At 38.6% G+C, this 144,179-nt stretch overlaps 1 protein-coding gene across 1 annotated transcript; it reads left to right on the top strand.

Annotated features, from left to right (window-relative positions):
* Positions 1-2,130: 2,130 nt before the first annotated feature.
* On the top strand, positions 2,131-118,255 carry SV2C (synaptic vesicle glycoprotein 2C). Its single transcript, XM_010392761.4, has 13 exons — positions 2,131-2,392; positions 32,419-33,122; positions 54,318-54,498; positions 68,460-68,611; positions 87,394-87,527; positions 87,683-87,772; positions 92,007-92,117; positions 93,879-93,967; positions 94,320-94,484; positions 97,347-97,480; positions 98,757-98,960; positions 99,847-100,006; positions 108,579-118,255. The coding sequence occupies exons 2-13, from the start codon at positions 32,543-32,545 to the stop codon at positions 108,760-108,762; spliced, it is 2,184 nt and encodes a 727-aa protein (XP_010391063.1). The 5' UTR covers positions 2,131-2,392; positions 32,419-32,542; the 3' UTR covers positions 108,763-118,255.
* The last annotated feature ends 25,924 nt before the right edge of the window (positions 118,256-144,179 follow it).

The following is a 144,179-nucleotide window of genomic DNA, read 5'->3' on the forward strand; positions in this document are numbered from 1 at the left end:
CACTGTCATAACTCAGCCTCAGACAAGCAAGTCAGTCACTGGTCTAGGTGAAAACCCACCACACTTTGCCATACCTTCCTTTGGTTTCTAAAGTTATTCTGAAGGCAGATCCACTCACCAGCCCATTTAACCCTGAAGCCACACAAACAATAAAGCAGATGCTAAGAAAGTGACAGAATGAAGTGCAAATGGAAGAACCAATGTCTGTAGTAGAAGCACAGCATTACATCAGTTTAACCTGACTATGAAACTGCATACTTTTTACTTCTAAGGATAAAATGCTTGTTTTAGTCTTTTAATCTTTCTTATTGCTACAAAATGCCTACAAACCTATCTCATTAATGTTCCTCTCTCTGATGCAGTAGGTGAGGAGGAAGGTGCTGCTTTCTCAGCAGAATCTGAAGCTAAGGTTAAAAAAAAATTGAGTCTTTAATGTTAAAAAAACATTGTGCTTTTACAACAGTGATTTCTTTTTCTTAGCATTTTAGTCCTATATGTTCAATACCTAAATGTGGGGGTGTTTCCTTCTTTCATAGTTGTTATATGTGCTCAAGATCTCACAAGGAGTATGTCTTTATCCTAATCAGTTTATTTCAGTAAAATACAGTAGCATTGGCTTAAGATGCATTTTATACACAGAAATGTTTCTGTTAAATAGTCAACAGTAAATGGATGGAAATGACACTTTGTCACCATTCTTATTTGTGTGGCACAAATAGCCTTTTCTTTTGTTGCCATATGAAAATTTTGGATTTTTTTCTTTTTGTATATTGCATGTGACAAGTTTAGTATATTTACAAGGGAGTGCTGTTTTGTAACACCACGTACAATTTTCTAATGCTAGGATTACTGAAAGGGGCAGAATAGTAATAGGCATTTCTTTTCTGTTTCTCTACTTCTGTTTCACACTTGACAGCACTCCATGCATAGTTCATTCAGCTTTTCCCCTGGGTAGCAAATCAATAAGCCACTTTCCTTTGCTGTTTGAGTCTTTTGCTCAACAACAGGGGAAAAGAAAAATATTTCAAAGTGTATAAGCTCACAAATATTGACAGGAAGATTCAAAGGCAGAGGAACTATCAAAAATTACAACTCCGTAGAACATACACACTAGGTATGTGCAGAGTATCGTACAGGGACAATGATGGTACTTGCCTAATACTTACTTTTCTACTATAGGTATATTTTGTGGTTTAATATATTTTGGGAAGATGAATCCAAATCCCATGTTTGTTGATAAAACTGGTTGAATATTTGCTGGTTTTTAATATGAAGTCCTACCTGTTCTCTGCACTTTCTCTCACATCTTCATTTTGGCAATACCATGTCTGTCACATTAGACACTTTGCCAGTGCAGTTGCAGGTAAATGTATATAATCATAAGGAGTAACTACCTTCATGATCTTTGTTCTACAGTGGCTATTAAGATCTAGTGTGACAAAGTTATGATATAGTTTTCAGTCTGAGGCCACTGCACTAAAAATAAGCTGATTATGGTAATAAATATAATAACTTCCTACTGTCCAAAACCAAGACTTCACAAACTAATCCATTTTACCTGCTTGTCCTAAAACGATCAATCATCTATAAACATGTTTTTCTGATGTTTTCCTAAAAGCCATATATGATATGGGTCCACTATCACTTCACTATCACTTCTAATGCTTCACTCTTCTTGTAGTCAGGAATGTTTCCACTCAGGAAAGTGAATATTGCTTGTGGGACTTCCTGCACCGACACTGATCTTCACTCTCAGTCTTTGTGTGTGGAGTACAGGCAGCTTTGCACTGTTGCTGCAAAGTGTTCACGGCTCGCGCTCTGGGAGGAGAGTAAAGAGGAGGGATGCAGTGATCTCTGGATGATCATCGGGCCTGTTGCAACCTGTTCTGAAACAAGCAATTTCATATGCTCTCCCCTGCCCTCAGTTCTCATAAGACACTGTCTTCTGTAATAAAGTGAATGCGTGAGCGTCACTATTTTTATTTTTCCCTTCTAGCGGGGGAAAGGGCCCTGTTTCCACGGAGGCTTCCCAGCCATGCCGGCGACGGGGGCAGGGGGGCGGTTCTGTGCCTCCCCTCCGCCGGCTCGGGCCGCTGCCTGCGGGGGGATCGCCCTCCCCGCACCCCACGCCTCCGGTTATTGATGGTGGCGGCCGCCGCCCGCCCCGCGCCTCCCGCCGCGCCCGCCCGCTCCCCCTCTCTCCCCGGCACTGCCGCAGAGGCTCCACCGCAACGCGAAGCCCACACAGCCGCTCCGGTCCGCCCCTCCTCTGGTCTGTCACGCTCGGCGGCTCCTCCGGGAGGCTCCTCGCTCCCTCCCGCAGCCTCACGCCGCGAGCAGGAGGCAGCGGGAGCGGAGGGAGCTGCCGCGGCTCTCCGCCGCCTGCCCCCCGGTAAGTGATGCTCCGGGCACTCGGGCTGCCGCGACTGCTCTAGAGCAACTTTTCCTCTTTTTTTTTTGCATGCTTGACTTCAACTTCTTCGCGGGACTTACAGGGGTCTTGCTCGCCGGAGAAGGGGCAGAGCTCTGTGGAGCAGGTCGGGCGCTGAGACGGGAGAGCGGGGTTCCCTCTCATCTCCGCGGTGAGCGTGAGCAGTCTGTGCTCGGCTGCTGCTCACTCCAGCTCTATCCAGATCTCGGTCTTTGCACAGAGAGAGCAGGTTACACAGATCCGCGGAGGTGCCATAATCTAATCTTTGCTTTAGAATCTGATATTAAGGCTGGAACTTTTTGCACGCTAGGGGAGCAAAAACCAGGGGTGTCGAGGATCGCAGACTCCAGATATTTGAGGAGAACAAGTTTGCAGATGTCCTAGCAGTAAGGATGGCGAGGAAAACCAAAGGTGCAGAACGGTTGTCAATTCCAGTTCCTCAGGGAACCGAGACTTTCTAAGATCTGTTAAGGAGGGAACAGGCGGCGTTTCAGACCTTGCAACAGAAGGGGGGGGGGGGAATAGAAGAAAGAAAATAACCAGTTTAAGTGGTTTTGAAAACACTGTTGCTTTTCTCACTATCGATTTTCTTCAAGGATTTTCACTCACATTGACGATATTGAGAGAATAGTTTAGCATTCGTGACCCGTAAGGGGCAGGGAGGGATTTCCTTCTCTGCAGCTTCAGGAAAGGAGTTCTCCAAAACACACTAAGTCCTGCTTTGCAAGGGGCTTTGGGAATTTAGGTCCCGAGATGGTTCCGACGTATGTGGGGAGGGGAGAATGGAGAAGTCACAGTGAGGAAAAGTATAGTCCAAGTGCTAGGGTTAGGAAGAGCCATGGGATGGTGAGGCTTTTTGAGGCAACACCCACCTAATTTAAAGAGGACTGCAGGGCAGAAGAACCTGAGGAATTCAAAGAGGCATAGGAGCTGGTCTGGCAGTCCTGAGTGGAAGCAGGACACTCCAGGGACTGGAAGGCTGGGTGACATGTGGGTAGTTGAACGTGTAGGTCACTAATTAGACTTAGGAGCCTAATCCTGCAAAACACTGGGGGTGCAGTGTGAGTAGGGGGCGAGGGTGGGAGCTGAGTCATCCTGGCTGGGGCGGCCGCGGCACATCTGTACAGAAAGGAGGGGCTGAGGAGAGAAGGGAAAGATGAGGAAGAAGCATGTAAGGAAAGATAGGTGGGGAGAAGGGAGATTGTCTCATCGAAAGACGCTGATATCACCTAGGCTGCTCTGTGATTGATAGTATCCTGGTCTCCTTTCCATGAAGGGTTAGGATGCTGCTGAGTATATCTCTGATGGAGGGGGGGATGGATTGCAGAGGTTAGTACAACACAAGCGAAACCTACTCAGACAAACACACTTGGTACTGCTGGTACTTGGGCTGCATTGCACTGCAGTGCAGGGAGCTAACAGCAACTTCTGCCTTAAGAGAGAGAGGGAGCTGCTGAACTCATCTGTAAAGGTGGCACAAACTATGCCAAAAATGACTGCTTCTCAAGGAATTGCAGATAGAACTAGAAGTAGAGCTGTAAGGAGATACTGGGAGGATTCTCCTGATGAATTCACAACAAGCCACAAAGGGTTTCAGGAAAAAAAACCCCAACATACAAACCAAATGAAGGTCTCTGATTGGATTAATTGTAAATAGTATATTTCTGTTGGAAGTTGTTTTCCTCCAAGTTCTCTAAGTGAAAGTATTGTGTTTTCGCTGCTCCACATATCCTCTCAAATTGAAGTTTTAAACTTTTCTTCATGGATTGACGTCTCTGTGAGATGAAAACTACAGTTTTACTGTCTTGTGAAATGTTCATAGTTTTCCCTGTAACTAAGCACTTATTCAGTATTTTCCTGGAGAACAAAGCAGCATGGTAAACCAGACCCCATTCCTTCCCTTTCACCTAGGCATTCTCTGCAATTTCCCTGAATGATAGATTACAGTTTTGGTGGTGTTTTTTTTTTTTTAATCTGTTTCCTTAATGTGGAAGCAAGAAGTATTGCTTTTCTGAATTCCAAAGAAATGCAGAATTTGATAAATAGTCACAGTAAGTTCCAAGTGGACTTTTACTTCTATTAGGAGGAAAGCTTTGCATAGGCCAAACACAGAAAACCACAGTCTGTCAATTAAAATTATTGATTCACGCCAAGCCTCCAAACATCTTGAAACAATACTTAGGGAAAAAGAAAAAACAATCATCTGTTTAATGTCTGTATTTCTAAAGCTGTATTCCTATGGCGTTTCAATAAAGATGACCCTGACTATCAGTGATACTGACTAGACAGAGAGTTTCTCTGATGGCAATTTGATGTTAAATTATGTGTCATTGCTTTTGGGAAAAATAGATTTGAATTTCACCAAATGAAATCAAACAAAATGTTTTCTGATTATATATTTGAGAAATCTAATTTATTTTCAATAATAATAAAGCAAAGGTGTTAGGTTTTTTTCTTGGTTCTGAGAAATATGCAAGAAAGATGTTTGCAACAAAGGAAAATAATGTGAAGAAATGTTATGTTTACAAAACATGGTGTTACCTCAGGTGACGATGTGAAATCTGTAATTGAATTTATATGTGCTTGAGAATGTAAGATTGTGTAAGTTACTTGCACTAATGGCAGATTTCAAATTAGCTTTTTGAAGTGTGTGTTCCAAAGCACAGATGATGAAAGTTTATCCACAGTGGTCCTGATTATTCTGTTAAATCAGTGTGAATTGATTTTCAGTGGGAATTAGAATGAATCCAGCTATATAATTATCTAAGTTTTTTGGTTAGTTGTCTTTTTCTTTTTCTTTTTCTTTTTCTTTTTCTTTTTCTTTTTCGGTTTGTTTGTTTGCTTGTTTGTTTTTGGGTTATTTTTCTTGCATGAAAGTAGTATTAATAAAGACATTTCACATTCTTAGTATTATAAAAGTTGTTTCAGCATCACAGGCAGATCACTCAGGCTGTATATTGCTGTGAATCTTTGCAACCCATATGCACCACAGGATGCATATCAATGTGTGTTTAAACAAAAGCTCATCAATTAGATTAAATGTGTTTGCAAACCTGTGATAGGGAACCCACAGCTGCTGTCACTGCTTTCTTATGATGTAGTGCATAACATTTTCCTATTAAAACAGAATGGAGTCCTTTTTAAAATTACTCAGAGGACTAGATTTACAGCTTGTCTTCTTTTAAGTGTTTGTAAACAATATAATGGAAAAAAATGTTAAAAGTGTGCTCAAAGTATTGACATTGTGAAGAAAAAGGTAGTTAAATTTTTCTTTTAACTTGGCAAAGTGTTTCAGATTCAAATTAAATTTAATATATTCTCTGATATCTATGTTGCAAAACATGGTGGGCCTTTTTTCTCCATAAAACAGTGGTTGATAACCTAACACCTTTAATTAATCTTCGAGTTTGTGTATTGCTACACAGTTCTTCTAGAGACATTCTAAGCATACACAATATATATTCTTGTGTAAATACATACATTGCATGCCAGTGATCTATTAGTCAGGTTTGTTTACAAACTACCATGTTTATGGGAGCAAGAGATAAATAAGTGTGCACGAAATATAATCAAATGTAAATTTCTTTAGCATGATGATTATTGAAGCGTCTGTCCTCTTGCTAAAAAAAAAACCAAAACAAACGGAGTAAAGCAACATCGAGCACATCCCTTCCTTCTCTGTGGTTCCAACTCTCAGTCATTTTCCTACCCAGAGAGGCTAATCAAAGTTTAAATGTTGCATACACAACAAACAAAATTGCCTAAAGGTGTAATACAGTGTAATTCATGTAATACTATTAAGATACCGTTAACATCCTGTCATTTTTAAGACTGAATTCTTACCTCTGTTCATCTGTATTTCTGCTGACCGACTGCTGACAGTAAAGGCTTGCTGTGCATCAACAAAACATCAGAGACTTTCATGATTCGGTGGGGATTCCATCCAAATATTTCTAATTGAACTAAAGATGCACCATATTAAAAATACAAATGACACCTAGCACATAATTTAGCTGCTTCAGCACTCAAGGCATATAGCTTTGTATTGATCTGGGACTCATAAAAACATGGTGTTGCTGCAGCTTCATGTTTCCTTGCCAGCCGCAAGATTTTTTTTTTTCTTAAGACAAAGCAGCATTCCTGTAGCTGGCTCTCTCTTTCACTGCAGATTATTTCTGTGGTCATGGCTGTGTGGGCCTAGCTATGTGCTTTTTTCTAGAGCGGAAACATGTGTCTCACAAACACAACTTGATTGTTGATGGAAAAACCATGTTAAAATGAATATGGTTGGTAGCAGCATTAAAGCATTCTGCAGGATTTTTTCCACTTTAATGATCATATGAGGGTCTGTATAGGAAAAAGGTTTGTGAAATGCATTATGGAAAATAATTAAATAATTAAATTAATTTAATTAACTACTTAAATCACTATTTTATGATTTAACCAAGGTAACTGTGGAATGGAGAGATGACTTTACTCATAGCACGTCATAGGGCCTCCATGTTTTTAAGTGACACCATCTTCATTCCATATAGAGCTGGAGGATAAACTTTGCTTTCTGTAAGCGTAGCAGTGCTTATCCCACAAAGGCGCCTTTGCAAAATGTATTCTACCACCCCCACCTCCTTTAACCATAGAGGGTTTTGCTTTTATTTGGGAATCATAGCCATTGCTTCAGCCTTACAAAAAGTGGTTCCCTGTACTGTTCCTAAGGCTGAGAAATTAATGACTTCTTGGACCAGAACTGTCCATGAGCCAGCAGAGTGTCCTGGTTCCCAAGGAGGCCAATGGTATCCTGGGGGGCATTAGGAAGGGCATTGCCAGCAGGTCATGGAAGGTGAACCTGCTCCTTTACTCAGCCCTAGTGAGGTCTCCCCAGGAGTGCTGTGTCCAGTTCTGGACTCCTCAGGACAAGAGAGACATGGAGCTCCTGGAGTGAGTTCAGTGGAGGGTGACAAAGGTGATGAGGGACCTGGAGCATCTCTCTTATGAAGAAAGGCTGAGTGAGTTAGGCCTGTCCAGTCTTGAGAAGACACAAGTGAGAGGGAACTGATTGATGTATGCAAATATTTGAAGGGAGGGTACCAAGAGGAGGGACCAGGCTCTTTTCAGTGGTGCCAAGCAATAGGACAGGAGGTAATGGGCAGAAACTGATGCATAGGAAGTTCCACCTGCACATGAGGAAGAAATTCTTTACTGAGCATGTGACCGTGCACTGGAACAGATTGCCCAGAGAGGTTGTGGAGTCTCCCTCACTGGAGATATTCCAGAACCATCTGGATGCAGTCCTGTGCCATGTGTTCTGGGATGGCCTGGTGTAAGTAGGGAGGTTGGACAAGGTGACCCACTGTGGTCCCTCCCAATCTGACCCATTCCTGTGATTCTGTGATTTCATTCTATGTAAACATATGTATGCCTAATATATTAACTGCATATGTCTATTAATAGAGTTATACATAGCCTTACCTGTATGATTTTTTTTTTAAGTTAGACTCATAGGTGTATTTCATGTTTTCCACTCAGGCTCATTTTGTTTTAATATTCACCTGGAATGCAGTAGGTGAAGGTACCAAATGTTACCATTTGACATGTCTCGTTCTCCTATTTTTTGTTTAAGTCTTTAGCTGTGCAGTTTCTGTTGGCTTTTTCTTTTGGGTAATATTCTCAGTGTCTAGACATCACTTCTTGTGAGCAGAACTCAGGGACTCTCTTCATGACTAGCTGGTGGACAGTCTGCCACTGACACTGCATTCACTTATCCTTTTAACTCTTTCTCAGCGTGTGAGCAGTGCCTTACTTTCAAATAACTCAGTTGTTATTTCCTTCATTAAATACATCAAATTCTGGAAATAGATAGCGTATCAGATGAAAACGCCCCTAGTGATACAAGACATATAACTGAAAAATTTCTTACTGTGCCTGGAAATTTTGTAAGGATGATCTGTTAAGAGGAGAAAAAAAAGAAAGGAGTACCAAGGCTCATGGGAGTCTCTGCTATGCAGATGTCATCTGCTCTTTCCCTTGGTATGCCATCTCATCACTGGCTGCAGTATACTGCAGACATAAGGAAGATGTTTAAAATAGCTAGTTTCTGTGGTAGTTTAGTACACCAGTACGATGCTCTGCATGAACTACAAGCATACTTGAGATTATCCTACAGTGTGGATCATTATGCCGATAGATTGTCTTCATTCAAAGCTAATTAATTTAAAACTTACAGGAAGGTTTCTGCACAACACTGTTGCAGTGCAAAAGAGTCATTGAATAATGTACATTTGAAGGTACTCTCAAGATTGTTTCATCCAGTCCACTTCTAAAACCAGGTACAAATTTTATAGTGAGATTGGGTTGCTCAGGGCCTTTCCCAGCCAATGTTTGAATATCTCTGGGGATGGGGACCTCAAGGCTTCTCTGTGCAACCATTCCCATGCTTCACTGGGCTCATTATGAAGACTTTCTTCCTTATAATTGGGTATTGGTAAGAGGGGCAAAATTGGACATACTTACCTAACCGTATCTTGACAAACAGAGGGGAATGTTGCCTCAAGTAAAACTCTTGCTAATGCATTCCAGGATGTGGTTATCCTTCATTACCACAGCGTACACTGTGCTGTATAGCTGCCTAAATTAAAATGGGGTCAGTTGCCCGAAGACTGATTTTGGTACAGAGGACCTGATTTTTCTTGGAGAAAACATCTTCCATTATCTCTTAGAAAGATGTTACTCTGCGTGATTTTTCAAGTGTGGTATTCCATGAAAAATATTTTGAGACATGGCTGCCTATAAACAGCATGGAGAGAAGTGTCCCATTGAGCTATCAAGTATTATGTAATGGTTCAAGTGTCAGTTGACAAAGAGATGCTCCACGAGTGGCTTCTCCTCAGCTGTGAGAGCAGGGACACCTACTGCATGTCCACATACAAGGACTAGTTTAGATACTAGTAAATCTCACTGTAATTCACATGAGGTTAATGCAATTGCATTCAATGGGAATTTGGCTTAGAATCTGTCAATAGGGAGGTTTGTTGGAGAGAAAGGGCTAAAAAAGTAATTGATTTTTTTTTCTCTCTGATTATTTTCTCTCTGATTTTAAATAGTCCTAGCTACATTGATAAATAAACAAGCATTTGACTAGAAAATCTGTGACCTTCTAAGATTCCAAGTATTCAGTGACACCTAAAACTTGTATTAAGATAGAACCTATATGGTCAGCCTTGGAAGATATAATCATGTTTATTAGCATAGAAAATTTCAGGTGGATGTGTTTGTCAGTACCATAAATTTAAAAAATCACATCCATTTTGTGGGTGTATACCTACCTTATAAAACTTTATAAAGGTTATGAAGATTATACTTTTAACTTCATCTTTAAAGAGAAAAAATGTATTTTCTGTATGTACCTTTTAATCCTTTTGTAGACACTAGATTTGCCTGCTGAGGAGATGATCCCTATGGGCAACAGCAAGTATACACTTACAAGTTCGTTCTTTGCTGTTCTAAATTAACAAATGGGTTCCTAAGTTTAACACATTTGATAGGGTTTCCCAAGTTGGGTGGGCCAAGACTGTTGCAGCAAAAATTCAGCCCACTTGTTGAGAAAAGTTAAGAGCCTTTTATGTTAGTCTTTGATAATTTTTTTTGTCCATTCAGCTAGAATACTAATTCCTTTCCTTGAAATGAACTGAAAAGGAAAAAAAGAAAAAACCAACGTGGACATGAAGAAGTGTGGATGCCTTTCCTAAAAAACATGAAAAGGTGATATAAGTGTTAGACCCTATTTGGAAACAACTAGCAGTGGTTTGCTTAAAAGGATTAAAATTTATTCAACTTTTGTTTCCTCAAATTAAATTCCATATTCGCTTCACATCTGAACTTGAGGGAGAATCTAAGTCATTATTTATTGCAATAGTAAAGGTCTAAAAGTTTTACTTAGTACATGATCTTAAGGATCTGAGCCATCCTCTGTTCCATAAATGCACTCCTTAAACTTTGAATATCTAAACAGATATATTTAGTCCCATATTTATAAGAATTCTTACTAGAAGACATATTCCAGTTGAATGTAATAGGTACCTGTATTAAAGAAATAAAAAAGGGATAAGTCCTTGTACGCCTTGAACAACCAATCACAAACTCCCAAAGGTTAAAAGATAATGCCATCAGGGTGTTTCGGTGTCTTTGCTCAGAAAAACTAGAAGGCAGGGAAGGAATAAAAACCTCTAGCCAATTGGCCAAACACATTTTAAGACAAGGATGTTTAGAAAACAGGTGTTAATTGGATAAAAGTAGCTGTTATTGAAGACAATTATTTATTAGGTCCTATACTGGACAGAGCAAAGCTTGCTCCTTAAGGATTTTAGCAGCTAAAATCCAAATTAACCAAACATTAATATCCCATATGGTATTTGCTGGAGCTGTGGCTTGGCTACCCACTGTCTGTCCATGACCATGTCTGTTCATGAAGCTAATAGCTGTCCAACATGTGGCACTACTCATTGGTAGTCTGGAAGCAACCATAATGCTTTAGTCCTGGACACCTTACCTCCTGAAGGCAGTTTTGTGAGGAGTGCTGCTTGTTTTGTACTAACTTCCTTTGTAGAAACAAGGAAACTCCTGGAAATCCTCTTTCAGTTCACATTTGTTGAATTTTTTTATTTAATTGTTTAATTAATTAATTAAATTTAATTTAATTGTTAATTAATAAAAATAAATGGTTAAATTGTTAAATGGCTAAAAAAAGGTGCTTTTTTTCTGATATAAAATAGCATTACAGTGCTGATTATGAATCTGGAACAACCAATTGCAAGAACTAAAAATTGCTCTGAGACATCTTTTGACTGAAATGACTCAGTAACAATTCAAGGGTAACCCATTCAGGATGATTTTCTTTGCTATATAAAATTCATTGTTCGGCCTATCAGTTGCTTTAGAAAATATTAGTGGAGTTCTATTTGTGAAAATTCAGAAAATGTCTTTCAGAACCCCAGCTGGGATTGAAATTCATTACCTGTGAGTAATGGTTATTTCTCATACCTGGCTCACCCTTTTGCTTAGGAAGATGACTGAATTGTCTACTGTATGTTGTTTTTGCTCCACATAGCATGAAAAACTTTAAATGTTACTTACCGTTTTCCTCCTCATTTTAAATGTTTCAGTTCAATTTCGGCTACAGTTTCATTGGAGAAAACTACCAGAAGTCACAAAATTTATTTCAGTTCTTTTATTTTCTGTCTTTAGCAAATGTTTATCAGTCATGTGGTCATGCAGAACAGCATAGAAGATTCCTAGCTGTAACCAGCTGTGCAAAATGATTAAGTAGAAAGACACACTACTGCCATTCTACCTACTCTCAGTAGATGGGGAAACTGTTTCTTTCTAGGAAATAAGTAATTTCTCAGAAGAACAAATTTTCACTGGAGAAATTACCTGTGAATTTCTGTATTATAGTAACAAATGAGTATGATGACTGTCTGCTCTGTAGTCCAAAGGAAGAAAACATGTTTTCCAGTATTTGGGACACTATTGCAAACCAACTTCTTTCAATATATGGACTACCTCTAAAGTAGGTTTTGCTCATATAAATCAGTAAAGAGTCATTTTATTGTGTATACTTGCTGAAATATGAGGAACTCAAGGGTATGACCTGAAATGTGGAAACATCCCACTTGGCTTTTTAGGGGATGTTATGGTAGGGATAGGAATAAAATGTTTCCTGAATCTTACAGACTTCCAATATGCTTGCTTCAGGTACAGTGTTTCAGAATAGAATGACTATAGATGCCACCCCGTGAAGAAAGACCCTGACAGACCCCCTATCTGGCAGGTGACTGGGGCACATGAAGCATAAGGACAGGCTGTGAACTTGCTCAGCTGGTAAGAGAAGGCCAAAGGAAGAGAGGGAAACCTAATTGCTGTCTTTCATCATCTAATGAGTGATTACTAAGAAGATGGAGTCAGGAAACAGAACGGAAATTTCAATAAGATAGAAGGAAGAAATTCTTCCTTCACTCTGTGGGTGGTAAAGTAGTGAGTGGGTGCACAGGAATGCTGTGACACCTCTGTCCTTGAGATGCTCAAAATTTGCCTGGACATGGCTCTGGGCAACCTGATTAATTTTGAGGCTAGTCTTTCTTTCAGCAGGAGGCTGGAGTAGGTCTCCAGAAGTCCATTCACACCTTCATTATTCTATTATTCTACATATATACGAGACTACTGATATAAAAACCATGTACAACTTAAAATTAATAAATCTCCCTCCTCTGTGAGACCTTCTCCTCTCATCAGAATAGTATCTGGCCAAGATGAGCATTTATTTTTACAATCGTATACAAATTCAGAATATGTACACCTAGAAGGGAAGAATTTATGATTTGAGAAGGAATTTGATTACTAAAAGCAAAATACTCTGCCCTGTTAATCTGTATTCTGTAAAATTTCTCTTATTTGGCTGGAAATACTGGCATGGACTGAGATGCAAAATCCAGGTAACAACCTTTATCAAAAAATGGATATAGCTGAAAAATTATGTTACTTGTTCTATTGTTTAAAGGCCAAATTTTAAAACTGCAGAATAATTTAGTTCTCTATTTATGGAGATGTTGTAGTATCAGCTCATAGCTGGCCATTATTTAGCTTGTTAGCTAGTTTTCTCTTCCTAGGGAACTGTACTTAGGAGTACACAGAAAGAATTTGAGTAGAAGTTACTGGACTTCATAGTAAAATAAGTTACTCTAAGGTGGAAATTATATGTTGAATAAATCTCCCCACATGGGCTCAGAAAACATGAAGCCTTTAGTGTTTTGGGGATTTTTACCAGCCAAAGTTTCTTTGTGCTAGTGGTGAGATAGAAAGTTTACCTGCATTATCCAAGTTCTGACAGCCATAGTTAATTTTTTCCTTCTCTTAGAAGTACATGAGGATTTTTGCATCCTGTGCTGAAAAGTTTTTCCTGATTGTAGTGGCATAAGAGCTTTGGCATATTTTCTTCAGTATTTTCTAATATGATTAATCTTAAAAGTAATGCAGTCATGTGCACTATTTAATTAAAAAAAATAATAATTTTACTAGTTCTGTGGCCAATGTTGTACAGAAGCAGACTGTGGGAATTCAAAACACAGAAATGTCATTTCTAAAAAACATCCAGTGAAGGTTGTTGCCCATATATGTACACATGTATATTTATATGCACATATATATGTAATTTATATAATCTAATTTATTACTATGGGGTTGTTTATATGAATTATTTACTCAAGGGCATAGGTTCTTGTAGAATAAGACCACTTGGTTTATAAAGTAGAAATGTTGTGGCAAGAAAGTTTTGACAGAGAAAGTCTCTGCCAGGACATGGGTAGGAAATGGAGCTGAATTATCAATGAAAACTTTTTCAGTCAAATCTTAATGATTCTTGATTAAATATAATGTATTTTAGGTCCATTTTATTTGTGGTTACTGGGTAAAAAATATTTTTTCCTGGGTGGGAAAAATTGTTTTATATTGTCCTTTTTATACATGAAAAAAATGGAATCCATTATGTATATCTGTATTTTAATATCTAGGAATAGGATTGAGCTGCAGGTTCCAATACACTGCCTTCCTTCACTTTTATGACTGGGAAAATAAACTACTGTGGGCTTAAGTATCCTTTCATTGGTTGAACTTCATGCTAGTAATTTTTAAAAAATTATTGCTTTTGTTAGAATACTAAAATCAATTTTATTTAATATTTTAAAATAGTAGAAGTAGTAATTCTGTGATGTCTTCTGTCTTTGATATTTTAATAATGAGGATTTTTAATTAGGAAGTTATTTTTAATCAATAAAATTTCCTAAGAAAGTGTATGGCATAGCTGGAATAGAGTTGATAAAAAAGGAACAGTTACTGTACTTCTAAGGGCTCTGTGAACATGTAGAGGTCTTTTAAAAAATACAGGTAAGTGTTAAAAATATCATTAAGAAAACCTGCTACCTGCTGGTCTAGCAGTGCTACAAGAGCATAGAATGCAAGGGTTATGTGTCGCTGCGTGTGTGAACCACTGAAAGTTGTAGAGAGGCCAGGAGATCACATGCAGTGGACAGCAAAGATATCCCTGTGCAATTTTGGGTTAAATTAAAAACTGCCTTTTGTTCATGGGGAGGTCCCTTGCTCTAGGGGTGCAAGCACTGAACATTGTATCAACTATACAATCTACAAAACTGTTTTCAGTGAAAGCTGATGCAAACTTATTAAAAAAATTAAGAACTTAATATGATGTATATCCTGAGGCCACCACAACGTGATACTTTCTAAAAGGTGATTGTAAACTATAATCAATAACTAATTGGTTGACAAAGCAAGAATTTATCTTCTAAAATTGCTTCGCTTATTAAATTAAAAAATTTACGACATCTGAGACTTTTCCTTTTTTTTTCCCTAGAAAAAGAAAATTATTTTTAGACCATGGCTGCTATGGTATATTGGGCCTTAATTTGGACTTAATTCGCTGTTTATTTTGCCTGTTTTGGACATATACCTCTACACACGAGTGGGTTGTTTCTTCTTGCGCTCTCTTCAGATTTGCCGGCCACAGACTACGCAAGATACCTGCTTGGAGTGTAACACCAATTTCTTTCATTAGTCAGCTGGCACGGATGGCATGCAGATAATTTTCTGTCTTTGAACCAAAAATATTGTCTGATTTGAGTCATCCAGGCCCCCCACTGTGGGTGGATAAAGAGGGTCTTACTGTTTCTTTTGAATTTAAAAAAAAAGTGATCATTGTAGGCCAAGTCTGAAAAGGAGAAAGAAGGAAATTCTTACAAATGCCTATTAGTAAAGTAGAACATTGCCTCTTGGGGAATGTATGGTTTTTAGGAATTGAACCAGTGAAGGTAGGCTTTTAAAACATGGAAATGATATGAAAAATTAAATACACTCTTTCTTAATGTTTTGATTTATCAAGTTATACTGAACCTTGGGGGTTAGGAGAAACCATTAATATGACTGTGTATCTCCTCCATGTAGTTTACATTGCTGTAATAAACTCCTTCTAGCAGGAAGACATACAATAAGAGGGAGGTATTTTTTCATTATTAAGCAACTATTACTGATTTTGACTTTTTTTTCCCCCCATGTTTTTATTCCAGTTCCTTGTAATGAAAACCCTTTTAATGTGAATCAAGAAATTCACACATCTGGTCTCAACAGCTGGCAGAGATAGTATGTTTTGTCCTCTTCAGAACTCTGAGATTAACAGTTTTTTTGGTGTGCTCCATACCAAAGACTCAACCAATTTAAGACTTTTGACACCACCTGCTCCAGAAATTGTGTAATGACTCCTATTCTGCACTTTATATATGAGAGAAGGTGTTGCTCTGATAACATATCTAATATGCTACTTGAATGGCAGCACAGGAAATCAAACCCACAGCCCCTGAGTGCAACAATGCCACAGAAATTCTGTTGCTTTAGCCTTTGTCCTTTCAAGGGTTTCTTTCAATGACATTTTTCTTCTCGAGTATTCAGTCATGATATAAAAAATTCTGAAGTGCTATAAATTCATAATCTCAGTCAATGCTAAAAGTTATGCAGAATTTTGAATTTTTGCTCATGTGTTTTTAGCATGCACTCCCAGCAAACTACTGAAGATAATTATTCTACTAAAGGTGATACCTGTTCATTGCAAGTCCCTCTGGCTTCAGTGTGAGCATTCTAATTAATTCTAATCCAGTCTGAACTGTTCATCTGTAATGTTCCTTGCAAACACCCTTTTCAGACTTGAAGGGTGTGCTGCTGCTCGATGTAGGAGAACAAAAAAAATGAGACCACAGAGAGGTAACAGAGGCTTGATGCTAAGAAGTGCAGCTCAGTAGCTGAAATGCAGTGTGTTCCCCTTGCCTGGCCAGAAAGGAGAACTGAGAATGTCTCTTTGTAGACTACACTTGCTACATATGTCAAAAAATGGGGTTTCTAACTAGCCATTCTGATAACAGCTGTAGTCAGAGATTGCTAATGAAAAATACTGCCATGTTTTCCCATGGGTGTCTTTGGCTATTCCTGCTTGTCTTCCAAGTTTTAGTTTTGGTCCCAAGAGGCTTTATAATTTTGAGTATGTTCTGTATGCATAAAGCTGTTTTCAAATTTCAGGCGTCTAGAGACACCTTCAAAATTTCTAGTAGAGGGACAGACCTTTAGGTAGAGAATTTTAGCCGGCTGACAGTAGCTTCACCATCTGCTTCTAGTGAAGTTTCATGGTCCTAAGGATAGTCTGCAAATCAGGAATATGACCTTATCGTCTGTGAGGATGCTGAGTGTCCCAACAGACTTTGTTTGCCCTGTGAGTCTCATCAGGACTGCTCACAAGCTCACAAGCACTTCCTGCCTCCTGGTTCAGGACCTCTAGTTAAAATCAGGCTTCAGCCTTCATAAGAGTTGCCAGGGAATAGGAACCATGATACTCCTCCAGGAGAGAAGAGAGGACAGGAGATGAGGGGGACCACAGTGTGGGCAGGGCTGTGCTTTCACTGATGGGACATTGTCCTGACGCAGAGTATGGTGACAGAAATAGTTTTTATCAACAGTCTGGTGCTCATCAGACAAGGTAGGGCAGTGTTACATCCATAATCAGTCAGGGAAATCCAGTCTGAGATTCAGGAACAGCAGGGGATAGGAGACAGGTACCCTATAGCGAAGCTCAGGCAGACTTGGGGTGGCCAGGTCTGAGCTTAAGAGGGAACTTAAGCCCATGGCAGAGGATCTGGGTGTCTGGAAGGGGTATTGTGTGAGGCTGGGCAGGTGATTTAGGCCTATTGAGGCGCTTGGAGTCCTGACAGCCAATTAAAACTCTACAAGAGAAGAAGGCCAGTCAGTTTCAAAGCAGAGAACCCCAGGAAGATGGTAAACTTCATGGTTGGGTGTCAAATATTTTAAGAACCAGACTAAGAATTAGGCTAAGAATAAGGTGGATTCTCAGTGAATAACAGAATTGTTCATGTCTATAAGGCATAAATGTTGCCAGGTGCCATTCTGCTTTAAAATAAAATAAAAATTTTTGATATGACACGATTTATTTCTGACAGGTCTCAGTTCACCACACCTTTTTGTTGTGCAAATTCAAACACAGGGAACTGAACATATTTTCAAACTGGCAAGTAGGTTGTTTTCAAAATAAGATGCAGAAAGCTTACTGAAATTGAAAAAAAAATTCACCAGCTCTTCTATATTCATTTTGCTGCCTTTATTCTCTGCTTTTAATGGCAGAGCACTGTGTTTATTCATTTGTGCCATCCATCTCTACATACTCTACCCAAGGGAAGAAAGCCACACTGAGGTAGTGCTCAGACTGCATAATGTACTCTGAGATACAGATAAATCCCATTTTGTTAGAAGTGTAAGTTACTGGATCTGAAAAGCTTGGAACTGCTGCATTTTCGATAAAGACTTTTCATCTGTCCACTATTTTAGTCTCTTTTCATGGTTCCTTCTCACCTGTGTTATCAAGTCCACAAAATAAAAGCTTATGGAGTTAAGTGAACCAAGTAGTGGTGTAAAACATAAGCTGCTAAAATATTATATTTGTGATTTAATGGGAGCCATACACCTGCAGGCACTTTGATTCATTTACTTCAAGTTTTCTTACACCTGCTGGAAAACTGCGTGCGCTAAGGCACATATGCCCTGTGCAACCTGCAATAATAGTGTGATTCAGGTTAAAAAACTGAAGATGGGTAGACAGCATATGATGCAGTTTGAACCTGGCTAAAATATGAGTTTATGGTAAGCATTACAAAGTCTGTTTTTCCCAGTGTGGAATAAAATGAGCTAAACAATTTGTACAATTGCAAGTCAGTGCATCTTTAAATAAAATGTGGCTGGGTTTTTAGAAGCAGCTTTTGTATTTAGGGAGGATAGAGCAGTCATGATTTCCTTTCTTACCTAGTTAAGGCCTGGTAGACAATGAGTCAGTCTTCATTGTGAAAAAGTAATTTCCACCTGAAACTGTTGCATTTCCCCACAGGGAGAGGTAAAATTTTATGAGTGTGCAGAATCCTTTTTTTAGTGCAGCAGAACTAGCACTTTACTTGAGTATCAGGTTCCATAATCTTTAATAGCTTGGGTGTATCTAAAGACAAGCAATACATTACTGTGATCACAGCCCTCCAGTAAAAACACTGCATGTGGCATGGTGCAGAAAACAGTACTAGGAGAACTCTAAAGAAACAGGATGAATTGGAAAAGATTGGTGTACATGATTTGTAATACACACAGTACAGTTTTTTTAAGTCAAATAATTTAGAATGTATCCTGTTCTTTAAGAGTAACAGAGAAAATCTAAGGTGGATGTAAAACCAAATCACTTTACAAGAAGAAATCTAGGAATCTTGGTTGTTCTTGTACAGAAATGAAAACCATGTAGGATTGCAGGCTACTTTCAAAGCACAGTAATCTGTTCATTAACCTCCTTCTTTTATGTGACATCCAAGATGTTTGAAGAGAGATCATAAACTTTTAATTACTTCAGAACGAAAAATTATAAAACTATGCAAAGCTTTTTATTTCACTTTCTACTTAAACTCGTAGGACTTTTTTGCTATTTATATATCTTATAAATATTTAAATGTATTTTGAAAACACTGAAAATACCTTTTGCCTACGTACCTCTTACCTGCATATTATCAGGCTGTTTTTCCTACAGCCCTCTATGGATGTTTTTTCTGTCATTCTTGATTATAGCTGACTTCCCATATTGATGAATTTCCACGTCACAGAATCTGGAAGTCATTGTTACTTCTTATGTGCAAGTATAATCCTTATCAACTTTGCTATGGCCTCATTCTGTGTCATGATCTGCTCCTGACACATACAGCTTTTACTTTTCCAGTTACACAGCTTTCTATTTTGAGTCTGGATTTTTCCAAGTTGTTTTCTCTCAGAAGTAGTAAGTTTATGGAAAAACACTGTTCAAAGAGCAATGTGTTGAAATTACCAAATACTAATTTAAAACCATATTTTTATACCTGCCCATGTCAAGTTCAGCAAGTGATCTAATTTTTCTGTGTTTAAATTGCCTCTATTTCAAAGCAGGAAAGAGAAAATTATTAAATAGTCTGCCTGTGTAGTTTATCTAAGGAGCTCATCTTAAAGGAAATTCTTGCACCTTTGAACATTAATAGTCTAAAGCAGTTGTTACATATTTCCTATATACCCTAATTAATTTGCAACAAGAAACATAAATGCTATCTGTGATCTAATTTTACTTTTCAAAACAGAGCAAAAATAGCAGGAATAGTGGCAAATTTTTTTGCATTTCAAACTAACTAGAGATCAAACATTTTGAACTAGAGCAAAATCATAAAAATGTTGGCATTTTTATAGCAGGTGACAAGGATGTGACAAAAATCTGATACATGTTTCAGATCTGTGCAGCTCTGACATCTTTGCCCAGTGCTTCTCCAAAATGAAATTTGTATGAAAACAGAAGACTGTTTTCTTTTCTCATATGGGCGATTGTTGCTTAACCATTTCTAGCTAACTAAGTAGGGACCTAAATAGTCACCTATCTCCCACAGTCTGCTGAGGTGTCCTTTACTCTTTCTCTAGTTTACCAGACTGGATTCTAAACCTTTTTAGTTATTCTGTGAAAGATATATTTGCACACTGACACATTCAGCACTTGATGCTTAATTTTCATTTATAAAAATAGACCTCTTCATTTAATGTGGGAAAATTGACCTTTTTTTTTTAATGTGTCAGAACGATAGAGTAATTTGGGTGGATAAGTAATTTGGAGGTTATCAAGTCTCAGATCTGGATTTAAATAGTTCAGAGTCTTGTACAGTTAGGTTTTGAACACCCCTGTTGGGGTTTCAGTTTAGTCTTAGTTTTTTTCCTGTTAAAGGAATTTTCTCCCATATGCATGTTGCTAGGGGACAAATAGCTGTACTTAAGAAAGACAAAAAGGGGAGTGGGGCGGGCCTGGCTACTCCTTTGTCTACACCTGGGTGTGGGGTCAGTTCGCTCTGAGCGTCCGGAGAGAGAAGCTGCAGAGAAAGGAGCTGCTGCTTCTTTCTTTTTGGCCGTTCTTTCTTTCTGCTGGAAGCAACGCCGGGACCCCCAAAAGCTGCTTTCCCTGCCCTGCTGGAGGCTGAGCTGTGGCTGCCCTGCTCCGCTGCTGCTTCGAGCTTTCGCTACGCTGTAGCCCTGCTCGCCCTGCCTGCCTGGGCCTCCGTGGGGTTTTCCCATCTGGATACATCTCGCCTGCCACCCGGGATTTGCATTCGTCCCTGCCACTCCAGCCTGCTGTTCCTGAGAGCCCGGGATCAACTGCCCAGGGGTTTGTGAAGCCTTTGTCCCATCCCTTCCCGGGATCCCAGGCCGCCATTGCCGCGTGCTCCCCGAGCTCGCTCCGGAGCGCCCCCTGCAGCCGCGGGGGAACCATCGCACCTGCCCTGCTCACCGGGAGCCGCCAGCGCCCCTGCCGGCTGCGAGCGGAACTGCACCCGAGGGGAAAGGGCCCGACAGCCGAGAAGGCTGGGACTGGGTTTGTGATTGCTGTTACTGCCATAGTTGTTGTTTTGTTTGACTGGTTATACACATATATATAGAGTAAAGAACTGTTATTCCTATTTCCCACATCTTTGCCTAAAGGCCCTTGATTTCAAAATATAATAACTTGGAGGGAAAAGGGGTTATATCTGCCACTTCAAGGGGGGCCTCTGCCTTCCTTAGCAGACACCTGTCTTTCAAAACCGAGACAACCCCGAATGCTGAGAATCCTGGTGTTCCTCTGTGTAGCTGTGTAGTCTGGAGATTTACCATGAAGAATTTCTTCCTTAGACCTGTCTGGAATTTCCCTTGCTGCAAGTTGCAGCTTTTTCTCTTTTCTTTTGTCCTTTACCTCTGAAAAGAATGTCTCCTCGTTGTCTTTTTAATCCCTCATTAGATAGTGGGAGATGGTGAATAGATTTCTCCTTAAGATTTCTCCTCTGAAGACTGGGCAAAAAAAGGCTTACTCTCCTTGTGCATCATGCATCCCAGACCTCTAACCACTCCAGTTATCCTCTCCAGATTGTGATGGTGGTGAGGTGCACGAACTTGGATGTGGTAGTCAGTGTGGCCACACAGAGGGGAAATATTCCCCTCAACCAGTGGGCAGCATTCCTCCTAAAGTGACCCAGCTGTCATGGTGGAATGTGTTTGGCCTGTTATTCACCTGAATCCTTATGTCCATATGCGCAGAGTTAAGGAAGTGACCTAAACCTAAACTACGTAAATATTAATTTAATTCAGAGAATACATTCCCCATCTTAAATTTCCATTTTGGTGTATTTATTTTGATGGATTTATGAGATATGGCAATAATATACCTCTTTATTAAAACAGTTACCAGAGAATGCTTTGTTTCTTCATTTCCTTCATTGCTTCCTAGCACTAGGGGAATAACAAGGTCCAAATAAAACACCACATGCCACTGTGGTGGTATGGCCCTCTATGAATGCCAGGTGCTCACCAAGCTGCTGTATCACTTTCCTCCTCAGGTGGATGGGGGAGAGAATATGTAATGAAAATCTCACGTGTTGAGATAAGGACAGGGAGACATGACTCCAGGCAGCTACTGGAGTTCTATCACAGACAAAATAGACTTGACTTGAGGATATTACTTTATTGCAAATAAAATCAGATTACAAAAAAGAGAAATTAAAATAAATAGTAAACCACTCCCTTTCACCCCACCCTTCTTCACAGACTCAACTTCACTCCCAGTTTTATCTGCCTCTTTCCTCATTGCAGGGGAATAGGAACTGGGACTTTCAGTCAGTGCTGTCTCTGCCATTCCTTCCTTCTCAGGGGGAGGGCTCCTCACACTCTTCCCCTGATGCAGTGTGGGGTTCCTCCCTCGGGAGACAGTTCTCCATGAATGTCCTTAACATGAGTCCTTCCCACAGGCTGCAATCCTTCACAAACCGCTCCAGCACAATTTCCCTGTGGGGTCACAAATCCTGCTGTAAATCTGCTACAGCATGGGCTCCTTTTTCCATGGGGCCACAGGTCCTGCCAGAAGACTACTCCAGCTTAGGTTCTCTCCATGCAATTACAATCCTTCAGTGGCATCCACCTGCTCCAGTGTGGGCTTCTAAATGGGCTGCAGATGGATCTCTGCTTCTTCATGGGCTGCAGGGGCACAGCTGCTTCATCATGGTCTTCACCACGGGCCCCAGGCGGATATCAGCTCCAATGCCTGGACCACCTCCTGCCCCTCCTTCTCCTCTGACCTTGGTGTCTGCAGAGCTGTTCCCTCACAGGTTCTCGCTCTGCTGTTCTCCAGCTGCAGTTACACAGTTTTCTTTTTTCACCCTTCTTAAATCCATTATCCCAGAGGTGCTAGCACTATTACTGATGGTCTCGGTTTGGCCAGCAGCAGATCCATCTTCCAGCCAGCTGGCACTGTTGGACATGGGAGAAGCTGCTGGAAGCTTCTCACAGAAGTCAACCTTGTAGCCATCCTGCTATGAAAAACTTGCCACACAAAACCAATACACCCCCCCCACACACAAGTATTTATTTTTTGAAGGAACTTGTGATTTTCTTCTACCCAGAGTTAGTTTTTTCTTATGATTTGTTACTAAGTTGGGAGGAGATACAGCTGGGACAGCTGACCCCAGAAGACCACATAGCATCTTGCTCAGTATAAAAACGGGGGGGAAGAAGAAGGAGTGGAGAGAACATTTGGAGTTGATGGCATTTGTCTTCCTCAGTAATTGTTACTGGTAATGGGACCCGGCTCTCTTTGAGATGTCTGAACACCTGCCTGCCCATGGAAGAAGTGAATTAATTCCTTGTTTTGTTTTGCTTGTGTTGTGACCTTTTCGTTCCTCATTAAATTGTCTTTATCTCAGCAGACAAGTTCTCCAGCTTTTACTCTTCTGATTCTCTTCCCAACCCTGCCAGCGGGGGAGTGAGTGAGCAGCTGTGTGGGGCTTGGCTGCTGGCTGGGGCTAAACTACAATGGTGTAGTATGGGGAACAAGCAGGAGGAATTAGAGGTCTGTGCAGTCTCAGGGCTTTGATCTTACTGTGTGAAAGGAAGCATGGTGGGACAGCTCACATGACTGGAATGTTGTCACAAAGGGCTACATGCTGCTTAGGAAGGACAGACTAGAGAGACAATGGTGGAGTTGTCCTTGAAACGTGTGGAATGTATCAAGCTCTGGGAGGAATGGCCAACACCCCGGTGTGCTCTGCAGCCCTTCAGAAGGACCTTGACAGGATGGAGAGATGGTCAGAGAAGAACCATCTGAAATTCAGCAAAGGCAAATGCCAGGTCCTGCACCTGGGGAGGAACAAGCCCAGGCGCCAGCACAGGCTGGGGCTGACCTGCTGGGGGGCAGCTCTGCAGAGAAGGACCTGCAGGTCCTGGTGGACACCAAGCTGTCCATGAGCCAGCAGAGTGTCCTGGTGCCCAAGGAGGCCAATGGTATCCTGGGGGGCATTAGGAAGGGCATTGCCAGCAGGTCATGGAAGGTGAACCTGCTCCTTTACTCAGCCCTAGTGAGGTCTCCCCAGGAGTGCTGTGTCCAGTTCTGGACTCCTCAGGACAAGAGAGACATGGAGCTCCTGGAGTGAGTTCAGTGGAGGGTGACAAAGGTGATGAGGGGACTGGATCTTATGAGATGCTCCAAGTGAGGTTCCACTTACTAATGGAACAGGGCCTCTTCAGCGTGGAGAGGACTGAGAGGGGATCTTACCAGTGTGTATCAGTTTATGAATGGGCAGTACCAAGAGGATGGACCAGGCTCTTCTCAGCAGTGCCACACAGTAGGACAAGAGGCAATGGGCAGACACTAATGCACAGGAAATTCCACCTGAATATAAGAAAACACTTTACTGTGTGGGTGACGGAGCACTGGAACAGATTGCCCAGGGAGGCTGCGGAATCTCCCTCACTGGAGATACCCCAGAACCATCTGGATGCAATTCTGATGCATCCCATGTACTCTGGGGTTGCCCAGCTTAAGCAGGGAGGTTGGACAAGGTGACCCACTGTGGTCCCTCCCAATCTGACCCATTCCTATGGTTCTGTGATTTCATTTCATGTAAACATAGGTATGCCTAATATATTAACTACGTACGTCTATTAATAGAGTTATACATAGCCTTACCTGTATAACTTTTATTTTTTTTAAGCTAGACTCATAGGTGTACTTCACGTTTTCCATTCAGGCTCATTTTGTTTTAATTTTCACCTGAAATTACTCTGTTTTCCCCCTCACTTTTTAGGTCAAACTGATGTATGCTCAGTTTCTTCTCAGATTCCATAGTTGAAGCAGTCCCTCACCAGCAAAACTTATGATGTTATTCTTGATTTTAGTATTTATCTATTTTCACAACATATTTGGATAAGGATTTTTTCTCAGGGTCAATGAGGAAATAGGCTTTCAGTCATAAAAAGTATTATATATAGTTTGTCTGTTTGCTCAAGAAAGACAACCTTACCCTGAAAGAGGAGTGGGTCAACATGACTGCTTGGGATTCTCAGATCTAGCATCAGTCTGGTGTCAAGCCTGTGAAACAGGAAAATAAAATTGAAGTACCAAATTCAGCAACCAGCATCCTGAAAATGTAGCAAAGGAAATGAGAACTGAGGAATTCTTAAAAAGGATTTTTTCCCCCCAACTTTTCATATCCTGTTACAAACAATAAAATGCAACAGATGTTAAAGATAAAGAAAAAATAATATGTGCTTTGAGTGAATAGCGAAGTGACTGGAAGGGAGCATGGATGAAAAAACAGGATGTTGACGTACCTTTTAACATTACGCTAAGCAACCACTACTGTCTTACCTGGGTTTATTGACCACAGCAGCTGATTCCCCATGAGGAGGCCAACACAGACCAGCATCAGATAAAGACAAAATTGGCAGAACTGAGAAGAGTCTTGAGACTTTCATTCTGCAGGCGCAGGGATGGTGTGCCCCAGCAGAAAGTCAGCAGAATGAAAAGCTGAATGTTTTCAGAAAATTTTTCCCAGTGGGATCTGAAACTGTGACCCTGTATTTACTCCTAAAATATAAAGAATGCTTGCATCTTTTATTTCGAGAAGAAAAGAAAGACACGTAATTCCAGCCTGTAATACAGTTTACCCTACAAGATGCCCTTCAACCTTCCCGAATTTTCCCTAAGCTCCAGTGTTATTCTGTGGCATCTGTCAGTCTAGTATTTGTACAGTTGCTGTTTCAAAGTACCCGCACATCACAGATTTGTGCAAAGCAATTTCAGAAATGGCTGCTTTAGTGGTTGAAGCTTGTCCTGTTGCATTTGCAGATTTTATTCCCTGGAGACATTCCACAGTGCATTATTTTCTTATTTTACTTCCAGGGTAGGACTCCTTGGCTATTGTTCTTAGAACTTCAGTCTTGATGCATTTAAATTATGGTTTTTTATATACCTATCCCCTGGTTTCTCTCTTCTTCTTTTGAGTGGAAATTTTTTCTGCCTTCTTTTGATCTCAAATGATTCATAATTGCTGGTGGGCCTTTACTTTCAGAGAAGACGTCTGCTTTCTGAACAGCAACAAACACGACAATGGCAGATATTAGACAGAAATTGCTAGTTGGTGTGCTTTTGGTAGAGGGTTTTTTTGATTGCTAACATTGAGCAATGAAAACTTGCTTGCCGAACAGCTTTGTTCTGTTCCTTCATTATTGAAATGCAGGATGATGCTTTCCACTGTGATTCTGACATCTGAAAAGTACAAAGTACATAGGAAGCACATATCCTGATGATGAAAGTGAATTTTCAGGAGAAGTAGGTATGAGAAGAGAGATAGCCCTTGGCTTTATGTTTTGGTTTTTTTTTCCCTACTTTTAAGGCAGCCTTAAAAGTGCATATATATGTTTAAATATGTTTGTTTAAAAATAAATTTTTAAAAATAATGAAATTTCAACTTTCCTAAGATTTGGGTAGTCATTCAGGTAATGTGGGTACAGTGTGAAATCTCATTAACTTTTACTGATGAGACTTAGTTTACGTCATCCAGACTGGATTGTGGTCTGATTTTTGTCAAGTCTTGTTGAACAAATTTATGTGTTCAACTTGTGTTAGCCACCACTCAACACAGATCCTGGAAATGCTCTTTTAAGAAGTCCACAGGAAACATAGTCAAGTATTCAAAGAACAAATTAAAACCACACTGTTGGAAGGACAGTTAGATGATCCTAGTTTGTCTTTAATGAGATTTTTTTTGTGTGTGTGTTTGCCAGGTAAAAACATGTAGAAACTTGAAGTAGCCAAATAGTGATCAGATTGATTGCAAAACTGATAAAAGCAATCAAAACTCTGGTATTTAATGTGCAGTAAGGCAAAACAACTAACAAGTGTCAGATTTTAAAAAAACAAAAACAAAACTAAAACCAACAGATTAATAAAGTTTTTTTTGTATGTGCTATTCTCTGTGAACAGTTTACTGTGCGAAAGACAGCAAGACATCTCAAAGCATGTCCTGTGCTTTGTTCAATCACCTTTTCCTAGAAAAGTAAGCTTTTGATTTAAAAAAAATGAAGGAAGGGACCACTCCATAGCAGAGTCTTTACAGTTTTGTTGCTACAATTTAATTAGTAGATATGGCTATCAGTTTCATAACACTGTCTAGCCTGTTAGGGGTGCATTGAACTAAGTCTAATTCTAAGGAATTAGATATTGTTATTACAACAAGAGAGTGGATAACATCTTCCCTTGCTGTCAGTATTAAAGCTTTTTTGTAGGTCAAAAGAAAGCTTAATAAGAGAGGGTGGAGCATAGATGAATCTTCAGTCCAGTCTGTGACCTTAGGTGGAACTGTGGATCAAAGGGGTTTGGAAGACTGAGTATATCTAGTAAGAATGAGATGAATTAGGCATGACCATGTCAATGTTAAAGGAATGGTGCTCATAAAGGGCATCACCCTTCTTCAGGATATTCTTTTAAAGGTATTTAGAGCATAGAAGTAATGCATGGAGGACTAATAAAGTGGAAGTACAAAGTGAAGGATGTTCCACCTCCTAACTTTGCACCTACAATTTCCCACTCAGCCTCCCTTGGAGAATTTATTTTTATAATATTATTGAATTTTTATCACAGATTATTCAGTTAATATTTCCCAATTTTCAACGGACAGAGTTTATAGCTTTTGTCTTAGATGTGTATTTAGTCTGATTTCATTGTTAGATTTTTGGTTTGTACTGCTTTAAGCAGAGCTTTTGCAGATCCTGGTTTCATGCTTATGTATCCAGCTGTAAGTGAGGAAGAATTAGCCCTGAGATCAAAAGCACTGTATGGAAATAATTATTAGAATTATTTGGTTTTGGTTCTACTTTGAGGCTCTAAGGGGTAGTTAAAGATAACATTTTTTATTATAGGCCGATGTCCACATACATTTTGGTTTCAGGCAAATATGTTCCCTTTTTCTGATAAAGTTTATCAAATTTCAAGTAAAAACAGGCTAAAAGCAATTCCACCTGTTTTTTTCTAATTAAGTAAATCAGTTAAATAGTTTAAGAGGAACAGGGCAGGTAGAGAATGTGGTGCAGAAACAGTAATCTCTGCTGGTTTAATGAGGAAGGAAAGTAGTAAAATGGGAAGAAAAAGATGGCAGTGTACCATGAAGACTCTGTCTATGCTGAGCTCAGGGTCGTTGATGTGTACTAGATAAATGAATTTCCATGCTCATCTTGTGTACGTGTGTTGTGTCTGCAGAAAGGATGCAGTGACAAATGCTCGTACAGGACAAGTGGTGAGACTAACATCCAAATCGGAGAGGGTTGGAGACTGCCACGGGTGGTGGCACTGCAGCCTTGTAGTATTATACACATTTCTGTCTACTGCAGCTTGAGCTAGAAGAATATGGGTATGTGACTCTCAACAGAAGAGAAAGAAAATTTACTAAAAATACAGAAACTTATCTTTTAATCTGTTAACATTACCCAAAATGAATCTGCTTCACACCATCTTTGACGCCAGTTCTTATTTATTTTAAATAAATTAATAACTCTATAAATAAATACCCTTAACTGAGGAATCTATCCTTTATTAGGTCATACTGAAGTAAGTACTACCCTGGAAAAAATAAGCAAAGGCTTTGCACATGAAGAGATGAGGAAGAAGTTTGCAGGTATCCCAGTGAATTCAAGGGTGTGTTGTTTTATTTCTTGAATTACTGAGAACACTTGCAAGACAGTAGCATCATCTGCTTGTGAATTAACATAGTTCAAGTGCCTATATTTAACCCAGGATAGAAAATCATTTGGCACATCAAGGTAGTAAAATTGGAAGTAGTTATGATCTAACCAAAGATTATGCCTTCACATGATGACCAATTTCTAGCAACAGAAACTTGGAAAACACAAACCACCTGTTTGTGCAGAAACCAGCACAAACAGCAGAAAACCAAAAATAAAAGAATTAAAATGTCAAGAAAAATATGCATTTAAAAAGACATCAACTTTGATTAGGAATGAGTTTTACTGGTTTTTTTTCCTTTGGAAAGGAATTACAGATTCAAGAGAAAAGCAGAAAAGATGCTATACAAAATTCCCAGGAGTATGTGAAATGCACATTTGAGTGTGAGTTCCAGATCTATTTGAAGACTTTATTATCTCAAGATATGCATATAGTTAACATCACTGTTTGGAATACCCAGTGAGTCTTCTCATAGCTTGAGCAAAGATCTCAGTCTTTGTGGGAATGAGTTTTCTAACTCATCATAGATTTATATCTTTATGGGATTCCACTGGTTTAGTTTGTGATGTTCAACCTTTATTTCAGATGTAGCACAATTTAGACAAAATGCTAAATATACTGAAATTTATGAATGTAATAGAATGAAAAGAATAAATATTAGAATAAATATTAGAGTAAAAGAACAACTTGATTTTTATTTTGTGTGTGCATCTTTGAGTGTTTTGGAAAAATATTTTTGTAGGTCTTTCCTGAAGTAGTATTTCCATTTCTGGTAGAAACACTACTTTCCTGGGATTTGTTTTGGTTTGGTTTTTTGTTTTGTTTTTGTTTTAGTTGAAGGAATTGAATAGGAATGTGGTGTCTGGTTTAGTGAAAGCCAGCAAACATGATGGATGAATCATTTGGTACAAAGAAGAGTATATGGCTAGACGATCATATCTGCTTTTGCTGCTTTATGCTACTCAGGTACTCATTAATCCTTACTCTTTCAGACTTTCCAGTTACTTACTTGTAGTAATCAGTCCAACATAATTGAAAGGGTTGGAAGCTATCATGCATGGGCTGTAAATTATTCCTCTTCCTACTTATCACCTTAAGGCACAGATTTCAGTTCATTGAGAAAACAAAGCTGTTTAAAAAAGCAGTGTTCAAATTAAGCATTTGGCTTGGAAACTAAGGCAAGATAGACAGAAATTTCTGATTTCTGCCCAGACAGAAATTTTGCTCTGTCTATGTGCAGGTTTTTTGCCCGAAGAGTTATGCTCTTAATGAGTTTGAACAGGTGAAATTCCTTGTTGATGTACCTGGTTTATCACAAAATGTGGCGTAAGTTTTGTTACTTTTTCAAATTTGTCTTTTTTGAGTCTGTTGAACTCATGAGATAGGTGTTCTACAGAAGAGCAAAGCATGGTTTTATCAGTGCTGGCCCTTGGACTTTTTGTTCATTTGGTATTCCTAAACTCCTGCTTTCTTTGCTCTGTATAGATACACCCTGCAGTAAGAGGGAATTTGACAACTAAAAATCCTTAAAAGAAGACTGTACTCACTGGAAAAACAAAAATAAACAAATATGAGTCTAAGAATTAGAGGAATTCAGTGTTTAGGTTAAATGGATTGCATGGACTCTGTAAAATTACCTAAAATCTAGTAACACATTGTACTCATAAACACTCAGAAAAGTACCTGTTAGGAGTTCATGAAGATTTTGAAAGTATTTGTAGAAGGCTTCAGCAGATCCAGTGAATGTTTTGATGCACTGCATGTTCACCAACAGCTAGTAGATACTGTAGCCACACACAGGTAAGGATCAGATACCTAATTCAGCACATAAGGGATAACTTCTAAGGAGCACCTTGAAAACTGAAAAGTGAATTAGAGAAACTGCCTTGGCATAAAACATTCACCAGGATGACCTACTTAAAAGGATCACCACGTACCTAAACTCAGGCTACAGTTTGCAGTCATAAATATTACATCATGGCTTTTTTAAGGCTGCATTTCTCTTCCAGTAAATGCTTCAGTTCCCATTAATAGTTGAATAGTGCCATCACATCTGATTTCTCTGAGAAACATTCAAAGTGTATGAAATTAATCTCAAGGAAGATACTAAAAATAAAGACGTTTTCTACTATAGGTAAATTTCTATTTTTAAAAAGCTAGGGAAATATATTTTAGCTTCTAAAGTCATGTCTATATGATTGGAGGCTTCATTTTCTTGTGTCAAAATCACATCCTTTGTTTATCTAATGCAGTCTGTAATTTTTCCTATCTCTCAAAACACTATCAGTCCTAAAACTCATGTCTGGAGTATACTTCTGGAGACAGTATATGCAATAGAATAAATAAAGGACAACTTCTCAAAGCAATTCGCTGGTCTTCTCCCATGAAGCTCTGAGGGCAGTTCACACTGCTTTAGAAAGGGTAATAGGATTAACTTCAGAAATTTCCACCCATTTTTACTCCTGCATCATATCTCACAGCCTCCTTATTTGTGTTACTGCATTTTTCTGAGGTAATGATGGAAAATAGATCATTAAAATGATCATGGTTAAAAATAACCTTTTCCCCAAGCAGGAAGCAGGCAGTGTTTTCTTAGAAGCACTGATACAGAAATTTTAGCCTGCTTTCTCCCAGAGGGGAGGCTTCTACAGTCTGTTGCAGTGTCCAGATTCACACACACACACACACACACTCACTTAACTTTAGACACATGAGTAATGGTGCAGTTTTGTAATTGATTTTAGCTGTTCTAACTATGGACTGTTGCCAAAGAATGATCCTGCATTTCTTCCTTCTGTGTGCTTGCACGCTGCTGCCATTTCTTTCTCCTGCTCCTAGTGAGAGTGCAAATGTATGGTGATAAAATTGCTTTGCAAATATGCCTGAAAATTGCGCAGAGAAGAAGGGAATGGTTAGTCTTCAGTCTAATAAGCAAACTGCTCTTGACTCATTGTGTCTGCATTTGTTACCTTGAGGTGCACAAGACAGAGAGATACAGCAGGGGAGCAGCGAGGAGGACTGGGGTGAAATGTCTTGGTGCCTACATGCAGCTTGATTAGTGGGAACTCATGCTAGGGAGCTATTATTAGGGAACTAACACACCCTGAGATGCATTAGCTGATAATACACAGGTGCTCCATTCTGCTACTGTCAGTATAGATAGCAAAGAAAGAAATGTGTCTGTCCATGACTTTGGTATTGGGAATCTCCAGAGTGTGGAAGTCCCACCACTTCCACGCACACAGCTCCCTGCACTGAATTTTTTAGGGTGGGATTTCATATTGCTAAGACTCAGTGTGAATGTACTGTGAACGCATTGGCCAAATTCAGTCAGCTTCGAGACACTCATACAGATTGGAGGAATATTAACTTCCTGCAGGATTTGTGTTAAGTAGCAGGCTGGAGAGATATTTCATGGTAACTCATTGAGAGAAAATTAGTATGTGTAGCCCTTTCTTACAAAACAGGGAGTTCAAATGGGAACGGACACTGCGGACACAGTCAATATGATGTATGATACATGGAGTTACTTGGTTTCTTTCAGAATAAAACCTGGTATCTGAGACTAGAGAGTAAAAAATTGAATTCTGAAAACTGAAAGAGATAATAAATTTATCTTCAGCATATTTTCCTTGTAACCTGTGATATTTGTATCTTTGAAGAAAATACAGGTTTTTATATTCAAAATCCTGTGTTCTGATGTCCAGTGCTTAATTAAAGATTGGGATGATTCTGTATCAGTGTGAAGAGACATCTAAAAATAGTGAAGTATAAACTTCTTTTCTCTTATATTTTGCAGGTTGAATATTACAATTTCACTTGTACCTGGGCTTTTTCCACTGATGTCCAACACGCAATAGACATTCCAAACAATATTTGGCAGGTGCATTTGCAGGTTAACAGCAGTCCTTCTTGGATACAGGATGGAGGACACATACAAAGATAGGACTTCGCTAGTGAAAGGGGCCAAAGATATTGCTAAAGAGGTGAAGAGGCAAGCAGTGAAGAAAGTGAATAAAGCAGTTGACAAAGCCCAGGATGGCTACACGCAGAGGTCCTACAATCGATTCCAGGATGAGGAAGATGACGATGATTACTATGGCCAAGGAGGAAATTATGGTGTAGAAGCTAATGATGATGAAGGATCAAGTGAAGCAACTGAAGGACATGATGAAGATGATGAAATTTATGAAGGGGAGTATCAGGGAATCCCCAGCATGGGGCAGGGTAAAGATGACATGGTGGCCTTAGGTCAGTCTATGCGTGATGAATACAAGGATCGTCATGAACTGGAAACCGAGAGGAAAGCTGATGAAGAAGAGCTAGCACAGCAATATGAATTGATAATACAAGAATGTGGCCATGGTCGTTTCCAGTGGGCCCTCTTCTTTGTGTTGGGAATGGCCCTAATGGCTGATGGGGTTGAAGTGTTTGTGGTTGGATTTGTGTTGCCCAGTGCTGAAACAGATATGTGTATACCCAATTCTGGATCAGGATGGCTTGGTAAGTAAAGTCTTCATTCTGTCTTTTTGCTATTAAGATATTTGCTTACAGTAAGCCTAAATGTGTATTTGTCAACATAGAAGCTTATATAAAAATATGTCCGTCTTGAATATAAACAAGAAATCCACAAATTGTTTTAATATTAATGGTAATTAACATTGATTAACATTAGTAAAGAATTTAATGGATACTGTAATTTTATTTTTTAGGTGACTGTTTTCTTAGTCGGTAAATAAATCACTAAAGAGAAAGACTCCACAGTAAAACTTAAGAGGAGAGGGACAAATTTTGTTCTCATATACAAGAGTAGATGTCCAGACGAACTAATCTAAAAACAAAGCAAAACCACAAAACCAGCCCACAAATGGAGAACTGGAGTCCTGCTGAAATTATATAGGTGTAATAAAGAGCAGATGATACAACTGTCCAGCAACACTTTCACATTGCATGTGAGCCTTTCCAATGGTGATATGAAATTCAATCTGGAAAATGCAAAAATTTCCAGTGAAAATGCTGTATAATATAACCTTTCACTCTTTTTGTCTTTAGTCTTTTTATACCAATGACTGCTCTCTAGCATCCAAAGAAAATAATGTTTACTTAGCTTCAGGGAGACAAAAGAATGAACAAGAGCCTGGGGTGTGCTTTGTGTGTCCATTCTGTTGATGGGGATGGGCCATGTCTCACCCCCTTGCCTGTTCCCTCCTATGGTATGGGAAACAGGCAGTCTGAGCCAGCCTTGTGTGGCTTAGTGAGAGCAGCAGCAGTTCTGCAATCAGGTCCATGCTTGTCTTCCCTGGACATGCCTGGGCACAGCAGGAAAAACAAGGTTCTCATGGGGCAGGGCTGTGAAGAAAAGGTATAGAAATGGTTCCCCAAGGAAGAGGAGAGGTAGAAGCCTGGGCAATTGTAACAGAGCAGGAAATGGAATGTATGTTTGCAGATAATGACTTGGGCCTGGAGACTATTACAGAAAAGGAGGACTCCTTATAAGATATTTAGAAGCCTGTGTTTTCTAGCAGATGTTCTGCTTGTACCCTGCGTCTTTGCAGCACATGGTTCTGTTGCAACAGATCTCATTTTAGCTTAGCTCAATTTCCTGACATATTGATACCAGCAGTTTGGCTCTCTGGGTTTCAGTACAGTGGACTGCAGTCTCCCCCAGTTATATCTCTAAGCCTCCCTCCGGGTGACAGGATCATGAGTGGAAACAGGTGAGGAATTCCCGGATGACTGTGTCCTTTGAGTCATTCCTTGCCATTTGATCATTTCTTGTAAGAAGTACTCTGCCTATATATGTACAGTGCAGTGATTAAACTTAAAATGGAGGGAAATACATTATTAAAGTTTTTATGGTTAAAGATGCTGAATGCAAAGAATCTGTTTTGTACTGCTTGTTTACACAAAACGCCAACATTGTATGTGTCATGCTTGGACCTGTGAGCTTTCAGGTCTACTTCTTAAAGAAAGATGAGAAACAAAACCAATGCAAACCTGTATCACTAGATAAATGTCAATGAGTCAGTGCAGATAATAACATACAATGCATCTTTGAAAAGTAGTGAATTCCCAACTTGGTTTTTTTAACATGATTTTGAGGACATCCTTAAAATCTACGCCTCAATTTTTATTTTTTTTTCTAATTTTTCTAATTTTTACATTGCTGGAACAAAAATTACTTATCTCAACCCTAGTTTTTAATTTTTGATAAACCTGTTTGTTTTACCACATGCACATTTCTTGACAAATGGAGCACTCAAAGTTGTCTGTGTCCTCCAGGACAATAAAACATAAGGGTAACCACCAAATCCCTCTGCAATTAATTCATATTGCATTGTATTTTCTACAAATAGTATTCTACTTAAACAACTGCATTAAGGATCATGGAGGTGTCTGGAACTGGGAGCGGGGAATATTGTCCCCATAGCAGTAGGGGCCATGAGTATTCATAATCGGCTTCTGGCCTCTGACCCATGTCAATAAGGTTGAGGATTTCTCTGTCACTGGAGTTCTTATGATATTGCCTTGAGATGTATTGGAATAACTCCGTAAATATTTAGCTAAAATTCAGTACAGAAGCTGTTAAATACCTCATAGTTACAAGTATGAATGTGTGTGTTGTGTATAAATGATGCTTGTTGAAAAAATTAAGGTAACAGATCTGGAAAATTCAGCTGTGCTACTAATGTATTCTCATGCCTAAAATATAGAAATTGTATCTTCCTTTTGCAATAATATAAAACTAGCCTCTGTGTTGTGGTATTAACAAACAAATAATTATGTACTAAAAGATTAACAGACAAAAGCACGAAAGAACAGAGATAAGCAATTTCTTTCCCAGTGTGTATTGAAGGCATTGCAACACGTGACTGTTTTACCAATAATTTCACCAAAAAAAAATATTTCTTACTCATTGCTACTAGAAATATATCATAAGCTGCAAGTCATCAGTATACCAATGTACATATTGCTTACAAACAAAGTAGGTATACTGCTTGCAGAGAGCATAACCTTAATTCCAGTACTAAAAAATATTAATTGTAGCAGTGAACGCTTACTGAAAGCATTTTTATGTTGTCATAACAGGGCCCTCACAGCTGTGCATTTCAATTATTTTGTGCTTGTGATTTCACTTTATAAGTACATCCTAACTGGGGTCTTCCAGACTGGCATAATTCTTTTTTTCATTATTAGAATCCCATAATCCAGAAGGTTCTAATGTTGTTAGAATATTAAAGTCATAGGACTAATGCTAAGAGTTATAAGGTAAAATTAGTACACATACACAGTATTTATTATTCAGGCAATTTTCTAGACTGTTAAGATACATACTACGAACATCTTATTTTGTCTTTGAAAAAGTATTCATTGATCTGGTTGTAAAACTGATTTCTCATACATCGTGCCATGATCATTTACTAGGGAACATGAGCTAATTAAAAACATGTGACGATATTCATTGAGTCTCCCTGTTGCATTTTTTTTTTTTAAATTCACTTTCACAAAGACAATTTCCCAAAATCCTTCCCTATTGACCCTTGAATGAGCTTGAGATCACTTTATTGATCACCAGCAACATTTCAGAGCCCATAAAGTCATATAACGAGTGTGATGATGTCATGAACTAGTTTCAAGTTGTCTTTTGAATTAAATAATAAAACATTTTTTCATCTCAAGTAAGTGATTTTCTTAAGAAAAGGGAAGTTGAATAGCTTAAATTCTCCCAGATTATAGTGACATGTCACTAAGCATGAGAAAAAGGTGTCCCTGCTGTATACATGACTTGGGTGTACTTGCCAGCTCCTGCATGTAAGTGGATTCATAGTGACTTCTTGGGTTCTGACACTGATGAGGCAAGGCTGTATTCTCATGAGACAGGTTGTAGGCTCAGGTCTAGAGATGCTGTTTTAACTCTTTTCCTGCATGCATCTTCTCTCTTTGGTTTTACCCATCAGAAACAGACTGATTTTAAGTTAATTTTCTGGGCTGTGATTTGGGTATACTTTTCTTCCTAATTTTTCTCTGTCTTTGCATTCAGATTGGTCTTTGCATTCAGATTGTTCTTAATTGTTTTGGGTTTTTTTTCCTGTAAAGTTTATAGTACGGCCTTTTCTTTCCTCAGCATCTCTGTATCTGAAATACTGAAACATTGTTTTTCCTAAGCTAGGAAAAGCTAGTCTTTCCCAGCTCTATCTGTTCCGAATTCCACGCCACTCCTGACTGTCCTGTCACTGGTTCTCCCATGGGACCTGTAAGTGCTCACCCTTGTGCAGGACCCTTGTCAGCTGCACTGCTGTCACCACTGTTAGCAGTACATACAGGCTGACTCCTGCTCAGCTGGTCCATGAGGCCATTCTTCACAGCATCAGCTGGCACATTTTTCAGACACCTCCATCCTTTTTTTGTACTTTATCACAGAATCATAGAATAGTTTGAGTTGGAAGGGACCTTTTAAACATCATGCAATCCAACCCCCCTACAATGAACAGTGATGTCTTCAACTAGATCAGGTTGCTCAGAGGCCCATCCGCCTCAATACTAGAAAAAATTGTCTAAACATCTCAGGATTAGTGATTAACTTTAAACATTTTATTTTTATCTTTTGCATGTGTACCAACAAAACCTGAAAACTGATTAAGCACTCTTATTCACTGATTGCCATCCTTTACGGGGGCCAATTGTTCCTTAGTGATTTCTAATAGTCACCCTGGTCTGTTTGGAATCCCTATACGATCCTCTGTACGAAGTTAAGACCAAATGATTTCTTGAGGGTGAATAGTCTTCTACTCTGTTCTGTCTTACCATTGCACTAACCTATGTGTTAATCAAGGCTTTGATACAGGTTCATAGACAATACACTAGAAATAATTTTTATATGTAAAAGACATTCTTAGCTGATGAGTCAGTCATACAAACAGTTTCTTCCATCTAAAAACTGCAAGTATTGTGGCAAATCACTGGACTGATAATGCAAGTTTTGTGAATATGAATAACAACAAACAGCTTACCTTGAAAACTAAATTATTTTCTGAAACCCCACATTTAGTGTCAAATAATACCTTGATATACAGGTTCTTTCTGTTATTTCTGGATTTAATAATAAAATTTTGTGTAGTATTTGTAGAAAGAAAAGTATCATAGGCATAACTAAGTCTTTTGGGCAGAAGAAGTTCTCAGTCTGCGACAACAGCCTACCAATTCTGCATTGATTACTAACTTGCACATTAGCTGTTCTGATAACAGTGCTTCCCATGCCTAATCTGTTTTAAATTGTACCAAACATAACCAGCGTAATTCTAATCCAGACAGTTCTTTCTCTTTACACAAGAAGAAGTGCTCTCCTGAGGTTTGGTAGCTGGTGCAACGTGCTTATAAGCTCTGCTAAGAATACCAAATGACCACTGAATATTTCCACTTCTTAGTTTACAGAAGCACTGGCTTGCCAGATCCTTGCTACTTAATTTGATTCTGGTTTTACAATGATCATTTTCAACAACTTTATATTCACCAAACACCTTCCTTGCATTGATGACAAATACAAGTCCTTTACTTGGGACAGAACAACTCAAATCACTGGTACAGGCTAGTCACTGAAATGCTGGGTAGCAAACAGCTCTGCAGAAGGATGTGTGGCTTTTAGTAGGAAGCAAGTCGACATGGGGAAGCACTGCCTTGCAGCTGCATTGGCAAATGTGACCAGTAAGCAGAGAGGAGTGATTATTTTCCATTCTCAACACAGTGAGCCCACATATTGTCTTGTTGTGGAGCCACCTGAAAAGAGATTAACAAATTCAGGCAAATTTAGTAGAGGACTAGTAATGTGACAAGAGGAGTGGAATACACAGAATACAAGAAGAAGCAAAAGGATCTGATCTTGTTTAGTGTGGAGGAAAGGGGTCTAAGTGGTGAATCTCTCTTTACTATTTGGCAACAAAATTGAGAGAAGCTACAGTGAAGGTGGATTAAATTTTTTCTCAGAGGAACACAAGAGGTTAGAAGTTGCAATCAAGGATCATCTGGTAAATGAGGAAAGTTGAGAGTGAGGTGGTCAACCACTGGGAGATGTTGCATAGTGAAACTGTGGTATATTTGGGAGATTTTCAAAAGTTGACTGAAGGCCTGAAGCAAAGTAATCTTGCTTTGAAGGTAACCCTGCTTTTAGCAGAGGTCAGACAAAAGCTCTTCAAAAGCCCCTCCCGACCGAAAATTTTCTGATTTCATAAATGAAAAAATAGTTGATTGCAAATGTATGACACTTCCACCTACCTATGACTAAAACACATTCTCCAGCTGTTACACTTCAGTAAGCTTTTAAAGGAAAGGCGGGTTAGAACTCATGGATTGTACATAGGCTTGCTCTTTCAAACACAGACTAGTTATCTAAATTAATTTCGGCAAAATCATTTAGCTTGAGTTATTTGTTCTCCTCCTGAGATCTGGCAGAAACCTGGAAGCATGTGATAAAATGTTGGTGAATAAAGGGCTGCAGGACCTGAGTTTGACAGGAGAGTTTTTTAAATATTGATGCATCTACATGCCTGGTGGGATTATTTACTAGTTAAGAGGTTTGCATTTTAATAGATTGTCACAAAACTGTCCTTACACCGCAGTGAGTAAAATGCCTTCTGCTGCCGTAAGTAGTTATCTGTGTATAGCATTGTTGTCTTTTTTTGTTGAATATTAGTAGAGGTAATTAGAGATGGATGAGATTTATTGCATGTTCCTGCATAAAATACAGTGGGAGAAGATGATTGTCTTCTGGTTATGTTCCAGTTATTAGTATGGTACTGCATTTGTTATGACACAATACATCACAAGTGACGTAAAATAAAGGAAACCCGGGCTCTGTTACTCTATCTTTTACTGTTGTGTTGAGCTAGTAGATGTACTGTTAAACACTTGAAAATTCTGGGGGAAAGTATTTTTTTTTATTATGGAGAGCATGTTGAAGTTTTTGCTTAAATTATTTTATACTTCAGGGATAGGGAAAGAGATTTATATCTAATTTTTTACTGTGGACACTCGGCCAAGGTATACATTTTATTCAAGAGAGCACAGATATCAAAAAAGTTAGGTACTTATATATGATCTGGTATATATTCACAAGAAAAGCATCCAGGTAAAGAGTACTTATGGGAGGCATATCAGACCCTTGCTTGTGAGGAATCCCACTGAAATAACAGAAAGAGTCTGTTGCACTTACAGTTAATAGTAGTAATAAATCTTTAGCAGCAATAGAAATATTTAGAAATAGAGTTGCAGTCACTGAAATGCCTTCTAAATACTCCAGAGCAAGGTGAAAATTGGTCTGTAGGATTAATGTACTACTTCTTCAGAAGGAGATGCCAGAAATACAAATGCCATCATGCATACCGTTCACCTTTGGTACAGTTCAGTTCCCTTGCAATGACATTATTAAAGTCCTCCTACTGCTTGCCTTCCAAACACAGTTATTTGAAGGAGAAACATTAAGAGACAGACCCTTAAAATTTCTAAGTTGTTACAATATACAGACCAGTGAAAATGGTAGTCATGTCTGGTTTTCTTTTCTGAGGGGGAAAAAAGGGACAGTGGAGGGAACATGCAACATGATTCTGTCTGTTATGAACTGGACTAAACCTGTATCACGTGGAACATCGTGGACCTGTCACGAGACAGGAACTGGGAGCACAGATTTGAACTATTAATAAATTACAGTGTACTCAGTCCTCTGTGCTGGTGCATGCTCCCATTGTAAGCCACTGTCTAAGGTGGGTCATAGCTGCCCTCCTTTTCTGAGTACAATGTTGTTTCCAAGCCACCTTATTGAAGCCAGTATTAAGATGGTGAACAGACCCATTTCAAATGTTTTTCCTTTTCAGGTTGTTTCTGCATGCGGCTTTACTGCAAGGACCTATAAGAATCATTGAGTCCAACCTATCGTCCTGCTCAGGACAGCCCCAAGAATCACACCATGTACCTGAGAGCATTGTCCAAACACTTCTTGAGCTATGTCAGGCTGGTGCTGTGACCACTTCCCTGGGGAGCCTGTTCCAGTGCCCAGCCAGCCCATGAGGAAGGAACATTTTCCTGATATCCAGCCTAAACCTCCCTGGCACAGCTTCATGCCACTTCCTCAGGTCCTGTCCCTTGTCAGCAGAGAGGAGATCAGTGCCTGCCCCTCCGCTTCCCCTTACAAGGAAGCTGTAACTGAAATGAAGTCTTCTCTCAGACTCCTTCAGGCTGAACAGACCAAATTACCCCAGCTGCTGCTCATACAGCTTCCTGTTAAGGCCCTTTATCATATTCATTGCCCTCTTTTGAGCACTCTCCAATAGTTTAATGTCTTTTCTTTGTTGTGCCACCCAGAACTGCCCCCAGCACTGGAGGTGAGGCCGCCCCAGTGCAGAGCAGAGCGGGGACAATCCCCTCCCTTGCCCGGCTGGTGATGCTGTGCCTGATGCCCCCAGGACACAGGTGGTCCTCCTGGCTTCCAGGGCACTGGTGACTCATGTTCAACTCCCATATCCCTCTCCAAGGGCTACTCTCCAGCCTCTTGTACCATTTATTTGCACAGAGGATTAAAGCTAAATCATTACTGCTTGTAGTAATCTTCAAATCTCTGTCTCAGAGATTGATTTTGTCTAAAATAATCTAGTATCTCTGGGCTGCTTTTTTGCTCATGACAGGTTATTTTCTGGGTCTGCCTATCCCATCACAGATCAGTAATTTTACCATTTATGTCAAATTAATTTATAGTCTTACAAAAGTGGCCAAAAAAAGGAATTGCTTCCCAAAGGAAAAGCCTGAGGGCCATGTTGATTTCACACATTTAATTTGGCTGCCGCTTCCACTTTTTCCTCTCTCTCTCAACTGCCATGGGGTCCCTGGTTGACAATACATCGCTTCTTAAATCAATTTGTCAAACAGAGATTTTTAGCCAAACTGAACATTTAAAATATGACGGTGCAATCTCTTCCAAGTCTCTGGTTAATTCTGTGGCAGAGTTTAGTTATAATCTGCAAGCTTTCACAATTTTTTGTGTATCTTTGAATATTGCATCTTGCATCAAATGCTGAGCTATGAAATTAAAGAGCGAATGCATGAGTTCCTTGTCAAGAAGAAGAAATATTTTCATGGAGAAAGTGTTAATGAACTTCATTAAGACATGGAACAAACATAATTAAATGGCTTGTTGTCACAGCTGAGTAAATATCTTCCTATACATGTAATCCTTGAATTTAGTCCATCAAGACTTTAGAGGCTGTCAAAGTTCGACTTGTCTTTTTATCTTACACTATCAGTATTTTGAAGAATTGAAAGAAAATTGTGTGTTATTGTAGAAACAGTTTGAAATAACTTCTTATTCCAGACCTTTGACTTGTTTAAGGGAGTGTCAGTGCTGAAAAGAAAGGAACACAAATAATTTTTTAATCTGATCTGGCTGCATTTTACTGCAGATATAATTCTTTCCTAGTGATGGGCACATCAATTCTCACTGTACACACTTGTTTCACTTGTTTGAAGTATCAGTTTATGATTGTTTCAAAGGTATGGAATATCACTACTTTCATAGCTGATGCAGCACCAAAGTGGGGGTTATACAATATTATACTACAAATACTTACACAAGGGAATAATACAGAGTCACTGCAGAACAGATACATGAATATGGCATGTGTATGTTTTTAAAAATCTTCTCTTCATGCAATTACTTGTTATTTGCATGAATATAATGGTAAGCTATAATGGCAGTTAAAAATCTGTCCAGGATACCACGATTTACTGACATTAATAATAAAGTTTCTTGATTGCATTTATTCTTATTCATTTTTCAATGCTTTGTCAGCCCTATACAGAATCAGAAGTCTTGATATAAGGGAACAATATAAATGTAAGATTTCGTAGTTTCACATGCTATTAACGGGCCACAGGAGTTGGGGAGGAGTTACTCACAGATTTATTATGTGAGCAGAACTATGGGTAACTTAGGGAAGTTCTGTGCATTTTTTTTTTTTACTAGGGAATCTTAGATTTTACACTCAGAGCAACTCTGCTTACTACTCACACTGCTAGATGGGCACTTCCATACTGCCAAAGGGAAAATATTGTTCCCTGGCTCTGCTAAACCTATGACATATTTAAACAGCATCAGCCAGTCTGCTCCAGGTGAAGGAAAAAAATACCAAGAGGTTTTGGTGACACATTACATATGTCAAGTTATCCTAACTTTTCTTAACAAGTAAACTTTACTCAGGATCAACATGTAGTGGACAAAATGTTTTCAAAGACTCACAGAAACCTGTTTAAAAGGCAGAAAAGTGTTTCTATGTAACTTTTTGAGGGGATTGTAGAAAATTGGGAGAGTACTGTAAAGTAGAAAAATTAAGAAAATGGTGTAAAGTGAAACTGGCTTTACATCCACAGTGTTAAAAAAGGTCTGCATTTTCAATGATAGGCAAAGGTGGCCATTTGCAAATTTCTTCATATCAGTCTATCTGGACAGAAATTATGTGCTTTATACTGGTGAGAAGTGGAGAGTCTTACATGAATTTGAGGAGTATGGATGAATATAACCCATGTGGTGTGTGACTCTCTTGTGCTGCATATTGTTTTTGTCTGGCATTTGTCAGTCCTGCTCATTTTCACAGAGAACAAGTATTTTCCTAATCCGTTAGAATTCAGGGCAATTTTCAAGGTTGGTTCTGAAGCTGCCACTAGCAAGTCTTGTTAAATGGAGATCATAAACTGATAGATGCAGTCATCTAAAAAAATTTCCATTTAGACATTATAACAGTGCCTCCTGGTACTATTGTAAATACATAATTTAAAAGCCTGTTTAGCTTCACCAGCACCTGCAGGTGTATTGGCAGCACATGGAAGATTATTCTGATCCGTTATTCATAATTCTGCCATTGGATGATTTAATCTGTTTCATTGACTCTAAACTGGAAAGCAGAAAGAAGATGTGGGATGGAAGTTTCCTTTCTCACTCTCATGCAGCTCTGTGCTAGGTGAGGTAGACCAGGTATCTTGTCAGACACTGGGAAATGTGAGAGTTTCAGAGCCTTATTAATTTTGGTAAGCTGTTTCTAAACAGCTGTTTCAGCCTAACTCAATGTCTGTTTCTCAAAGCAAAAGGTTTGGTTTTAGGGTTTTTTTCTTTAATTTTGTTTCAGGTTTCTTTTCTGTTTTGTTTTCCTAGTGTAATTTTTCTTCCTCCACCCTTCCAGTTCATTGGAACAATGATGGTAACAGCCACTGTATGGATGAAATAAAATAAAAAGAAGCTATTTTCTCCCATTTACAAGGAAAGAAGTTTACTTCTGCACTGGGATATACTTATAGAAAAGACACTTAATGGCTGATTAAACACTGGAAAGACAACCAATGGTTAGCTTAAATATTGAACAGAAACCACCGAGATTGTAGTTTTGTTAATTAGTTCTTAGTATCATGAGTTTTGATTTGCCGAGTTGGATGCATCTGTTATTAATTTAGATTTTTATACATTGGGATTTTTGTTTTATTCAACACTAATTAACAGTTAGTGATATTCATGGGATGTGCTCTGTTTAGAGTCAGAAGCAGGACTAGTTGAATAAGAAATTAATATTCAGGCAATAAAAAATGTGGCCAAAATGAACAGTTTTGATATGAAATGAGATGATTAATGTAGATGACTGCGTGGGCAATTTAAAGCTTTAGTGAAATATATTTTTTGGCTTTGAAATTTAATTAATCCTAGCTCATTGCACAGTACTATGCACTGTTCAAACATATGCAGCATTTATAATCATTCTGATTCCCAGGACTGCCATGGAAGTGCATTTCAAATTGCAAAGTCACAGCAATTTCTACCATGACAGGGTCAATTCAGAGATGGACAAAGTGTGCATTGAATTTAGCATCTAAATCAGAGAGCAGAAAAAATCCAGAGGAACCTCCACAGTTGCAGTGGGATAAAACAGGAATTAGGGGGGCTAGGACAGCTTAACTAGGTGTGTTTTATCCAAAGCATGTCTGTTAGGATTTTCTTGCTAGTGCCAGAGGGAATTGTTGGATCAAAGGAAAAGATAATGTGAAAATAGTATGTTCAATGATAGCACCTAGGGAATCTGTCAACAGCTTCACGTCATCACCTGGGATTACCCGATCTTATGTTAATGTCTGTGCTCTGTATATTGCATATTGATAGCTACTAGCTTGTAAAATATTGTTTATATGGGAAGCAAAATACCATGTATTGGTTGGTTTTTACATTTCCATGTTGTTAAATTTGAATGCTGATTGACCATTTGCGTTGAAAGTAGCAAGAAAATAGTGCTTTAGTCTTTTTTTCTATAATGAATCATTGGTTTATCTAACCAAGTAATAGCTGTATGAAATAGCAGTGTGCTGCTGTTTCCTGAAATAATGACAGTCAGTATCTAATTTATAAATTAATCCAATGAAGAAATGGAATAACTCTGATCAATTTTTTATTCTGATAAATCTGTCATGGAATAAATAAAAATTATGCTAGCATCTGGTAGAAGATAACAGTTTTTTTAAAGACTTAAGTTATTGACATGATAACATTTTAAAAGCAGAAGTGATGATGACAATGTACTGCTGCCTTATCAGCAAATGCAGCTGTGAAGAAAATTCCTCATCCTAGCAAGTAATCCATTACATGTCACAATCTCTGCAGCTACTGACCTTCTTCTATTAATTTATTAATTTATCTAATTTGGATATGAGGACAAGCAGAAGCAGTTATTCCTTTTGTTATTACAGTATTTAATTTAAAATAATACCTGAGTACACAAGAATGTATGTTACTAATGAAGTAATACTCTGAAACTGAGTATTATTTCATCAGTAAAGAAAAGTATCAGCACGCCTGGTGGTGTAAATTTTAGATATATTGTAAGGTGAATGTCACTAGAACTGTAAGGAAAGTTAACAGCATACAGAAAAGTAGAGCAAGAAAATACGATGTTTTTCAAAATGAACCGATAATGTAAAGGTCTAGAGCTACATTACCTTGGTCTGCACTAAATATGTAAACCAGAATTAGTCTCATTAGCCCAAGGAGAGGAAACATGGCAGAAAAATGACAATTTTTTCATGATGGAATTAAACTGAAGCACTGCAGGTTGTAAATCTCACAATTGAGGTACAGTGAACACACCAAAATTAGGCACATAAATATAATATGAGGATGCTAGAGGAAACAAACAAAAAATCCCCCCATTAATAACTGAATGAAATTTGTGTGAATGGTTGTTGTGGACCCATTGATGGACAGTATTCCTATTATAGGACTAGCAAAGTTTTGATCAAACCTTTCCAGCAATGAGTTTTCGTCTTTGTGATTTCCCTCAGGGTTGATCCACACTGGAGTAGATTCCTGACTTGGAAAGCAAGTTGCTTTCCTGGGGGAAAAAAAGAAGTGGTTCGGGGATTTTTTTGTTGGGTTGTTGTTTTTGTTTTGTTTTCTTTATTTAATGGAGAGGACAGAACAGTTCTCACTTCTCCTTTCCTTCCAAGAAAAAAAAATATTCTTGGCTCATCTTTGACTTTTGGAAGAGCAAGCTGATCAGTTTGGGTAGCCGTGCCATCCGATGGTTTTTACTTAAGTCTCAATGTTAAGTTGAGACAAATAAATTGTAAGTATTCTTCAGTCTAAAATTTTGGTGGCATAAAATTATGTATTGTCAAATTTTATCTTGCATTAGGTTCTTTCTGCCTTTTAAATATGCCAGAAGTCCCGTCCACTTTGTTTCAGTTGTTTTCCAGCTATGTTGGAGGCTCCATATTGACTTCTATATCTTTTTCCCTTTTCAAGTTACGTTGTCTTTTGAAAAGGAAAAATACAGAAGAAACCCACAGTTTCATGTTCTTTTTAATTTCCTTTCTTTTTTCAAATACCTTCTTAGGCTCTATATTTTGTTTTGTGTTTGTGACACTTCTCTTTAGAACTCAGTACTAGGCTCCCTCACAACAATTTTTCTTTTACTGAATCAATCATCAAATTATGCCTGTCATAATATTACAAACCTGTATTTTTTGAATTGTTTGTGCAGATGATAATGTTTTTTCTCATTATCTTAAAAATCATAAAGAGGCTTGCATGAAGAACTGTTGAATTACTTGTTCTTTCCTTTTCCTGTGTATGATGGTCAGCTGAGTATGATATTACTTTTGCTTGTCTTTTCTTTAAGTTCCATATTCTTGATTTTCATGGTTGAGGTCCTGTATTGCAGTTTATCAGTACTGTTTGAGAACGGGATCATTTTGTGTGAACACCAGACACAGTTAATTTGGTTTTTATTTATACGGAATTTCTGGGTTGGTATTTGACTGAACGTCATCAGATGTTTTGTAGGCATATTTGAAAGTGGTGCTTGGGTTTGGTGGGGTTTTTTTTGTTTCTTTTTTTGGGTTGTTTGGGGTTTTTTCCTACTGATGGAGCAGAGGAGCTATTTCTTGTATTGTTTTAAATTGATTGCAGTGAGCTATCGGTGGTATGATATGTATTTTTTGTAGCTTGTACATCAGAGTATTTGCCTGAGTTCTTTTCTTACGTAAGTACAAAAGAACCAGAATTTTAGAAATAACTAAATAATTTAAAAAATTTGTTTTGGGTTGAAACAATATTTTTTAGGTTTTTTGCCTTCATGAAAACACTAATGTTTCTGTAGCGCTCAACATGTTTGAGAAGAAGAGATGAGGTTGTCTTTTCTTTTTCCAGTGGTCTCACTGGAATTTAGTATTTTCCTTTTTGTGAATTTATATAATTCTTTAGTTATTGTGGAGATAAAGTTGTCCTTTTTTAGTGACTGTGAAGCATATCCAGAATGTCTTGTGAACTAAGCAGCTAAAAAAACTTGTTAAAGCAAAATGGTCTGTCACGCAAAGGCTTGTCACTTTGGAATTATTACTATTAGAGAACTAAGCACAGAGGTTACTCAGCTGCAATTCACACTTGAAGGCTCAAGAATCACTGCAGCATGATAAGTGCTGTAAAAAACTTCTATATTGAGAATGAGGAGCTTCAGCATTCATTTAAAAATAGCTTTATACCTTTCATGTATTTAAACGGATAAACCCTATTATCCCGGTTTATAAAAATAATTCTAATAATGCAAGTGAAATTTGACTGTTTGTAAATGTATAGTAAGCCAAAGAGCAAAAAGCTTCAAAACAAGTTTGTAATTAAGCATCTGCACTAGAAATGCAGATATGAAATTTCATATTGAAGCCTGTCTGCAGTTGTCTTGAAAGGGAAGGCAGGAGGAGTGGATTAGTCTGAAAAATAGTAATAGAAAAAAAGCCTGATATGCTGTGGCATTTGGGGGATTTGCATACATTGCATATTATTAGGTCAGAGAAGTCATTTAACATCTAAAGTTAAGACACAAAATGATTACTGTGAGAAACAGCTAGCATTTAGATGAAGGAAATCCAAGGCTTGAGAAGTCTTGAACTTGCAAAGACTCATGTAAAAGTTTAGTTTTAGTTCATATGGTGTCTGTCTCACATGTTTGTTGGAAAACAGTACCTATCTGCTTTTTCAGATGGGTGAACAAGTTGTGTTTTACTTTAACCACTTACGTCCACTTACTAAAAATTAACCATTCTGTGTATATAGAGCTTGTTGTTTCACCACAGCAAGAACCATTTAGAGAAAAAAAGAAATAGTTATTACAGAGTAATACTAGTCTGTGGCAGTTCTTTATGTATGTATATTGCAGCCATGGTACATCTGAGGAGATGAATGGCATAATATTAAAAAATAGAAGTGAAGATCCAATATACTGGATACATAGAAGATTCCAAAGACAGGGTCTGTAGAAAATTTCAGTTCTTTTGTCAATTCTAGAGTTACTACAACTTTCTTGTATTTGTTGTCTTAATGGATAAGTATTTGCCTTAATTACCTCCCATTGCAAACAGTTAATTAGAGGTTATGTTCGACAGCTGCTACATGGGTTGCTACTATTTTCCAAGTCTTTTCTGATCAAAGAAACTATTAACAGATTGTAATTAAACACAGGTCTGAAAGACTATCATATTTAAACTCCAAATATACTGCATTACCAGGGTTAAAACAACGATAAAGCTGGAAATTCTCATTCTTGTATTCATTATGCTACTTATAGGCATTGCAGTCCTTCACTACAAATTCTTATATTCTAAACAATGGCATATGGGAAGATCCTAGTACAAGTAAATAAAACTCTCATTACATTATAATTCTTATGAAAAGTGTTTTTCTTCTTATGGAACTGCCTTAGCACCACATTTATAATTGCTCTTTCCAAAATATAAATAGTATTTTAATCTTATTTTTAAAGTGTTTTTTATAATGTGAGTACTTTTTCTGGCTGTATGAAATGCATTTCTCATTCAGACAAATGACTTATACAACACAATAGGAAAAAACCAACTTCATGCTGTTTTTATAACTGATTTATAATAGGTGTGTTAACACAAAAACCTAATCAGGGAGTCTCATAGCCTCTGAGTCTCTCTATTGCAAGGAAATCTGACTTTACTTTCGTTGCTATATTTTTTCCTGATTAAATATACTTACAAAATGATTTCTCAGAAGGTTTTGTCTATCATTTAGATACCAGGCTATAGATTACAACAGGTATCAACAAGTAATGAAGTTATGGCAGCATAAAGGGAAAAATACTGCTTAACTGAACCTAAGTGACTGATTATGCATTTAGTGTTATGTCATTGTTCAAATTGTCCATAACCAGCATTTGGATAAAGAGGGAGTTCTTGTCAGCTGCTTTGTAAGGCTAAACTGTTTCTAGCAGTCTGAAAGATGCTGTGTGCACATCACATTTAAAAAATTTAAATTTAAATTTAAAAAATATCTAGCCACCTGGTAGCCAAAGAGTGTGCATAGTGTAAAACAATTCCAGACTCAGGTTCCCTTGTCTGAAGAGGATGTAAGGGTGTATTGTGTACATTTATACAATGGGGGAAAATCATTGTTGTGTGTAAGATTTCTGCTGCGGAAAGAAAATATAGGTTTATTGAAACTTGGCAAGAGAATAATAAAAGAGATTATTTTTTTAGCATGTTTTTTTCAGCTGCCATTTGCCTCTTCTCAGTGCTTTTCCACAGATTGATGGAGTTTTACATGGCATGTTACCTTGTGGGGAAAATCCAAGACATATGATACAGATATCATTAGAAGTCTTTATATTTTAAAATATTTTTTAAAATGTTTTAAGATCAGACTGGATGTCAAACCAGTGTGTTCCTTCCACTGTATTAGCTGATTTCTTTAGAGGCATGAATGTGCTGTACTAAAAAGAAAAAGAAAAGCAGCCAGTCTTGTGATCAGTAGTAGCTGCTCAAAAAGGGAGTACCACCCTCAGCATCACATGCCAGATTGACATCTACATACATATATGCACAACCATAAAATTACTGTTTTGGTGATCATTCTTTAAAGGCAATGAGCAAAGGGAACAAGGTCTGACCAACAACATGGTATTTAATTTTTAATTTAATTTAATTCAATTGTTTAATTTCATAAAAATATGAATTTATGCAAAATGTAATGTGTGAATTATGGAAGACGTACAAAAAATTTAGTGTTATCCACAAGAAATTTATGTTCTGACCAGCAGCATAACATAATAAACAAAAGCTACGAAGGTTGGAAAGGAAGTGCTCATGATAATCTGATAATAATAAAGTGATCATCTCATCTCATTGGTTACTTGCATTTGTTGGGTGGTTGTTCAGCTGTTTTAGCTGTTCGTAGTTAGAGATCTCCTTTGCCATTTGTCACTCTTATGATTTACTGTGGATCTTGCAGCAGGGTAAAATGATCTTAATGAAAAATTTGGAAGTTGAGAGGAAGGGGACTTCCTCAACATGGTGCAGGCAGAGTTTAAATTAAAGTTTACAGGGAAGGGAACCTCAATCTATCCCGCTCCTAACATTTTGATGCCAGTGCCAACAAGAGATGCCCAGAATCTGGAGAATGCTCAGAATTCAGCAGGTTTAGATAAGGACAAAGTTCTTCATTATGCAGGTAGTCAGGCACTCGAACAGACTGTACAGAGAAGCTGAGCATGTACCATCCCTGGGAGTTTTCAAGGTCAGGTTTGATCAGGGTCTGAGAAATCTGGTCTAGTGAGGAGTGTCCCTGCCCATGGCAGGGGGGTTGGAAATAGATGGTCTTTAAGGTCCCTTCCAGCCCAAACCATTCTAGGATTCTCTTATTATAAAGAGAGACAGAAAATACAAGAAATAAGTAAGATGACAAAATGCACCGAAACATGTATTGCTGGTAGCTACAGTAGGTTAAGGATGGAAGGGTTGCAGATCTTTGCTCAATGAGAGGGTTTGTGCAAAGACTGCAAGGCAATTAGGAAAAAATTTAAAGTTAATGTAACGGGAAAGAATAAGACAATTCAGCAGCTCAGAGAGCAGATTATTTATAGCAGTTTATTGACAGGATAAGAATATTATTTTTAGCAGCATATTTTGAATGCTCTTTAGGAGAATTACATCAGTATGAGAGTCCAAAACACAGTACAATGACCAAAGGATTTGTCATCTAAAAGAAAGGTTAATGCTTTTAAACTCAAGACTTAGAAACATTTTCATCATTCAAAGTGTTTTGATATTTTTGTGCATCACAGGGAATGTAAATTGGTAAAATTATGATTATTTGCACAGAAATATTTCAAAGTTATCTATATAAAGAAATAAAAGGCTATTTAATTTACTTTCTCTATTTCTTATATTAGACTGTTGACTGGGAAAGCCCAATAATACTTATACAGGAAAGAATGTAATGAATTTCACTGTAAGAATAAAAATTAACCATGTTTTTTCCTTTTTGATATCTGTCTGCTGGTAACACAGTTGGCAACACAGCTATTTAACTATCTTTATTACATTTTTTCCACTACTATTGACAAGCAAGCACTAGATCTGCTGGATGGAGTTTCCAAACTGCTTCTGAGCAGTGATCCATCTGCAGTATGGTACAATAACCTTGACCACAAGAGAGATCTTAAAGCAGCTGAACGAATATGCTGAGTCACCCACCAATCTTTTTCTCTTTAGGACCAGAAAATACATTAGCCATGTGCATTTACAGGAAAATCTCAACTAGTGGAATTACATTTCTGATCAGAATGAAAAAGCTATCCAATAAATGTCTGCTCCTAAACCCCTCTAAACTGAAAAAGAATATTGTAATGTCTGTCTCCTTCCCAGGGTAAAAAAAGTAAATTAAGATATCTTAGTAATTCTGTAAATTCCGCATTTACCCACGTTATCATCAGTATTCTTTGATGAAAGTCTAAGAACTCATCAACATCTAGAAAATACCCATTGACAGAAGTTATTTTTAGAAGACACTTAACTGTTGTTTGTGGTGGCCAGTGGGCCTGTGGTACAAGGGACAAAGAGAGTCCACTGGTGGGACAGTCCCTAGTACCAAAGATCCTCCCCAGGTTAGGGTGAACAGAAAAGGCTTCCCCCAGAATGCTCTGCTTTGGTATGTTAAAGCACCCCAGTTCTGCTTTCTCGGTTGGCCCGTTGGCCTCCCCGCCCCTCGTTACCTTTTATGTCCCTGCCCAAGAAGCTTCTCCACTCCTTGTTCCCCCATTGGCCCTTGCCCCATCGCCACTCCCTCAGAGTTTCCCTATTGGCTCCCTTACCCTAGCCCTGCCTATGTACCGCCCCTGTGCCCTCAGATCATTGGTCCCTGATGCTTGATCCGCTCCTGTATATAAACCTGGACCCTCCATCGTTCTTTCTCTTCGTCCCTGGACCCCTTCACGAGCGTGGCTGCAATAAACCCCTCCCATGGAACTCTATACGAAGATCCTTCCTGCCTCTTTGCTGTCAACCCATTCTAGGGAGCTGTCTGTGTGTCTGCGTGTACACATGTGTGTGAGGGTGTGGTGGACCTGCTGGAGCGGCGTCACCTTGGAGACGCTTTTAAGAAGGTCACAGCGCCTCACCATCCAGCACTGCCAAGCTGGAGACCGCGACAGTTGTTCTTACGGAGTTTGTTGCTTTTGCATTTCTCCTGTGATGAGCAGAAATGGATCTGTTATCTTGTCCTGAGGTTGGATGGGGCTCTGAGAAGTCTGGTTTAGTGGAAGATGCCCCTACCCATGGCAGGGGTTTTGAATTAGGTGGTCTTTAAAGTCCCTTCCAACCCAAACCACTTTATGATTCTTATTCTATAATGTTGTTAGTAGACATTTAAAACAATGTGTATCCCATTTCAAAAATACCCTATTTTAAGTTATAAGGAAATAGCAGTGGAAACTACTTCTGTGAAACATGAGAGGGAACAGGGACAATTTAGGGTGCATGAAACCCTGCAGATGTCAGCACTTCAGATGTTACCATCTGTAATTCCAAGCACAGAAATACTGATGGGTAAACTCTACCCTGATACACATTTAACCAAGGCCAGGCATTTAAATGGGTATTTTTCAGCTTCCTTTCCCATTCAACTACCTTCTTCAGGGCAGAGGCGATTCTTCTGGAATCCAGAACCTCACAGCAACTAGAGTCCAGCAGAGATGCTGGAGAATTTGTCCATTCTTGAGACTAATCAAAAAGAGACGCATAACAAGGATTTCTAGTATTTTAACTGCTTCCAGCCCATTTGTAATTAATTCCTGCTTTGAAGAAGATGTAGAAGGTGGTAGCAATATGCAGGATAGATAAAACCTAACCTGGTCAGTTCAACAAGAAATTACATGGAAAAAGAATTCCATTTGTCAAACAAAATACAAACTTAATGGTTCTGTTCATACCTTGGGAATTACTTTTTCCTTAGACAGTCTCTTCAATGTACATCTTTGTCAAATATTCCACAGGGAATTTGGAAAGGAAATTGTGTACAATATGCTAAGATGTGAACAGTCAAAATGTTAAATATTTCAACTTATCTTTCTGTGAGAAAGTACATGTGGAAAACACGATTTATATTAAAAAAAATCACCCCAATATTATTTTTTACTGTGTCATTTTAATAAATGTAGCTTAACTGTAATGTATCTGTTCAAAATTATTGGGGGGGACACAACAAAATACCCCAAAACAAGTCAAGAACATGACAGTGCTTTTGCTTTGAAAGGACCTTACCTTTTTAAATAAATACTTTGAAGTTGGAAGGAGAAAAAACCAATGAAGGTGGATGCCTTTGATTCTATAGATCTCGGGTGGAAACTGTTTGTTCTATAATCAGCTTTCTTTAGATTTAGCACATACTGGTCCTACTGATCCCAGGGTTTAATCCCCTGCAGGACTGCTCATATTCTGGAGATGTGCAGACAAATTTTATCTGTAGGGGAAGTTATAATTTTTTGCAATATTTAACATGAATGCATTTTATTATTGAGGAAATAGTGGCATTTTCTCCTTCTATTCAGACTTGCCTGCATGTTTATGAGAAATCTTGTTTAATATTTATATTAAGCTTCAGTTTAATATTTATATTAAGTGTATCTGGTAACAGATGACAAAGACACAGTAGGAAATCTGTTGTCTCTAGATACATTTGCAAAACTGTGCATATAATTTCTATTCAGTGAGAAACGATTAAATCATCTGTGTGCTATTTTTTTGTAAATATAGAAGGTTAACTGGTTTTGGTGCAGTCAATTGTGATCAATTATGTAGCTCACAAAACATCTTTTGTATTTTTGTGTATTACAGGTAGCATAGTGTACCTTGGGATGATGGTGGGGGCATTCTTCTGGGGAGGCTTGGCAGACAAGGTGGGAAGGAGACAATCACTCCTGATATGCATGTCTGTCAATGGATTCTTTGCCTTCCTGTCATCATTTGTCCAGGGCTATGGCTTCTTCCTCTTCTGTCGCTTGTTTTCTGGATTTGGGTAAGCTCCTCTGGTTCTGTTCATTTTCACAGTTCTGTGTGTTAATAAAACTTTTCTGTTTGCAAAAGAACAGTATTTAATGTAGAAATACAGTCTGTGTCAGGGGATGAGAGAATTAAGCAAGGTAGCTACTGCAGTCCTAAAGAACACTTGAAGGGGAAGAGTAATGATTTTAGGGGAAAGACACAGACTGAAAACTGTGAGATTGAGTTTGTTCTTATATTGGAAAGAATTTGTTTTGTGAACTTGATGAACTTGCTTAACTCTTTTATACCTGAGCTTCTTTATGTACAGTACCTTGTTCAGTCAGCAAAATAACATTCTCCTCACAGGTGTACTCTAAGATTTTGGCAGTATTTGTAAAGTTTCTAATGTCTTTGTGTGCACAGTATTGTTTATAATAGCATTGCATCAAGGTAGTCAGATTTAAAACAGGGTCCTAAACTGTCCCAAATGTTTTTGTTCTTTCTGAAAGTATTGTGTTTGTAGACCTGTGTTTTCTTTATTTTTCATTTAAATAACTTCTCAGTTGTTGGAAAAGTTTAAGATAATTCTAATGGTTGATTAAGTCTATAATTTTAAACTTTTATGAGCAGAGATTGAGATACATAAGTAATTTACTATGAGAAAGCTTCTACTTTTACTGTACACTTGGATAAACTAGAGTTCTGTTCTGCAGAGTGCGTAGTTTAGCACTTCTGGCCATTGCTTGGTTCAGATTAAGACTCCTAATTACAGTTTCAATTCTGACCACTATCAGTCTTTAGTATGCTGAATAGTCAGGATCTGGCAAGAGCACAGCAGCTGGATTGTAAAGTCATGCACATGAACTGCACTGCTTGTAGGGTTTGTTGGCTTTATGGTTCAGTAATGCAGTTATGTGAGGTTTGTGTTTTTTGAAATCCTTTGAACTGATGTCCTGGGTTGCAGTGCATTCTATTACCATCCCCATGAGCTGTTGAAATCAGGAGGGGCAGTGTTTCCTTGCCTCCTCCCCCCAGACTATCTTTCTGTTAAGGGCCCATCAATGCCCTGCTGCATGACTCAGAGATAACTCCCTCCGGACCATCTTCTGTTAATGAGCCTAATCAACACTTGGCCTCATGACTCATTACCCCATTGTGAGATGCTCCACCCAGAGGGAGGAACCAAGCATCCCATCCTGGATATAATCTGAGATTCTGAACACCAGAGAGAACCTTCCCACTGGATTTCCAGAGGACAGGAGCTACACAGCCACCACTGGACCTGAGGAAGAGCAGACCCTTTTTCTACAGGATCACCACTTCAGAGGACTGCAGCCACCATTCTATTGGACTGCTACCACCACCCTGATTAACAGGGTGTCAGGTTGTATCTTGACTCTGTCAGTTTGAGCCAGTGTTTTCTGCCTTTATTTTTGTTTTCCCATTAAATTGTTATTCTGACTTGGTGTCTCTCACTAGTTTGTTTTCAAACTAGTACAACTGGTCTGAAGTAGGCTAGCACAAGACGTGAATACCCAAAAGAAATTACCACAGCACTCAGTAAACTGATTTAGGAAGAGGAATGCAAGGGCAAGAGGAGAGAGAAAAATGTGAGGAGTCCTCTAGCTAGAAGAATCTTAGTCTGTCACCAGATTGTCAGATATGACTCTATAAGACAACAAGAGGAAATGGCAATATTCCAATTACTAAAAAAACCTCCAAATCCCATAGAAAAACAAAATTTCAAAAATCCTGTATTGTAAATCACCATCAGTTCCAGGAGCTACTTTTTTTCACTCCATGGAGAAACACTACAGATCATGTTTCATGGCACTCACTCTTCTGTGATCCTGGCAAAGTTGAGAAGCTTGTTGTGTTACTGCTTAGCCTGGCCAATTCCTTGGGGCAGCTTTGGACCCTTATACTACAAAGGTTTGTTTTTTGGCAGACAGTTTTGCTTTCGCCAGAATTGTCCCTTTTGGGATATACTGCTAAATATGTATTTATTATGCCTCATGAGAAACTTGCCTGCACTATCTCCTCCTCACCTGTCCAGGAGCTTTTACAGTAACAGTCAGTGCCTGTAGCTTTCCTTGTGATACATGTCTGTCCTTGATTGGGAACCATGTTCTATTGTGTCCCCAGCTTATGATTAATGGTCCTTGAAGGAGCAGGCCCTTCATACCTGTATCCTATACTTCTGTGTGGGCCCCCACTCTGTTCGACGTCCTCCTACCTCATCTTTGAGAGCTACATGAATAGATCATAGACAATTTGTCACCATGTACTGTATTTTTAATGGGCTCTCCAAAACAAAACAAACCCCAAACCAATCAAACAACAACAAAAAAGACAGCATGAACTGCAGAGTCATTCCTCATAGCAACTACTGCAGAGGGAGGTCCATGGAAGGGTCAGATTTGCTGTGTTCTTCAAAGATTGGCTTTTTCCCCTGAATAATCCCCTTCAAGTGGTATCAGAGTAGCAGTGTGAAAGCCATGCGGTTTCTAGAAAAGAATCTGTTTCTCATACCTTCAAGGTGAGGAAAAGCTCATCTTGATGGTATGTTTCCCCTTTTCCAGTCAACGGGCACCTCACTAAATTGCTGCAGTTTCTCAAATATGGAGGATAGTGGCTTAGAAACTTCATCTTGCAAGACCCACTGATGTATCTCATCAGGTCCCATCAGCCTGTGCACCCTCAGGCTACTTAGATGTTCTTGAACATGATCTTCTCCTGCAGTGGAATGTTGTCATTCTTCCAGCTCCCCTGCCTTGCTCGCTGCAGCTGGTGTGGGTGGGGCTTTTTTCAATGAAGACTGAGGGGAAAAAAATGCTGTTGAGTGCCTCAGCCTTCTTGATATCCAGGCAACCAGGTCTCTGGCTTCCTTCAGGAAAGGGCACACGTTTTCCCTAATCTTCCTTTTCTTGATGACATACCACTGTACCTCTGTTTTCAAGGGAGGATGCTTTGTTCCAGTAATTTTGTGTGATTCAAAGAGCCCAACTATGGAATTAGAATGATTTTAAGGAAAGAACAATGATATGTTTTAAAGGCAAAATAGTATTGTTACTCAGATTGGAGAGAAGTTTTCTGAAGGGGCAGAGAGTTATCTGGACAATTTCTTTTAATTAAAGAGCACTGAAATATTAAGAAGTATTCAAATGATATAAAATAATTTAGGTATATAGAGTTTAAACTGCTTTGTTATCTTCTAGATAATAAAGAAATGGTTAAGAAGCATGAAAAATAAAACTAGTATCTGATAGAAGATTTTATTTATTAAAAAAACCTATAAAATATGTTGTTCTTATAATGTCTCGCAGTGAAAATGTGTTTATAGAAGTAAAATGTTCAGTGAAAAAATATCCCTTCAAATACTTCCCCCCCCGCCCCCCATTTTTAATCTGAAAAAATCTTAGACTAGTAAAACTTTTGCAGGCAAAAAAAAAAGAGATTTTGAATGCAAACCAGTATAAATAATATAAAGATATTGCTGCACAAAGAGTATTGGTACATACAAAATTCTGAAATGTAAACTTAAGCTAGAGAAAAGAATGAAGAAATGTTGGAAAGTCTGCAAAATAATCTCCTTTTCCAGAAAATAATATCAGAACTGTGATTTTTCCATTTATGAATTGAAAATCAAAACTCAGAAGAAAATTGAATCCAAAAGCCTGATAAAGGTCTAGGAGGGCTTTAGACATGGTTTCCTACAAAGTGAAAAGATCTAGACAAGAAACTGTGAGTTGTATTCATCATTAGCCATTGGGGGAAGGTGCAAATGTTTATCATCAAAAAGCACCTTGTTGTATCTGTCTGAAATTGTGAAAGGAAGGTTTCTCTGATACAGAACATGACTCACAAGATAGTTAACTTGAATGAAGCTGGAGCTGTTGTCTGTTCAACACCACCTCTGTGAAATACTATTCTCAGCTACAGAATTTTATCCGATTTCTAAAAATTGTTAAGCTATTAGTTTAATATTTTTGATACTTAAAATTTTAGATGCACTTTTTTAAAGTACAACAACTAAATTTATAATAAAGTGATTAAAAGTGTACTATAGATTTGTTTTATCCCAGTAAATTTCATTTTGGTTGCTTTGAGATAAGCAGATGTTACACAAATTGGGGGAAAAAAATCATGCTTATCCAGCCCAAATACTACTTCTAAAACAAATCAAAGTTTTCATGCAGTGAAAACTAGCTAAAATAAATTCCCTGAGATGAACTACAGTTTATAAATTTTTCAGGCAACTTCATATGTTCGCTCCTGGTAGAAAGTTATTCTTTCTTCTGAGCAAAACAAAAAATGCTAAATAAATGTGTCCTATTTTAAAAGCACACATTATTTTCAGGCTGAAAAGATTTCTTTCAATTTGCCAGAACTGCCAACTTGGCCAAATTTCTTCTCCAGGCCCACGGAAATATTAGGAAATACAGGTTAGATGTTGTTGGCTGATGTAACTAAAAGCTATTAAGAAGCTTTTTCCCTACCTGTTATCTCTTGTGAATGAAAGTCTTTCTCAAGATGCATTAATATAACATTTCTTTTCCAGACTACTTTAGACTATACTTCATTAAATCTGACTCTTACCTTCAGACGGCTTTCTTCATCCTTCCTTAGACAATCCCTTAACCTTCCTGCAGTACTCCTTCTACATTATTGGTATTCACCACAGAGTGCTGGTGTCACTATAGTAGAACAAAACTCATGACTCAGATACATTCTCAAATTCTTCATAAAGAATCAAAAGTTAGCAAAAATCTCAAACGGTGAATTTGGTTTCTTGTAACTTGCGGTTTTGAGGTGGTTGTCTCTGTAAGTCCACACATGCTGACTTTTACCAGCAGTTTTGTATATTATGTCTAGTGGGGAGAAACACTTAGAGTTTTATATTCACCCCTTAGAGACTATGACGTGAAGGAAATGCAAGCAGTCTGTATACATCACAAACTCCTGTTCCAAGGAGATACAGACCATGTGGAAATGTTGGCCTACAACAAGGTTGGCCTACACAAGCAGTTCCTTTCAGAAGTTCAGATCTAGACCAACAGTCAACTTTTAAAATTTTTTGTAATCAGTATTTAGTATCATCTTGCGTTCATCTTTTACCTCTTCATACCCACTTGTTCCACTTTTTCACCAGGCACCTTGTATTCTCTCACCCTCAAAAGGTTGTAATCTGTCTCTGATTCCTCTCCAGCATCCAGCTGTCTCCTACCCATGGTGATCAGTGTTTTTACACTGTGAGCTAATGAATAGCTCTGCAGGTGACTGGCTTCAAAGCTGATAGGCTATGCCAAAAGGGATATACGCTTCTCAGTGAAGCCAACGAAGCAGTTGGCAAGGTCTGAGCTTCACAAATAGCTTTGATTCAGCCCTTGCAGCTTCAGATGTGGGTAAAGGTTGACTAATCTAAACTTCAGAGAGAAGGAGTCTTCCCTAAAGCTGTTAGGAGAAGAAGACAATATTCTTATGAGGAAAGGAAAATTACACAGAAGGGAGAAAAAGACTAGACAAGGCATGTATGTAAATAAAGTAGAGAAACTACATGACAGAAAAAAAGATCAAAAGAAAAATCATAGCAAAGAATTATTTAGGTTGGAAAGGACCTTTAAAATCATTGAGGTCAACCATCAATCTAATACTGCCAAGTCTACCACTAAGCCTTACTCCTAAGCACCTCGTCTACACAGACTTTAAAACCATCCAGGGATGGAGACTCCACACTTCCCTGAGCAGCCTGTTACAATGTTTTGCAAACCTTTCCATGAAGAAATTTTTCCTACTATGCGATTCCTGTGGCAGAGTTTGAGGCCATTTCCTCTCACTCCGTTGTTCATTACTTGGAAAAGGAGTCCCCACCTGCCTACACCTCTATTCAGGTAGTTGTAGGGAGTGATAAGCGTTTTTTCTTATTTTCTCCATCCAAAACGCCCCCAGCTCCTTCAGCCACTCCTCTTATGACTTCTGCTCCAAATGTTTTGCCAACTCGGTTGCCCTCTCTGAACATGTTCCAGCAGCAAAATGACCTTCCTGTAATGAGGAGCCCAAAACTAAACACAGGATTTGAGGTGTGCCCTCACCAGTGCTGAGTACGGGGGGACAATCCCTGCCCTGGTCCTGCTGGCCACACTGTTGCTGATCCAGGCCAGGATGCCATTGGACTTCTTGGCCACCTGGGCACACCCTGGCTCATGTTCAGCTGCTGTCACCAGCACCCCCAGGTCCTTTTCCTGTGGGCAGCTCTGCAGCCACTCTGCCCCAGCCTGAGGAGCTGCCTGGGGTTGTTGTGATCCAAGAGCAGGACCTGGCACTGGGCCTTGTTGAACCTCACACCATCGGCCTCAGCCCATGGTCCAGCCTGTCCAGATCCCTCTGCAGAGCCCTCCTGCCCTCCAGCAGATCAGCACTCCCACCCAGCTTGGTGTCACCTGCAAACTGCTTAAGGGTGCACTCGATCCTACTGTCCAGATCATCAATGAAGGCATTAAACAGAAGTGCTATCAGTGCTGAGCCCTGGGGAACAACACTGGTGACCAGCCAGCTGGATGTAACTCCACTCACTGCTGCTTTCTGGGCCCAGCCACCCTGCCAGTTTTTTTACCCAGTGAACAGTGCAACTGTCCAAGTCATGGGCTACCAGTTTCTCCAGGATAATGCTTTGGGAGATAGTGTCAAAGGCTTTACTAAAGTTAGACAATATCCACAACCTTTCCCTCATCCACAAAGGTGGTGATTTTAAAGGTGACCCTATTATAGAAGGAGATTCACAGAATGTCTGTGTTGGAAGAGACCTTCAAGATCATCTAGTCCAACCCATCAAGTCAGTCAAGCAGGACCTGCTTTTCACAAACCAGACCCATGCTGGCTGGGCCTGATCCCCTGGTTGTCCTATATGTGCCATGTGATGGTGCAGGTTGATCTGCTTCATGACCTTCCCCAGCACCAAGGTCAGGCCTGTAGTTTCCCAGATACTCCTTACAACCCTCCTTGTAGATGGGCATCACGTATCCCAGCCTCCAGTCAACTGAGGCCTCCCCAACTGGCCAGGACTGCTGGTAAATGATGGAAAGTGGCTTGGTGAGCACTTCTACCTGCCACCCCCAGGACCCTTGGTGGATCCTATCCAGTCTCGCACACTTGAGCAAACCTAAGTGGTGTAGTGGGTCACTGAACATTTCCCCTTGGATTATGTTGGACTATGGATTATGCTTCTCTCTCTCTTACAGATCAGGAGGCTGGGTACCCTGAGAACAACCGGTCTGACTATTAAAAATTGAGACAAAGAAGACGCCAATCTTTTCTTCATCCTTTGGCACTGTTTCCCCCCTCATGTAAAAAAGGCTGGATATTCTCATTAGCCAGCCTTTGTTGTTAATATATTTTTTGAAACATATTTTTGCCTTTTACAGCAGTAGATAGATTAAGTTCCAGTTGGGTTTTGGCCCTTCTGATTTTCTCCCTGCATATCCTCATGACACCCCTGTACTCTTCCTGAGTGGCCTGCCTAGTCTTTCATAGATCATAAACTCTCTTATTTTTCTGGAGTTTGGCTCTCTGTTCAGTCAGGCTGGTCTTCTTCCCTGTTGGTCCAACTTCCAGCCCGTGGTGACAGCCTGGTCCTGCACTTCTAGGATTTCTTTCCTGGAGAACATCCAGTGTTCCTGGGCTCATTTGCCCACTATGACTGCCTTCCAAGGGACTTTCTCATCCAGGCTTCTAAACAGGACCAAGTCTGTCTTCCACAAGTTCATGGTGCCTTGAACCTTGCCACCCTTCCTTGTGTCTCCGACAATGAAAAGCTCTGTCATTTTGTGATCACAGTGGCCTAGAGAGCCTCCAACCATCCTACCACATCACCTACCTCTGTTCACAAACAACAGGTCCTGCAGGGTGCCCCTTGTTGACATCCTGACCAGCTGTGTCAGGGCATTATCTTCCACACACTCCAGGAACCTCCTGCACTGGTTCCTCTTCATTCTGTTGCTTTTCCAGCAGACATCGGGTAGGTTGAAATCCCCCACAGGAGCAATGGGCAGTGATTGTGAGAGTTCTCCTAGCTGCTTATAGACTATTTCACCTGCCTTTTCTTCCTGGTTTGGTGGTCTATAGCAGACACCCACCATGGTATTTGTCTTTCAAGTAAAAACTTGAAGGAAAAAGAAGAAGAAAAATCTACAAAAGAAAGACTTCATTAGCAATGATTTTGTGGTTACCAATACTGGCATATGTGAAAGCAATTTATCCGACATATCTAGAAAATTCTTTGCTATTATAAGCCTGAATGTGCATTAAACTGGACTTTTTTTAATACTGTTGGGTAAATTCAGGGAATGAATTATTTACCTGTCAGGTCATCTTTCATCAGAACTGACTATTGTAGAGTTCAGTAAATAATCATGTGAATCTTTTTACAAGAACTCTCTTGCTATTAATAGCATACAGGCCACTTGTGTACCTGCGAGGAAACGTCTTCAGTATTCATAGTCCAAAGAAACACTTGTATTTAAAAATGGGTACAATGATCTGCAAAGCTTAGTCTTTGGTGTGATGCAGTTTTCTAGGGCTTTATCCAGCAGTTCTCAAGGAAAAGGTCGGTCTGTTTCCTCACCCTTAGATACTTTGCCAGTCTAATGGCAGTTCTGAAAGGAAAACAATAGAGATACTTTTCAATGAGACTTGTGGTACTGGGCTAGAGAATTGTTAAGAAGAACTGTTATGTGCAACTGGATGGAAGGACAAGGAGTGATGGGCTGTTTCCAAATCTCTGAATCTGTGTTTTAAGCTCTATCACTGTTTAACAAATTGCAAATTACAAGGTGACAACTTGGAAATGCCGTCTCACACAGACACTACCTATTTTTAGTCTGGATGTTGTCCATGTTTGAAAGAGAAAACAAGGTATTTCAGAACACCATCTTACCTTGTATATTTAGTATTCTGTAAGGGCTTTTTTTCCTAATTATCTCTATTCCTTGTATGCTTTTGCATTTCAAGCCCCTTTGGCTAGTAAATCTGCAAATAAACAATAGCTTCTGTCTGAAGCCAGAGGTTTCTGAATGCCTCACAGAAGTGTTCTCATCCCAGCTGTCACACTGTGCAGCTGCCAAAATCTGTTGTGACAAATCACGGCTCTGAAGGTAGATTAGCAGACATTTATCATCTTTGTTTGTAACAAAGAAAATGCAAATGTACCTTAGCTTATAGTTTGTTTCACTGAATCCTACTCTCTTAAGGTGCATCACTTAAATCTCCTTTTGGTTTCACCTTTCTCACAATTTCACAGAACAAACATGAATTGAGAGTATACATAAATACATAAATATACTTTCTCTCTTGCTCTGCCTACTTCTGATGGAGTTGATTACATAAGATGAAGAATAACTGAAAAAAATCAACATTTGTCATTCTTTTGATAGACATTTATGCTATTGTCCCACATATAGATAACATGTGCAGTAGCAAAAGGTTCCTGCTGTTCCTTCATTGTTGTTCTTGCATATATTCCTACATATTTACAAAAAAAGCAAGGCTGAAGTCAGGCATCCTTTTGTTTCAGGTGAAAAGTTTGATCCTTATTGAGCGAGAGCACTTACTTCACTATCTTGGGTCAAACTCAGTGAAGTTTTGCCTCCTGTTGGTATTAGATTGTGCCTCATTAGAGAATGTGTTATTCTGCAGACAGATATCACTCATGATCATCATCCCAGTGGCTTAGATCACAGATCTAAGATCTTAGATGGTTAGTGGGTTTTTAAATCTTTTAAAGAAATGTTCAAGCTCCACACACTTTATCTGCGAAGATATAAAAAAATACTTTAGTTTTTGTATATGCCAACGAGATACGTACTTTTTGCGACCCCTAAGGAAGTAGTGCATGGACTTCTTTATGGTATTTGTGGGTAGCATGTTTCTGTCCACTGCTTGGGTTAGGGTAACTCAAGCAATAACAGAAATGAATAACAGATGAGATGCAAAAACTTCAGCTTTCTTGAATAAGTTGTGTTTAGGAAAGTTAAAATCCTTCCCATTTTTGGAATGAATGCTCTTCTCAAGTCAGCACAGTTTTCACAGGCTTTTCATCTGCACAGGCAGACATATTAAGAGAATAATACAGTTTCATGTATCAAATTGTTTTCTACAAGTGATGATGAGCTATATAATTTGCAAACACAGTAACAGCAAACAGCCCACTGTATCATACCAATTAATTGCCAGAAGCAGACTTTACACTGTATCCTGTGGGAAAATAGCATTTGCATTTCCCTTAAAACAAAAGATTAAGTCTTCCTACTGAAAAATTAGTGGCAGCTCTGCTTTTAATTTTACTTGAAATTCCCTCCTGTGCCTGCCACCATGCATTCCAGAAAATGTTGGTGGGCAACAAAGAGGCAGTCTGCTTTCAAACTTACAATACAAAAATGTTGAGAAACAAATTCTGTTCCTTCCATGAAGGTATGGAAGGGCTTACCTGGAGGCACTGAAATATCAAGGGTTTATATGAGTGCAAGTGAAGATGGGATCTAGGCTAGGATTTATTTTTTTTAACTATGAAAAGTACATTCTTCCTTGCAATTGTTGGGTGATATGGTGGTGGCTTTTTTAATATGAACTTTTGATAAGTTAATTCATAATTTTCAGTAGCAGTTGAAGGATCTGAAAAATCCTCACAAGACAGTGATGGAAGAAGTTGGAGATACTCTGGTCTTCCCTTGCCCAAGTCTTCGAGAGGTAGTTTATGCTTCTGCTAGCAATGTTCAGTATACCAGATACCATGTTAGCTCTGTAATAATAAATGACTGTAGTACCCAGCACAAGCTAAAATTTCTGCAAGAGAAATTTCTGCAAAGAAATTTCTTTGCTCCTTAGAAGAGTTCTCAAGATCCATTCAGTTTTTAAGGAGTTTTCTCATTGTTGTGGAGTGTGACAACAGTTGTAGCTGTTCCTACTCTCCCTTCCTGCTGTCACTTGCTCTGCATTTAGGAACAAGTTTTAGGGAGTGGAGACATGGCTACTGTCACTTTGAGATTGTCCAGCATTAAGAGCAAAAGAACAGTCTTCTGCAGGAGGATGCTTCCTACCCGTCTCCCTCCTTGCTCCTCCAGTTTTGCTGTTGATTAGCCTTTCTAAGTTTTTCATAATAGTTTTTTACTTTTTGTTGTATCTTTGTGATATAGGAAGATCTTTACAGGTACTGGTGTCCTAAAAGATTGTAGCAGAATCAGTCTGCACTTACATGAGGCCAGAAGGAAGAGTTTAACCAGCTGAGACCTAAATTTTCCATTCACAGGTTTAAGGTGCAAAAAAGTGCACAACATGCTTTACTACACCATCACTATGAAACGAAGACCTACAACTCTACATATCAGCAGTTGTCTGTATCATGGAAGTACACCCCGTATTTCTCCTTTAAACTGTAGACAGGTTATTTTCACTGTTTAATCAATATGAACATAGTATCTGGACTTTAGAGAGTTCTTAGCCTGTTGGTATACTGGAAATGCCAAATTAACCAATCAGTTGAAACAGGAAAACTGTGAGTTTTCAGAGCTGATTTTTTTCCCCTACTCATTTGCATATCATAAATAAACATTTTAATTTGCTGGCTCCAGAATTCCTTTTACATGTAAAAAAGGTCTGTTTGCTAGAAAAGTGCCCTCTTAATATGGTCAGTATATACAGTGCTTCTTCTGTAGCTTTGTAGAACCTTTAGGATGTAGCATAAATGCCAACCCCCCTGAATCAGTTTTAACTGCTAAAGCAGCATCTACCTCCAATCATCCATGATACAGTTGGCTCATGCTGACAGGTGGGAGATGCCTTTTTTGCTACTTTTGGTCAGGTTCTGTGTACGTTTTGTGACATTAGGACAGGGTAGGTTTTTTCAACTTAAAACATCCACCCAATGGGTGCCATGAGCAACATATTAAATTAGGTCTTCTTGAAAGTGGGCACCTATAACTCCTCATCACCTATAACTCCTTTCTAGCTTTGGCAGGAAAGAGGAAGATCTTGTTTCTGATTCTACTAGTAAATTTTTGACATTAGAAAAGAAACTCTAAGTAGAACCATGAGTACTCTATTTAGACAATATTGTGGAAGTGCAATTCAAAGCTGTGTCTGAGCCTTGGAGGGTAAGACATCATAGCTGTGATCTGTTTATATTTTGGGAACTGGAGAGCCCTGAATCCATAAAAGCACTGAGACAGCAGGGCTTCCCCATCACAGGAAAATGAGTTGTGGTTCTACTCTTTGCCATGCCCCCTCAGGTTTTCCTCAGCCCGGGCTTTCAGGGGAAGCTCCAAGGACAATGTCTCCTGTTGCTTGTGACAGACCAGTTTACTGGTGAAGGCTTTCAGTGTTTCCATCCTTGAAAAGCAATGGGATACAGCCCTTGTAAACTGTGTATATAACAAGAATTCCTTGAAGTGTAAACATTTGCGTTACCAGCAGAGCCTTTAACAGCTAATGGGTTCAACTATGCAAAACATTCATCGTAAAGCTAAATATTGCCCAGCAGTATTTCAGAGAAGACAAGGCTTTAGGCTGTCCTAATCGGACCCTCCAGTACCTGAAGGGATCCTATAAGAAAAATGGAATGGAGAGAGACTTTTTACAAGAGCATGTAGTGATAGGACAAGGGGGAATGGCTTCAAACTGAAAGAGGGCAAGTTAGATATTAAGAAGAAATTCCTTACTGTAAAGGTGGTGAGGGACTGGAATACGTTGCCGAGGAATGTTGTGCCATCCTTGGCAGTGTTCAAGGCCAGGTTGGATTGGGTTATAAGGAAACTGGTCTAGTGAAGTACCTGCCCATATGAGGGAGTTGGAACCAGCTGATCTTTCAGGTCCCTTCCAACCTAAAGCATTCTATGGTTCTATGAAGAGCTGTATAAAGGAAATGAGAAAACAGCAGTCCCCTGTGCAAGCATAACAGTCAATCCAGCACTTCATCACAGTACATGAAGATATCTTAAAATGAACTGTATGGCTATGGCATGGAATTTTCCTAGTGGTGATATACCATTTCTACCATTTCTATATTCATGTTTTCCTTATTAATATTTGTTTAAAAGTGTTTTGAGGTTTGCTCTTTGCTGCCAGTTCGGCAGCTCCCAGATGACATCATAAATATGCATTTATCTTTAAAATTAACTTAAAAATTCAAACCATGCCATATATTGCTTTGAAGTATGTAATCTAATAAGTGAGAAGGTATTTTCTTCATTGGAAAAAATAAAATCCACAAGGACTTGTCCTGATCTAGAACATTTGACAGCTTGCATATGTAGTGAGCAGGTAAAGATAGTAACAGATGACTTGGACATGGGTACAAAAAGTGATACATATCTTGAGTTACTTCAATTTCTGTAAAAAAAAAATAAATAAAAAGAGTTAAATCTTCTCTTTTGTTTTTTTTTGTCCAGCTGACCTTCAGACAATGTTTATATTACCATGTGAAAAAATGAACATTATATGAATGCATATGCCATTCATATGGGGCAACTGAATAAAATATGTTTTTAATTGTGTGTAAAAAAACCCATTGACAGTTAGTTACTTCTTGGTTACCTAAATACTGGGAGGTAAGACTTAGAGAAATACCTATTACACTTTGGGAAAACGATTAATATTTTTCCATTAGAAGCAATGTATTTTGACACTTGTCAGTAGGCTGCCATGATTTTGTAATGGTGAAAGTCAAGACTTTGCGCTGATTTTTGTTCCAGTGACTGACACGTTGACAACTCCCTTGAAACACTGAATGCAATAAATAGTACATAGAATTTTCAAGGAAATATTTAACAAAAATTGCACCCAAACTGATGAAAGTTTTCTCTAGAGTTCCCCAATACATGGTGTAATTTGAGAAAAAATGCTTGCCAGAGAAGCTGCTTGTAGTTGAGGTGTTTGATGACTGCTGCTGTTCAAACTTGATCTAGCTGTTACTCTCTTGCTTAATCCATGATCTGTATCTCTTTTTAGGATTGGAGGAGCTATGCCAACAGTCTTCTCCTATTTTTCGGAAGTGCTTGCTCGGGAGAAACGAGGTGAACACCTGAGCTGGCTCTGTATGTTTTGGATGATTGGTGGCATCTACGCTTCTGCAATGGCTTGGGCAATAATTCCTCATTATGGTAAGAAAATCCATAGAAGAAAGAGAAAGTCCTTGTGATTTGGAGTTCTTCTAGTATGAAAGTAAAGATCTTGAAGTACAGCTTAAAGAAGGGTCTCCATGTCTGTTCTCAAACTACTGACCTAACTGTTAAAAAGAAATTGATTCCTTTTAGAGGATTGATGCCTTAGGTTTTAACTTTTATATTTTCCAAATCCTGTACTGTGTAGTGTGTAACTCTGAAGTTTCTTGTGGCCTGTTAGCTGCTGTTCTCTCAGGCTACTTAGACATAACAAGCTCTCCAAGTAAACCTAGATTGTCCAAGGCCCCAAAATATGTTGACTAAGGCTTCTGAAGAGGAGGGCAAACTTGGGGTAGTTACATTATTAACTGGGGTTGTACTTGGAGAATTGATCCTGATGTGCAAATGGACCAAACTTACAAAAGTGTGAAGAACTGGTGATCCAGGGTCCATCTTAGGTGTAGCCTTTTGACTGCCCAAGGTATACCTTGAAGGCCCTTCAAATAAATACCTACCTTTATTCCCTTATTCTTGTCTAGTCTCTGTTTTTAGGTAGCCACCTCAGGCCTCAGGATATAGAGGGAATAGGTTGTACATCACATAAGAAATAATATATTACAAGATGCAAAAATTCACCAATGTCCATATTTAGTCAGAGTCTTCAAATTACTGAGAACCTGGACATGTGAAAATGTAATTGGTGTTACTGTTAAATCTGGAGAAAATAGATTATGTGGAGATTTGCATCAGAGAAATTTTCAATTGCTGGAATGTCAAATTAGTGTTCCTTTTGACACAGTGATAGATTATGAATTAAACATTCTTGAGAAAAGGAGTAAGAATTTTCTTAATGTTTGCAGCACTGAAATCTGGAATTAGTCTGAAAATAAATCTGTACAGAATGTTTCTTAGTAGATATTTTTAGTGGTGTAAAAACAGATATATGGAATAGAGTACATTTAAATGCTGTAGGGATGTATGAGGGCAATGGCTGAAGTTACACACACATGAAACACAAGCTACCTCGTGGAAGAGCTCTTTAACTGCCCTGTCATAGTTAAACATAATGTGGAGGTACAGATTCAGTTCTTTGTCTCCTGGGCTTGCCTTTTAGAACAGTTAAGTGCTCACAGTTCTCCAGGGTTGCTGAGACTGCTCAGGGGTTCTTAAAAATCAGCTTCTCAAGCACTTCTCCCTGGCAGGCCTCAAGCGAAGTAAAGCAGCGCTGTGAGTTAGCTGGCATCCAAAGCAGCTTTCTTTAGCCAAGCAATGAGGTTTATCACAGCTATATTGTGAAAGAGGGGGCAAATTCATGAGGTTTGCCCAAAGTGACGGGAACATTTAGCAAGTGGTAATGTCCAGAAATAAATTATAATAATGCAGACTAATCAAATACCTAGACTGTTGCATTAAAATTAATTTTAGAGTTTAGTACACTCAACCTGAATCTATACCTTCAACCTTGCCTTTTGACTTTGAATTGCTGGAAACAAAGAGACGAATTTGTGCTGACAAGGCACAATATGGATTTTTTTTTTTCACAATTAGTAAATTGCACTGGATGACAAGTACTTTTTTGCTTTCCTGTGGACTTTTATTTTCTTTATCTCTCAATGGAAAATGCAGACATTATGACAGACTGATTTACATAGGTTGTCTCATTTCATTGTAGATTTTATAAACAGTTTTATATCCTTTACTGAACTGCTTTTAAAACATCACATAGCAGTATATTTTAATGGATTCACAAAAGCAGTGTTATTACAGGGAAAAAATTTCTTCTTTCTTTAGCAGTGGAAGAATATCAGCAACAAAAAGGAGCGCTGCACTGGTTTGTTGCTGCTGTTGCTGTTGTTTTTTCCACCTGCAAGAATATTTGTTAAATAATATAAACCAAAAGAAAATAAAAAACCAATTTCAAAATATAGTATTCTTTAGTGCTAGATGTAAAAATCAATATTTGCAGTTTATTAAGGTAAGTTATAATGATCAAAAGAAGGCCAAAAAAATCAAGCTGTAAACAACAGAATCCTTTTCACAGTAAAAGAAGTAAGCTCATACAACATTTTGGCAAAATTAAACAGAACATATTTATGGGTTTTAATGAGGTCTTTAAATTGTCTTTACTTTTAAAACAGACTTTTTTGTTATGTTTGAAATTTAAAAGCTAGTCTTAGGTCCTACTAAAAATGTGAAATCACTCCAGCTCATTGCAAACTATTTTGTTGTCATAATGCTGTGCCAAGCTGCCAGATGTTGCCAAGGGCTCCCAGGGCAAATCCTGCTCCAGAATTTGGGGAGTGTGGTCACACATTGCTGTCCCCTCCTAGAAACATTCCAGGTCAGACAAACGCCCATGCAGGTGTCTAACCATTTGTATCACATGCATTTACAAGGAGGCTCTTACAGTATTTTCTCTTTTACAATTTCTACATGGTTTCCATAGATTTATTTTGCCAGAATTAAGCAGAGATAAAGATTTTCCCCCAAATCACTTAATGTACTTCTCATCATTCACACCTTCACTGACCAGAAAGCAAAGCATAATTTTAAACAACTCTTCCACTTTTACACAGCACTTATAATTGTGCATGGGTATTTCTGTGTTCTTTGCTTCTCACTTGAGGAGTTGACAGCATTTGTTTTTCTCAGCTGGACTCAGAAGTTACTCAATAGCAGTGAATGAAGCTCCATCCATAAAAAAGCAATCAACTGTCATTGAGCATAGTGGAATTATATTAATAGTAAGATATCAGGTCAACACAGTAGAATAATTTTGAATATTCTTTTCTTCCTTCTTTTACCAATGTATTCCTTTCATTTGTACTCCTTCTTATATAAGCCACTTTAAAAGAGTCCTAGATTCATAAGTATACATTATCTAGCCCAAGGCAGACAGTGAAGCTATGTATGCATGTAAGTTTGCCAGTTGAACATTTAGCTATATCCTTCTGGGAGAAAACAAGGATTATTCTCTATATGTAACAGTTTATCTCTGTTGTTGTTCGAGCAGCACAGGAGAGTCTGAAACAGGCGTAATGCTCTGAAATACAAAATAAAGTGCTAATAACTGTTGTCTTGATATCAGCATCTTGTTAAGTGAGGGATTAGTGTGATGCAGTGCTGCAGTGACCACATATGGAAAGGCCAATATCATCTGGAAGACAAGAATCTCTTTAGTAGGGGTTTTTGATTTATGTATCTGTTGGCTGTTGTTTAAAAAATGAAAGTTTATGTAGACCTGTTCAGGGTCTCCTAAACTCGAGCTCAAGCTGTGAAGAAGAAGAAACATCTGCAGAGAAATGCTTCTAATTGCAACTAATTTTGAAAGTCCCAGATTAGACTGCTAAGAAGAAATTCCTCTCTACACTGCTTATATCAGGCTGGATAGGAGGAATAACAGTCATTCTGTAAATATATTTGCAAGTGCAATTTTAATTTTAGCATCCTGTTTCAAGGTAGGGTAGTTAAAAGACTGTCAAATGCATCAATTGTGTATTACAATAGACTTTAAAAATATTCATTTTTCAAATAATGAAGAAGTCTAAGACTGCGAAATTTTAGTTTAAAATCTAGACATTGATGTCTTACAATTTTTTGACACCAACTTTATGTTTTAGTCGGAGAATAGGAATTTAAAAGAATTGTGAAATTCTTAATTCTTAATTTCATAATTCTTATGAAATTCTTGTTACAAATTATAAACTAGTCACTAGTCACAAATGATACTTCTACATCAGTCATTAGAGTTTTACTAAGAAAGCCATTCTTTCCCAAATGGATTTTTTTTGAGAGAGTAACTTCTTTACAGTAACACAGAGCTTAAAAATACAGTGTCCAAGTAATGCACTCACTCTTGACTTGCAAAGCATTGTATTTAAAATATTAACAATATCTTCTATTTTAAAAATGTTTAATTATGTCTCCTACTGGAAATTTTTTGTATTCATTTCCTGGTCTGTAAAATATATTCACTTCTATTCTCTCTGAAGTTTTTTTCCTATTACTTTTCTCCTGTCAATAACATTAAATGAGTTTAAAGGGCAGGAACTGGGACTTAATTTAGACAGGATAGAAGTTAAGTTTTGAATACAGTTGTTATAATGTTATTAACATTAACTGCCAAATACATTCACAGAATCTTCATTCACTGGATGTTGTCAAGGGCTCTTGAAACTACAGCCTGTCCTTAATAGTTTAGAACCACGCTAAATTCACTAGAGCTACCAATGGAGACCTGTTGTCTGTTCTTAATTCTGCTTTCCATAATTAGATAAGTCTTTTTGTAGACACAGGAGTCTAAAATGGCTTCTGTTTCCATCTGAGTGCAACTGTGATGAGAATGGACCAATCTATTTCTCTTTTGAGTAAGAAGTGGCTTTCAAATTGGCCTGAAAAATATTTCTCAAGTTTGTAGCAGAAGATTGTTGCAGTAAAGCAGTTCAATTCATCTGAAGAAATTAAGGCTAGTGGCAATGAAAATGATCCTCTTATCACCTTTTTGCATGGTGGCTTGAGAAAAATTTTTGTCTTATTTCCAACGTCATGTTTGCTCTGTTTTTGTGTCATCCAATTGAAGATAAAGATAAACCTATCTTCAAAACTGCAATGAAATCCCCTTCTGCACGAAACCATAATGAACTGTATTGTAGTAAAACAGGCAAGGAGGTAAGCAAAGCTGCATGCAGCAACTATGCAGATGAGGAGATAGAGAGCTACTGGCTCACTGTGCAACACATAGCATGTACAGCATCAGGCAATGTTAATGGAGGAATTAACCTTCCAGCCTGCTGCAGATCTGAGCATGATGGACTAAAATTGTGGAGTGGCAATGAAATGAGAAAACCTTTTAACTCCGTTATTCTATCTGGGTTTTTGTTGGGCTGAAGGGTTTCTCAGTGGCACATGGCAGCAGTGGTATTGGGTTAAAAATTCCTACGCCAATGCTTTATACTATCAGTGGGTTATAGGCTTAGGGCACAGCCCTAACATCTAGTACATGGTATGCAATAAAGGCAGATGCATTTTAGGAGGCATCCATCTTCCAGCACTTCTGGTGAGCAGACCTGGATCCTCTTGAGTGGTAGGATCTGTAAGTATGGATTACAGAGACTGAGCTGATGTTTCTGTCAAGTGGAGGTAGTACAGATAATGAAAAATATTTTATAATGGTGTGTTGGTTAAGCGTATGAATGGAACTGCCATGGAAGTAGTGAAGTGTCAGGCATTGAAATTCCTGTTGCAGGGGCTGTTGTTGATTCTGATTTGAAGCAAGTTGATGCACTGGATGCCCCCGCAAAGTTCCCTCACCCCTGTTCTATTAAACAGATACTGTTCCTTTGCGGTGTGTTGGGGTAGGCCAGAAAACAGCAAACGAAGGAAAAAAACAGAATTTAAAAAAAGAATAGAAAAAGAAGCAGCATTGAATATTCCCAGCACATGTAGGAAAATGCCTGCCTGTCAAACTGTTCTGGCTGGTAGCTCCAAAAGGAAGACAGAAAGCTTCTTGGCTGAATAACACTGCACTGGTAGAAACAGAAATTTATAAGTTGGTTCTTCTTTAATTTTTAAAATTCTGGATTCTCGAGGAAAAAAAAAAACACCTCCAAGACCTTAATATTGTTTTTCTTATTTTCCTCAAACTTTTCTCTAATAGGCTTCCTTTTCATGGTAGTTCTGAACAAATTCATGTCATAGCAACAGCTGTTAGGGAAAAAGCTGAACCCAAGGTTCCATTTTCTATTATACAGTAGTTTCCATTCTTTGCAGAAGAATTTCATCAGTTACCCAGTACAAAGAGAAATACTGAAGAAGATGGCCTGGGGAAGAGCACAATGCTTTTTTTCTCAGCTGTAAAAGGCCCATGAATGCACCAAGAAATCTGCAGTCTGCAGAATTTGAAATCAATATATTGTCCTTTTTTCAGGTTTGGAGGAAATATGTGAACCAAAATTTAAAACCAAGAACAAATCTTCAAATTTGCCTCCTACTATTTCCTTTCTGATATATCTTCTGTCTTGAGAATAAACCTAAACAAATGAAAAATACCATTTGATATTTAAAGAAGTTAGAGCTTTGTTAAAGTTGAATCTGCACTTGCAATGAAACTGTGTAATGCTGTATAAATGGACTAGATCGGGCATAAAGGCACCTACTACCTAATGCAACATCTGTTGATCCATTTTACATTCCTCTAAGAGACAAAGTGATCCCCAGTGCGCTATGCTTCCCCTCTGCCAATACTTAATGCACTTATATTAATCTGGTATTCTGCAGATGAAGCTACATCTATACTTTTTTTAATCTGAGTTAATTAAAATGTGTGCAAGGCAGTTTCAATGTTAACTTGAGTTATCAACTTCTACTTGTGAATTGTTCTTCATTTGAAATAATCCTATTAGATTACACCGAATGTGTACTTTAAAAAAATCTTCATCTTTAGGAACAACAATAATGACAGAATACGGCAGAATTTAGAAGAGCTGCTTATGCAAATCTAACTAGGAGAGCAAAACAAACCACTTTATCAGGTTTCTTATATTCTGTGCTCTAATGAAGAGTTTGATATGGTCATTTCAATGTTTATATTTGCAAGCCCTAGAAGTTTAAGTAGCTTTTAGCACATCTACTTAGTGAACACTTAAGATGCTCATTAGTGAGCTTCAGATATAACCTTTTCCTTGGCATTTTAGGTTAAGGGTGAAAGAGAAAATTTTTTATGGAGAGGTTCAGTAAAAATCTGGCAAATTGTTTTGTGAGCAAAGAAGATATGAGGCTCGGTTTTCTAGGGGTTTCTGTCAATCACCTTTCGATCCTGGCAAAATCCCTTCTGCCCTCTCTTCCCCTATGTTGCTTACAAGGCACCATGGCAGTGCTTTTAGTTTGTCCTTGCTTTTTTTGGATCCCTTTCTGCTATAGTCTCTACAATTCCCCTTTCTTTCCCCCAGAACTCTGCTATAAGAACCATTCAGATGTCCACACTCGCACTGTGCTCCCTGGTGCAATACAGCCCTGTTCTGGCCTAGCTGCTCTCAGGGAGAAGGCAGCTCGTTTCAACCTGGGTCAGATCAGTGCCAAAGCCAATGGATGGGGTGGCTGTGTTGCAGTCCCCATCCCCAGGTAGGCTCCAGCATCCCTGAGGGACCACTGGTATCTCCTGCCTTTTCCTTCTTTTTCCAAGTGACTCTCTCTTCTCTGCCTGGGCAGCATATTTCACAAGGCTTTGGAGAATGTGGTTATCTTTGAGACTATTGCTTCCTGTGATGTTTGATTGAGGTAGCTTAATGGCTTTAAAGAATGCTAGTGGAGGAACTGATGGACAGGTGAACAGACTGTTGCCATTAAGCATCATTGTTCAATGCCATAAACATAATTTTCCGCAGAAACCATAGTAATTGTCAGTCATTCTCATGACAATAAAAAATGTCAACTTCTCAGCCTTTCTCTTAATGAAAATTCAGTTTCACACAGTGAATTGGCCTTGAGTTTAATTTAAGGAAAATTACATCCAAACCAATAAAGCTGCCTTAGAAACCTGTCTAGACTGGCCAGCAGAAGTACCTGCAGTGTCAGGTGTTAACCTTGTTTTTCACTTTTAGAAACAAATACGATTCTAATCTGATAAGATTTCTTTGTTAATATTTTCAATGTTAAATCATAAAAAAAACCACTTTTGATTTTGAGATTGGTCTACAACAGATCAAAAATTCATGTGATTGTTCATATACAAAAATACATTAATTTCCTCTAGAACATAACCTGACAGTATACATTCATCAACCACAATTCTGTATTATTTCTATGGCATGTAAAGCTACCTGCTTTGAAGAACTTGGTGATTGTCCTTTTAGTAACAGTTTCCTTTCACTTTAATAATATATTCTGTCTATGGATTGCATATACAACTGGAATATAATTTTTCAATTTGCAGTGCAGTTGCTTTTAAAATAAAATTAACAAATTCAATTGCAAATGACATTGGATTGGTTTTTTTCAGGAACTTTGTTCACACTTTTCCTCAAAGAAAAGTACTTTATGTTACTTTTGAAAAGCATGCCTACTTTAATGAAAGTAATTCCATTGAGGTCTTTTCAAATATCCATGCTTACCAGAGTATATGAATACAACATCTGACTATATTCTTTCTGTTCATACTTGTAGGAGAGGACAAAAATATGGCAAAACCTGATTTATCTTCCTTACAGTGTTTGTGTGCTTAGTATTTCCAAGACAACTCTATTTTTACACCTTACAAAGATGCCAGCAGAAAACAGTATAAAATGAGCAGTGATAAGCATTAAGATTTCATAGTGAGGGCTCTGGGCTGAGGTTTCCATTCACAGTTTCCTCAGCTTTGGTGCTGGGCAAGGTGAAGAATTGCTGCTTTCTACCACTCTCTGTTTCTCCCTTGATGTTTAAGTTAGTATTTTTTTTTTTTAGTATTGGGGCAATTTGTTTTCAGACATTGAAAGCTTTGGCCCCCCTCTTAGTTGTTTCATGAAAATGTCATTGCCATATAATAAAAGAATAAGGAATTGCAGCTAAAGAGATCAAGGTTATATTTATATTGGTTAATTTTCCCACAGAAACATTATTTAGTTCAATCCGATATAAACATTTGATTCCTTTATTATTCTAGACTTTCAAGGAAGTCATGAAGCTGTATAAAAGAAAGAATGTAATATAATTCTCTGCATTCTTAATATATTGTATTTTCATTGTTCCCTTTGAGAATTGCATTTCAAATACTGGGACTATCTGTTCATACGCAAATCCACTTCCCCACTGCCACTATGATAGGCTCTTACTGAGAATCGTTAGTACTTGATTTGAGAATGCAAAAAAATATTTTGTTACAAGTCTTTGACAGAGGCTTGAATTCAAGGCTTCTGACCCATGGTTCACAGTATGTACAGAAAGGCCCCACAGAATGTACAGTAAGGTCAGAAATGTGACCAGGTTTGTTTAATTGACTGCTGTTAGATTAGAAGATAATTCCTAGAATGCACATCGGCTCTAATCGTTTGGTCACATAAAATACCTGCTTAGTCTATCTGTCTCTCTCCCAGTGATAGGATATTCCTCCTTTTTGTTTAAAATTAAAAAAAAAAAAAAAAGGAGAGAAAACAAGAGGCAAATGAAATAGCAAAAAATAGAAATAAGACAAAGCACAGCACTGAAATGCTCATTGAAAATAATATTTTTCTTGCAACATCTTTCAAGCAAAAAAATGTAATAGAGTTACATTTTGAAAGAGTTTCTTTAATTGCAGAGATATTCTGTTGTTACACTGCAGCAGCACACAAAAGGTAAAATGTGCATCACTGGTAAAAGACATGTCCTCTTGGTATTCTTCAAATAATGTTCCAGCATTTCAATTAATGTTTTGTTTCTAAGTTAAGCTAGATAAGGAGGCTCCATTTTCTTTTCACAAGCTGCAGTGTTTCATTGTGCCTTTTACTGATTGTCCTTTTTGATTAATTGCTTCTCTTTCCTTCTTTTCCATGAGCCCATCATTTAAATATCCTTAGTTCAGATGCACATAAATCACTGGGAGTCCTGGAGCGGGACAAGAACACTTACATTTTCAATTAGTTTCCACATCTAACTGCTGCTTTCAGTAGTGTCTACAACAACGCATCACACCAAACATAGCACCATTTCTGATCTCAGAGCTATGGATAGACAGTGAAGGGCACCACACAAGAATACATAGATATCATTGTATCTGTATTTTTTTATATGGGTAGGACAACAATATGAAGAGATTTTGTTGCAGACAAGTGTTTCCTTATAGACTTTGTTCATAATGGCTACTACACAGGCATTTGACAATTTCACATTGTCTTCTTACAGAAGTGGATTCTGTCTGCTCTCAGTGATTTAGTCTTATTGTACTCTGCAGCATGGTCCAAACAGATGCCTCAAAATTAATGCAAAACCATTTTTCAATTCTTAAATAAAGTAGTGGGAAACTACTAAGCACATGTAGGAGAATGGAGGTAAAAAACTTAACACATATTAAAAGTAACATACAAATGAATTTCATATGAAGTTTGAAGCACATTTTAGTGACATTTGGTTGTGCAGTCTTGGTGCCAACATTGGCCATGATATTTTGAAGCCCTGACAGCAGCATCTCTTACCATGCTGTCTCCCCCACTTCCGATATTAATTGCATCTGTTTGAACCATTTTCTCTGGAAAGCTTAACAGAACCTTTTCTTCTTAGACTGACAAGCCTGTGATGTTGTCAGTGTTGTGGCTGGTAGATGTTGCTCTTTGTTTTGCAGATTGTGAAGTGCCTTCATTGAACAGCTGCACAGAGTCAGACTCAAGCCAGGACTTTGCAGAAATGCCTGAGTACATAAATCTCTGGGGCCACTGACTCAGTCAGCCAAACAGTCAGATCAATTATGTGCCACAGTCCTTGTAATGAGATTTGCAGCTACATATTAACCCTTGGTAGCCTATTCTTTTTTATTTATTTATTTGTTTATATCTGAGTACTTAAAACATCATCTTTACAGTTGTTAAGTCTCTATTGTAAACTTTATGTAGTTATTGAATAGATCTTGTTTGTGTTGGAAAAATACATTTCAGTTTTTATGCTCACTCTTTATCTGGTTGTCAAGCTAAAAAAATTCAGCTACTGCTGTGGTTTTTGATAGCAGGGTTTTCATAAAATGCTTCTAGACCATATGGCCACAAAAAAAATTAAGACAAATATATCTTCCTTCCATAGGCCTTGGTTAGCCACCTAGTATCCTACAAATCCATTTGGAAAATGTCTAGTGGTCATTAAATTGAGGAAGGATATAAACCACTGACCTATTGCATCCCAGCATTATTTTTTTTTCCTAAGTCAATGGCATTGCTAAGGCATTGGGAAGATTGAAAATGTATATATGAAAGATCATCAGAGCAGTATCAAGAAGTATTGGCTTCCGTAGGACTGAGAATGGTGCCATATGATGTAGCTTTATAACATATCTTTAACTACAAGGAGAAAATTTTCCAAATCTAATTTACGTGCAGAAATGTGACAAAAGCAGACATTTAAAGGAAAATAAAACATTTGAGCTTTTGATTACATGTCACAGCTCTTTTCATGTTTTGCATCTACACCCTGGACAAAAGTTTACCTGTGTTTTTCTACACTCATTTCTAGAAGTCTTGGGCAGTTTTCTCTGAGCAAGGGCCATGAGTACACATAAGGGAAATTCAGAACATTCTAGCCTATAATATGCATATTTACTTAATTTCAATAGCTACATGGTATTTCTCCTTTTAAATTTCAGGAGTATGCAATCGACTTAAGTTTCAGGAGAGATTTTCCACTGATTTGTATTTTATAAACTATGCGGTAGAGAGGAAGAAAGGTATTTTGAGAATGCACAAAGTAGAATATTTTAGAAAAACTGATTCAACATCTAAGCAGAAAATTACAGATATGCCCTAGCAAGCTTTCAGAATCTGTGCTCATTAACCAAAGACTGTAATGAGTGAGGATATGCCCACTTCTCAAGGAATATAATGATATTTGCATTCAGAATAAAGCCATGTTGAAGTTACTCAGGCTCAATTCCTGGTAATAGGTGTCTGAAGTCTGGTGAAATGACAGGATGGTAGCAAAACTCTTAATGATGATTTACGTCAAGATGTTGCAATATTGTGTGGAAGTGCTTTTTTGGCAGGTTTCCAGTCCTATAAGATAGTTGCATTCCAATTGTGTTCAGAATTACTAAGGAGCACAATTGATCCTGCAGGCTGGTGGAGACATTACACCAGCACGACATCTTAGCATAGTGCTTTTCCATTATTTCTCCCTTGCTTGAGAATGGAAAGTTCTCAGTGGCCAAAGTTAAAAAAACAGAAGTAGAGCACTGCAAACCTGTCTCCACTCCTCAAGAGTGGCATTTTTTGTTCCTTTCCACCAAGTGGAATGCTTTACTCTTAGCCCCTATTTTCATGAAGAGTCATATCGATGGGTGCAATGCATAGTTGAAGTTGGGATCAGTCTAGGAAAGGCTCACTAAATTCTGTATGATAATCACACATCAGCGAAGCACATCTCCTGTGTCAAAAGAGTATTGATTGGATAGCAACCCTCAGTCTCTTAGGAACGAGGTGCAAGTATCTCAAGAAACCATGCAGAAGGTTTTGTACAAAATTGATGTCTATCTTCGCCTGTGCCCCTTACGGGGTAATGGCTTTGCATTTCATGTCAATGTCTTTCTTTATGGATTTTATCAGTACAATCTCCTCTGAAACTATCTGTATTTTGGCTCTGATTAATATCTTATTTTTACCCTTTTTCAGTGTTACTGAGGTCTTACAGCCTTGAGTTAAGACTTAACCTGTGTAAGTATTAGTGTTCCTGTTTTATAACAGGACATAGAGGTGCATAATATAAATACACAGAAAACCACAATAAAGCACTACAGATTGGCAAAAACTTGCCACATGATTGGATGATGTTATGGAGAGTGGTGGCTTGGAGACAAACTAAATTGAATAAACAAACATAACTTAAGAGGCAGAGGAATCTTCATCTCCTGCCAACTGTTCTGATGTCAGCTAATTCTTACAACTACCATTCAAGGCAGAATGTTTCCTGCAAACTCTACTAAGACAAGACCTTTTTGTTTGTTTTTAACCTGCTATTTATATAGAGAGGTGATAATGTGTTTTAGCACTGCCTTACATCAGTTAAAATGGAATTTGTCCAGTTCTGTGCACTGTAGGCAAATGCTCTTGTTACTGTATCTTTCTCAGTCATATAGTAAGGGCTGAAGAGGCAGAAACAATTCTGAAAATGCCGTAAGCTGCTTCTTGTGAATGCACTTTACTCTTTTGCCACTGTTCATTATAACTATTGGAACAGTCATAACTTCTGAATAGTTGAGACAGTCCCCTGAAGGAGAGGATATAGGGTGACTATGTAGAAAATTTATAATGGTCAATTTAGTTGACCATTCAACTCTGGTTCTGTATAGCTTCTCTTCTACCCTGTTAGACTTCATAAAATATGAATGGATAATGAGTGATTTTGTCTTATTCATGTCTCTGTTTTATTTGGTTGGCCCAGTATCCTTCCCAGTAAAGAAGATTGAAGTGCATTCCTTTGTGTTCAGCTCAAGATACAGGCGTGCCATTCCCATTAGGCCCAGTAGTGGCAGAAGCCTACTGGTTTCCAAGACCATACAGGTTTTAATATTTATCTACTAGGGAGGCAAGAGAGATTCTTATTTCATAGTCATAGATAGACCAGTAATTAGACATTCTTCACTACTTCTAGCGCCTGCCAAGATTAGATGGATTACATGACTGGACTACTGGGTACCTGCAGTTCTCCTATTAGGGATACTGCTTTAATTTTCATATATGATTAAGTCTGTTCATCTCTTCTTCATTTTAAGTATTAACTTCTTGGCTGCATCGGCTACTGTGCATCGCCTCATCTTAATACAGCCATATATCAGGCCAAATGAAAGTCAGATTTCAGACAGACCATTTCAAACCATGCACACAACGACTTACAAATTTCCCTTACCTTTCCCCCACACCTACCTCCATGCCAGCATTTCTAAATATTCTGATTTAAAACTCATTTTTATGGGTTCTTTTTTTCCTATCAGGCCTCATATATTAGCATCTCCATGTCAAGGAAACAAACCTACAGCTCTGTTGATATTCTGCAGAGCATACATAAAATTACATGAAAGTCTGACTTGTCATTACTAAACCTCAAATTTTGGAAACATATCATACCATACCATTGTCTGAAGTATGAGGATACACAAACTTCCTCCTTAATGAAAAGTAAACTGCAGTGCTGTGCAAGAGTGTGTTTGATGGTATTTGAGAGCAAATTATTTTCTATGCAAGATCAGTTCTTCTTTCAGCTGTCCTAGGGATTGTCTGAATAGCAGATACTGCTACTGGAGTGACTGAAGACCTGATTTTCTAAGGTCTTCAGATAAATATCAATGCCAGCACAGTGAGGAGTTACATGTCTGTGCTTACAAACCCCCTCCACTGTGTCAGAGGAAATGTGTCTTTAGAAAATGCTTTGTTCCTTCTCATCACAGTTTTAAGTGCCAGCAGACCGAGTCTAATGTGTTTGCAAAATACATCTGTTGAACACTGCTACTTTCTTCTCCCACTGAACTGGTGATCCTCAAGGGCTAATTGCCCTTGTGGCTAGAGAGCCACACACCTTTGTTAAGTTGCCTCAATCATGGCCTGACACACTTCGGCTATTTAATTTCCAAATTCCTTCTTCAGAAATTACCAGCAGCTGACCTGCTGAGACTAGGTTTGTAGAGTATCTAACTATCTATACAGGCTAAAAATAACACTGCTTTTCCCATGTGATATTAATAATTTAATCACAGAAAAGACAAATGTTCTATTTTGTGCTACTGGAATTTCACAGTAATACAACAGAGAAGAACTCTGGAAACATTATTTCTGCAACGGTTTAAAATAATGTTTTTCATCCAGTTTTGTAAAAATGTCTAACAGAGCTTCCTCAGCTACGTAATTTACCTGAACCTTTCTCTTTTTTTTCAATTTCAGCAGTATTTCACCATTATTCTAATGTGTAGCACTACAATAGAGGGGCTCAAATCCTAGATAACACTGACAGTTAAACTTGGTAATGCCAGGGCAGAAAAAATATAAGTGCAATAATAAGGTATTTAAGTGATGCAAGCTTCAAAATATTTCCAGTACTTAAAATTTTGCTTTAGCTTAGACTTGGGAAATACTCAACAACAGCATGTGATAGTAAAAGTCTCCCTGCAATAGTTTTAAGCTTTATTTGTTTTGAGTACGGTAACAGTGCCACCATGTGACAATTTAGAGCAATCATGCTTGTTAGTTACTGTAAGTATTTCAAACAAAAACATTGAGAATGAAGGCTAGAAAGCTGACTTCTGACCAAAGGTGGTGTGTTAAAACAGAAATAAGAAAAGCTATAAAATAATATAAATTATTATTCAGAAGAATCTATGAAGTCTATGAATTACTGTAAATTCCTTAGTTTGCTTTCTCTCCTATCCTTAAAGTATATTTCTGCATCTACTCCCTACTTTGATCTACTAAAAGACAGAAATCTATGAAAATTCGGGTTTTGGCAATTTATGACACTGCCATGAAATTAGTTCCTCTTATTCATACTGAATGACTAACAAAAATTGTCAAAATGCTCAGCCTTTAGCTAACCATGCCATAAAATCACAGTATTTGATTGGATTTTCTTTGTCAACTTTAGTGTCTTAGAAAGGTGTTCGTAAGCTTATTCCTCTAGTATATATATAGAAACCGTCTCCTTGCCAGCCAGTACTTGTATAGAGCCTCTGGGCACCCGTGTTTTTCATTGCCCACATTGGGCTTTAGTGTAACATGTATGAATCTGTAGAGATCTGTCATGTTCCTTGTAGCCCGTATTGTGGAAAGTTAAGCAAATCATCCCCATAAATCTGCTCTCAAGTAACATATCTACTGTAGTAACATATCCTTGTGCTTGAAGATACTTGCTGTTTATCAGGTACTATACATTTATAAAATTCATCTTAATGTGGACAGGTTTCCCTCTATATATTCAGAAAGTCTATGACAAGTGTTCTCTCCTTTGGAGCAAGAATTTTAAAATATCCATTTGATATATTAATATTATGGAGCTGTTTTGTGAGACAAGATTTTGTTGACATTGAGTTCAACTCATAAATTAGTGATTGGATATAGATTAGCATCTTGTACATTTTGATTTTGCTCCGCTGTGTGCTCCTGTGTTTCTGTAATCAGTAATTGCCATGTCTGTGATTCACTTGGCCTTTTCCAGCAGCCAGGAAAGCAGGAGGGTGGTATTTAGCACAAAGGTTGCTGCAGCAGCTTCAGATTCAGCCATGACAGATTTTGGTTTGCTCTACAGTACATTATTTCCAAGATGCATTTAGGCCAGATGATTTGCAATTCATAAAACATTGGGACTTGTCCCCATTCTCAAGATTAATGACTCTTAAATACAGCATAGCCAGGGAGCAAGGGTGAAGGTCGGCTCCAGGTTGCTGAGCAATGCACTGAATGCAGCCATGTAGGGCTGCTGTGCCTTTGCTACTGTGCCATAAATCAGGGGAGAAGGAGATTGAATTACAGCCAAGAACACAATTTCATTTAGTTTCAAGACTTATGTACAAAAGGAATGAAAGCCACTTTGTGAGCTAAATTCAGCGCTGCTTTAATGGCTCCATTTTCTAGATTAGCTCATGACCTGGGAAAAAGGATATGTTAAGTATAGGAATAAATCCAAACTTGCTCTGCATTTGAAATATATTTGTTTTGCTGATCTAGCACTGGAATAGATGGGAGGAGCAACCTCCAGAAAGCTGTGTTGCAGCTTGGACTTTTTTTCTACAAATTGCTTTTTATAATCCTGACATTCCCCTTTATCATTAATTCAGCAGATACATTAAATCACAAGATAAATTGCAGCAGCTAATACAGTATGTAGAGAAAAAGATGGAATAAAAGCAATAAAAACTGTAATGAACATTTCACTTGACATGTGTTTTGAGGTATTTTGAGGTATTCAAAATATTCAGGTATTTTGAGGAGTAAAAAAGGTGTTTTGTAGGTTGTCACAATGACAGTGGCATGAACAGTGCATCTATTGCTTTAAATTAAGTGTAGTACGGTTCACTTATATTAATAAATGACAATTAAAAAATAAATTACCAACAGCATTTTCCAGGACTAGCTACAGAGCACAAGATGTTGCTGTTGCTTTATAACAGGTATAAAGCCAGGTTGATTTCATTTACTGCAGAACTGCCCTTTGTACAGAACAATCCCATAAAACATGAACTAGAGCAATGAAAGGCAGATTACCTGACTATACTGGTGGCTTTGTGTATTTCTGGAACAGTTTCTAATAACAAAAGCTGGTACCTTGACAGATACTGAACTTTCTGAAAGATGAAAACTCCCATCCTGTGCTCCCTTCCCTGCAGCACTAGCAGTTGCACAGCTGCCCAGAGAGTCAGATCAACTCACTGATCAGACCAAAAAGTATCATTTTACAAATTCTGCATCAGGTGATTTTGTTCTATATTTTAAATTATGTAATGAAGAATATGATTCTAATGATTAGAATAAAATATGTTTACAACAGCCAAAACACATGTGTGGTTTCTGATTGCCTAATTAACACACTGTAAACATTTTATTTATTTCCTTCCCTTCACAATTTAGATGTAAAATACATCCATATTATTTAAGATTTGAAATCCCATAAAATCAAATGTTAATATTTTCCAAAAATCAATGAAGAGTGAATTCTAATACACTTTTATGCCTTTCATTTTGGTTTGTTTACATGTTTATTCTTAAATTTTAATTCCAGGTTTTATTTTGGAATAAAAATTAACATTAACTTTTAGACATCCTTGTTTAGTTGGAGGGACATTTGGAGCACTAAACTATGTCTATATGGAGCCTTTCTTGAAAAAAATAATGTGGGATTCCAAGATCATTGTCAATACTCTTACTGATTTTATCCCTTTCTCCCTGCGGTAAAGGTGGCAGTGCTAAACAAGGCTGTAGAGCAAACTGATATAATTTCAGAAACATAGGATGTTCATAGGAGACCAGAAATAAATACATTCTCACATCTTGATCAGCAAGATGTTTCACCAAACCATTGATAAAGAATAAAAATAAATTGACAGGATTTTTCATGTGGTAGTATGCAAGTACTTTAATATGAGAAAGAATTTTTTTTCCAATAATGTGTTTATGATCCACAGCATAGAATCTTTAAATTCCAAAACACACTTTAGATTTCTCAGATAAATACCTCCCTTGGAGAGCTATTTAAAAGGCCATTTGATATGATGTTCTTCCAGTTGCTTACTGACATTCAGACAGATTCAATCAACCATGTCTTTTGCCTAGAAAAATCAGATAGCAAATAATATATCAGATTAACCCAGTACATCAGTTCTTTGATTACCCAAGATTTCATTTTCTTCCAGTAACGTCTTCTGTCCTTTACCATTATTCTTATCTTCCACTCATCTTTTAATAAGTTATCCTTGAAAATTTTACTTGAAAATTTCCACTGTACTGAAGCCAGAATAAAAGGCCAGGTAGTTACCCAAATAATACTTTTCCCTTTCTTAAGATAAATTCTTAGTTTTCTTACAATTATAACATTTCAAGAGTCCAGTGATAATACACCAACCAACCAGATATTTTATTAAAATGCTGAACTACGAGCCCTCCAGTTTCACATAGGTGATTCTTATTAAGTGTTGAAATCAGCTTTGTAGAAACAGCTAATATTAAGGAAAGCTATGCAATTCCATAAAATATATAATACGAGTGTAGATTTTTAAGTCTCTCCAATTCCATTGTTCATAAAAAACCTATTTCTTTGTATATGTATTCTTATGCATGGTGATGATGTCCCTGTTTGGTTCACATAACTGCCTTAATACAGATTTTGCTAAGAGAATCGAAAGAAGCTTCTTCATCCCTGCATAAGAAAGTCTTTCATCCATAACAGAGCCATTTTCCAGCTTGACTAGTCAGATGCAAGAGGCTAAAAGTCATAGTGCAAAATTATTTTTTAGATGATCGATATTTGTGGAAATATATCAGTCAGGCTTCATTTAAATATAGGTATAATTTTGCATCTCCAAGAAGCAGCATATATAGGATAACACGTATAATACTCCTTATTTGTCTACATTTCATGAATTTCTGCTTCCACAGGATGGAGTTTCAGCATGGGCTCTGCCTACCAGTTCCACAGCTGGCGAGTATTTGTGATTGTCTGTGCGCTGCCCTGTGTCTCTTCTGTGGTAGCCCTCACCTTTATGCCGGAAAGCCCACGGTTCCTGCTGGAGGTATAACTTTCCAAACGGTTTCTAGATTCCAGTTAAAATTATTTCTGTTTTATATCATGACCTCTACCAAACAGGTATTTAGATGGTTCAGGGACTATACTGAGTAACTTAATTTCTATGTGTGTTGTGCTGAAATGTTTTGTTCTAATATTTAGGTTGGAAAACATGATGAAGCTTGGATGATACTGAAGCAAATTCATGACACGAACATGCGCGCTCGTGGTCAGCCTGAGAAAGTCTTCACTGTGAGTACTGCTTTTAAAGCTAATCACCTATCACATCAGCAACCCTGCTGACTGGTGAGGTCTGGAGGTCTTAAGCAATCAATATTAATATTCTAAATGACTAAGCCAATTTTTTGCACTCTAAATACCTAAATGATTGTGCCTAATCCGAAATACCTAAAATATTGTGAATTCCTACTGAACTTGTTATATATACAACATCTACTAAGATATCAGCCTTTGGCCAGGATATTCACGGGTGTATGAACCCACAGCATGATAATTTTATCTGGTGTACCAAGATACTTAATAGAGTCCATCTGTGTTATATTTATTAATATTTCACCCTTAGTAATAACAGTAGGCACATAGAAGTCCAAATTAGTTAGCTGTTGTGTTTTTTAGGATTTGGAATTTTTTTTCCATTTTTATCAGGTAAAATAATGATTTTAAAAGCTACATTTTCACTTCTATGAAATACTAATTTCAAACATTTAATATTCTCAAAATGTCTTGGAAGCTCAAATTCATTTTGTTGAGGCCTAATTATAAAGCCCTATTTAAAGTATTGATGGGTTGTTTCTATTGGAAGAGAAATTGCCAATTCAAAAATGGAATGTTTTTATGGCATCTTCCTCATTTATGAAGACTATACACAACAATCTTGTCTTCCTGGATACAGTGGGATCAAACAGCACTTTCTTTCTTTGAAATCCAGTCGGCCTCTCCAGCTTGTACAGTGCTGTGGTAGTATGTGCACTCTGCTCCCTCAGAGCCATGTGTGGGATGTTTTTCCTCTTCCAGAAGCTTTCTTCTTACTATAATGCACATATAATTTAATTAAGAAATCCTCTCAAAGGTTCTCTTTAGGAATGACCATCTGACCACATAACTTTATTCCACTGAGACTTGCAGTTTGTTGCCTTGGATGTAGTTTCTATTGCTTCCATTTAAATTTTTCCACAAAGAAGCACAAGAATTCCTGTATTTTTCTTGAAAGAAGGCTGGTTAGCACACTTACCATGACAAATCCACATTTATTGGTACACTGGTGACCTACCTCTAATCCCACCTAATCTAATATTTTATTTTGTGATTTAATTTATGAGTAAAGGGATTTGCCTAACGCCATACAGCTATGGCGTAATTTCACAATTGGCTCTTGCTGATCCGAGCTGCTTTCAGGCAGAATAAGCCTGCTCCTGGTAACTCCAGGGGAGGTTTTTTTGCCACTATTGATATTCATTGACTCATTTCTCAGTCAGCCACAGCACTGGCCCTGTCCCCCTTTAGTATTGGTTTGGGCACAAGGAATAAGACAGAAATGTGCTGGGAGAAAATGTGGGAGGAAGGACAAGCCTCTCACGTCACTTTGACGTAATTGTAATCAGGTCCTAAAGCAGCTGTGGAGAAGAAAACAAAGCACATGCTTGTTGTTTCCAGCTCATGTGATCTAACAAGTCTTTGTCTCTGTGGTTGTTAAAATGTGACACTCAACCACTTTATCTACAGTTATTTTTGTAAATTGATCAGCCATTAATTTTGCCAGTTTCTGCCTTGAGCATTAGGGAAACTCAACCCCATATATCGAGATTAGAAATACTGTGCTGTGTGTCAAGGTTAGACATATACAGACATCCCTATTTTTAGCTACCATTAATATGATTAGAAAATGCATCATTCTCTTCTTATTGTAAAACATCACCACTTCATCTCATAAAACCCAGAAAGCAAAGAATTTATGCATAATTTTTTTGACATATCCTTTTTGTTTCTTTTTTTTTCTAAATTAGTCCTTGATATTGTGATATTTTGTCTCAGTAATTTATTCACATAATTCTCCTAAGCTTTCTGTACTTCTCCTCTGCTTATCCAATGCCATTCCATGACTTAACACTTTACTATTTTCCTCCACTTCCTGTTGTTAGTTACATCAGACACATTTTGATAGTACGTTTTCTGACTCTAAGGATGATGTAACTTTTTCTCCATTACTAATATAGTTTTTTCTATAGTGTGATTTTCTTTTATGCATTTTCCTGTATTGTATTGATTTAGTATTTTTCTAGAAGCTTTTTTTCACAAGTTATGTTTATTCTTTTTACTTATATTATTGAGGGGATTATCTTCAAGCCTTTAGAAAGAGACAGCATCAACTGACAAGCAGTTGGGTTTAGAGTTAATCCAAAATGGAGTATTCTGGTTCCTGAATTAGTTGAGTGGGTGGCTCTTCATACTTTGGAGAATTTCTCCTGAAAGCAGTGACACTAACAGAGATGGTAATAAATTGAAAGTATCATCAATCATGGAACTACCCAAGTTAAATGTTTATGTACATGCTTTATTATCTTCCTGGGTTTTTAAAATACATATTCATTAGATCTCTTGGTTTAAAGATGTAAAAAAAAAAAAGCTTTGCATCCTTAAAACCAAAATTTTCTCTACTCCTCCATTGCCATGTATTAATTCTTTTTCCTGCAAATATTTTTCTTTGCAAAAAGTCTTGATTTTTTAAAATTTAAAAACATTACATACGTCAAACCATTGCTTTTAAACAGAAGCATCATTTTCATTAAAATAGGTTTTCTTTTCTGAGTTTGGTTTTTTTTCATTCTTCATATACTGACATGCTGAATTTGCATGGTCCAGATGGACTGTTGTCCTGACTCAATAGGACTTTTCATATGTTAAAGAACCACCAAGGCCAGGGAACTTTTGTCTGCAGTCACATACAGGGGTCCTAGGATACATGTTTCCCCCAGTCTCCACAGCTCCAACTGAGTCAGGTGCCCAGTATGGTGAAAAGGCTGTCCCTGTGCCCACAAGAGTGGGATTCAAAAGGCATCCCCTTTCTGCCCAGAGGAGTGGTATGTAAGGATTTCTGTATGTAGGAGATATCAGATAAGTTTTGAGGACTTGACTCAGTCTTTTGTGTAACACATTTCATAAAAGCAGTTTAAGAAAAGCTTGAGATCGATGGAATGATGAGACAGGATTACTGGACGAGGCATGACAAGAAGGCTACAGGCTTTAGAAAAAGTCATGATCTGGCAAAACAGTGAGCTGTAGTACTTCAGAAATGAGGGCAGTTGTACCTCAAACTGCTCAGTGGGCTTTCCTATGTTCTTGTTCATGGGATGAGGCTGCTGTTGCATCTCAAACAGTATACATCTGTAAAAGCAGTAGGCTCAAAACTAGAGCTTTATCATCAGTATTGCTATTCCCTGATGCCCTGTAATCCAGTGTGATACATTGGAGGTGGGGGCAGGGGATGTGCCCATTCTGTTAAGAAGAAACACAAGCTATGGCTAACTTCAGAAACTGCAGCCAAACACCAGACACTCAGTCTCTTGCTCTCTCCTTCCTTCTGTGTCAGTCCCTTTCCCCATTTTATTCATTTTCTTTCTGTTCTCTCCTTGTCTTCTTTTGAGATAAACTGTGGATGAATACAATGCCTTTTGTGATATCACTATGAAGCTGGGATCAGAGCAGAAACTAAAAGCAAAACCATACAGTAGTGTAAGTTTATCAGATCCTGTGTCTGGAAGACCATGCAACACATCCTTGTTCTCCTACACAACTGAGTAAAAGTAAAAATTAGCATTGTAGGATGCATTACATTCTCTGTCACTGGTAATTCTGTATTTTTCCCTGATGTCTGTTTATCTCATTTCACTTTAGACAAGTAGGTGATTGTTCATAACAGCAATAACATGCTTGGTTCCAAATCATTTCACCTCATCTCTTCTTTCTTCTCTGTTTAACACTAGAGAAAAAACCAAAATAATAAAAAGTTTGTCCAACTACTAATTCATGACATTTTGAATACTTCTATTTTCATTGCTGTGTCTTTAATCAAAAGGCTTCCAACAATGTTGTGATAGCAAGTCGAAAACAATTTGAAGGCAAATTCTGGACATGGTTAACTGGTGTTTTAAATTAATCCTATCCTTTGTAGCATCAGAGGTATATAGAACACCACTCTAGAAGAGTATGGCAGCAACAGCTTATTGTAGCCAGAGGAACTTATTTCCTGCATATCTAGAGCTTTTCTGAAACAGTTGCATCCATAATGACTTTGGCATTACAATGTGCTACTATTCCTTTATAAATCTAAAGCATTTCTAGTGTAGACACAGGTTGAGTATCTGCTCATTTTTAGTAGACAGGGTGTAATAAACCCCACCAATACTCCTCCATAGGCAGTTCATGATTCTAGAAAATACAAATATTTTTGTTCTGTTTTTATTTCTAGGTTACCAGAATCAAAACACCAAAGCAGATAGATGAGCTCATAGAAATAGAGAGCGATACTGGAACTTGGTACAGGAGGTGTTTTGTAAGAATCCGCACAGAGCTGTATGGTGTAAGTAACATCTCTGTTCATTCTGTAACTACGTTCCTCCTTTTTAATTAACTTTCAGAAATGAGATGGATTTGCTGAGTTCCTGCTGTTGATAGCTGCAATGCTACATTTTCCATGCAACTGAGGGAATCAGGAACCAGTGTAAGATTTTGGTTTCCTGACCCAGAAAAAAATGCAGGTGAATCACAGAGCTTTATCCCAGCTTCAGAGGAGGAAAATGCTGCATCCATCCTCACAGAAGTGATAGCTAATAATACATACTGATAGACATAAAAAGCACAAAATAACTATGTATTGAGAATGTGGATCAATATTCCACATGAATATATTAATGAATAAATTGCATAAACTAATGCCTTTATAAGGCATTGTATCTGCATGTACTTTTTAGGTATGTCAAATGTTTTACCAGAAAAATATTTTAGAGCTACTTCAGATTTTAATACAAGCTTGCTGGCACTGTGCTCATTATCCTTTTGTTACTTTTTTTGTAAAAACAAAATTGCATACTATCTTTGAGCCTTGCAATGAAAATTGAAAAAAGCCTCATTAATTAATATTTTAGAAGTTCAAAACTGTCTTTTCACAGCTATTAAAAGTCTGTCATTTTAAGCTGTCTAGAACCATGATGAAGTGTTGCAAACCAAGGTTTGTCACGTTTTCCCCATGGAAAAGAAAAAATTCCAGGAACTGTCTACTTTTACAGTTACTGACCAAAAATGGAGCACTTGAAGATTGAAATAATATGCTTCAGCATCTTACTAAACCATCTTTTAAGGAGTTGCAGCTTGGTTGGCTCACATCCTTGTTACCTCACTAGACTAGACCCTGGGTCAGAGCACTTTCTACATTGCATGATGGGTGTTGGGGCCTCCTAGAACTCAACTCTTCTCTTCTCTTCTCTTCTCTTCTCTTCTCTTCTCTTCTCTTCTCTTCTCTTCTCTTCTCTTCTCTTCTCTTCTTCTCTTCTCTTCTCTTCTCTTCTCTTCTCTTCTCTTCTCTTCTCTTCTCTTCTCTTCTCTTCTCTTCTCTTCTCTTCTCTTCTCTTCTCTTCTCTTCTCTTCTCTTCTCTTCTCTTCTCTTCTCTCCTCTCCTCTCCTCTCCTCTCCTCTCCTCTCCTCTCCTCTCCTCTCCTCTCCTCTCTTCTCCTCTCCTCTCCTCTCCTCTCCTCTCCTCTCCTCTCCTCTCCTCTCCTCTCCTCTCCTCTCTTTAAAGGAAGGAGATCTTCTTGAAAGGAGAGAGGGGGAGAGATGAGAACACCATTATCAGTCAGCTCTACTATACTGTCTCTGACCTTGCGGTAGTCCTACATTATCCTCATATAGTTCAGGCATCAATTTCTAGCCATGGCAGGTTATGATCGATCACACTCTGATTGTATCCCTGTTTAATTATGGAATATAGTCTGTCTAATACTGGGAAGTGAGAAGGAAATATTTCTGAGAAAATCCTTGATTTATTTGAGAAAGTAAAATGAAGCTGGCTAGAGATTAGGAAAGTTTGAGGTGATCAGAGTAAGGTTGAATTAATGTATACAGTCCACGCTGGTTAGAAAATAATTGACATGAGCCTACAATATGTTCTTGCAGCTGAGAAAGCAAATCACATCCTGGGCTACATCAAAAGAAGTGTGGCCAGAGAGCTGATCTGCTGTCTCTCATGCCCTGCAGAAGCAATCAAAGAAGAATCAAAAATTTTCTAGCCTTTAAGAAAGTTGTTCAAAATAAAATGTAAATAAATGTGTTTTGTAACGATTTACAGATTTGGTTGACGTTTATGAGATGCTTCAACTACCCGGTGAAGGATAATACAATCAAACTTACAGCTGTATGGTTCACCCTGTCTTTTGGGTAAGAGTGGTTGAGATTAAACCATTTTTTATAGCCTTGACAGACATAAAAATCATCTGCATGTAAATTTCTGACACTATGATCATCTGTTTTATTCAGGATCTTTCCACAAAATGTTATATTTGTCAGTTAGTCTGTTCTTGGTTGAAACCGGACTGATCAGGAATAACTTTTTTGAAAACTGACATCTTCTGGTGTCAGCATCTTTCAATAATTTTATTTTATGGAGCATTTTATTCTAATGGAGCAACAGCTCCATCACATAAGTGGCCAAGAGAGCTGCTCGTTCACACCTCACACAGATTTCTGAATGAGTGAGATTAGTGCCTGAAATTTTTCTGTGTTTTCACAGCTACTATGGCTTATCTGTCTGGTTTCCTGATGTCATTAAACATCTGCAGTCCGACGAATATGCATCCCGAGTGAAACATTTCCGCAATGAGGAGGTCTCACATTTTGTCTTCAACTTCACACTGGAAAATCAGATTCACAGCAATGGAGAATACATCAATGACAGGTTTAGAGATTTCCTAATATCTTGGCTTAGTTGGTAAACAGATGCATGTTTTAAAGCTCATCCTAATAACCCAGTTTTTTCCATGAGGTAATGATAGATGGTTTTGTTACTCTTTAGTGAATATTTATTTCTGTTCTTAATTTCTTATGACTCATGAGCATGGGGAGAAATGTACATGCCCTGGTGGTTCCTGTGTGAGGATCCACCATGCAAACCCAGCTTCCTTGTCATCCTGAAAAACAGACCAAAAAGCCTGAGTCAATTTTACTTCCTTTCACAGTGGGATTCAAAGGTTTTCAGATCCAACATATGCAGTATATTGTAGGGGGCTGGGGAAAGATGTACTTTCATCTCTGTTGCTTGTTGTTTTTTATTGATGAAAGATGCTTCTGTGAAAATGCTGAACACTGAGAGGTTAGGATCTTATCAAAGAAAAATGAAATCTGAACATTACTGTAAACCAATAAAAAGCATGAACAGCTCTGAAATGGGAAACAACACTCTGGCAATGCTGTGTGAGATTTTTTTAGCTGAAGGCAAATATATTAAGGCTCTATCTAGACTTCACAAATAGCTAGATAACTTAGCAGAAAATTAAACCCAGCTGGTTTACGTATCTGGTTTCTATTAAGAAACGTACAGAACAACCATATGAATGGTCTGCTAGAAGTCATGATAATAAGCAATTACTATTTCCATAGGAAAATCTATATGTAAGTGAATAAAACTGATTATTTTGTGATGATGTAGTAGTAGTAGTAGTAGTAGTAGTAGTAGTAGTAGTAGTAATAGTAGTAGTGGTAATAGTTGAGTTTTGACATAAAGGTTTATGTATTGAAGAAAAAAATAGCAGTTATTTAATTTTTAGCCTAGCCATAGCTTCCAAGTCCTACTCCTTTCCAGAATGTAGATGGTCTCCTTAAATCAAAGAACTGTCAGTAACTTGACAGTAACTGACAGCACACTCTCAGCTGAGGTTCTATCAATTTAAGCAGATTATTCTTGTAAAACATTAAATCTTACATTAATTTGTGCTAAATCAGTAATTTACTCTTTCAAATGTGCAAATTTAATACACCTCTGACAGTTATTTGAGATTCACAGAATGTTTTCCAAGAGGTATGAACCCATTTGATGTCATTCCTTCATAAATGTTTCAATACCATACTCACCCTCAGTCTCAGTGTTTCCTTCATGTTCTTTCTTAATGAGAAGATCCATCAATACTTGACTTTTTAATACATTGCTTTCCTGATGGGTTTTAATTCAAATCAGTGTGACACCAGTTTTAATGTAGTCACATGCTTCCTGTCCAAAGGTAAAAAGTGCATCAGAAGAATGTAGAACGTGTAGTCTGTCATCTCTGTTTCAACTGACTAATCTAATCACTATATTTTCTTTGTTCTCCTCTGGAATAAGTCTACATTTTAGAATGGAAAGTGCTGTATGAAAAATGATAATGAGTTGACACCGAGCTCCAGCCTGATTTTAATCAGTCTGTCACAAATGAGAAATTATATAGTAACTAAAACTAATGGACTGAAAACACTATTCTTCTTCAATACAAAAAGAGAATTCATTAGTTAGTAAGTCATTTACTGTGAAAAATACTACTAGCTTTTCCTCTCCTTTCTCATAAAGATGTGGTTCCAGCAAATTTATTTGTGAGAGACTCTAATTCTTGCTCCTTTGTAGACAGCATATTTTTCTGAATGTTCCTATTCCTGCTATTACTCTTCTTATAAGAAAAATACTTAGCTAGTGACCCCAGGTTTAATTAGAATAAAGCCAGGTCTGTGTTTGGAAGATTTTTCCATTTTAACAGATCTTATCGACATACAACAATTAAAGCATTGCTTTTCAAACTGTTGCCACTTTCAAACTACTTCCAGAAAAACTGCCCTTTTTTTCCACATCTTCACACGTGTGAAATGAATGACATCACAAAAATAATGATGTATTTCTATATCTTTGTTGTGGTTGCTGTTGTTAGCATAATCGTGTTACTTGGCAGAATTTTATTTTAAAAGTCTTACAGCATTGTTTTAGTCTAGTGACATTGAGGTAGAATGTTACTGTATGTAATATACTTTGTCACTGATTTTTCTATTAATATTTTGATAAAACCTGTAGGTGTTAAATGAGAGTCAGTAGGAAGGAGGATGTTCAGAAATAAAAAACAGCTACCAGCAAATTGTTTATGCCAGTTTTATTTACATAGTAATTATAATTCCAACTGCGTCCATAGGCACAGGAGTAATGAGGACACACGTTTGGATGTCTAGCTGTGTAACTGGCAATGTAATTTTTTATTCGTGTTATAACCATTTTGTGAAAACAATTTTTAAACTTGGACCGGTATGATCTGTATTTGAGCATAACTGAGTAACCAGTGTATTCATCTGACAAATCAGGATTCTTTGACAAATTCTTTCTTTTCAGCTTGTTTGTATTTGCAAGTGCTTATTTATTCCCAGGGACTGAATTTCTGAAGCAGGATCTCCCTGTTTCCAGGTGTAATGTCAAGTTACTAGCAATTGTGATTTTACAAGGCTGTTCCATGACTGTCATGACATTGTTTTTGATTGATGACTAAGGACAAGTAACAACAGAAATATTATCAAATAAATTATATTACCAGTTAGGGCCAGTAACTGTGTGCAGCTATTTGTCTCACTAATTCTTCTTCTGAATAATAGTATTCTAGAGTGAGTTAATCATTAATCATACCTGCAAAATGCATCAAAGGAACCATTTTTACAGGGGTTGAGAATTTTTAGCTCTAAATAGCTGCATCAGCTTGATCTGTTGCTATTTCTAAATTATGACAGTAGACTGACAGGAATTCTTTGTATTGGGCAGGTTTATTATGATGAAGTTTAAATCAGTAACCTTTGAAGATTCACTCTTTAAGAACTGTGTGTTTGAAGACATTACTTCACTGAATACATACTTCAGGAACTGTACTTTTGTTAATACCACCTTCTACAACACAGGTATGAGAAAAAGCCTCAAATGCCCATTGATTAGCTGCATGTTCTCATCTTACATTTATAATTTCTGGATTTCTAATAAAACATAGAAGAAGTCCTTTGGTAAGGAATAATAATATATGAAAAGCAATCAGCTTGTTACAACAGAGAAGTGAAAGGATCTCACTACGAGAGATACTGCAGGCCTAATACTGACTCAGATAATAAATGATTTATTTTATTAACATAATATATTATTTTTTTTTAATCTTTAATTTCAACCATCTCTAAAGAGATTCAGTCTGGAGAGAAGAAAATACATTTACTGTTTTACTGGTAGCCTTAACTACTGTATTTTTATTTAGTCCAAAAGGGACTGGTGAAATACTTTGTTCACTGTGCTTGCTGTGGCAGGGGAATCTGAGTTTAGGATTCAAACTACCTAATCTGTAATCATTCCCAATCTCCTAAGTATTTTGACAAAAATACGAGTCCATATTTTCCTATGTTTAAACAGAAGACTTCTTTTTTCCCAGTTTAATAAAACATAACTGAAAGTAGAACATGGCCAACTAAGCTTGTTGGAAAGATAGGGCACTTCTTCCTGCTTTCCTGTAACTTCAGCAGTCATAATAAATAATAATAAATAATAATAAATAGACCTAGGTTTCACAGCAAGCAATAATATTTATGTGGAAGGAAGGTATTCTTGGTTCAGGTTTATAAAGCTGGCAAGAGGAATGGAGTAAAAACAGAAATATAAGGCTAGTCCTGTGGAATGGTATTGGCAGAAGAATTAACTACATAGAGTAACTCATCCATGGACAAGCTGAAGACCATGAGGCCCTCTCAGAAACAAAAATCAGTTTAAACTGAATTCCACAGTAGTATTTCACTTAAAGGAAATCAAACCAAACTGAGCATGAGTGACAGTCTCATCAGGAAATAGAAGGCCTGATACTGAGAAGGACTGAGTCATAGAAACTCATGGACACCCAGTGCTTTTTATGCAAGACCAGGTGGTGCTGAAAGGCCTTAATGAAATACAGTTCAAGCAGGGTAAAATACAGCAATATAACTTCCTAATTCTGGCTTTAGTTGGTCCTTTCCAAGAGCTCTGCAAATTTTTCTAGTGAGATAAAAAACTATCAAAATGAAGAGCAGTAACTAGCCCCCTTTTTGCAAAGCTGTGAAAGCTCCAAGTTGTCATTAAATTGGCTTGAACTTGAAATGTTTTTAATCAAAAGTTACACATGGAGTTGGCTGTTAGCTGAAATGTTTCTTTTTCTTCTTTCCACAGATCTCGAGCAGTATAAATTTGTTGACAGTGAATTGATAAATTGCACATTTTTTCACATCAGGACAGGATGCCAGATTTCTTTTGATGATGACTACAGTGCCTACTGGATCTACTTTGTTAATTTCCTGGGAACTTTGGCAGTGTTACCAGGAAATATTGTGTCCGCTCTCCTGATGGATAGAATAGGACGGTTAACGATGCTAGGTAGGGGCTTCACTTTGATACAAAGTCAAAAGTAACATGTTCTCTTTCCAATGAATTTGGCTCAGCGAAAGGAAAAACATTCTTTCTGCAGATATGTCATTTATGTGACATCATAAGTATGGTTTTTAAAAGTCCCCAGTTTAGAAACTGTAGGAAAAAGGGGCTCTGTAGCCACCTCTGCTACGCCACATTATCAGTCCTTGCTCTTCCATGCAGGTATTACAAGACCATTACCTAGACATTTAGAATGATATTTTGGAGCCTGATAACCATTGGTTTATCTCTGCTCTAGCTGAAAGTAAAGCAAGGTGTGCACAGGTGACCCTCAGGTAGTGGAGCAGCTCCTGGAAAGTATCAGCTGTTCTTTGTCTGTTATCTATTTTGCAGAGGAGCACAGTTGAAAGGTATCTCCTGTGGATTGTCTACAATGAGAGATCTGTTTTCAATTTACTTAAATAACTATGTGGTAGTTCATGGTCTTAATTTTCTAGGAGAATATATAAATACAATAAAATAAATACAATGTTTTTATTATAATATATGGACATATATATATTACATATATAATATATAATTGCAAAAGATGATAAACAAAGAATAATGGGGGTAGTTTTCCTCAGACACCTTGCTTTGGGAATTCAAAAAGGCTTAATACTTTGTGATATGTTCTGATATTTGAGGAGTCATATTTTTTCCTATGTGCTCCTTCCTTCAGCATTTTTCTTTCTGACTGGCCTTATCAGTAGAGGAGGTCTCTTTGGTTCTTAGCTCAAATATTTGGGTCACTTATTTAGCTACTCTCTGTGCATAGAAATATTAGACAAAACAAAGATTATTCTTTAAATCCAACTCTATTACATGCTTGTTTCACTTGCCTTGTACCTAGGTGGTTCCATGGTTCTTTCTGGCATCAGTTGTTTTTTCCTGTGGTTTGGGACCAGTGAATCCATGATGATAGGTATGCTGTGCCTCTACAATGGCCTCACCATCTCAGCATGGAACTCTCTAGATGTCATTACTGTGGAGCTGTATCCTACAGACAGAAGGTATGTGCAGATGCACCTCCCCTAACCTCACATACTATGTACCAGCAGAAATGGCAAATAGAAATTATTATGTATGAGCCTTGCAGAGGTAGTGCTGTTTTGAGAGGACCAAATGAATAATTTGTCCTATGAAAAGACAAGGGAAACAATGAGGGATTTGGAGTGATTTAGAATATATTTTGCATCAAATATCACCTAATCAGGAAAATACCACTAATGTAGTTTCATGTGAAAACAGAAGGTCTAACTGCTACTCTAATTTAAAACACAGCTAATGAGTAGTATTTCTGAAAACAATAATGGACTATCTCTGACTTTCCTCTAGTTCAACTGTCTATGAAGGCAGTAGTTGGTCCAAACCAGCAATACAGCTGCCTTTGTCTCTTGACTGTGAAATGGTGGGAATCAAGTATCACTCTCTGAAGCACCCTGAGCTGCTAATCAGTCTGCTATGAATTTGTATGCAGGGCCACTAGGACTGTACATTAAGTGAGCAAAATTACCTCGGGCACTGCTCTTGACTCTTCAGGGATCTTGCAGGAAATCTCAGGACAATTTTCAAGTCCTGCATTGCCACTAGAGGACATGGGTTGGGTTTTTTTCAGATACAGGGCACTTTTTAATCTTGACCTTATGTTGCTTAATGGACTGAAAGAAGAACTGATGAGTCATATTCTGCTGTATGGGAAATGCAAAAATGTAAAAGCTGCACTATCTTGAATAGCCTGGGATACTTCTTCCCTCTCAACTCCCTAAAAAAATTTATGTAAAATTGCCCAGATTTCTAACAAAGGACACCATGTCCTTTCTTTTGTTGCACTACTAATTATTATGTCATTCACTGGAAGTTTGAAATGCACTAAAAAATATTTCCAGTTTGTAAATGCATGATGCCTTGCTGGCAAGTGTAATTTTTTTGGAAAGGGGTTCCACTGTTGTCGATGAAGAGATATGGAAAAGTGTAGACTGATTTCTCTGTTTTGCCTTCATTGCCATTTTAAAATTATATGCTTCTTCAGACAAGAAATTGTTGTCTACAGCTGTAATTATATTGAATAGCGATACCAGGCTATTTATGAATCGCAAGCACTAAGCTTTAATATTAAGTACTAGTATTTTTATTACACCTCAGGAAATTGCTCTTCTGGCAAGAATTATTGCACCATCCAAAATGCTATGATATAATTCTAATAAATATCCTGTAGAAAAGACCATCTTTTGGGTATTCCTGAATGTAGCAGCCACATATATTTTCCTAAAATGAAATAAAGAAAAATAATTGGAAAAGTCATTGGTGTTAATGGAAAAAAAATTATTACTAGGAACGATAAAAAGAATGTAACTGATATCTATCTATATATATCTATACAGACGTTAAGGCATCTTTAGTCATTGTGCTTTAACGTTGTTTTTAGTAGTTTCTGCTAGCTTTGGGATTATGGCAATTTCTTACTCATCTTTTCTCTATGTAAACATCTTTTTTGATGTTTCAATGTTTGAAGCAGGAATAACTCTCTGGAAACAGAAACTTACTTGAAGCTGAGTTTTGGGGGTCTTTTTTACAACAAATCTGAGAAAAAACTTGTCTCTTTGTATTACAAGTACAAAAAGGCTGATAGGTGAATCTCCCTGTGCCTGGTAAGACACTGGTGACATATGCTGTAGATGAGATTTTTTCCCAGAAGTTCTGACAGTGATGGAACCATGACTGCTAGTTTTTGCCAGCTTGGTCATAAGTAAACAATCAATTCTACATTTTTTTTTTTAGACTGGAGCAAAGCTACTTCATGCTTTGTAGAACTTTTTGAAAATTAATACCTTCAGGGACTCAAATAACTTGCTTACCAGAATTTTTCTCTGATAAATTTTTTATCAGACTAGCATTGCCCACCTCTGACAGTCCTGTCTTTCCTTCTCAGACTCCTCTGATCTCCATAGCCAGGCACAGCTTGTCAGTTTGCTGGGAATTTCCAGCTTCTGCAAGTTACTGTAGGGCTGAACAGCCTTTCTCAGCATACATGGAACACAAAGCTTCCTGATCTGTTTTTGCATATGAAATCCTTTGTACTTAAGGTGATGCTCTCTTTTGCTACAAACCTGCACCCAGAGTGAATCTGGTCCTGAAACTGGCTTCCAGTTCCTCCTGTAAAGGGAATCTAAGCACAAAATCTTTGCTCACTCTGTCAGTGTTTAATACTATTTTCTTCCTCCCTATCAGTGAAACGACCACAAATGTGCAGCAAAGAGTAGCTGGAGGCTGGGCTCAAAGAAAAGTGGATGGAAGGAGGCCAGTTCATGCTACCATGCACAAGAGCCTGGACTGGGTAGCCCCTCCTTTTCCTCCTCTTGGATACCAGCCAGTTGCTGAACTGCAGGGGCTTTGCTGGTGCTGTGCAGTATAATACAAAAGGTGTTTCATAAATCGTACTCTAGGTATTTAGGGATCATACTGGCTTTTTGCCAGGTAGGAGTGTGGTGAACAGTTTGCAATGTGCAGTCTGTGTGATACATGGCACACATTTCAGTTTCTTCTTTATCAGTTATGGTTGCTTCAAAATCTTGACAGATTTGGATTCTGTATGAAGTCACGCTCACCTACATATTTACATTTCAGTTTACTGATCCCTGGAATCGAGGTAACTACTTGGCTTGTCCTACTTTCTTGACGAGTACTTTCAAATTTTATGCTATTTTAGGTTAGCTTTTGCTTTCACATTCTTCATAAAACCTCAGTCTGTCTGTACAATTGCTATAATAAGAGATGTTAGAGGATGTACAGATTTCAAATGGTTCTCAGGTAGGTGATGAAGTAGTGTTAAAATGGCAAATGATGTTACTAATGCTGGTTATAAGTGGGTTTCTGTCTTCTAGATGACACGTATGAAGTAATAAATAATATTTTGATATAACACCATTTTTTAAACTTTTCAATACACGAATTTTAAGAGACACTCATGATGTCCAGATGTAAACTAGTGGATTTCCAATAAGCAAGTAAATTAATACAACTCCAGAATGTAAAGAACTTGTATTTTCTCTTGTTTTTTCCCTTGCATTTTACCTTATCTTCTTAATGGACTCTGCTGTCCATCAGGAGAGGACATCTGTAGGCTGAAATGTGTGACAACAACAATTCCAGCCACCGAGTGTTTTGGAAGAAGGAATGGGCTGAAAGCGTAATTTCAATACAGCTATAGGTGCCTAGCACTCCAGCGACATAAACCTGAAGGCGCTAAACTGAGCACCTAGAAAATATGAAATGCGTGCTTAAAGACCATTTAGTTAGCTTTATGTGACTTGCTTGCATCATATACAAATTCTGTGACAGGAGTAAGGATTTTGTCCTTTCTTCTGACAGCACGCCACTCTCTTAACCATGAAACTGTTTTCTCATGTTGCAGTCCCCAGTCATATTCACAGTGCACCTTCCAGTTTCAGCAGCAGATGCGGGAAACTAACTTTTTTTCACTACATTTATATTTCACCCTCAAGCCCTCTTTGTTCTCTGCATTGGCAGAGTGATGCAGGAAAAAAATATTGTGTGATGAAGTAATTATGGCTTGCATTGTAATGTGTGTGCCCAAGGGGCCTGTAATAACACTGCACAGTTTCTCAGCTCTGCCTGTAATATAAATACGGATGGAAGAGAGTTAAAGTTCTCTGAAGAAGGAACATTAGGACATTTTTATTACTTTAAAATGCAATTTTTACTTTCACATAAATGGTAAGTATCTTCTTGTGAACTTGGGAAGCACCAGCTTTATAAGCCAAGATTCTCATCAGGGAGATGATACAACAAATCACCAAAACCTAAATAGAAAGTGGAATAGAAATAGATCATCTCCCACATAGCAAATAAATCAGATTGCATCAGATAACCAACAATTCATCATTTTGCTATGGCTGCCAGACATCTGGGTTTGAATCTTGTCCAGGAATACTTAGAATTCAAGGTGAGGTATAAAATTAAGTCATCCTGTTTTGCCTTCTTTTAATGCCTCTGAAATAAGTTCATAAGGGTTTGGCCATAATTAAGAAATATATCTCCTATCTTCAGTTCATGATATTTAATTTTTTCACTTCTTCTTGAACACTGAGGATCTATGCCCAGAGCAGTACATATTATTCACACAGTATCTTATGTCCAAGTGTGTATTGGTGTGGCTGTCAGAAGAGAAGCTTTCTGTTCTTTTGAGTCATAATACCGGTAATTGACTTACAGTAGATTTCCTCAGAGCTATTTTCTACTGCCATCCTGTGGATACGGTTCAACTGCATTTTGCTGAAATTTCATGTTAAAGTTTTTAAGGCATGACATGCTAAACCTATGCCTTGGGCAGTAGTCCAAGGAAGGAAGGCAAATTCCACAGTTTTACTTGCACACTAAGCACTATAACTGATCAGGCTATGATATGTATTTTTGTACTAATTTTTTAAGAGAATATAAAACATCTGGGCATTAGAAAACTGTAAATTTTTGGAACATTCGGAAACTCTGTTTTAATGCTTTACATATTATCAATTCTAACAAAAGTGTTATTCAAAGTATTTGTTGTAACTTGCTGGGTTTTGTAACTGTTCTGGAAAGAAAGATAACAAATATTTGTGCCACACATTTATTAGCACCAGGCTGCAGGACAATGAAGTTTTTAGATACTCTGTCAGCAGTGGAAAAGTGGGTCTGAAGTATTTTATGTAGGAATATAAGCACCTGGTCTAAGAAGGAACATATGTGGCAATCAGGAAACAAGCTCTTTTAATCTAAAGGCTTGGATAATCCCTCTATTTTTAACTGTTTGGACTCTTGCCATTTTTATGTGGACCTTGGATGAAAGGAAGCTAAGTATTTTTCTTTGTCACAGCTTTCTCAGCAGCAGAAGTAAAATACATTGGGGAAAATTCCTTTACAGTAACATCCAGCTTTCTCTTCATCTTGACATTTTTATAAAAGACTTCTGTATTTTTCTCCTATCAATACTAAAATCTGTATCTGGGGGGTTTTTTTTAAAGACAATCCCAAACTGATTAACCGGTATTTTCTTACTGATGTGCCTGAAGGACTTAAGTGAACTCTCTACCTGAACAAAGGATTCTTGCTACTTACTACTGGTGTCCTTTGACCTGTAATGAGGATTACTTATGAAGTCAAAATGACATTTTTATGCAAATATTTGTCCAATAACTGATCAACATAAAGAAAATTGGTATATATATGTGGCCCCATTCCCTTGTAATTTTTCATTTATTTTGTTCATGATGCTGAGATGATACATCACATAACTTTGATCATTTGCAGAACTCTTGCACTTTCTTCAAACTGTAGCAGAGACTGTACTAATGCTGCAAAAGACTATAGTCATACATGTGTGTGATTTGCAGCATATTTATTTCCTGGCTATTTTTATTACCCTGGATTCAGGAATTCTCCTGAATTAATCATAAAAGCATGAATTAATACAGATTTTAAAGGGTTTGAATCACAAACACTTTTAAAAAAAAGAAGCACTCCAAATTTGCTACCCCTAGAGCTCAACAATGGTTTGAACACCTTGTTCTGATTTTAAATACAAACACATTCAAACACAGTATTAAAACCGAAGGGTATGAAGGCGTAAGTTTGAACAGTGACAATGCTTTTCAGGTACAGGTCGTAACAACAATTTACTTAAGCCTGTAAAAATCCTATTGTTCATGCCAATTATGTGCTTATTTTAGGCAAAAGAACATGCCTGAAATCTGCTTAAAGATTAAAAGATTGAACTTCTTCTGGGTTGTTCATTTTTTAATCATCAGGACAGCTAAGGGCAATAAAATGAGCTTATTTTTTCTTTCTTTTATTCATTTATAATTTGATAACACTGATGGGATTAGACTAATAATGACCCCTTATAATCAGCAAAATTCTATAAGTCCATTTACAAACAGAACTGGTTTTTCAGTGCAAAGAAATTACCTTAATTTTATTCACACAGAAGAGTTATTGCATGTATTACAAAATTACTTTTAAACTCAATAAGGTAATGTTGGGTATATAACCTATAATAGATCTAAAGCACAATGGCATCTGTAGAGACCAGAACATGAAAAGAAATGGTTCAAATTGCTCAGAAAATTATATTCAGACCACTGTCATAACTAGTTGATATAAGCAACTAACATCTGTGAAACAGCTTACCTTTATAAGGTAGGATAAACCAACACTAAATGTAAGTAAAACATCCCATATGTTTTGTGCTTTTCCAAAGATTTCCTGCCTGTATCTGTCCAAATTTGTTTTAGATGGATCTATGTATTCTTTGGGGAGTTCCAGTACCTCTGAATGTACTGAGGCTATTGACGACTATGTTTCTAATTTCTCTATGGTTTTTTTCTGTTACTGTTATTTGGAGTTAAGTTTGATTTTACATCAGCATTGGCAACTGAGAAAATCATATTTATGTGTGCAGACACTGATCACAGCCAATCACCACCATAACTTTACAAATACTCTCTGTGCATAAGTAAGGCTGACATTAGAACCATTCTGACTCTCTACCTTTCCTTCTTCCCTTGAGTTCTTCAGAATAGTTGCAATCTCGTGTTATTCTATCATGTAAACTCAGTTTTCCAGTCCAGTTGTGTTGCCTTTAACCTCTTTCTACCTGCTTGCAATACAGTCTGTTTTAACAAAGTCCTTCCTTTTCATGAACCTCCCTCCTACCTGCATGCTTTGTGCAGCCCTTCAGAAGGACCTTGACAGGTTGGAGAGATGAACAGAAGAACCATCTGAAATTCAGCAAAGGCAAATGCAGGGTCCAGCACCTGGGGAAGAACAACCAATACAAGCTGGGGCTGACCTTCTGGACTAAGATGACCCTGTTTGAGCTGTGAGGTTGGATCAGGTGACTCGCTGTGGCCCCTTTGAAACTTACCCATTCTGTGATTTTGTGAACCCCACAAGATTTGTCAGTCTGGAGCTCCTTCTGTCTCAGTAGCGACCCCCCATCCTGGGTCATCTTCCTCCAGATTTTCTGGGCTTTATCTATCCCTGTAGCACAAATGTTTCCATACTAGAGATTTGCTTGTTTTCTTATAGGCTTTGGAAGTTCACCCCAGTAGGATGGCTCTTCTATGCTTCCTTCAGTGTATCTCATGCTCCTCCTTCAGACCCATTCGTCCAAAGGTCATGCTTAGAATGGGCATGTTTTAACTTGCTTGTTTCTCCTCTGAGGAAGGTATTTTCAAGGAGTTGCTGCAAATGTTTCTCTGTCAGAAATCATCACAGGCAACATGTCCCAAAATTTCCTCATCTGCTGCGCTCAGCACTGTGATCTCTGGAAGCCCTCGGGGGTATGGACTGCTGGAGGGCAGAACATGTCATTTTCAAAACTGCTACCTCCAGGATGTGCATGTATTTTGTAAAAGTACTGCAGATTCAATCAAATATAGATTAAAAAAGTAAATAAGGACTTTGAACATGTAAGAGACATATCTAGGTCTCATCTGAGCATAGGACTTCTTCCTTTCCCTCACAGAGAATTCAGAAGAATAAGCAGAGTTCTTTTTAAGTCACTCAGATCACTAGCATTTCTCTTAATTACTGTCATTTAGACTAGGTCTTGTAATTGCAGCACAAGCAAGACATATTTTGTTCTGAAAATCAGAACAACTAACTTCTTGATTTTTTTTATTTTATCCCAGCAAACACAGTCTGAGCTCCTCATAGACCTTCTCTCTTTAATTTCTAAGAGAGTTGAGAAAGGTTACAGATTCTACCATTATATAGATATCTTTGTTAGGAAACTTTTGGTAACGCAAGTTTATTCCTGCATCTATGAATCATATGGTCATGTCAAAACACAATTTAAATTATAGCAGGTTGCATAATACATCTATGCAAAGGTTACAAAATAATTAAAATACTTCAGACTACTAACATCGCATCATTGCAATGCCAGACTCCACCTAAATTACCTGTGTCGTACTTTCTTTCTGTTGGCAATCTATTTCCTTTTTCTTTTGTCCAAAGTTTCTCAGATGTCTCTTTCACCCAACATGATTTTATATACTCTATCTTCTTCACCTCTAAGAGATAAACATTCATTAATATTGGAGGTCTCATTAGACTTTTGAAAAAGTACTGGTTCAACATGTGTACCACCTGTAAGAAATCCATTTTTATTCAGTACCCTAAGATGATCATCCTTTAATTCTGATGATTTTCACAGATGACAAAGCCGTTCTCTTTCAAGAGCTACTTGCCCTGTTCACTCTCCTAATGTAGCAATATAAGGCTCACCGAATTTCCATCTGTAAATTCCATGTTCAACTCTAGAGGTGCAAACTCTAGTTCAGTCATTCATTTCACGTTTTGATCCCTGAGGCAGAAGAATGAATTGCCTCAATGAAATACTGTAGCAGCTGAGATTTAATTTCTCATTATAAAGAAGAGCACAGAATATAGGCACAGAATCCTTACTGGCATAAATTTTGTTTAAGATATTGGGGCTGTACTGATTTATTCCCACTGAGAATGTCTCAAAGGCTTTACTCTTTCACATGTATTTTAACTTTCTTCTGTTTTCTCTTCTAGGGCAACAGGCTTTGGCTTTTTGAATGCACTATGCAAAGCTGCAGCTGTACTTGGAAACCTAATATTCGGTTCCCTTGTTGGTATCACCAAAGCAATCCCTATTCTCCTTGCTTCTACTGTTCTAGTATGTGGAGGTCTGGTAGGACTTCGGCTTCCTGATACAAGAACCCAGGTGTTGATGTAACTGGAAAAAACATTTACTATTTATTTCCTTCTTTGTACAAATGTCAACTCTCCTGACTGATGGTGCAAAGGCTTCAGATTCTCAACACACGGTAGAGTGCTCAAATGTCAGAAATCAAACTCAAAAATTATTTTGGAGTAGCAGAGATTTAACAACCTCTGTATGAAAGTTTTAAATTTCACTTTTATTTGCTTGCGTACCTTGCTATTCAAACCCATTTCACTTCAAAGTGCAAAGCTACCTCTTTAAAATAGTTTTGGTGACACATCCAGGAAGGTAAAAACCATACTGATTATTAGATATTTAAAATGCAAGAAGTCAGATTATTTCAAAAACACACGCTAGATTTGGCCATGGCAAAATTGTGAGCTTTTGTAACACTACAGACATGCAAGTCAATTACTTATCGGTATTGGTGCAGGGAATGTTAATGTATCAATGCATGCAGCATTTATCAGGAAACTCTACTGACTGCATCAGTACTGGGAACAGTGACCTTCTGCAGCTGTGCTTAGGTGGTAAAAACTAGTGGCAATGACTCTTTCTCGGGAAACATTTTTAGGCAGATTCAATCTAAGTAAAGATTACCAACCACACCCCATACTGGCTGAGGAGAAGGCAACAGCTACTGCAGGGAATTTAAAAGTCCATAAGGGTATGCAGCAGAGAGAATAACAAAATTAACGTTTTCACTTTTTGCTGCTGATCCTCCAGAAAAAATTTTTTTTATTCTCACTTGTGGCATCTGGAATATTTTTTCCATCTAAAACAGTGAATTTGTCTCATTCCAGGAGTGAATGAATGCAAATTGTTTTGCTGTTGTAAGTCTGAATAAAGGAAAAATCAGGCCATTGAACTATATGATAACTAAGATACTTTCAGAGGTTTATTTGGAATTTACATATGTAAACACCTTAGTTTTTTTCATAGTTTCTACAGTTCTTAATATAACCATTTTCTCAGCTAATTTTTAATAGCTCCAGAGATGTCTGACCACTTAATATTTTCAAATATCTCTTTGAAAGGCCATTAAGAAATAAGCCATAGCAAGGCTGCAGGGGAATGGTAATGTTTTTATTGGACCAAGTGCATAGATGAAGAGCAAATGGTAGTAAATACATTCCTTCTATGCTGTGGACAGTTCTGATTACTGTGAAGTTCCCCATCAGTTCTAATGCTATGCAAAAGGTTATGGGATCAGCATTAAAAATTTAATACAGATACAGTTATAAAATTATTTTTATAAGAAAAGAGGCAGATCCTCTGGTGACAGAAACTGGCATTGCTTTCAGTGAAGCCAAGACAACTTGTATCAGCTGATGAACTATCTGCAGTTTCAAGTGTCAAATAACAAATTTGCTATAAAATATACGGAAAAGTTTAGGCAGTATTTTTCTTCTAATTATGTCTGACAGCATTTAGTAGGTAGATGAACCATTGCCAAGGAACCAAGCTTTCAGATAAGGTCATAGTTTAGTAAGCTAGGGTTTTTTTCATTAGTCCTTCTCTTGCTCTTAGACATGAACTTAGATCTGGGTAGCAATATGTGGCACTGCATTCTTTATCAGTCATCATCTTTATCATATTAATAGAGTCAGTAAAAGTCTACATAAGATCACTCAACACATTTATAGTTCACTGTTTAATCTATTGATTCTGGAAGTGATATTTTCAGTTACTAACAAATGCCTCTGCTACACATTGTAGCACAAAAAAAAATTAGCCCAAGATATTGGTTTCTGCTATGGAATGAGAAAAGTGTCAGAATTAAAAGAGCAGGAGTATGGAAAACGAGGGGGCATTATTTTGATGTTGATAATTTAAATATGCTATAGTAAGGAAGTGTGTTTATTTTGGAATGTTAAGATCAAGATATGTGAGATGAAATATTTTATGTTTAAATCTGATGTAGACATGTCTCTTAAATTTCTAAACTATGCTAATAAATGAGAAAGAATTATTTTTTTCACAAAGTTCTAGGTTAAGAACAAAATTCTGGCCCTAGTTTTGCATCTGTGGCTTTTGTCCACTAGTCATAGCCTTAATATTATTTTAAGGCTGTTTCTTGCAATTAGTATTATATTTGAGCCCTGTTTCTCTGTGCCACTCCTTAGTACCACATGTTTAACTCCTTGCATGTACTGCACAACTTTTTTTGAAATCTGAAGCCTCTGTACATATTTGGAGTCAACATCAACAACAATGGTAAAATATTGCTTTGTGTTGCTATGCACTGTCCTCTTGCAGTAGTATATTCTGTCCATCTCTGCATGTAATTCCCATAACACTCAGATACAGCACTTCATAGCATCTGACCAGCTTGAAGGAAATGGGTCACAGAAAAATAAGATTCAGCTTTTGAGGGCTATGATTCAAGTTTAACACTCTAAAATCTCATGACATGTAAAACTATGTTGATTTCAATGTTGGTTTTATTGCAAATCCTGACTATGTCATAAGTCTGTGATTAAGTCTGGATGAAATGGAATACAACAACAGGAATTAATAGAGATTTTTAAGAATGGGACTACAGGGATATTGCATGGTCCAGAATTAAAATGATCTAAGGTAGAAAAAAGAAAAAGGAATAATGGATAGGAATTGGATGAAAAGTAAATGAAAGAGATGAACAAAGAGAAAACCCAAGAACAATTCCAACATATGAAACAAAATTTTAAATCAGAATTTCCCTGGATGGTGAGCTAGTTGGCTCAACAGATTTGAGCTAGTGTGCAGGCCAGCATCAAAGTTGATGGAATAATCAATAGTTTTTGCTTGAGCGCAATAAAATTTATCTCATAAAGACAAAAAAGTGAATGCAATTTCATGCTATGAGTAACTTGGTAAGATAGGTGAAATACACAGACTGGAACAGAAATCTGTAGGGATCTGGACACAAATGTTACTCACATTGCAAGCAAAATAATTTGGTCTTCAGCAAATCTGTCTTTTCTCGCAGCCTCCAAAGCAATCACAGGTAATAAATACTGGACGGAAGGACCTGCACTTCCTTTCTATGTCTATTCACTTATATGTCACACAAAGAATCGCTTAATGGCCTGGTTAGATTCCTAATACATCAGAGGGAAACAAACTTGATAGCATTTGTGTATCACCATTATAAAACATACGTAATCAAAACTGCTTATTTGTCTGTTTTGGTCACAGAACTGACTGACTACTAACTAGAAATTCCTGTCAGTTTAAACTGAAGTAGGATATAATGTCTAGGAATTTTCTATGCAGCTGAAAAGCTCATCCCAACAGCAGCAATGTCAAAAAGTACAATGGCCCCTGAAAACATAGAAGAGTCACAGCATTTAGAATGCTGTTAACCATGACGGTCAACAATTTTGAAATCTGGAAACTATCCACAAAAGAGACCACATTTTCATTTTTGGCTAGGAAATTTTATTTGAATTAGTTTTACTCCTTACAGGTTGTCTAATAGTAGAACTTGACTTAGCAGACTCTAAAGTCTTGAAAGCATCTTATTTATCCTGCTAGCATGTTTTAACCAGATTGGTTATACTCCTGCTAGCACCCTGTTGCTTGGAAGCATGTGCTACAACCTTTGGCAACCATTGTACTGGTTGTTGAGTACAGGCTCCTAGAGAGGGAACTAGGAATAGGTGTTCACGGTGGAGTGCTGAACAGGATTGATAATGAATGACGTACTGGGAAACCTTCTCCCTCTATACTTGATTTTAACCAGTTCCCTTACAGAGTTGTGTACTACAAAAGTCGAGTACCACTAAAAAAGTTAGCCCTCCTTCCTGATGGCTCCAGTAGTCTCCTCCTTTATCATCATGGGGATATGGGTCAAAGTTAAGGTTGCTAACTCAAGCTCTGCTTGCTTTCTCTTCCTACCATTCCATTCATTCCATCCCAAATTACTTTTCTTACTAGGGGACAAACCTAAAAGAAAGTCAAACCTCCAAAACTCTCTCACCTTGCTTCTGACTTCCCAGTAACATTCAGTAAAAAGTTTTGTTGCATATGTTTTGCAATTTGGTTATAACTTTTTAAAACAATATGGAAAGCAACTTTAGAAGTCCTTCTGTGAATCTCACCTTTTGAGACAGCCAGACTCCACACTTCCCTATATAACAAGAAGGCTGGCCTAATACAAGGAGATTAGGTCTCCTCTCAGAATGGCCCCTATTGGCCTCCTGATGAGAGTACAGATTTGAGGGAGTCTTCTTGTCTGTGCACCTAGCTCAGCTCCATTTGGAAGAAATTATATTCTGTATTCTTTTTTTTTCTTTTTTCTACCACTGTGGAGCCTTATCTTTGTGTTGTGCCTCCTCTTGAGGCATAACTGTGGATACCAATTCTCAGCAAAGTAATATAGTCCTCAGTCCCTCAGATGGACAGCCTCTGTGTGCTAGGTTTTAACTCTCTTCCCCATTTTGAGTTTTAAATTAATCTTCATTAGCCAGAGAAAGATGTTTACATCCAGTTGCACCTCTCTACCTAAACAAGATGGTATCACACTAATACAACCTACAAGCCATGTTTCCTGTTTAATAACCTGGAAATGCAATTGAAATTTCAATCACAAGGTTAAAAAATGAATCCTTGCACTCAGGGGGTCAAAGACACAAGAAGTGAAAACAGAAATGCTCCACTTCCTCTGGTGTTTTGAAAGAAAACACATGTTCAGTAATCATATTCCAGAAGAAAACACATCTGAGAGACTGCTTTTCTGTATTTCCTGCCTCCTTGTTCATTAAACTTACTGTAAAATATTAGGTATTTTCCTGCATTAGTACTTTCAAATGCTGCTAGTTGAGCAAACACAGCATGAAAATACAGACTTTTGCTTGCTCTTTCAAGGTAAGACAAGGACCAGGTGAAGATGTGGAATTAGATGAGACATGTTAGCCAGAAAATCTGGAACTCAGTTCAAAAGCTGAATTAAATGGAAAGCATCAATTTATAATGCTACTTTCAGATCTCCCTTACCTTCATTTACCCTCACCCAGTCTACAACCAATCCATGTGCTGCTATCAGCCTCATTTGCTTTCTTCTAATAATTTCAATAAGTGTTGCAAAATTGGATTCACTATCACAATCTGCATTTTTATATTTTTGTAGAGGTAAATTTCCTATTTCTTCCTGCAAAGGAAGGATCCTTCAATAGTCCCACTCTAGATGTATAAGATTGTTACATAGAGCTTCATCAACATTTAGGACCTTTTTTTAACGCAGTGACTTAGCATGTCAAAAGCAGAAAAACGATAAATTGGGCATGATCGATATACTTTTCTTATTAAATATTTTGTTGAATTATCTACAAAGATGCTGGCCTGTAATATGGAGTTCTGGGCCTTTGAATACATCCTGTGCAACTCAAAATGAACAAAGCAGTAATTTTCAGCAGTCTCCTCCCACAACATACACGAGTTACATTTAATAGGACCAAAACACTTAGGGAAAAGTACAGTGCTTTCTAGGGTAAACAATCTATTCTCTTGGACAAAGGTCTAGAACATATCGCTCGCTTCGGACCAGTACACAGTCTGATAACCAAAGATTGGAGATTACTCAACAACAAAATTATTTGGGTGAGGATGACCTGACACAAAGGTATTGTTCTTTCCACCCAGGGTATTCATGAATGTACACTTTAATGCCACATAACCAAGATGATTTGTAGAGACCTTGCCCCTACTCTGGCCATCAACACATCTGAGTTGTAGCCAGACACATCAGTCCACAAGTGAGAGAGAAAGTGAGAGAGAAAAAGAGCTGGCAGGCACTTTCAGCACTCTCTGCACAGCTAGCCACCTAAGCTCATTTCGCTTGGATCCTAAGGATCTGGTTTTTTGCTTAGCTTTCTACTTTCTAATTTTGGACATCTACCACTTGCCATTCAGTTTTCACCAGCAGTCGTGACCAAGCAAGCTGAAACTCCTTAATGCTAAAGGGCAGCACTCACACCTCATTGCAAGCACAGTACTCTGCAAGAGTCCAGTGTCGTGTGTTGTTCCAGTTTCATTTGTTGTCAAGAGATAAAGTTGTCAGCTAGCATTTCTCTTGTACAATTCTGCATGTATTCTTATCTATAAGACATGCCTTCTATCCTCTTAATGTCTGCCTTGTATGATCATATGTATGCCCATCCCCCACTGGTTATGTGATAAAAATAATTTGTGAATCTTACTTAGGTCTGTCTTACCCAGTTAAAAGGTGATCCTTCAAAAGAAGAAGGTTGGGAAAAATAATGAAGTGGAATCAAATTAAATGAAAACTATGAAGAGGAATAACTCAAGATGTAGGCTTCAATTATTGTATTTTTTCAGATGTTTTCTTCAAATCCTAGCCTGAAGCTATATAATATTGTATATTGTAAAGAACTATTACACAGTTAGAAGTGAACACATATGCAGACATATGTGGGTGAGTATACACACATATGTACACACTCACCTCTCTATAACACAGGTAGATGTTAAATTTACAGAACATGTTCTCATCTCTTTCTCTGTGACAGTATTACTGTCTTCATTGTGCATTATGCTTTGAACACAAATAACATCCTGCTCCATTCCTTGTGCAGAAACCTTCACTTATTCATGTGCAAAATTGTTGGGATGCCAAGAGTCATCTCAACTGGCTGTTAGCTTCCAGTCATTGGAAGGGGATTCCTAAAATTGTCTGAAAAATGAGCTTTGACTTAGCTGTTGCCTTTCTCCGCCTGCCCACCCCACCCTCCTGCCCCATCACACTGTGCCAAACAGCAAAGCAGCACATTGTGCAAAGGCACTGGTGTTCTAGTGACTAGGAGACACAGCACTCTCAGATACATAAACTCCTAAAAGCTATGAATTTTGTCTTATTCAACCAAAAGGCCTTCAAAATGGTCCATGGGGATATCAACATGCTAACTTCTGTGTAATGTATGATAAAATGTCTGTGATTTTCTGTATTGTATGTTCTTTCATTGTTTCTGCATATATGGCTGCTGTTGTTCTAGTGATGTGGTTAAAGAATTATTTGCTACTGTTCTTATGAGCAATTTTTGACCAGCCTGAAACAGAGCCATTGCCAGGGTGTTTTACAATTAATGACTAACACCCATGAAGATCTTCTACAGTAATTAGTGTCATATAAAGACATGGATACTATAAATCAAGCGAATCCAGGGTGAAAATATCAGCATATACCCACAGACCAGTGACAGTGGAAAGAGCTCTTCCAAAAGCTCTGGCATCTGCTACATTTCTTCTTTGCTCTTTGCCGGATGTTCACTCTTTGCAGTATTCTTCCTCTGGTAGGGGACATGCATTCATGCTACAGAAGTAAGAAAGCAGAAGAAAGGGCGTATTCCTTCCACAGGAAGGAATGTATATTTGCTATAGGAAAGCCAGCTCTATAATAAGATTAAAACAAACAAACTGACCAACCCAAGCAGCTTGCTATTCTTTTTTTATCCCCAGGTCTTCTATGAGTCGATAAACTAAATACCACTGCATACCAAACCTGTGGGAGGAGACTAAGAAAGGGTAGCAAAGCTTACATGATAGTTCTTTTGGAAACGAGGAGATCTTTCCAGGGGGAAAACATACTCAGTGAGTGAAACCATAGCATATAGTTTCCAATTGTGATCACCAACAGGCAGTTTTAAGTAGAAAATTGTTATTCAGGTCTACAGTAGCAGTATATAATGCTACCTTTCATATGGAAATGTGTAAAAATTGGTTAAAACCAATAGCTTGGAAGAAAAAGGAGAAAATTTGAAAAGCTACTTAAAAAACACGACCTCCCATCATCTCTTTTTTACAAACCTTTTAGTGCTTTCCTGTTTCTTCCTGCTACCAATCCATCCTGATATTGTGACTGACTTCTTCAGTGCCTCACTAACTAAATGAAAGGTTTTATTGATATTTGCAACAAAAATTGAGAGCAGGCATGAAATTAGCACTGTAGGAAAGCTAGCTCATATATAAGAATTTTTAAAATGCCCCAAGCTGCTAGTGTCTGCCTGCATTTACTGTCCTCCAAGTGGTTTAGGATCTTACGAAGTGTTACATGAAAGAAGCTTTGTGTGTGTAAACTGATCCCTGTTTAAATCAGTGAAGCATTTTTTTAGGATCAGGACCCCAGCTTTGTCTTTCAAAAATATGAAGTCTGTGACTGTGTATACTGCCATGTTGGAATTGCTATTGTGAGAGAAATGTGTTCTTTCAGCCCTTTTTTTAACATGAATAATTTTAGCCTGGCTTTTCTTATGCATGTAATGTTTTGCAAACATTAAAAGGATTTTATAGCAATGCTGCAAGCCAACTGAATCAACTGGCAGCTTATTTTAATCTTTTTCTATAGGGTATTGTATTAAAAACCCCAATTAAGCCTTTTGGAAAAATGCTGTATTACGTTCAGCTGCACAACACTGTGACAACCAAATTGTATCTCATATTTGGCATCAAACATATGTAGGAATCTACTGTATAAAATTAGATGGCTGTTTAAGTGGGCAGTTTCCATTGCAGTGTAATGACATGTGCAGAAGTCAAGTATCAGGAAGTAGAGCTCTTGGCCCTCACTGCAACTTATTGGTATTGTAAGGTTACTGATTTTCTTAAAAACTTGTTAGGTTTTTGCTTTCACTGCAATTTATTGGCATTGTCAGGTTACTGATCTTAAAAACCTGACAGCATTTTCTAATGCTAAGCAACAGAAGGAAAACATGTATTCCTTCCTAGTTTTTTGTGGTTATTTTCTGTTCCCAGTTTTTACTTCTAAACTTTCACTCAAATTTCCAACTGCTCTGGGCCAACTGGGCATACAATTTTTCAAACAGTCTTCAGTGTACAAACATACAGGTATGTTAGTGGGCATATGTTGTCAATAAAATCATAACCATTTCTGACAATCTCCATTTCTCAATGCAAGGTAACATGTACATATTGTATATACGGGTAACAAGCTACTTTAAAGTTGAATTGCCATCTGAACATGGGAAATTGACTTCAGATCTGCTAATCTGCATCAAGATCTTGGCAATGGTCCTGACCTCTCTGTTTCTTTCTTTCTTTGTTTCCTTTACTGCTGTGTGCGCCTGGAAAGCAGGTTACAGTCATCACTATTGTATATATATGTTTGCATGTGTGTGCCTTGATAAATTCTCTTTTTTTGGAGTTCTGAATTTTTCATTTCAAGTCCAGCTGGTACAATTGTGAACTCATTTTTCCAGTATCCTCCTCTGTGTCAAATTGCCAGCTTCCAAAATGTTTGACCAAGTGTTTTGATTAAGTTCTCTGAGGAAAGCTGTCTGTATATTTGTGAAAGGGCATGCTCTGTGTGGGATGACTGTGTACAGTATAAATCTATAAAATGTGGAAGTGTTTATAAATTTATCTGCAAAATATTTATCATCTGTGTAACAAATGCAAAGTTATTTAGTGTACATCAGATTAATAAATGGGGATGATTTTTTGCTCTGCTGTATTAAAATAAAGATATGTTCTCTGCAATGAATACATACCAGGTGTGATGATAGCCAGAATACTATTATTCTTTATTCACATGATACTACACTACCCACTATACAAAAAAACAGTTGTTTTACCTTTGTTAGTTATTTTACAAAGGTTCTCTATGCAACTCATCTTTAGTGCCTGTAATAGAAGTTGAACATGTAGTAAAAGTAAACATGGAACAAGTTAATAAAGTTAAATAGGTTTAAATGACTGTAAAAAAAAGTAGAGTAAAAGTTACTATGGTTCTTTAGTTAACCATCTGGGATTCATATTTTTATGGTACTTAACTAGACAAAATAGACACCTGGCCTTTCAGGACATAACTGCATTGTAGGAGTACATTATCAACCAAAGGGTCTAGTCTAGCTCTATGTGAAAAACATACTGCTGCAAAATATAATGATCCATAAATCTGAAAGGCCAGGGGAAATTTATACAATAAACTATGATTCCGTAAGAACTTAGTATTCACAGGAAAATCCCACCACCAACAACAAAACCAAACAAACACATACAAACAAAAAAATTTCCCAAACCACCACACACACAACCAAAACCAGCCCAGAACCCCCAGAACCTGAAGCAGAACTGTAACAATGTTCAGTTCATTGCATTTGTGCTTTTGGGACATCCAAAAAGCATCAACAGATCAAATGTGGTAGCTTTAAAATAACAAAAATTGCAGAGTTATTTATATTCTGACATTTCCATGGATAAATTGGAAACAGATTTCCAAATATAGGTTATTTTAAACAGATGATGGACTAAACAAAACACATGAGTCTTCAGCTGTGTCATCAACAGGGAAAAGTTAAGCTACATGTGAATTGAAACATTTTTCAGCTCATGCAAGAGTACTGCCTGCAAAACCCAGTTACAAAGGACATGTATGATTTTGTGACTGTCCTTCAGCAACTAGGTCTTTTTGTGGTACAGTATGGAAGATAACTTTCTGTGTTTATCAAGTACAACCAATGGAAGTACCAATTCATATTTTAAGCCTCCTTATATGTACATCTTCATCTGCCTGCATTTGCAGGGTACACTGCTGTCATTCTTTAGTGGAGATTTGACTTCTAGTCTCATTTTGGGAAGAAATACTGCTCTTACCTTCTGCAGTTTTACACAGAAGATAAGACAACAATCCAAGAAGGGAGTGTGGGCCAAGATTAGAAGATACGCTTCACAGCTAACTTTCAGAAACAGCACATGTGCTCTAGAAAACCTTCAGTAGAAGGGAATCTTGCGTTGGAGGACATCACCCTGCAAAGAAAGAAGGATACTTCACTTGTAGGACAGTATTCCTCCAAATGAATTTTGGAAGCATACATATGTATCCTTACATATCCATATATATACTTCTGGCTGACAAAGCTATGCTATCAAAATAGTGACACTTAATTCACAGCACTCTGTTTGTGTGTGTCCATTTACCTGTTGTGTGAGATTAGTGCATAGACACCAAGGATGCAAATGTAAAAATGTGAGGCATTTTGTGGTATCCAGCCTGGTATGTCCCTGAGAACAAATATTAAAATAGATGATGTGAATCCTCCATATGCCTTGCTTTCCACTAGGATGCCAGCTAGGCTATGATTTGTATTTTATCCATAGCAATTGTAAAGTTACACAGGTTATATATTATGTGAGATCAGTATCTAACCCAAACTGCTCCCCATCCAATTTAGTCATATCTGGAACTTTTTAGTAGCACTTTACCCTGGCAACAGAGATAAGAAATATTGGCTGAAAGTTCTTCATAAACTGTCCTAAAAATATTAAGCTGAACTGGAAGTCCTACCATTCTGTACAGTTTCTGGTGTCACCATATGTAAACTTTCACAGTATACAAGTTAATGCACTCTTTCTGCAGATGCATTTCACACCATGTTACTTGTGGCTCTCAGAGTGAACCTCACCGATCTGATTAGGTCTTCAGCAACGATTTTGCATTACTATAGCAGACTAAAGTTGTATGTACTTAATATCTTAGGAAGAAAAAATGCCTGACTGAACTACATTTGGAAATGTGTACACTATTCAATCCAGGCAATGTTTCCAGCTGTGAAAATAGAAAGACAAACCAGTGTCGGCCTTATCAGTTCTTGAGTAAGTTCGACTATCCTTCAGAAAAGCCAGACTGTGGCACTTCTAGTCACAGAATGACAAATTGTCAAAGTATTCCTCAAACACACTGTTATGGGCTGAAAAAGTAGGTACTTAAGAATCCTGAGCTGCAAGAATGAAGTGTGAAATGCCCACTGTAAAACCTTAAAATGTTGATTGGATATCCAGATAATTTAGCTGAATTCTGACCAAATACAATCTAGGCTACAGATCTGATATTTATTCTCCCCCAGGAAAATAGCACTTTAATTTAAAAGGTTTCATGATAATGCAGAATTCAATTATTGCAGAACAACAGGTTTTTTTCCCAATAATTACAGTAGACCTGAATTGGGAATTTCACAACAGCTTGCTCATAATGCATTCAATTATATTCTGTGACTGCACAGACTGTAGACCACGTAACCCCACGACTTTCAGGGTGTTCCTGACTATAAATAAAAACATCCTTTGCTTTGCAGTTAGACTGGACTTTACAGAGAGTAGGGATGAGAAATCAGATAAAACTAAGAGTAATCCACCTTCTCAAGAGTTCTGGAAGTGAGGTCACTAGTGGGCTCTTGTATTTGCTGCATCATTTGTCTTTGGCTGGCTGTCCTTGCATACAGTCCCCAATGACTCCCTTGCAAACTCCAAGTTCTGCCTACCATGAGCATTGCAGCATTGGTGTTAGAACCAGACTATGTAAAAGGCATTCCACCTGGTATGTAGGATTACATACCAGTTAGGGCCTTTTTCCCAGGTTTATTTCCCATCCAACAGGTCTGGACCCTTTATGAACTGTTGTCTATGAATACGTTTCCCCATCCCTCCTACTCAGTTACAGCTACAGAAATAACTGGTTTTATAGTGTTCAGTATAGTTATATGAAAAGTAAGTTCAGGCTGCTCGAGAGTAATTGCCCATCAGCCCAAGTCTCAGTATACAGGAGAAGTTTGACTTTGGCCCTTTAGTCTTTAGCTAAAATCAGAGGGTTTAAAATTTAAATTAAAAAAAAATGTGGTCACAGCTGTTAGTAAAGATGTTGACATAGAACAAAGGAACACTAAGATGTTGATGTGCTTTTGAGTTAGAGTAATATTGGTATTACACTGTTAATGTGAACTCTAACTCCATGTCTTTGGTAGGGCTGCCATACTGTGTTTTGTGATATATAGGATATTAACTATTGAAGACATATGAAGGGGTATGGGGTCAAATGGAGCCCAGTTCCCAGGGTAAAACTCTGGACTTTGCATGCCAAATGCATACCAGAACTATTGACTGATCATAAACCAAAAGAAAAAACAGATGGGTGAGAGCACACATCTGTTTAAGAAGTCATCTGCAATTAAATATGTTACTTTGCATTGTTATTGTTACACGAATATTGAAACCAAGGAAAACTACCTGTTCTCGGTGACACAGGATCTTTCTTCTGTGAAAGCATTAACACTGACCGTGTCTGGGGAGCATATTATACTGTCAGTAAACTAGCTATGGAAAATAACCTGGTCCACATTGAAACAGTGCAATTGCCAAACTGACCTACAGGTGGAGCAGAAAAAATAACTAATGAGATCAACAGGAAAGACCTTATTAGTAAAGCTCCCAGAGTTCCAGCTGTTACTGCTCAGCAGCAGGCAGATCCTTCCCTCGCCCAGGCACCGCACACATTGTGATACGGGTAAGCAGTGTCCTTACCCAGGGATTAGCTCATCTCTGACGTGTTTTGGTGGAACAAGTCTTGAGTGGAGGCAGCTTTGGAGCTCTCTGCAGTAGTGCTGCCATAACCCAAGGAGCCAGCACCAGGATACCAGTGCTCCTGAACACAAACATGCTGCTAATTAATTTTTCACTGCTTATTTTTCACATGCACATTTTAATGCTACAGCTACAACTGATGTGAAATCTGGTTATCTGAGGAATACCTGTTTTCCTTTCAAGATATTTCCAGGAGTGTAATTCAAACTGAAGCCATTTTGATCTAAATAAGAGGAGGCTGCTGACACTTTTCCCCGTGAAGGGTCCTGGATGCTGGGATTAGCTCTCCTGGTCGTGCCTCCTGGAGCCTGAATTTGTCAGTCTTTTAGACATGTTCTTCATTTTTTTACACTAATGTGAATAATGAGGAGCTTTCCAAAGGCTGGAGCTGTGCCAGTGGAAAAGTGATGGAAATAAGACCAGAATTAGTCTAGTGGAAATCCATGGGAGTTTTGCCTGAGCTTTATCTGTGGGGCAACTGTTGGCAGGCAAGAAATAGTTGTAGGGTTGCCTTAGCTGTCACTCAGTATGCTGTAAATGCAAAGCTCCTAATGCTGTGCCTCGAGAGTAATAAATAAATAAAACATTAATGAGTGAATAATGCATAGACTTTTAGTGGAGTGGAAACATTCCTAAGCACATGCAATCACAAAGAAGCACACAGATGCTGTGTTAAAAACCGAAAAAATGCCACTCCAAAACCCTTAAAAATCCCTCCCCCAAAAGAAACACTGCCACAGGCAGACCACTTACAGCTTGTGGATAACGTGAGGAAACAATCAAGATTTTACCTTTGCTACATCCAGCTCAATAAAGAATACTTTTTTCCTGAATCTGTGAGCTGCAGCCGGCCACAGATGTTCCCTGCTTTCAAACACTTCTGAATTCTTTTTTATGGTTATTCATTATGTCTAGACAAGGAGGGTCACTCCACTCCGAAGTACTCGGTTAAATGAATAAATATTTATTCCAACAGGCAAATGGAGAAAGGTCTTTTCTGGCAGGGTGCTGGCAGAAAGATTCCCACCTCTGTCTTGCTAAACTCATGCCACTTTTGCAGGAACCAAGGCATTTGTCCAAGACATTTTGAACAAATACTCCTTTTTTAAAAAACCTGTTCAAGCAGAGAAACTGGTTTCTTAGGTACCTTGACAGACAAGATTTAACAAAGTCTTGCCCAGATGGGGAAAGCGGAGGGAGCCTCACCTGATAGGAAAGGGCATATAAAAGTATACCTTCAAAATGCACCTTAAGTAATGTTAGATGCATGACATTTAAGCAATTAGAAGTAGACACAACAAGCTATGGTATCACCTGATATTTCCACTCCGCTAGTACTTCTCACTTTCAGCACAGGACACATCACTCCAGCCTCTTTTACACTTAAGCAGCTTTTTGGGAGCTGAGCTGGCTTCTGAAAAAGAAAACCACAGCTTTTGAGCAGCAACAAGGAACATTAAGTCAGCTTAGTCCCATGACTGAGGTAATGGTGTGACCCTACAGACAGATCTGTGAGCCCAACCATGTAGCAAGAGCGGTGTTTCTCCAGTTTGTAATGTGCAATCTGGGTCCTGGGAAGAGTCACTGAAGAATCACAGTATTGCTTTCTCCAATATGTCAGTGTTTGAAATAAAAATTCTTGGATTTACTACTAAATTGGAAATCATGAGGTTTTTCTGACAAAAATGCTGGAGGATATATAGCTATTCATATTTCCAGGACTGTATTTGCTAGTTTTCCCTCAAAACACAAGGTCTTTTTAAAAAGGCTATTTTCCTCAGAGCAATTGAAGTGTGGGTGCATAAGCACCTTCTTACTTGGGCAGCTGGAGCTTTAAGGCAAATAACATGAGATTTACAAGTGGCAGAAAGAAGAGAGATTTCTGTCACTGAAGTAATTTCTCTGACCATTTTCTTTTTCAAGTGTCAGTGCTATACAAATACACCCTTTTACACACATCTAATGTAACACTATCCTTTAACGTGCATTTTAATACACCTAGTTTCTTTCTCTATAAGTTTCGTTGAAGTTACTCATATATTTGTTTCTCCTCCATCCCACAAACTGTTTCTTTTGCTTTTAAAACTGAGTTTTCAATTTTATTAAATAACAATATAATTTGGTTTCTTTTATTTATATTGATGCCAAATAGAGCTCCGTTAGGCATATTTCCAACTACCTTGTCTCACTCTAGCAATCGTTACAAAATCTGAACCTCTAAACATTGAAGTTTGGTGTTTAGTGTTGCCTCCAACCATATGACAGGACAGTTCAGAATTTAAAATCACTTCCTCAGTGGCAAGGAAGCATTGCTGCTGAGAGAGCAAGGCACTTCAGCTCTTTTGTTACAGATCTGCATTTAATCTGCCATTCATTTTGCCATGATATTTTGAATTTGTAAAATCTCACATTTCTTTAGGATCCTTTGACTGACGTATCTCCAGTCCAGCTTGAGCTTAATATACCTTCTTAATTAAGGTTTCTGCTGTGACCACAGGCCCTCACTTATTGAAAAGGAAGAGCTCAGAAGAAAATGAGGGAAGCGAGGGCTGAGTTGCACCATTGCCTTTCCCTTCTAGACACACAAGGAAGGGAACAGAGGCAAGTGATATCTCTCGCTTGCTTTTTCTGAGCAGGGCACTTACAGTCTCCCCACTGACACAGTCTGTATTTTCTCCAGGATCCCTGTGGCCAATTATGTGATGACTTAATTGTTTACTTACCTCATGATAATAAATAATGCATAAGATGAATACTGTGCTGAGGGGGAGGCAGTAACCCAGCACAGTTCCCAGAGCTGATCCCTTTCCCTGTGGAGGCAGCTGCTTGCAAGGCCCACAGCAGACCGTAGAGGTCTGTGCTGGGGACATTTCCTGATTTTGTGCTCCCTAACATAGCCTTGAGGGCCTCTTGACCTTTGGGTTGAATTCATAAACATTCATAAAGTTGTGGCCTTTTCTCTGCAATTTATTCAAAATTATTAGTCTAGGTTCACCTGGTGTTCCCACTAGTATGGTTGTCAGGTCTCGGGGACACCAGCTCTGCCACCATGCCCCTGGGAGTCAACAGCCCTTTTGGCCGCCTCCGATATCCAACAGGGCTGAGGGAGCCCTCCCACCATCCTGAGGCATTGAGAGTCCATTCCACTAGTCAGGGTAAGACTTTCTGGCAGCACTGGGAGCGCCAAGGGCAGCAAGACATTTTTGGTTAGGACACACTGCTGTTGGGTCTGCTCAAGCACCCGTGTGGCACGTCCATCTTTAAGCTTGTCAGCCTTTAATTAGCTGTAAGAAGGAAACAATTGAAAAGGTCCTTGCGGTAACTGGGAGCCTGCCTGGAGCTAATCTTCTTCCGTATTGTGCAGCAGAGATTCAGGCTGACCCGCCCAAGGAGCAGCTCCCCACTCCCACTTACCAGGGCGATCTCTCCAGCCCAGGCTTTTTCTCCTGCAAAAATAAAAAGGATATGGACTTTCTCTGCAATAACTAATAGGGAAAAGCAAAAACCAAACCAACCAAATCAAAACCAAAGCCACCAAACAAAACCTCTTTTAAATTAACAAATGCAGTTTTCCTTTCTGTAGGATAAATGCAGCCAGCCAAGGCATATGATTTAACAATAAATTCAGGTATTGTCACAGAAAAAGTGACATTAAAGCCTCTGATTCCAACAAAAAGCCTAGTGTCTCTAATTACCTGCGTCATTGCTACATAAGCCATCCAAGAATTTCAAATATCAATATCCTTCACTGTATTAAATCCCTCTGTACACAACAGGACTGTCAGGAAACATGAAGTAGCAGAGGCCTCTGCAGTTTTTTGATCCAAGTACAGGCAATGATATGTAGGAAGGCTACATTTTCATCCCTCCCTTCTTTCAGCTTATTTCCCTCTTAGATCTGGAGCCGTCCAGCTCTGCCTACAGTTGTTGTATTTAAATGTGGACTGCTCGTTCCTAGCTGGCTCTCACATTCTGTCCCTACTGGGGCACAGTGTCCCTCACAGGCAGGTGTGGAAGTTAGAGCTGGATTATTAGTATGAATGCAGTGGGAAATATGTTATCCACAGTATGGTGTCCTTGATAATAAGGAGAGGACATTGATCTTAAGCTCCATTAAAAGACCCATAGTATGAACAGGAAATGTTCACATTCAAACATTTGCTCTAGATAGCTGACTACACTGATTTCTTTAGTGCATGCTTCTTTGTAACATATAGAAGCAGAGTGTTTGCATATGGTCATAAAAAAGAATAAAGTGTCCATAGTGTCAGCTCTGGTGTAGGCTGCCTAAAACCTGTGAATGGCTTTACATCTTTTACTGCACTCAGGTTCCCATAAGGAAGTGGGAGAATGCACAGTCTTTCTTGCAGGCAACCTTTCCAGCCGGTCACAGCTGCAGTAGGACTTTGGAAGGGGAAGGAGAGGAGGGAGGTGCAGAGGGGCTGCTCCCCCACCCAACACAAACACCCAGCAGTTTACAGGGGCAGGCTGCAACTTCTCTGCCTGGTTTCTGCCAGACGTGTTTAAACCTTCATACCTCGAACAGCTGATGGAATTTGCCTTTAAATTCAGAAAACAGGGATTAACAAACCTAATGCAGAATGTCATGAGCAGACCTGTGTGGCTGCTGCTTGTTACTCCAATATTCTTTTACCTGTCTCAGTTCCTACTGAGAGCAGTTGGTTTCTGTCATGCCTGTTTTTCTGCAAGCATTACAGAGGTTACTGCTGCCAAAAAAACATTCTCACTTCTCCCTACCCTGGCGTTTCTTTTCTTACCCTGGTCTGCTCCCTGCTCTAAGCTGGCACTTGCATTCAAGAGGCAGCTGCATGAAAGCAACGAACAAACTGCTGGCCTAAGAAGTAACCCTCCTAAGAGAAAAAAGTTATTTTTCAATCTGGGACAACTAGCTGAGTCCCCACGCGGTGACAAAAATGCTGGTGCCAACCTAGAGCAAGGAGACCCATGAGGAGGGAGGGGACACATTGCAGGCACAGAGGCTGAGAGACAGGGATGAACATTTCCTCAGCAGAGGTGTCAATGTACATGTGTGTGACACCATGTCTGCACACACCCTTGTCTTTCCAGCAAGTAAGGGAGTAAGAAAACTCACCAGGGCCTGGCAATATCACACAGAGACCCTCTGGGGCTTTGGCAGATTTTTCTTTCAGGAGAGAGCCCCCTCTGTCACTGTGTCACACCACATCTACACAATCTGCAGAGCAGGCCAAGCACACCTCAGAGAGAAGTGTTGTCATTTGAAACATGATGCAGTTATGTCAAAAAGAAACTTTTCAGGCAGAAAAGGCCCCCTGATTTTAACCAGAAAATATATTTTTAAGAAAACTTTTAAGTATCTCACTTTGACTAAAGAATAAAATAGATGGATAAAGTGTTCCACAGTACATTCTTGACTTAGGCTGTGTAACAGTGTAAAAGGCTGTAGAAATGGTCATTTAAAGCAAATGCAATGTTTTCAATAAACTCTCTGAATTGTGGAAGCCAATTTATTATTTTCCATGTTTGGTTTGGTCACCTACTTTCTTTTATAAGAGAAGAAGCAAGTAAACAGGTGTTTGTTTAAAACTCAAGAAAGCATTCAGAAAGCCGAGTGCAGACTGCAGCTCTGCTGATGCTTGCATCACACACCTCTGCTATAAGTCATCCTCCCTGATCTCTAGGGATGGAGGAAAAGAGAACAGAGGAAATCAAAAGGACCTCAAGAAAAATAACAGAGCTTGCTCTTGGGTGTTGTTTTTCTCCTGTACCCTGTCAGTCTTTTCTTCCTAAATAATCCATGTCTTAAGTATTATCAGGAGTCTTTCCCCACCTCAGTGATCTGTGCCCAGAACAGCCAGAGATGAGCAAAAAGGGAACGAGCAAAACAAAGTCCTCACAAACAAACTACAGACATTGTCAAATCTGTGGAAAATCACAGAGGAGACTGCAATTTCCCAGACAACCTGCAAATACACATTGAGTCACCTGCTATCTGTCATTAAAATACAAACATGCTCAGGTGCATTGTGTTCCACGGGCTGTGCACGAAGACTACTTCATCCTGTCTTCCAGAAAACTTCATGTTAGGGGCTTTGAGACTGTCAAGAGGGTATGATCCTGCCCTGTAACAGACTTCCATTTGAGAAACCTCTCCCTCAGACCATCTTCAGGTGCATTTCATAGTTGACCTGGGAGCCCATGGCAACAAAACATGAATCATTGATTCATGGATTTGCTGCTCAGCTGTCCAAAATCAAACCCTCTCAGAGAGGGACACCCTGCAGAGAAGTCTTAAATGGAGGTATGTGCCTAGCTCCCCCACAGAACCCCTTAGAAAGGGGCACCAACATGGGACAGGTCCACACAAGTACACCCAACTCCAAAGGTTCCCTGCAGATGGTGGTGGTGATTTTGTGGCCTGATGAAAACACTGCTAGTGGGGAGTGAGAATTTTTCAAAAGAGCAAAAACTACAGGAGGGAGTCTTGGGCTTGGTTCTTCACCTCTCTTCAGAGTCTCCTCTGCCAAAACACCATAGGGGAGGTTCTTCGGCCTTCTACGCTGTGGAATTAGGTTTATTTAAATTGCTTGGTGGTTTGGGGTGGTTTGTTTCCCTTTTTATCAGACGGTTTGCATTGATTGCTGGTTTGGGGGTTTTTTTCTGCATTTGGGAGGGAAGGGTTTCTTCTTTTTGAGTTTTGGGTTTAGGACTTTTTTTGTACTCTTCTATTCCTTTTTTGGAATAGAAACCCCCTTTTTTTAAGGGGGTTTGTTTTGCCTTTGTTGTTTGTTTTGCTTGCTTTTTGGTTTTTTTCTTGTTTTGCTAGGGTTTGGGGGGATTGAATTTTGTTTCTTTGTGCTTTAATTTTTGGTTTTCTGGTGGGGCTTTTTTCCCGTTTTTTGGGGGGGTTTTGTTTGGGTTTTTGTTGTTGTTTTGTTTGTTTGATTTTTTTTTTTTTTCCTTTGCTTTGGGGCTGGGGATTAAGTTGGTTTTTTTTTTGTTTGGTTGGGTTCGGTCGGGTTTTTTTTTCCCTTATTTTTCTGCTTTCTGACCTGGCGCTTCTCTGCGTTTTTGTTGGTTTTTGTTTTGGGGTTGTTTTTTTTTTTTTCCCCCCTCCTCTCTCACTTTCTTTCTCCCCTTTTCCCTGTTTTTTCGCACTTTCTCCCCCGCCCCGCTCTGCCCGTGCACACGCGCAGCCCCGGCCCCGCCGGAGCCGCCCCGGTGGCCCCGGCCCCGCGCGGGGCGGTGGCGGCCGCGGGCGCAGCAAATCAGCGGGGCCCGGGCCGCGCATAAGAAGGGCGGGCGGGGGCCGGCGCCGTCCTTCCCGGCGGCGGCAGGATGCACCATGAGGAGCTGGCGTCCCTGCAGCGGCCCCGCTACGGCTGTGAGTGGGCTCCTGGGGGGGGCGTTTCGGGACCTTTTCTTAGTAATTTCTTTTTTTGTTCGTTCCTCTCCCTTGCCAGCTTTCTCGGTTTAGCACTAAAAGAGCGAGTTGAAGGCAAAATAAAACCCGCCCAGCAGACTCTGCGGCTGCGTGCAGCGCTCCGGCTCCTTTTCGGTTAGCTCGCGGCCAGCTCCGGCTGGGTTTTGAACAGGTTTTCATGGGGCTGCGTTTTGTTCTGTAACTTTCTGAATGGATTAGAGCCGTAATTCCGCATTGCAGCTCTGGAGTTTCAGATTAGAGCTTCGAGTTTTAGCGTTGTAACTTGGTGTTACAGGTATGGGTTTGGGTTGTAACTTCATAACTTGAATTATGACTGTAGTTTCAGGTTGTAACTTTGTAACCTTTGGATTATCACTTCGGAATTTCTGATTATAAAATTAAACCTTTGCTTTCTAGTTTTACAACTTTGTCTTAGAACTTCGCAACTCTTAAGTAATGGGGATGAGGGGAGACACTGTGCAGGTACTAGGCATCTCTTTTCAGAGGACGTGTATTTACTTCCCAAACGTATATTTAAGAAAAACCGCTGAAGCACCTTACCTCTTGCTGCTGCAGAGCTCTCCTGCCCATGCTGTGTGCCGTGCTGGGATCCTGCACTCTCCTGTGCTTTTCCAGGCTCCTGTGGGCGCAGCAGTGGAAGTCCATGGCTGTGCCATTCCTACAAGAAATGCCTTTGATACTTCAGGCATTGGAAAAAGGGAGCAAGCAAATGATTTGCAAAGTTCTCAACAACCCTGGCATCCTGTGTTCTAATGAGCAACTTCCCAGTTCTTATCGTAGTAGCTTTGTTTAAAACCGGTTCTGAAACCTCCTTTTAGAAAGAAACACAAAACCCCTTAACAGTGTTAGGGGCCACCTTGATTCCACCTAGGGCAGGTAGAAAAAGCAGTGCTTGGCAGTAAGACCTTCAGCTTGGAGAATGCCATGCTCTTCTGAGCGTTTCCCCTTATTGGTGGCTGGTTCCCACTACTGATGCCCTCTGTTGGGGCAGTTTGTGGGAACTGTAGGTTTCATTTTCCATTTTACCCAGTAGGTGGATGAGATCCTTGTGGAGGTGTGTGTTCACTGGTTACTACAGGCATAGTCTAAGTGCCCGTGTTATTGTGTTAGCAAAGGTGAATATTTGCTTGTGAAGCCAGTCATCCCAGCTGCTTGTGCTTTGCACATGTACTTGGGCAGTGTCCAGGTGTGCTGCATCGTGCTCCAGCCTCAGCTTGGACAGTGTCCACTTGCCTGCAATGCAGAAGTGTTTGTTGTATGCCCATCAAGACTCCAGCAGCAGTGACTTTCCTGTGCAGATCTGGCCTGGCTGGTCTCAGAATATGTGGGTCTGGACAGGTAGAAATCAGTTTGTCATGACTTCTGATACAGCCAAAGATGAGGTTTTGACTTCAAGCAAAGGGCTTATCCTTTGAGCCTTGTTCCTGCCCTGGATGCTGAGGATGATTTACGTTATTGCCAGAGCTGCTCAGAGTATTTTAAAGATCATAGGCCTCAATTATTGGGGGAAAGAATGACCATGTTAAGGATGCTAAATATAGTTTTGAAGAGATGGTCTATTCTCTCGGTGCTTATGCTTTGCTATGCTTGTTGAGAGCATTTTGTTCTGGTTACCATGGAGAACTTCATGTTCTGAGTTGTAACCACTCTTGGTGTTAGGTCTCCCTCCCCCAGGTACAGGAGTGGATGAGAGTACACTTTGTCCTTTCTACTGGCACTTCTCCTCTGACCAATAATTGCTGCTTGCTCAGGATCCAATAGTTATTCTGTCCTTCCCTGAGTGAAAAGCTGTGGCTGCTGTACCACACTTCATCCACTTCTTTATAGGGTGCAATTTTTGCTGCAGGAGCATTTAAAATTACATTCCTTTCAAGGGATTAAGCAAAGGCTTCTTAAATATGCCAGGCTGATGGCAATATTTAAAAAAAAACCAAACACCAAAAAACCCTGTACTTTAAAGAATGAGCCATAGCCTTGTCTGTAGTGACAAGTAGGGTGCATGTTTGGTTTTTTTAGCCTGTGTCTAGAGAAATACATGTGCTTTATCTGTACTGCATTTGGCTGCCATTTTGAGAAACTGAGAGATCCAGCACCTTAAAAAAAAACAAAAAAGGAAAAGGCTCTCTAACTAGAAAGCCTACACTAGCGTTATCTGAGCTCTTAGGAAAGCCCATCATAAGTTGAAGGTTCTCTACATAACTAAAACTGCACTTTGGATTACTGGCAAACAGTTCCCTTTGTTGAGAACACCACATCTATGCTGGATTTCCTAAACAGTTAATAAGTTGTCCAAGTTAGGCTATCAAATTTCTAAGACTCCTTGCTTTAGTGACCTAGAACTGTTTTAAACATTTAACTTGACTTGGACTTTTGACTTTGGCTTCAAGCTCCTAGCAGAGTTTGTGTATTACTCTGAAGAATGCTAGCATTTTACTATCATAATTTTCTGCAATGTACTTTATAAACCAGTGAATGACTATCAGTAGCATTTCATTTTGATAACTAGAGAAGAAGACATACGCAAATTTTGGCTATGTTTTATAGAGTGACGGATACAACTGGGGAAAAGAACTCTCCCTAAGAATAAAACCTTGTAGCACAAAGTGAGTAACTGGGAAGACGTATCCTTAACCTAAAAGCAGTTGTACAGTACAAGCTTTGCTGATATAGTAACAAAAAGAATATCTAGAAAAAAAATTTTAGAGCTGATCACTGCCATATTTAAAGTCTGGAAATAGCTGAATGAAATCAAATAAGGCAGTCCCTTTCTGGGTGGGTGCTAGTTCAGGATGAGCATGGTTCATGGGAGAATTAGAGCTCAGAGCAAAATCCTAGAGCCTTCCCTTAGTCTATTAGGGCCAAAGTTTTGTGGCTTCCTGGACCACTTGTTGAAAGGTGCCTCCAAATCCGCTTACTGTTGATAGCTTAAAAGAGATGCAGAAGAGATTTCTGTTGCTGCTCCACTGAGCCCTTCAGACAGATATTTATCTCCAGGACCAACTCAAGTGAGAATATAAACTTACAAGGAAGCCACTTATACAGCCGAAACCATGTTAACAGGCACACTGCAACTGAATTTACATAGTGGTTTCCAGTCTGGCTACAGCTGTTGCCTGGTTTATTTCTCAATTCCAGCACAATCAGGAGCAGAGGTTCACAGAACTGCTGAGAATGGGGACTTATATTACAACTAGATGTATGAGCCATTTTTACAACAAAAAAGCTTTGTGCTGTGGAAGATTATGAAGACGAAAAAAGTATAGATCTCAGATGTAGCTCACAGATTAAACATGAAGTTTTGAACATGGGAAGGTAGCAAATCAGACAACGGTGTATCTTTGAGAATGCTCATTTCCTGATACTCTCAGTTCCTTTATAGCTGGTTTTCCCTGAAAACTGTGTGCAGAAACAAATGTTTAAGTTTTTGTGAACTGTCTGAATGGCTTCACTGCACTTCCAGGAATGTAATGAAGCTACAGAGAGTGAGGCTATGAGTGTCTGGATTTGAAAAGGATTTTAGGCATTTCCATGCTCAGAGTAGCTGAATTAATTTATGCCCTGAGTCCCTGTCTACTGAGTAGAAGAAACACTAGGTGCTCCAACATCAGCAGATGCTTCTGTTGGAGACACAGATGAGTCTTCACCTCTGCTGCTGAGCCCAGAAAGCTAGTTTCAGTGGGCATGGATGATGGGTTAATGCAGGGGAAAACTGACTTTGGTATCCAGCGATGAGGGCGTTGCTTGTACTTCTGGTGCTGGCTCCCAGAACTGCTACTGTTTGGCACTAGGAATTTGGAGATGAGACGCATAAGCAGCATGAAGCTTCATGAGGGAGTGCTGCTCTGCCTGTGGAGACAGGCAGGGCAAACCTGAAGTGAAACACAGCCTACGCCTCTCTATGAAACCTAGCTTCTTCGCTCAGCAGGATGTGAAAGTTTGCAAACCAGTGGCTTTTCAAAAAGGTTTTAACATAAAAAAACTATAAATTTGTCTGCATGTCTAGTAACTGCAGTGAAACAAATAGCTGTTTTTCAATCTAAAAAGGGGGGAAAGTCTTTTGGTAAAAGTTCTATAGGATTTTCCTAAGTGAAAACAGATGGGATTTTTGTTTTTTTTAAACTTAAAAAAAAAAAAAGGCTTTGCTGTATCCTATGCATATATATTCTTTTGGGTGTATGCTTTCTTGTTGTGCTTGTGACTTATGAGAACTCTTTTCTCCTTTTTTATTGATGGGTGTTATTTGGCAACCAAATACACTGTTTATCTCTTCCACTCTTTTGTAGGTTGCTAATAATTAAACTGCTGAATGAGAACTCAAAAAGTTTAACTGCTTTGTTTAACCAAGTGCACATAATTCACTTGGTAGGAGTGGTTCTCTGTGTGCTTTCTGTACAAAGCAGGTTCATCTCCCATGAGGTTTGCTGGTAAAGAAAGGACAGAGCTATGTTACAGCATGCTTAAAGCTACTTGAATGCTGTTGAAACAGGAAATATTAATACTGCACTGGAAACAGGATTTATAGCACGTGTGAGTGTGCTACATCAAGTCCGATACTTGAGGCAGGGAATAGGAAGCATGCAGATTTTTAGCTTGCCTGTTCTGTTAAGTGGGGTTTCAGTTACATAATTTTTTGAGCTCAAAGTTTGCTTGATACTATTGCTGGTTCAAGCTGACTATGTTTTACTAGGAATAACCCTACACATAAGGCAGAAAAAAAAGCCTGTCAGTGACAGGCAGGACTGGTGGGTCATATTTCAGTGTGATGATAAGCAAGTGTGCTCTCTTGTGCTTGCTCCTTGTGGGAAATGATTAACCTGCTGTGTTTGCTTCACTTGTTCGGGCTGTTTCGTTGTTTTTTTGGAACCTGTATCCTTGAACTACTGCATGTTGTGGAATGAAAGTGCGGGTACTGGACGGAGAGGAGTTGTGCCTACCCCTGGCCTGGGGACCATGACTGGGGGGACGGGGGCCAGGTGCCCCCCATTCTGAGGAGGGATGCCTGCTGTATGCGCCTCATTTGCTGATCCTTGATAAGACTGGGACAGTCATTCATGGGTCAGCACTTCCTGCACCTTGGCACTTGCGTTCACCTTCAGAAAACAGCAATGTCCCCTTCAGCCTGGTGCCAGCTGGGCTTTGAAGAGGTTTGCTGAACACATGCTGCTTGGTTTTCACTGCTGGGAGGAGAAGGGGGCTGCTGAGTGTCTGACACAGGGATAGGGTTGTGCTGGAGACCAACATGTTGCCCTGGCACTACTCCAGTTGAGTTTTGCCAGTTGCTGTGGCACAGGTCAAGAGTGCCCTGGTCTGCGGTGGTGAAGGGCTGGTGGGGCAGGCAGTGCCTGCAGTGTGTTCTCTGGTGGCCAGTGGCCTTGGTAAGGTGGTGGGAGAGGGAGGGAATGGGCTGCTGAACCAGATGGTGTTCCTATAAACTCTGCACAGTGAAACATTTAGCTTCTAAATACCTTTTGAAATGTGTAAGCACATAAACAGCCATTAGGAACCTGTGCTGGTGGCTGATTTCAGTGTTAAATTACTGTTTCATTCAAATGAATATGCACTAGCAAGAAATACTTATCCAGAGGAATTATGTCAGTTCTTTTTTATCACTTATTGCCAAAGTTGAGGTCGTCCAGCTATAAATTCTTCAGGAATCAGATTCAAGAAGCACTTCAGAGCTCTGACTCACAGCTGCTGGCAAACTGCTGCCAGCCCATAAAGACTTTCTGCCTCCAGGTGTGGTCCTGCCTTGTCTGCCAGCCAGGCTCCAAAGTTGTTAGAAACTACTGTCCTCATCTCAGGTGCTTATCTTGGCCTGCGTGTATCAGACTAAGCAGTTCATGGCTTCTGCTAAAGTGAGTGATGAAGGATGTGGTCTCTGCCAGTCCTCTCTTGTGGACTCCGACCTGCTTCTTTGAAAGTGCTGTGAAAGCTTTTGTGGCATCTAGCAAGGTCTTTAAACCAACTCCTACCATGCTTCAAAGTGTGAAGAGGAATTTGTAGTCGTGCAGGCTATCAATCCTCTACTGTCTGTTCCTCCTGAAATGAAGAATAACCTCCTGGATTTGTGCTTGATTTATAAAACTGCTCTGTAAACTGGTTATATTTGTGGGATTGGAGCCTCCTCTTCTGGGAGGAGAGCACAGATTAATCCAGGGGCAGCTGGAATGGGAAATGCCCGAACTCTGTACAGAAGTGTGCTTCATTAAGGCAACTGCTTTTCCACAGGGTTGTAGGGTTGAACTATAGGCCAGTAAATGCTTCACTTGTGTTTTAAGGGGGTTGTTTCAAAGATGTTTTGGGGAAGCGTAGATGAGTACTGGGACTACTCTGGTTGAAGTGATTAGAAACAAGGCCAAAAAAACTTGAACTAATCAAGAACACAGATTTGTTGAGAACATGATCCTGTGTCTAGGATCAACATTTTTTTATAAGATGTTGTTTTTAACTGGTGTTATTTTGCATTGGGATCCCATCTCCTGCTTTGCTGCAACTGGTGAGGTTTCAGCAGCCTGAACTTGTCTTCAGCTGCTCTGTCATGCTGCTGAAGACAACTTCACCTCTTGCCAGCATAGATATCCAATCTGTCAGGAAGCTAATCTCTCTTAGCAGAGCTGATTTGCATTGCTGGATTTGCAATCACCTCTGGTCTCTGCAGGGGATGACTGCAGGTCTCACAGCCTTGCCTGCTGACCGAGGCAGGGGGACTTTCTGGCCAGGTGGGACTGTTGCAGCCAGAATTTAGAGGTGCTAAAATTGCTCTGCAACCGCACCCTGAAACTGTGGGTTTGAGTGTGCTTTCAGTCAACTCTGCTGGTGGAAGAGGTGACCTTGACTCCTCCTATGGAATTATTTTTGGCTGGATTAGGTCCCCAGTCTGGTTTGCAGCATGAGCCCACAGGCAGGTCTGCCAGCATGATGTAGTAGCTGCAGTAGGGATGAGCACGAACACCTGGAAGAATGGCAGGTCAAGTTGTGCTGCTGCTGCACATAGAGATCCGGAAAGTGTGCCTGTGGTGAGGCAGGAAAATGTGCAGGTAGAGCTCAAGGGTAGACTGGGGCACACAGGAAGGAGTGTCACGTGCATTGCCCTGGTGTCCTCAGCTGCCTCTGCTGTGGTGCTGCTGACACCCTTGTGCCCTGTCTGCCTGACAGGGCTAGGGCTGCTTTCAGCTCTCTGTTGCCCCAGGAGTTTTGAAGTGCAGAAATATTTTTGAGGAAATCCTTGTCATTACTGCTGTAATTTCACAAATCTGTGTCAGTAAAGGCTTGGCAGTGTTTGCCAGGCAATGCTACAGTGGTAAGAAAATTTGAAGAAACTGTCTGAATTCTAGACTACTCAAATAAGAAAGAAAAATAAATGCTTTTTTTTTTTTGTAGAAAGTGAGATTCAAGATGCTTTTTCAACCTTCTTTTGTAGCTGATAAAATTGCTGTTGACTTGCAGGGCCTCAGAGCTGTGGGGATGAGAATGTAACTTGTGGTATGTGCTGCTTATTTCTGGGATTTTTAGTTTTTTCAAGACCAACTGATTTACCCAAGCTATAACTGACTGGATGGTCTCTATTCAGTGGTAAACAGTTCTAACATTCCATATGTTCCCAATACAGTATAGCAGAATAAATAATCATTGAAGTATCAGCATGGGTATGTTGTGGTGTAACTGAAAAGGAACATGAGGGAGTGCTGGGTAGGGCAGGGATTATGTGTAGAGAAATCTGGGACAGGGCTTTGACCAAGGAAAAATGGTCAGCTGTTTTAAAACCAGGCACACAGTAAACGTGATTTCGCTATATCTGAGCTGAGAAGTTGTTTTGAATACTTCTTTTCAGGCCACAGCAGAGCGCATATTTCTTCACTGTGATTTAGTGGAGGCTGGGAGATGAACCAGGCTTGGCTTGGCATTCGAGGCTGCACTGCAGCTGATTACAGAAGGTGGATAGATAGCTTACCTTCAAGGACTGGATGTGACTGCCTGCAAATTTGTATCACCTGTGACTATGGTAGTGATGTTCAACAAACGGGTTAGAATAATCCAGAAAATACACAGCCTTTTTACTACTTGTAAAGCCAGCCTGTTGTGCACCAACTTGTATCTACACATAGAAAATGAGAAGTAAGACCACATGGTTTTGCTGAAGATGACACAGATATGAGCTGTCCTAGAACAAAATGAATCAAATTTCTTAGTATTGTTGTTAATAACAGGCAAAACAAAGGCTGTTGTTTCCTATAACGCTGAACCATGGCAATAACACTCAGTAGTTTCCTCTTTTTTTTGGTGGGGGGAGAGGGTTTGCTTTGGTTTCTTGTTGCCACACTTACAAAAATTAAGTAGCTTCATAACTGTTTGTAGAAGTTTCTGATAAAAACAGAGGTGGATTTCTGTAATGTTCATCTGTATTCTTCTTCCTGAAACTCTGTCAGGAGGGTGCTGACTGGTAGGCTGCAAATGCTGCCCATTGACGGGCCTATCTGGACTCCCCAAAAGGATGAAGAAATGAGCAGTTAAGAAATTTGGATTCCTATAGCAGCAGCAGAAGTTGTCTCCACTAGATTCTTGGGCACATTTCAGATAACAATTGATATGTGATCAAGTTTTTTTAATATAATTTCCTCAAGTTACAAAGTACAGACTTGAAAGTTGACCATTTGCATGAAAACTGTTACAAATTAGGTAGAAGGTATTTCACATGTGCTCACACTTCACAGCTTTTCGTGTCGAGGCCAGGAAGAGGAGGGATGCTTCTGATGAACAAAGCTTGTTGTGACTGTGGGTCTCCCCAGAAAGTTACCATACAGAATAGGAATGGTAGAAACTCACCTGGGCAAGATACTGCGGATGGAGTAGCTATATTTTTACACTGCTCCACTCCCTCTTGCAGCTGTAAATACCTCATTATAAAGAAGCTGACCATACAGTGTGAGTTGGAAACCAGGGCAAAACTTGGAGGAAGAACCGTTACAAACTGAGCAAATGTCTCGATTTTTGTGAAGCAGTGCTTCAAGAAAGGAAACAAAATGCAGCTATACAAAAGGTTATAAAATTCTGTGCCCAGTCCTTATGCATGCAAATTTCTCTTTTTGGAGAGAGACTTCAAAAATTGCTAACACATAACTTAGTTTGGTGTTAAGTTTATGTGTATTGTTTGTACTGTTGTTGCCGTAACAGTGATTTAATGCTAGTTATGTTTCCTTTATTTTGGTGGTCTTAATATTGCTGTTTCAAGCAAGCAAAAATACTTGGTTTGGGGTGTTTACACAATGTTTCTGATATGCTCCTGATATTTTATACACATTGATATTTAACATTGTCACTGTGAAACTCTCATTCGAGAAAATGTGCTCAAGGTAACAAGGAGGCTGTTCTGAGGTCAGTGCTTGCTCCATTAACTCAGAAATTACTTTGAGTTATAGAGTAGACATAAGCAAATAACCTGAAAAATTAAGTTATTCAGGATGCTATCGACAAAATTTCTTTCAGGTTAGAGGAAATTTAGTAGAACAAATAGTTATACTTAGAAACTTGTGAGTGTATAGTTTGGGTAAAAATTTATCTTTTGAGTGCAGCTGTCAAAGACTTGTCCTGGAAATAAAAGTACTTGGTTTATTGATAAGTTATGAGCAACATCTAGCTCACTCTGTATCTGATGATTTTGCAGTAATATATGCAATGGTAGATGTGTCATTGTCAGAGCAGTTTTGAGTTTCAGTAAATATGTTCTGGACGTACTGACTTAAAAGGTCAGGATTTGTCTGCTCTTTTCAAACCTTGCTCAAAGGCCTGTTATTCAAGGCTCAAATGTTTTGTGATTTTGTTCTCTCCTATGGTTTTAACTCCTGATGATGAAGGAAAAATTAATTCACATTACTGGGTATGTATGCGAATGAGAATTAAGGGTCAGCGTTGTCCAGAAGCCCTGTGGGCGAGTGCCCTGCAAGCAATGCCTGCCTGCCTATGCAGTGTGCTCCTGAAGTGACCTGCTAGGGAGGACTGGGAGGAGATTACCCTGGAGCTAGCAGTATCAGCTCCAGTACTTTTGCAAACACTTGCTTACTGCATAGTGAAGGCAGCCAAGCAGGCCTCAAGTGGTGACTGAGGTCACTGCTGGCCTGGCACTGCCTCTGAGCTGGGTACCTGCACAGGTATGCTGTGTTTCCCTTCTTCCTGCAGGAATTTATCATCTCACCCATGAGATGAAGCAGGAACAAAGAAGGTGCATCTCTATCCACTGTGCCTTTCTGCCTCTATGTGGAGCAGCACAGTCAACAGAGGTTTTGGAGTGAGATTCTAGCTTGTGAGACTAATATTGTACCTTCACCCTTTATTTTGTTGTTCCTGCCTGTGCTGGGCCATATCAGCTGTAGAAACAGCTACTGAATGCACAGTGGTTTTGGGGCTTGTTCAACAAGCAGCAAAGCTGCCTTCCCAGGGGAGCCTGGAATGTTGGAGGGAGGACAGGAACTGCAATGTGTTCTGTCTCTGCCTCTGGGTGCCCAAGGGTCCTGCTCATCACCTAAACTTACTGTATCTGTGGAACATACAGCATTTCTTTATGTTCTTGTTAATTTGAAGCCATTTTTGTATTAACTGTTCAATCTCATTCTCTGTGTCTGTAGGTGCAAACTTAAATTTTCAGTTCTGTTATCCCTAATGCTTAAGGTTTTTTCTCCCCACCAAGATTAAAAAAAAAGAAAAAAAGCTGTTGTGCCTATAAATCAAAGAATTTGAATTACAAACTTTGGAGATATTGTGACTGTAATAATTATTGAGGAATGAAAACCCAGGCAGGCAGAGGCAGATGTGTTCTTGCAGTTTAAAGCTGAAAACCCCGTGGCATATTCACATGCTTGTATTTGTATCTTGAAGGAAAAATGTGCTGCAACATTTCTGGTGTTTTCTGGAGCTCCTCTCAGAATGTGGAAAAAGTGAAGCAGATGGTTTATTCAGACCTTGGTAGAAGGACGCTGCAGCAGACTGGCTGTGAAAGAAGCAGAAGATGAATTGTCAAATGAAGAATAAAGACCAGATGTCAAGGCTGAGGGTTTCCACACTGCAGTCTTTCTCATGGTGATTTCCAATTTAATCAGTGGTTAAGTGGTGCTCTTGCTTGTGGCTTTTCCTAGACAGGTGTTTCAGTCCTCTGGAGTCTCTTGGTTCAGACTAAGACTCCTACAGCTCTACAGTCTGAGTTACTTAGTGACCCAGACACAGATTTCCCCTCAGATTCTTTTATTCCGGAATTCCTGCTTGTCATCCTCCTTTTCTGTTCTTTAAGCTGCACCTTACCACGTTTCTCTAAGTCGGTTACTGTACTGAGAATGTGGTGATAGGAAGCTTTCTGGTTTCAACTCTCCAGTGACCTGAGTATTGAATCCATTTGGTAACCCTTTCCTCCCAAACTTCTTTCAGGAGGTCTGAGTTGCTCATCCTTCCCCCTCTCTTTCACTTTGCCTGTCTCTGTTCTTGTCTTCCTCTTTTATTGCATTCAAGTGTAGGCCTTCCCTAACCAGCCCCTGGGTAGTAGAGGTTTGCTACAAATGTATTTATGAATCACTGTTCTGGCCTCAAGTTGTAGTGCAGATCAGTTTTCTGGCATTTTCAAGACTGAAACAGAAATCGACCAAGGTCCTGACTTAGCCAAAAATCCTGTGCAGCATTTGCAGGGCATTATCTTAATTGGTTACTGTTTAAATGGTTATCAGTCTTTTGAATGTCTACCAAGGAGCATCAACAGAAGCAGAAAACCTTTATGTCATGCTCTTTGTTGTGAATTTCAAGTAGTTTGCCTTTGAAGTATAGTAGCTCTTGTCAAACATGCTTACCTTCCTCAGTACCCATGGTCCCTCTTTGTACGTAAGTAAGCCTTGTGCTTTATTCTGGTCCTGTGTGTTGGCTGAGATGTCTTAAACAACACAATTAGGGCGATCTTACTGTTGCCAGGTCAGAGGTTTTGCCATGCAGATGGCTAAGAGGAGTGCAACAGAGGTGTGGGTAACAACGCGTGTGAACACATGATGAGCAGACAGTCCTGAATCTGGATTTTTCACTGCCTGTAGTGAGTTCTGTCTGTGCCCTGCCCTACATACTGATGGTCTCCAGCCCCACTTTCCTGTTCTTCCACTCCACTTCTGCAATGACTTTCTGCCCTGCCACCATTGTTGATGGGTGGGGTTGTGGCCACAGGCAGTGGTGTGGTGTGATTACACAGAATGAAAGTTGCCTTTGGGGTTCTGCCGAAGGCTGCAGACACAGTCATCTTTCCTGTTAATTTGTGGCTCTTGATTCCAACTGCTTGCATAGGGATGAATGCCTTTTGGATTAGTTTTTTTCTCTTTGCATGATCATCACAGTGTTTTACTGCCCACAAGCTACTTGTCCTTTTGTGTAGATGTGTGTATACATTTGACTTATTGATATACCTGCAATTCTATTCAGAGAAAAAGTAAATATAAACTGCCTAATACTAAAAATAAATTTGATGGCATTTGTAGGCAAAAGACTTGCATTTGTCTTCTGACTAAATCTAATTACAGGGTTGATACCAAGGCACACTCTAGACACTAGCATTTTTCTGTCTTTCATAGTTGCATGGTGCATTTTACTAGCCTGGCAAGATTAAACTGTCCTCATTGTTTCATTAACAGTCTGCTTGTGTTAAGTTGAATTGAGGTTACAGTAGGTAAAATGTAAGGAAATGGAATCCATATGGTAAAATTTTGGCTCTTTTATTTAGGATTATTAAAGTGTATTACTAATAAAAAGCAAACAGGTTGAAGTAATTCCAGTGACATGAACAGAGCAAAAGGTAACTTTATCAAAATACGTAGAATTCAAATGACAAGTTCTTTATTTAAGAAAATAGTGAGTGTATAAAGGTGGCAAAGAAATCTGACACTTTATTTGTTCTCTCATGAACTAATCTCTGGAGAAGGAAAGCTTGGTCAAATGTGCAATATTATTTTGAACGCCTCAAGCCTTCAAAAAATTGTGGGTTTTTTTTTTCAAGCCTGCATGAAAAATGTCATTCCTGCTGTAAATATGTGGAAACTAAACAAACCTTCCAGCTGGAGGAGATACCGTGTAACCTTCTGAAAGCTGCCTTGAAGTTTGGCCATGCTAATGTGTTTGGACTAAGCATGTGGAGATAGTAAGGCCTGTAAGTGAAAGAAATAGCTTGTAATTGGTGTTCACTGCCTCTTCAGGGTCCATTAGTCTGAGTGCTTCCTTAGACTTGTGACTTTTTTGGGAACCTAGACTGAGGGTTTGTTAGTAAATAGTGAGTATGAGTAAAGAGTGTTTAAAAAAAAAAAACAAACCAACAAAAAACCCCCATGAGTTAAGAGTGTTAAGGTCAATTGTTTAAGTTGACCTAAAAGTTTAACGTCATAGAAAGGAGCTAGAGTTTTAACAGAATTTTTAGAGCACCTGAATCTTAGGAAAACCTGTTGTGCCTTGAACTGACCAGCTAGCAAAGTATGCAAAGATAAACAGTTACAATTTTATTAAGCAATTACACCAAATGTTGCTGGAGACGGTGAGACCAGCAGTTAGATGTTGGTGGAAGTGGTTGAGCAATAAGCTGATACATTGCATTCCATCCCATCCTTGTAATCAAAGATGGCAACACTTGCAGCTAACTGAAAATGTCTGGGCTTTGATCTGCTTCAACTCCATTACTTTTTCTCCTCGTTCTTCCAAACATACTGAACAATTATAATGAAGTTACAACAAAATGAAACATGTTATTTTTCTGCACAGGGTTAAGGGATGCTACTAGAAAAGAGATGTCTATGCTCTAGTATCATCATAGAATAAGGTAATGTCAGAGCTACTTAGTGTCTTTTAATATTTACCTCTGCTTAAGTCTCACTTGATGGTACCATAAAAAGCTTGAGGTTTAAAAGCAGAGTGCAGGATGTGTATACCTGTAAGCAGAAAATTCAATGTTAAACTTTCTGGCAGTGCATGTAGTGACTTGGTCAATGCCAAAACCATCTTGTGTCTGTGGTTAAATGAGACATTTTCTAAACTTTGTGGAGATTGAAGTATCTTGAGATTGTCTGAGGAGCCCTACTGTGTCCGACTGAAATGAAGTGGTTTTGACACTTGGCTCCAGGAACATGGAATGTGGTTGCTGTTGCATCACTGTCCCCTTGTACGATAGTCCCAAGGTCCATGTATTGCAATAGTGCTCAGTATCTGTTAATGGATGTGGCTGGCCTTGTGGTAACAGAGACATAAGACTGAAATAAGACCTTTATCAAGGAAATGGGAGGAGGAGGAGGACTTGGAAAAGTAAATGCACAGGAATGAGGTTCTATGAGAAAGCTCAGGGGAAAGACTGGTTTAGCAAACATTTTTAATTTTACATCAGGATGTTTTTTACTGGATGTCTGTTGTCAACACTCCCATGCTAATGGTGCATATTTGCTTTCCCTGTTTGCGCAGTGTCTGGCAGTGAGACCTAGTCCAGAGCAGTGGCCCTGGAGATCCTGTGTGTCACACAATTTGTGAGAATGGATAATATCTATCTGCTGGCCAGAGCATGCATTTGTATTTTTGTTTGAAACTATGAGCCTGCATACTTTGACAATGAAATAACTAGATTAGG

Source organism: Corvus cornix, chromosome Z (genome assembly GCF_000738735.6).
Source record: "Corvus cornix cornix isolate S_Up_H32 chromosome Z, ASM73873v5, whole genome shotgun sequence".
In the NCBI taxonomy this organism is placed as follows: Eukaryota; Metazoa; Chordata; class Aves; order Passeriformes; family Corvidae; genus Corvus; species Corvus cornix.

Coding starts and splice junctions, on each gene's coding strand:
- SV2C (XM_010392761.4), top strand. CDS start 32,543: ATGGAGGACACATACAAAGATAGGACTTCGCTAGTGAAAGGGGCCAAA. Junction 94,485..97,346: donor GGAGAATACATCAATGACAG/GTTTAGAGATTT, acceptor TGTATTGGGCAG/GTTTATTATGATGAAGTTTA. Junction 97,481..98,756: donor TACCACCTTCTACAACACAG/GTATGAGAAAAA, acceptor TTCTTTCCACAG/ATCTCGAGCAGTATAAATTT.